We start from the raw sequence: 144,179 nt of genomic DNA, 5'->3' as shown, positions 1-144,179 counted from the left end.
GAAATCATAGGGAGGAGCTCACTTTCTTCGCCCTCTCATCGCCTGACACTCCCCTCACATTCGGCTACCCTTGGTTAAAGCTACACAATCCACACTTGGATTGGTCTGGACGGAAGATAATAAGCTGGAGTGTATTCTGCCATGCTAATTGTTTGAGGTCGGCGTGTCCCCCGGGCCCCGAGGAGCCCTATGCGTTGGAAGAAACAACCCCCGATCTCACTGGTGTGCCCATGGAATATCACGATTTCAAAGAGATTTTTAGTAAGAGTAAGGCGCAAGCTTTGCCGCCTCACAGACAATATGACTGTGCCATAGACCTTCTCCCCGGTGCTCCTTTGCCCTCCAGTCGATTATACAACATATCTAAACCAGAACGTGTTGCTATGGAGAAGTACATCAGAGAGTCACTTGCTGCTGGAATAATTCGACCGTCGTCTTCACCTGTTGCTGCCGGATTCTTCTTTGTGGGTAAGAAGGACGGGTCGCTACGACCATGTATTGATTTCCGTGGTCTCAACGACATAACTATAAAGAATAAATACCCATTGCCACTCATCAGTTCTGTGTCAGAGTCCCTGCAAGGCGCCACTATCTTTACTAAGCTGGATCTTCGTAATGCTTATCATTTGGTTCGCATTAGGCAGGGAGATGAGTGGAAGACGGCCTTTAACACGCCACTGGGCCACTTCGAGTACATGCCCTTTGGACTAACGAACGCCCCAGCCGTATTTCAAGCTTTGGTAAATGATGTTCTCAGGGACTTTCTGAACAGATTTGTGTTCGTATATCTGGATGACATACTCGTATTTTCCAGATCGCTCCAGGAACATCACGCTCATGTCCATGCTGTCATCCAGCGCTTATTGGAGAACAAACTGTACATAAAGGCAGAAAAGTGTGAGTTTCATGCATCGTCAGTCTCTTTTCTTGGTTATATCCTGGCAGGGGGGCAACTGAAGACTGATCCAGCAAAGGTCAAGGCAGTCACAGAGTGGCCGGTGCCCACATCCCGTAAGCTTCTCCAGAGATTCCTGGGCTTTGCCAACTTCTACAGGCGATTCGTCAGGAACTACAGTCAGGTAGTTGCACCTCTAACACGCCTCACGTCTACAAAGCACCCATTCACGTGGCCTACCGAAGCCGACAGAGCTTTCAACAAGCTGAAACAACTGTTTACAACAGCTCCCGTGCTAATTCAGCCCGACACCAGCAAGCCCTTCATCGTTGAGGTGGACGCATCAGATGTTGGAGTGGGGGCAGTGTTGTCTCAACATACTGGTCCATCAGCAAAGTTACAACCCTGCGCTTTCTTCTCGCGTCGCTTGTCTCCGGCAGAGAGAAACTACGATATTGGGGACCGTGAGCTGCTTGCTGTGAAACTAGCATTGGAGGAGTGGCGGCACCTGCTGGAGGGGGCTGAGCACCCATTCATAGTCTGGACAGACCATAAAAATTTAACATACCTACGGAATGCAAAGAGACTAAATACACGCCAAGCCCGTTGGTCACTGTTTTTTGCCCGTTTCAACTTTTCTATCTCATATCGCCCAGGTACCCGGAATGTTAAGCCAGATGCTCTCTCCCGCCAGTTCGAAGCTGCCTCAGAGCGGTCAGGGGTGCCCTCCATACTCCCTGCCAGCTGTCGTGTAGGGGCTGTCACATGGGAAGTAGACTCCGTCATTCAGCGGGCTCTGCAAACAGAACCTGATCCGGGCACCGGTCCAGCTAACAAGCGCTATGTTCCCACAGCAGCCCGCACCAAGGTTTTGGAATGGGTTCACACGGCCAAGTTCACAGGTCACCCGGGCCGAGGTAGGACAGCTATGCTACTGAAGAGACACTTTTGGTGGGAGACGTTGGATAGGGATGTACGTGAATACGTAGCTGCTTGCACGGTTTGTGCTCGTAATAAGTCCAGGAATCACCGTCCTTACGGACTGCTTCACCCACTAACCACCCCACACCGGCCATGGTCACATATTGCGTTGGATTTTGTAACAGGGCTTCCAAACTCTGCAGGAAAGACTACCATACTTACCATAGTTGACAGATTTTCCAAGGCAGCACATTTCATAGCTCTAGATAAACTGCCCACTGCTTCAGAAACAGCTAAACTGTTGGTTGAACATGTTTTCAGACTCCATGGGATCCCTATGGAAATAGTGTCTGACAGGGGTCCCCAGTTTGCTTCTCAGGCCTGGGGAGCCTTTTGTACGGCCCTGGGGGCCAAGCCCTGTTTGAGCTCAGGCTACCATCCACAGACCAATGGCCAAACTGAGCGCCTGAACCAAGAACTCGAGACCACTCTTCGCTGCGTCACTGCCCATAATCCAGCCTCTTGGTCCACATTCTTGCCGTGGGTTGAATATGCGCATAACACACTCACCGCCTCGGCCACAGGTCTTTCACCTTTTGAGGCGTCCTTAGGTTACCAGCCACCTCTGTTCCCCGAGCAAGAAGCTGAGCTTGCGGTGCCTTCTGTCCAGCATCATCTGCAGCGTTGCCGCCGGGCCTGGACGTGGACTCGTGAGGCGCTGTTGCGCGCTGTGTCTCGCCAATGCCATTACGCCAACCAGCGGCGCACGGCGGCTCCTACTTACTCTCCGGGGCAAAAAGTGTGGCTGGCGGCTAAGGATATCCCGCTCCAGGGAACCTCCCGCAAGCTGTCTCCGCGCTATATTGGGCCTTTCGTGATTGACAGGCTGATTGGCCCTGCGGCAGTCCGGCTCACATTGCCTGCATCGTTGCGGATCCATCCGGTGTTCCATGTTTCGCAGGTCAAGCCAGTGTTGTCTAGTCCTCTGTGCCCTCCTTCCGACCCCCCTCCTCCCGCCCGGCTCGTCGATGGTCATCCTGCCTTCTCGGTGCGGCGTATCCTGGACGTGCGTCGGTGGGGCAGGGGCCGGCAGTTTCTGGTGGACTGGGTGGGGTACGGGCCTGAGGAGCGTTCGTGGGTGTCTCGGTCTCTGATCTTGGACCCGGCGCTTGTTTCTGATTTTTTCAGGTCTCGTCGCGTGTCCGGGTCTGCTCGGTCGCCGGGGGGCGATCGTTGAGGAGGGGGTACTGTCATGGTCCGGGTGAGCACGGGGTTTTTCCACTCCGCTGGGTTCTACCTTCAGGCAGAGACTCCAATCAGCTTCCACACCTGGTTCCAATCAAGTCACCTGCATATAAGACCAGCATTCACAACAGACCTCTGCCAGATCTTCTGCTAACCCATGTCAGTGCTAGGCTGCGAACCCCTTGTGAGAACCCTCAACTACTGCTTTTCCCTCACCGTGTTTTTCTTTGTCATAGGACCCACCTGGCAGTCACGTTTCCCGAACTACTCTCATTTCCGCCTGGACGCTGGTTCTGTCATCTGGTTTCTTCCTCTCCACCATCGGACTACACCTGCCTGCCTCCCTGCCAAGTCCCTCACTCCACGCATATTCTGGATCCTCTCTGGACACTCCTCACCCGGAACCCCCTGGACACCCCTTCCTCGCATGACACTTTAAACCTGCAACGCGTAAGCCCTAACCTCCATAGCCTAACCCTGCAGCTGTGATTCACTGGACTGCCACTGACTACTTGTCTCTTCTCATTATAGTGACTGCGTACCTCCATCCAAGCCGCTGCCCCTTTTTTCCATCCGTGAAATCCAGCACCTAGCCATAGCACTCAGTTTCATGTTCACAGTTTGGCCTCACAGTTCACAGTTCATAGCATTTCATAATTCATAGCATTCATAGTCTCCTGTTGTGTAATTTCACTAGACACTTGTAAATAAAGCACTGTGTTCACGCCCGTTTTGCCTCCCTCTGTGTCTGCATTTGAGTCCACACCCACAGCCGGGCCTTCTCGGCCGTAACAACATTTTTAACATTAACATGACTTAATTTAAACTTGCTTCGGGTACAATGGAAAACTCACAATACAGTCCTATAAACAACAAGTAGAAATGACTTTAGTGGCATTTTTGTCCATATTTAAAAAACCTTTTTTTTCCCCCAAAACTTAAAATGAAGTCCAAACTTAGGAGCAGTCTTGTTCAATGTAGCTGGATGGTGGTAAAAGTTCAACATGAACAAAGCATGCCAAAAAGTATGAGGCCTTGCAGAAGTTCTTGCGGAATTCAAACTGAACAGTTTATAAAGTGCAAGGAGATGGGTTTGAGAATCTTGTAACCAGTTCAGTGTCCTCTATAGTTCAGTGCAGGCTGTTTCACTCAAGCAGTTTGTTTTTCAGAACTTGCACATTCATGGATAGGTTGTTCCCATCCAACTCCATCAGCACCTTCTGAAGAAATTCAAATATGTATTTCAGGTGCTTTGGGTACCTCAGATTTAGACTGTAGATTAGTCCAAGCAGGAGGGCACACCCCTTTGCCACATCACTAAGAGCTTTCAGCACAGTGTATCCTTCTATGATGACACCAATGTCCTCAGGTGTATCTGCAGAGTCTGCTCCTTCATGTCTGACAACGCAGACTCCTAAAGTCAGCTGCTCCGTTTCTCTTCTTGCACTAAGATCCACATCCTTAAAATGAAAACAAGGGGGGGGGGGGGGGGGGGAGTTACTTGCATATAGATACATATGAACAAATGAGCCCACCTTCAATTTACTATCCCAAATTAAAAAAACCAAACAAACAAACTGATCTTTCCCCTTTTCTAACTTACCAAGAATTCCTTGAACAGGTCATCTGGCTTTTTATTTAAGTAGACACAGATAGTTTTTAGGACGCATTCCCGTCGAACATCAATGCTGATATTCTGGTGGAGATAAGAACTCAATGTGAGACAAGATTTTGGTTCTTTTCCACCTCTTCCCAAACCAAAGTCAAAAATATTAACAGATGAGTGATTAGCGATGAGTAATTAAACAATGTTTGACAACTCACATTAGTGACATTCAGTGAGGTTAATGATTGGTTAGGCACTGACTCTTCTGAGTCAGATCAACAAATATATGAACACAAAACTAGAAGCTTTTCAATTTTGACAATACATGAAAGCTTTCATTTTTGCTTTAATCAATTCTAGACTGTTCAACAATATAATTATTAATTGTACCCCTAAAAATGTTAAAATGAAATAGAAGATTAGAACTCGGCAATATGGATTCAAAATCCTATCACAATATTTTCTGGTATTTATTACGATAACAAGAGTTACAATAAAAGATAACAGTAACCACAATCACATCTGAGCCACTTTTGTTGCATCTACTGACAGACAGAACTAGCTGACCAACATAAAATGAAGGGGGGAACACACAAATTGTCACTTTGATAATCAATGGAACTGATACAAGGAGTTAAATGCATTACATATAGCTGTAGTACACATAATGCTGCATTTTAATGACACAAGATAAATGCATGTCTTACACTTTAATCACTGATATTAACACTAAACCAGATATCAACACGGGGTAGAATTCCTTCAAACAATGTAGCAACTTATTTGATGCATGTTTCTAAAATACACTATACATATACAGTGGGGCAAAAAAGTATTTAGTCAGCCACCGATTGTGCAAGTTCCCCCACTTAAAATGATGACAGAGGTCAGTAATTTGCACCAGAGGTACACTTCAACTGTGAGAGACAGAATGTGAAAAAAAAATCCATGAATTCACATGGTAGGATTTGTAAAGAATTTATTCGTAAATTAGGGTGGAAAATAAGTATTTGGTCACCTCAAACAAGGAAAATCTCTGGCTCTCACAGACCTGTAACGTCTTCTGTAAGAAGCTTTTCTGTCCCCCACTCGTTACCTGTATGAATGGCACCTGTTTGAACTCATCATCTGTATAAAAGACACCTGTCCACAGCCTCAAACAGTCAGACTCCAAACTCCGCCATGGCCAAGACCAAAGAGCTTTGGAAGGACACCAGGAAAAGTATTGTAGACCTGCACCAGACTGGGAAGAGTGAATCTACAACAGGCAAGCAGCTTGGTGTGAAAAAATCAACTGTGGGAGCAATCATCAGAAAATGGAAGACATACAAGACCACTGATAATCTCCCTCGATCTGGGGCTCCACGCAAGATCTCATCCCGTGGGGTCAAAATGATCATGAGAACGGTGAGCAAAGATCCCAGAACCACACGGGGGGACCTGGTGAATGACCTGCAGAGAGCTGGGACCAAAGTAACAAAGGTCACCATCAGTAACACACTACAACGGCAGGGAATCAAATCCCGCAGTGCCAGACGTGTTCCGCTGCTGAAGCCAGTGCATGTCCAGGCCCGTCTGAAGTTTGCCAGAGAGCACATGGATGATACAGCAGAGGATTGGGAGAATGTCATGTGGTCAGATGAAACCAAAGTAGAACTTTTTGGTATAAACTCAACTCGTCGTGTTTGGAGGAAGAAGAATACTGAGTTGCATCCCAAGAACACCATACCTACTGTGAAGCATGGGGGTGGAAACATCATGCTATGGGGCTGTTTTTCTGCCAAGGGGACAGGACGACTGATCCGTGTTAAGGACAGAATGAATGGGGCCATGTATCGTGAGATTTTGAGCCAAAACCTCCTTCCATCAGTGAGAACTTTGAAGATGAAACGAGGCTGGGTCTTCCAACATGACAATGATCCAAAACACACCGCCCGGGCAACAAAGGAGTGGCTCCGTAAGAAGCATTTGAAAGTCCTGGAGTGGCCTAGCCAGTCTCCAGACCTTAACCCCATAGAAAATCTGTGGCGGGAGTTGAAAGTCCGTGTTGCTCGGCGACAGCCCCAAAACATCACTGCTCTCGAGAAGATCTGCATGGAGGAATGGGCCAAAATACCAGCTACTGTGTGTGCAAACCTGGTAAAGACCTATAGTAAACGTTTGACCTCTGTTATTGCCAACAAAGGTTATGTTACAAAGTATTGAGTTGTATTTTTGTTATTGACCAAATACTTATTTTCCACCCTGATTTACGAATAAATTCTTTACAAATCCTACCATGTGGATTCATGGATTTTTTTTTCACATTCTGTCTCTCACAGTTGAAGTGTACCTCTGGTGCAAATTACTGACCTCTGTCATCATTTTAGGTGGGGGAACTTGCACAATCGGTGGCTGACTAAATACTTTTTTGCCCCACTGTATTTCATTCTTCAAACGGATAGGATCGCTGGCGCTCCTGGTGCTCATTACTGACACCAGGGAGCATGCGCGGTAGATGTTGGGAGTAATTTTAAAGCTGCAGTTCTTAGTAGGCAAGTTGCAGCTTAACATGAATCGTAAAACATTTTGGGAAATTACACCGAAGTGGGCCCAATAATATTTGTTAAATGCCTGACTAATAACACCTGTGAGAGGCATACAAGCTAGAATGCTAAAAATTTTTTTTACCAGACATCATTTGTTTTAAAATAAAACATACAGAAGTACTCCCGAAAATGTCGGATGTTTATCATTTAGTACACATTAACCAAATATGTCATCCTTAAATGGTTGTACTTACCAAATAATCCTCAAATGGCAATGGATTTTATCCAGGCTTCTGAGCATGATGCAAGTTTCGGTTGAAAATGGCGGTTGTTCAAACTTCCACACTGCACATGTGCAAACTGAGAAGTACGGAGAGCCTGTTAGGACAATCCTCTTCAAATTAAAGTGCTGTTCATTTTAAATGAACTTTTTACGTTGGATTTAATGTACTGCATTTTGTTGTATTGAAATATTGTGTTTGTAGCTGACGCTGAAATGTTTGTGTGGGTTGTCATGACAACACCAAAGTGAATCTGAGATCGTTATTGTTTTCTATTTGTTTTCTTTATTTGCTTCTCATGCTTGTGTACATTTGCAGTAGGAAAGGTAATCTATGAATCCAGTGATATATCCTGCTTATAAGAAATGTTTCTGTTAAAATATTATTGTGAAGTAGTCACTTCCTGTGAGTTGCGGGAACCGGAAGTTGTGCGCGGGAGAGACAAGACAGAACGTTAACACGGCGGACTTTTCGGAATATACAACTTTTCTACTGCTGGTTTTACAAGGCGTACATGGTAAAAATTCATTATGCTGTTATTTGTTTAACACTTGTGCACCTTGTGAAAGGAAATAAGTGGCTGAGATGAATATCATATGTGCTATTGATATTATTTTACTTGTTTCTAGTTTTCACGGTGCTCCATGATTGTGAGAGGAATAAAAGAATTGTGGACATCAGTACGGAGCGTGGATTCTTTCGACCAGAGTAGAAACAGTGAAAACGTGTCCCAATCCATCTGGAGGCTTCGGTGTGCAAAGCTCTTCTCATCCTGCAGCAAGCTACAGGCTTCGGTGTGCAAAGCTCTTCTCATCCTGCAGCAAGCTACAGGTCTCGGATGCTTCTCATCCTGCAGCGAGCTACAGGCTTCAGTGGACACGTTGCTTTGCATTTTGTGACAACCAATCGGGAGCTGCAGATTCAGCGGACACTCCAAGAAGTGGTTTCAGGCTAAAGCGTGAGTCCTCAGGCCATATTGCGCAGTTATTATGCCTCGTGAGTTGATGGATAGAACATGAGCTACAAATTTGCTGTAATGGACAAGGAATTAATAGTGTTCAAATTTCGGACTGTGTAAAAAAAAAAAAAAACGGACAATCTGTTGAAGTTCTGGAAATTATTGTTGTTTTCTTACCTGTTGTTTGCAAGCTTCATGAAGGCTGAAACTGAAAATGTATTTGCTGTCATACGTAAGAATCTAAGCTAAGGTTCCTTTGTGTTAATTTTAATAATTCTCCGCCTATTACATCCATTCTTGTAATTACCTTAGTTATCTTGTCCTCTTCATAAGATACCCCCTTTAAAGTCTGAAAATGTCTAAAGATGGTCATAGTCACCCTGATGTTATGTCAGAAGTACAAGATGCAGGGGATTTGGAAGAGGAAAAAAGTGTAGTGTCTGAGAAATCTGAGACAAAAACAAGAAAATCCTCTCATGAAAGGCGATTAACGCCAAAAATGCAGGAACTGAAAGATCAAGAGTTAACTCAAAAGGAGAAGAGGTTCAAAGCAACATACGAGAAATGGAAAAGCAACGTAAGAGACATTCGCACAAAGTTAAAGCAAGTATGCTCTGAGAGTGACATGTATGATATGATGGATGAGGCTGAGAAGCTAGAGTCTGAATTAAAGGAACAGTATGACAGAATTCGACTCCAAACCTCACCAAGTCAAGAATTTCGAAGAAAGATCGATGCATGCTCAGCCGTGACGGCCGACTTGCTGCAGCTGATGAGAGTACGTCTGACTGAAGATGAAGGTGAGTTTGACACGGTGGCGGAAAGATCAAGGTTACGCATGCTACTTGATAATGAATATGCTAGGTCCATATATGGATCCACAGCCTCCAGAGTTACTGCACCCAGCTGTCACAATTCTAACCATCTCTCAGAGTCACCTAGCATTTCAGCTATGAGAGCGGAAGTGGCTGCTCAGCTGGCTGCAAAGAAAGCCGAAATTGATATGGAAGCTGCCATCGAAGCTCAACGTCAGCAGTTGAGAAAACTTGAAAATCAGAGGGACATTGATGTAATTCAGGCAAAGCTAAATGTCTACACTGAAGAAGAGGGAAGGGATGGGACATGCAGTCCTCCATTCAGCAAAGTGAGTGATGCACACCCCTTCGCTCACCACATCCCAGATCAAGAACGGCAGGTTGTGCAAAACGAGACATCATTGGTCCAATCACTACAAGAGTCATTAGCTCTTACTCGCTTGCCAACTCCAGAACCTTCTGTATTCTCGGGCGATCCTCTGAAGTTTACAGAATGGAGCATAAGCTTCAAAGCCCTCATAGAGAGACGATGCTCTGACCCTGCAGACAGGCTATTCTACCTGCAAAAGTACATAGCAGGTGAGGCAAAATCCTCTCTTGAAGGCAGCTTCTACAGAAAAGATGAAGAAGCCTATCAACAAGCATGGGATAGGTTAAATGCTAGATATGGCCATTCCTTTGTAGTGCAGCGGGCTTTCAGAGATAAGCTAAATGGGTGGCCGAAGATTGGTGGAAAGGAATATCTCAAGTTAAGAGAGTTCAGTGATTTCCTCCAAACATGTAGTAATGCCATGCCTCACGTAAAGGGCTTACAGGTTCTTAACGACTGTGAGGAGAATCAGAAAATACTAGTCAAGCTTCCTGATTGGGTGACAACTAGATGGAACCGTTATGTCACAGAGCAGCTAGATCGGGGCAACGACTATCCAAGCGTTCATGAGTTTGCTTCCTTTATCTCTAAGGAGTCACGCATCGCATGCAATCCAGTGTCATCCTTACATGCCTTAAGGCACTCTGCAGAGGCACCAGCAAGAGAGATGAAGCGTTCAAAAGCAAACACGTTTGCCACAAATGTGAAACCCCCAATTCCATCAAGCTCCACCGCCAAATCTGACCCTGGTGAAATCAAGTTGGGAGATGCAGGGAAACCAAAGAAATGGACCACACCAACACAAAATTCCAATAATGGCCATTGTATTTGCTGTAGTGAGAACCATTCCATACATAAATGCAAGAGGCTTATGGACATGTCTGTAGAGGATAAGAAAAAATGCATACTTGAAAATAAGTTGTGTTTTGCATGTCTAAGAAGGGGTCACAATTCCAAAGACTGTAGGAACAGGGCCATGTGTGGCATATGCAGAAAGAGTCACCCAATGCCATTGCATGAAGATCGTTCTACAGCAGCATCAACACAAGGCGCAGTTGAAGAAAGTACGTTGTCATTATCATGTTGTGTGAGTGGAGGTGAAGGTGGGAGTACATCAATGATAGTCCCAGTGTGGATCTCAACACTTAGTGCTCCGGACACTGAAACCCTAGTGTATGCACTATTGGACACTCAAAGCAGTCACACATTTGTTGATCAGGAGGTGTGCGAAAAGCTACAAGCAACAATGGAACCAGTGAAACTTAAACTTTCCACCATGATGGGGAGAGACTCAGTCGTGAAGAGTCAAAGAGTATGCAAGCTCAAAGTTAGAGGATTTTCCTCTAATGTTTCCATCAGTTTGCCTCCAGCCTACACAAGGGACTTCATTCCTCTTGACCGCACACATATTCCCACTTGCCAGACAGCCAACAAATGGAAACACCTTGTAAGCATGGCCCAGGAGATACCCCCGTTGATGGACTGTGGTGTTGGATTGTTGATTGGATACGACTGCTCCAGAGCGTTAATTCCAAGAAGGGTCGTCACTGGGGGTGACTATGAGCCTTATGCTATTGAGACGGATCTTGGTTGGAGCATTGTGGGAAGCGCACCACAGCATGTGCAGGCTAAAGATGTGACTGGTTTTTGCCATCGAGTGTCTGTCAGAGAGGTGCCACCCATAACACCATTTGCTGTCATCAAGGCCCTGGAGTCTGATTTTGCAGACACAAAACCTGGTGACAGAAGCATATCTCAAGAAGATATTTGCTTCCTGCAGATCTTGAAAGACAGAATCCAACAAAATAAGGATGGTCACCTGGAGATGCCTCTCCCTTTCAAAGCACGTCCGCATCTCCCAGACAACAAAGGGCTGGCGTTAGTACGGCTGAAGCATCTAAAGAGGAAGCTGGACAGAGATCCCAAATTCAAAATAGACTACGTGAGATTTATGGAAGGTGTCTTCAAGGATGGAGATGCAGAGAAAGTGGAAAACCAAGCAGAGCTGGGGAAAGTCTGGTATATAAGATAAGATAAGATAAGATAAGATAAGATAAGATAACCTTTATTAGTCCCACACGTGGGAAATTTGTTTTGTCACAGCAGGAAGTGGACAGTGCAAAAGTTATGAGGCAAAAATTAGAATACAATAAGAATAAATACAGTACACAACTGTCAGTGTTGGGGAGTAACGGAATACATGTACCGCCGTTACGTATTTAGAATACAAAATATGAGTAACTGTATTCCGTTACAGTTACCGTTTAAAAAGGTGGTATTCAGAATACAGTTACTTTGTTGAAATAAATGGATTACACTGCGGTACTTTCCTGTTTCATTTTGTCGCGGATCAGGACTGTTTGGGTTTTGTTTGACAGCTACGTTCTGTTGTTCCAGGCGGCAGCGTTACGGTTGCCATGGTTACAGGGCGACGCTCTCTCTCTCTTTCTGCGACTGTGTGTTTCCTGGGTGAGAGAGCGCCTTTTCGTTGTTGTTGTTGTGCTAAGCTAACAGGCAGAATGCTACAAGCATAGCTCTAAAGAATGTAGCATCATGGCCAGTGTAGTCCGTGCTGCAGGGAGAATGCACTGCCATACACGTTATGTGTCTGTGAGCGCGAGGAGGGAGAAAAAGGAGAGTGGAAAGGTACGAGTTGTCGTCGAGGAAAAACGGGAGCTGGAAGCATGTAAATATAATAATAACCACTGCAGCCAAGAAGAGTGCCTGACGAGCCCAGTTGTAAGTAAGCTATTTAGACTCGACTGTACACTGTGTTCGTGTTTTCCTCCGAAAACAATAAGTTCCGTTGGAGCAGTCTTTCAACGCCTCTCTCTGTCTCTCGCAAGAAAAATTGACCCACACAACAAAGTAAAGCTATTTTTCGGCTATGAGCCGACAGGGACCCCGCCGTATTAGTCAGAGGTCCCTTTACTACAGTTCGGAGTCGCGGACCTTCAGTAATAGTAATAAATCACACAGCAATAGTACATTCACGTTGTTGTAAAAAGCACGATAATATATTAAGTAATCCAAAGTATTCAGAATACGTTACTCTCATTGAGTAACGTAACGGAATACGTTACAGAATACATTTTGGGGCATGTATTCTGTATTCTGTAACGGAATACATTTTAAAAGTAACCTTCCCAACACTGACAACTGTACAGAATAGAATAAAATAAAATACTATATACAGTAGAATAAAATAAAATAAATATACAATAAGATAAAAATAGAATACAAATACAAATACTATATACAACTGAGTAAAAATACAACGATGACAGAAAGGATTATTGCACTTAGTATTATTGCATATGTATGGATGTGTGTGCTTGATCAGTTAAAGTCTTTATTATGGAGTCTGACAGCAGTGGGGAGGAAAGACCTGCGAAATCTCTCCGTCCCACACCGTGGGTGCCGCAGTCTCCCACTGAAGGAGCTGCTCAGTGCTGTCACAGTCTGCTGCATGGGGTGGGAGATGTTGTCCATCAGGGATGACAGCTTAGCCGCCGTTCTCCTGTCCCACACCAAGGAGTTTACCACCCCAGAAAACCAGGAAAAATCAGAGTGGTTTTCGACTGCTCTGCAAGGTATGAAGGCACCTCCTTAAACGACCATCTGCTAACAGGACCTGACCTCACAAATAGCCTAACAGCCGTGCTGTGCCGCTTCCGTAAACATCCCATCGCAGTCATGTGTGATGTGGAGAAAATGTTCCACAGGTTTCATGTGAGCGAGGATGATAGAGACTACCTGCGGTTTCTCTGGTGGGAAAATGGAGACACAAACTCTGAACCCAGAGAGTACCTCATGAAGGTTCACCTGTTTGGAGCATCATCATCCCCGGGCTGCGCCAATTATGGCATGAAGCACCTTGCCAGCCAATGTGAGAAAGAGTACCCCTCCGCAGCTAACTTCATCCAGAAACATTTCTATGTCGACGATGGTCTCATAAGTGTAGAGTCGGTGGGTAAGGCAATTGAACTGGTCAAAGAAGCCCAAGCCGTGTGTGCCAAAGGAAAGCTGCACCTTCACAAATTTCTCTCCAACAGCCGAGAGGTCCTTGACTCTGTCGATGTTGCAGAGCGTGCTACGGAGGTAAAGAATGTTGATCTTAATCTCGAGGATTTACCAGTTCAAAGAGTGCTAGGTATAAGGTGGAATGTTGAAAATGATAGCTTCTCCTTCAAGGTGTCACTTGAGGAGAAACCAGCAACGCGCCGAGGGATTCTCTCAATTGTGGCCTCCTTGTATGACCCTTTGGGGTTTCTAGCCCCAGTCATTCTTGAAGGGAAAAGAGTGCTGCAGGAGATGTGTCAGAGAGGCACAGGGTGGGATGAGCCACTACCCAAAGGCTTGAAGTTAAGGTGGGAGACTTGGATGAAGGATCTGGAGAACCTGGAAAGAATTGAAATTCAAAGATGCTTCATACCTGACAGCCTTGGCGAGATTCAAAGAGTCGAGCTTCATCATGTCTCTGATGCAAGCAGTCAAGGGTATGGCCAGTGCTCTTACATCAGAGTGGTAAGCAGAGAAAGGGTATGCTGCTCCTTGGTCATGGGCAAGGCGAGGGTTGCACCAACCAAAATAGTTACCATACCGAGACTTGAGTTAACTGCAGCAGTAACCTCAGCATCTGTGAGCAGCATGTTAAGAGAGGAGCTAGAACTCAAGGTTGATGACGAATATTTTTGGACAGACTCAAAGGTCGTGCTTGGTTACATCAATAATGAAGCAAGAAGGTTCCATGTGTTCGTGGCAAACCGCGTGCAGAGAATTCGAGAAACCACCGATGCACGGAAATGGTACTATGTTGACACAGGAGAAAACCCTGCTGATCATGCCTCGAGAGGCCTCAAAGTAGCTGACCTCATCAAGTCAAATTGGTTCTCTGGTCCCAGCTTTCTATGGGAAAGAGAGATAGCCACAAAACAGGCTACTTCAGATTTGCTGGTGGGAGACCCAGAGGTGAGGACTACTCAGGTGTTGAAGGTTGATGTAGCAAGGCAGTTTGACATCCAGAAGCATCTGCTGCGGTTCTCAAGATGGACTACAGCTGTCAACGTCATTGCTCGTATCCAGCGGCTGGCAAAGAGGATCAGGACCGCTGAGCCTTTAAGCGTGGAAGAGAGAAAGCAAGCTGCACAGACTCTCGTCAAGCTTGCACAACAAGATGCCTTTCAAGAGGAGTTAAACACACTCAGCCAGAAACTAGGAAGGCTGCCTTGCAACCACCAACTCTTTCAGCTTGACCCATTCCTCCAAGATGGCATGATGAGAGTAGGAGGAAGACTGAGGAAGGCATCTGTGCCTCTTGAGTTAAGACACCCAGTGATCCTTCCTAAAGATGGTGCTGTTACAAACCTCATCATTGCACACCATCATACCAAGATACAACACCAAGGCAGAGGACAAACCCTCAATGCCCTGAGAGCCAATGGTTACTGGATCACTGGTGGAAGTAAGGCTGTAGCCCAATACATCAGGCAGTGCGTACAGTGCAGGAGAGCCTGCGCGCCACCAGAGGAGCAACGGATGGCAGATCTACCTAGTGACCGTGTTGATCCCACACCACCATTCACTTATTGTGGTATGGACTGCTTTGGTCCTTTTCACACCAAACAAGGTCGCAAAGATCAAAAACGGTACGGCCTCCTCTTCACATGTTTTTGCTCAAGGGCAGTGCATATAGAGATGTTGGAGGATTTGACGACTGACGCATTCATCAATGCTTTGCGCTGCTTCATTGCCCTTCGTGGAGCTGTTAGGCACATTAGGTCCGATCAGGGAACTAACTTTATGGGGGCAAGAAACGAGATGGCAAAGGCTCTGAAAGAACTTGATAAGGAAAGAGTGACTGCATACCTAGCAGAAAATCAGTGCGACTTCCAGATGAATATGCCCCACTCTAGTCATGCTGGAGGTGCATGGGAGCGTCAAATCCGGACAGTGAGAAGCGTACTGAGCACGGTCCTTGCCTGCAGTGTGGGAAGGTTGGATGATGCTTCATTGAGGACATTCCTTTATGAAGCTATGTGCATCGTGAATAACCGCCCACTCACTGTTGATAACATCAATGACCCCAAAAGCTTGGAGCCACTCACACCGAACCACTTGATCACCATGAAATCCTCAGTCCCACTTCCACCTCCAGGTAAATTCGTCAAGGAGGACCTGTATGCTAAGAAACGGTGGAGAAGGGTACAGTATCTGACTGAGCAATTTTGGCACAGATGGAGAAAGGAATACCTGGCCAATATTGCTCTGAGACAGCGATGGCATACACCAAGACGTAATGTGGAGGTGGGTGACATTGTGATTCTCAAAGAGGAAGATGTTCCTCGCAATGAATGGAAACTTGCTAGGGTTGTGGAAGCACATGAGGATGATGATGGACTTGTACGGAAGGTGACAATCCAGATTGGTGATCGAAAGTTAGGAAAGGGAGGCGAACGCCTCGTCCAACCCTCAATCATTCAGAGACCCATTCAGAAATTAGTGGTCCTGGTGAAAAACAGCTAAATGGGAAAAATGTCATTCATTGATTAGATTTCCCTTCTAAAATAGAAGTTGTCATTATGCTGTACTTCATGCACATGTTATGGAGATGTAAAATCTACTGTTCATATTGTTGAATTCATTTGTTGAGAAAATAATATTGTTTATGTCAATGCAAGAATGTTTAAAACAACAACATGGTGCTTGGGAATTACCATTGATATAATGAGAAATGCAAGTGTATTTACGTTCTCAATTGTAATAATCAAAGGTAATTGGTGGGAGTGTAGCTGACGCTGAAATGTTTGTGTGGGTTGCCATGACAACACCAAAGTGAATCTGAGATCGTTATTGTTTTCTATTTGTTTTCTTTATTTGCTTCTCATGCTTGTGTACATTTGCAGTAGGAAAGGTAATCTATGAATCCAGTGATATATCCTGCTTATAAGAAATGTTTCTGTTAAAATATTATTGTGAAGTAGTCACTTCCTGTGAGTTGCGGGAACCGGAAGTTGTGCGCGGGAGAGACAAGACAGAACGTTAACACGGCGGACTTTTCGGAATATACAACTTTTCTACTGCTGGTTTTACAAGGCGTACACGGTAAAAATTCATTATGCTGTTATTTGTTTAACACTTGTGCACCTTGTGAAAGGAAATAAGTGGCTGAGATGAATATCATATGTGCTATTGATATTATTTTACTTGTTTCTAGTTTTCACGGTGCTCCATGATTGTGAGAGGAATAAAAGAATTGTGGACATCAGTACGGAGCGTGGATTCTTTCGACCAGAGTAGAAACAGTGTTATTAATTAAAATCAAAACAATATCCTTGTGTTTGGAGTTAAAAATCAATTGTGACATTAATTTTAACATAAAACGTTTACATAATGCTAGCAACATCAATGTATCATTTCTTAGAGTGTTCACTGACCACACCATCTGTGACGGAGGACTCATCTCTCCCGGTGTCCTGCAAGCAAACAATCATATTTTTTGGAACATGAACTTAATTGCTTTCTTAAAACATTTTTTTCTGCATTTGGTATAAAACAGACTCCAATTTACACAATCTCAGGCTCCCTCCCCACCGGAGAGGTGACATTCAATGTGCAATGCAAATATGTGAAAGGATATATAAGATACTGCGCAGGACCCTCAAGCTCCCAGGCCTCTGGTAGAGGACCCGAGCTTGAAGGATAAACCGCCCGCAGGATCTCACTGAGGGGGTTCAGGCCTATGCAGAACAGCAGTGGGGACAGAGCATCTCCTTGGTAGATCCCGCACATGATGGTGACTTGTGTATATATATATATATATATATATATATACAAGTATATATGTATATATATATATATGTATATATAAAAAAAACACCCAGCACGCCCCTGCGGGCGGTTTATCCTTCAAGCTTGGGTCCTCTACCAGAGGCCTGGGAGCTTGAGGGTCCTGCGCAGTATCTTAGCTGTTCCCAGGACTGCGCTCTTCTGGACAGAGATTTCCGATGTTGTTCCCGGGATCTGCTGGAGCCACTCGCCTAGCTTGGGAGTCACCGCACCTAGTGCTCCGATTACCACGGGGACCACCGTTACCTTCACCCTCCACATCCTCTCGAGCTCTTCTCTGAGCCCTTGGTATTTCTCCAGCTTCTCGTGTTCCTTCTTCCTGATATTGCTGTCATTCGGAACCGCTACATCGATCACTACGGCCGCCTTCTTCTGTTTGTCTACCACCACTATGTCCGGTTGGTTAGCCACCACCATTTTGTCCGTCTGTATCTGGAAGTCCCACAGGATCTTAGCTCGGTCATTCTCCACCACCCTTGGGGGCATCTCCCATTTTGACCTCGGGACTTCCAGGTTGTACTCGGCACAGATGTTCCTGTACATATATATATATATATATATATATATATATATATATATATATATATATATATATATATATATATATATATATATATATATAGCTTGAAGAAAAACAAGCAAAATTAGAGGAAGTGCAGAACAGATGCAAGAAACTTGACAAGCAAAATGCAGAAACAAATGTGTCAGATCAATATCTTCATTCAAGAATAATTCATCTTAAGTATAAAAACAAGAAAAAAGCTGCACTTTGAGTTTACTTTTATTTGAGGGTTTCTGCATTTCAGGTCTGCTCACCATCTACCACACAGCTCGCCTTGACAATATTTTCTGTTACTGCAGCATCGCAAAAGGACTTAAGCCATGGTTACACACTGCAGGCCTGTGCACTATTATAGTGCACAGTAATTCAATTAAATATATGCATAAAAACTCACACCACGCACACAAACATGCATCTGCTTAAAACTAAATGTGTATCCATGTATGATATTCACACACCATAAACTCTTTAAAAAGGTGGTGGCTGACAGGTAAATGTAATTAATGGATTACGAAGTGCCATCTTTCTCCACTCCTGATGTTAAATATCATAGTTTCCTCCCCCTAGTTTTTTTGTCACCCCACCACTGATCAATGTTTATAGTCTCTCTTATAACCCTCACCCTAGGTCCTCTCATATTGCCATGTCTCTCTTGGACATTAAATCAAAGTAGATTCCTGTGAAGAGCGGTCAATACTAATGCGGCTCTCATTTGGTGCTACATTATTCACCCTGCAGGTGTGCAGCCCACTTGACCATATTTTCCCAAATATTGTCTAAACCATAAAATGTGATCTTTTCAACAGGCCTTAGTATGAGTTTCATTCATTTCATATTTTAAACATGATTAAAACCTTTTGTGAAAGCAAGATGAACTACTGTACGTCAGGGTATCAGCCCTGAGTCCATTCTGACAGACAGATGAGGTGGAGTCTTTGTAGACTATGATGGTTGCAGATGGCATTGTGAGTGAAAGTAGGGAGTAAATGGCTGAGAGCCTAGAGAGGTGGAGGTATGCTCTTGGGAGAAGAGGAAAGAAAATCAGTTGAAGCAAGACAGAAGGAGAAGGAATGTGTGGGAATGAGAGGGAGACTGGTTTCATTTCATTTCACTGTCACCAAGCTGGGGCCGTTTGATTGTTGAGATTTTCTCTCTGTTATTGTAGGGTCCTTACCTTACAATGTAGAGTACACTAAGGTAACCTTGTTGGGATTTGATGTTATCAATAAAACTGAATTGAATTCAGTCTACGGTCAGAGTAATTGTTGACTGGGTTGAATTTCTAAGGAAGCAGACTAATAAAACTGCAAAAACCAGGTTGAAAAAAGATGATATAGATAAACAATTAACCAACCATTATTGGTTTAAATATAATCCAGCGATTTGCATTTTCATACACTTAATGCACGTGTAGTTTGCCCCCTGGTTTAAAAATCCAAATATAAATAAAATAAAATAAAATAATACAATGTTTCAAAGGGAGGAGACCTCCACCTTGAAAATATGCAGTGAACATAAAACTTTTCTCAGGTGTGTATAATACTGTAAGAAATGCAAATTTCAAATGCAGAGAGGTAAAGCAGAATAAGATTACTGAGATAATATGAATAAAAACACTGATAGATTGTGCTGGAAGGATTTAAACCCCTCAACAGAACAAACATTACTTAGAAAAGAGAAAAGAATCAAAATGAAAGCTGGAAGAAGTGCAGAACAAAGGCGAGTCATATAAGTGAGTGGTGTAAGTTTTGTTCTGGTAGAATATATAATGTATGGTAAAACTATTCTGTCCTTTTCTATTTTCCATTCTTTCCTTCTTTCTACCTCTCCTGCTGTCTCTTCTTCCAACCCCTGGCTGCCAAGGAGGGGAAAACCAATTAACATCACTGTCACTAACCATCTATTATCCTCCTTCCTAATGGAAAATGACAAATTATGGAGTGTAATACGGGATGCTGTGAAGTGGTGTGTGTGTGTGTGTGTCTGTGTCTGTGTAGTCCATTCACCCTGAAAGTGGTTCTATAACTCAGAAACTTTCCTAGAAACTAAGTCCATGCAGTATGTATGAATGTAGACAGATAAATTCAACTGCATTCCTTTATTGTAAATACACACAGTAAAACAAGATTCAATGTGCAACTTCTCCATATAATAATCTACCTGTAAAGTGATAAAAGTAATGAGAAAATATGCATTGATTAGGAGACTGCAGAGCTGCTTTGGTTGGTACATTCTTTTTCTTTATCTGGCTTCATCATTGAAAAAGTTTGTTTGCCATACAAAGTCGTGGTCAAAAGTTTAAATACAGTCCTTATAGGTATGAATTTCATAGCAATTTGGGGGTTTTAATGATTTCTTTTGCATAATAATGTCAATAATGATAAATGCTGATTTCTTTCAGGCATACATCTTTAAATAAACATTTTTTTGCAAAAGTTACAGGCCCAAATATATTAATACAGAAAATTGGGAAAGTGAAAGTGATCTTAATATAGATCTAAGAAGGTCTCTAAACTTGAAATTGTCAGGTAGTGATCAGCTGATCACGGGGCCGGGTTTAAAAGAAAGACACCACCCACCTGTTCGCCGTTCAGACATCATTCTCTTCATGTCAGGAGCTCTGAAACCTTGCCTACGTCAGTCTCCACCTGCCTCAGCAACTGTGAGTGTTTTCCCTCTTGATTCCTTTTCTCATCCAGGCTCCGCTCGCTCTCCGTCTGTAACGCCAGTTCCGAAGCCACGTTTCGTGCACTGATCGTTACTAGAATAACTGCGTGCCTGTTCCAACCCATCGATAGCCTTTGCCGCGTTTGGGTCTAGCCAGCACGCCACGCGGGCACGCCGAATTACTGTGTGTAATTCGCCCGATCGTGACAGGATGTCTGAGCCGCTTATAGACCCAGCGGAATTCGAATGGCTGAAAGCCGGAGGACTATATCTTCGCAGTGTGGTAGATCGGATGAGTACAAAAATGGAATCTCTCACCGAAACTGTCTTCCAACTTTCCACTTCCGTCACCTCGCTGCAACGTCAGCCAACGCCGGTGAGCGCGGCGCCCCGGATCGGACTACCAGATAAGTGAAACGGAGTTGATGGCTGGCCTGATGGTTTGCTCGCCACTTTAGACATGCTGTTTGAATGCCAGCCCACGAAATACGCCACCGCCCATGCAAAAGTTGCAATGTTAACCTCTCTCTTGTCTGGCCAGGCTCAGGAATGGGCCGCGGCTCTCTACAACAATAAATCCGCAGCTTGCAATGACTATGCCCCGTTTGTGGAGGAATTAAAAAAGACATTTGTTCCCCCGAGCAGTGAAGTGGAAGTGGAGTCACAGCTGCTTCATTTACGCCAGGGCAGCCGACTTGTCTGTCACTTTGCCTCCCAATTCCGTACCCTGGCCGCTAAGCTAAAGTGAGGAGATGCTTCTCTATGCTCCATTTTTCTGGAGGGACTGGCTGATTACATCCGAGATGAGATGACCGGCCGCGAGGCCCCCAAAACTCTGGATGAGGCCGTGGACCTCGCCCTGAAGATCGACCAATGAGTGATGTCGCGGCCTCGCCACACCCCTCGGGCCTTCAAACCCTTCCAGCCTCAGAGGGCCATGTCTTCGCAGCCTCCTGCCCCCTCTGAAGGAGCAGCTGCTAGCCCAAGCAGTATATCCAGCGAGGAGCCCATGCAGCTGGGTAGACTATCTAAAGAGGAGAGAGAGAGATGCTGGCGTGAGGGTCTCTGTGCCTACTGTGGATCAGCTCGACACCGTCGTCCCCAGTGCCCGCTACGTCCGGGAAACGACGACGCCAGGTAGACTGCGGGGGAGTCCCACCTGGCCCTTCACACTCCTCTGACCCCTCTCGTTTTTTGTTACCAGTAATATTTCACCTGAAACACCAACAGTTCTCATCTGAAGCCCTCCTGGACACCGGAGCCGCTGAGAACTTCATCGACCAAAAACTAGCCTCTCGACTTCGCATTCCATTAGCTCCTGTTGATCGATTTCTCCCGGTGACCTCAGTAGATGGGCGACCCCTCCAACCCTACCCGATCCAGTTCCAGACCCAGCCGGTTCGCATGTCTATTGGGGATCATCAGGAGGAGATCCGGTTTCTAGTAGTCTTGGCCACTTCCTCTCCTCTCATCCTTGGATACCCCTGGTTCCGTCAACATGACCCCCACATTTCCTGGTCTTCCTGCCAGATCCTGGATTGGAGTCCCGAGTGTCCACGCCGCTGCCTTCTCTCTCGGACCAAAAAGAACTCAAAGTCAGAAGAGGCCTTTCCCCCGGAGCCCATTGATCTGGATAAGATCTCTCCGGCTTACCACGACCTATCTGAGGTCTTCAGTAAGAGGCGAGCCTCAACTCTACCTCCTCATCGCTCCTACGACATGGCCATTGAGCTCCTCCCCGGAGCTGTCCCCCCCAAGGGTCGCCTGTTCTCTCTGTCTCCTGCAGAGAATAAGGCCATGGAGGAGTACATTGCTGAGGCTCTCCAACAGGGCTTTATTCGCCCTTCTACCTCTCCTGCTGCTGCTGGATTCTTCTTTGTCAAGAAGAAAGATGGCGGGCTCCGCCCCTGTATAGATTATCGGGGCCTGAATAAAGTCACTATCAAGAACCGCCATCCTCTTCCTCTGCTATCCACCACACTCAATTCCCTCTCCCAAGCCTGCATCTTCACCAAACTGGACATACGCAGCGCCTACAATTTGGTGCACATTAGGGAAGGGGACGAATGGAAGACGGCCTTCATCCCCCCTAACGGGCACTGGGAATACCTGGTGATGCCCTTCGGCCTCTGCACCAGCCCTGCTGTCTTCCAACATCTGATCAACGATGTCTTGCGGGATATGCTAGGCCGGTGGGTGTTTGCTTATCTAGACGACATCTTGATCTACTCCCGCACCGAAGTGGACCATATTCGCCATGTGAGGGCCGTGCTGAACAGGCTGCTCGAGTACCAGCTGTTCTGCAAACTGGAGAAGTGTGCTTTCCATCAGCGGTCCACCACCTTCCTAGGCTTCACCATCTCCTCCGATGGCCTGACCATGGACCCGCAAAAGGTCCAAGCCGTGACCCAGTGGCCTCAGCCCTCCAGCCTTAAGCAGCTACAGAGCTTCCTGGGCTTTTCCAATTTCTATCGGTGCTTTATTCGTAATTTCAGCACCATTGTCGCCCTGCTGACATCCCTCACCAAACCAGCTAACCTGCCTAAACCCTTCTGCCTCTCCCAAGGCGCAAAACAGGCATTCCGAGACCTTATCCACCGGTTCACTACGGCCCCCGTCCTGCTCCACCCTGATCCTGCCAGAGATTTTGTGGTGGAGGTGGATGCCTCCGATGTTGGCGCCGGCGCCGTCCTTTCTCAACATGGCCTGGATGGAAAACGTCACCCCATGCTGCTATTTCTCAAGGAAGTTTTCTCCCACGCAACAACAGTACGGTGTCGGAGACCGAGAACTCCTGGCCATCAAGTGGGCCTTAGAAGAGTGGCGGCTTTGGCTCCTGGGAGCGAAAGACCCTTTTCTGATCTGAACTGATCATCAGAACCTGATCCATATTAGGACTGCCAAGCAGCTCAACCTAAGCCTTTGAGCCTTACAATTTCCACCTCGCCTACCAAGAACGCTAAGGCAGATGCTCTCTCCAGACAGTTTGCCCAGGACGGCCTCACGTCAGACCCCGGACCTATCCTACTTTCTCATCACTTTGCTGCCCCCCTTCGGTGGCTGTTGAAAGATTTTGAGTTTTGTGTTATGTTTATTTGTAGCTTCATTTAAAGGAAGAAGAGCTTGTGAGTTGGACAATTGAAGGAAGGGAGTGAGACACTGTGTGTTGAAAAAATGTGCTGTGACAGCCAAAAAGCTACCACCTGTTTCAACAGATAAGCTAACGGTCTCTCCTTTTAAGGAGATGTTATTTGAGTTCTACACATGCCACACCTATTTCTGTGAAAGCTTGTTTGAGTATAAATAAAGAACGTACTGGGAGCCCCGGCGCAATTCCTCTGTGACACACACAGTGCACACGTTGGTGCAGTGTCGGGGCATCGCCCATGTACATATAAAATCTTTTTTTTTCTTTTTTTCCTAAAAAACCCCAAAACAAAACATGTAAAATCTTTGAGTCTGTGTTTCTTTGCCTCCTAATAATTTTCTCCTCACAGTGGCCCCTGGAGGACTCTATCCGGGATGCCCTGACCGCCGAACCACCTCCGCCTGACACCCCTGCTGGGAGGCTCTATGTACCATCCCTCTCCCAGCCTCTCGTCCGACTATCACCCTCAGACCAATGGGCAGGTTGAACGGATCAATCAACAGCTGGGGCGCTTTTTGGCCTCGTTACCTGCTGTGGGCTGAGCTGTCTCATAACCTTCACATCTCTTCTGCCACCGGTCTCTCGCCCTTTGAAATCTGTCATGGTTTCCATCCTCTTATCTTCAGCCATCAGGAGGTGGAGGTTGACGTGCCTGCTGCTGAACGGATGGTCCGCCGCTGTCGTCAGGCCTGGATCAAGGCACGGGCTGCCATTTCCCGAGCCAACGCTCTGTACACCAAGCAGCATCATCGCCACCACCGCCCGGGTCATCCTTTTCAGCCGGGGGATCGTGTCTGGCTCTCCACAAGGCACCTGAGGCTCCGCACCGAGTCCAAGAAGCTCGCTCCCAGGTTCGGTGGCCCGTACGAGATCACTGCCCAGCTCAACCCCGTGACTTATCGTCTCAGGCTTCCATCCGCCATGAAGGTCCATCCGGTTGTCCACGTCTCGCAGCTTAAACGGCACGTTACTTCCTTGCTGGCGCCTCCCTCCCCCCGCCCAGGTTTGTCAATGGGGATCCTGTCTACACTGTCCGGCAGATCTTGGACTCCCGTCCCCGGGGTCGAGGGGTCCAGTATCTTGTGGACTGGGCTGGCTACGGTCCTGAGGAGCGCTCCTGGGTGCCGTCCCGCTTCATCTTGTGTGTGAATGTGTGCGTGAATGGGTGGATGGATGACTGGATGTGTAAAGCGCTTTGGGGTCCTTAGGGACTAGTAAAGCGCTATATAAATACAGGCCATTTACCATTTACCATCTTGGATCCCTCCCTTATCTCGGATTTCTGCCGTCCTGGACCGTCGGTTGCCGGTCGTCGGGGGGGGGGGGGGGGGGGGGGGGGGGGGTGTGTGATCTGTCAGGTAGTGATCAGCTGATCACGGGGCCGGGTTTAAAAGAGAGTCACCACTTACCTGTTCGTCGTCGTTCTCTTCATGTCAGGAGCTCCGAAACCTTGCCGACGTCAGTCTCCGCCTGCCTCAGCAACTGTGAGTGTTTTCCCTCTTGATTCCTTTTCTCATCCCTGCTCCGCTCGCTCTCCGTCTGTAACGCCAGTTCCGAAGCCACGCTTCGTGCACTGATCGTTACTAGAATAATTGCGTGCCTGTTCCAACCCATCGCTAGCCTTCACCGCGTTTGGGTCTAGCCAGCACGCCACGCGGGCACGCCGAATTACTGTGTGTAATTCGCCCGATCGTGACAGAAATTTCATCACTTCAAAAAACTGTATCTAAATACAAAGTATTTGGTATTTATCATTTTGCCAAGATCTGGAAGAGGACCCAGATTCTCACCCTCAAATGAGACCCTGTTATGAAGTGGAAACTGCTAGAACACCAATGTCACCCTTAAAGAAAACAGACCCTCACTCCAAAATTGACATCTTCAAGTTTGACTGAAATTTGCACCATATGGTTTCTGGAGAAAAGTACTAGACAAAGATTTAGATATTAGCCAAAATTATAAGGTAGCCTAGAGGAGTAAATATTAAGTTTCCAAACCTATGAACACTGACCAACTGTTAAACATGGTAGAGGCATCATCACGCTCTGGGGTTGTTTTGCTTTCAGTGCTTCTTGTACATTGCAAGTACAAGTCGATTGAATAATGAAGAAGGAGGATTACCTCCAAGCTTCACTTCAAATCAACAACTAGAGGTTTGAAACTTGGACACTTGGGTGTTCAAACAGAACAATGATCCCAAACACATTAAAAAAAGGCTGATATTAAAGTTCTAGAATGACCTTCCCAAAGCCTCGACCCTAGGACTACTCTTTAAAGCTGGGTCTGTGCCAGAAAGCCAGCCAGTTTAAATAAACTTTACAAATTATGCCAAGAAGAGCTGGTCTAATATCTAGCCAGAGTTATGCCACAACCTTGGTGATATCTATCAAAGATCGGGTTGGGCTAAGTAATTTTAATCAAATATTAGTGAGGGTATATATTTGTTTTTTATGCTTTGTGGATGAGAGAAACTCCAAAATAAATCCAAACCAATTCTTGTTTTTTTGTTTTTAAAATAATTAATGTACAATCGTTCCACCCTAGAAATCATTTAACGCCCCAAATTACTATGACATTCATTCTAATTAAAAGTATATGGAAACTTCTGACCACAACTAGCAAACAAAGTTTTTTCTGTGATGAACACCTGAACAAGTGCATTTTTAAAATAGACTTTAGCAAACAAATTATTAACTATACATATTGCATATTATTACTCTACCACACCACCACATGCAGTTTCATTGAATCTCTCCTTGATTAGCAGTTCTTGTTTTTTTTTTTTTTTTATCTGTGACCACTGGTGAGTTATTTATTTCCACATCCTGATATCTTACAACTAGACTGTTCAGCACCAGAAGGATAAACTGAGTCAGTGTTCATTTCTATCTTTATCGAAAATTCTACCTCTATTGTACCTTCAGCAAATTTTTGTGAACAGTGCTCTTCATCTTATGGATCGTGAACCTTGAGGCTGCCACCCCCGTCTTCATTTCCAGCTGTTCTTGGAGTCTGAAGTCTTTTTTCTCCCATTTCTTTGGCGAGAACAGAAGATGCTTTTTTTGTTTGTAGTTTTATAAACAAGCATGTGTTTTTCTATTTGTTGGTCCAGGTGTCCTTGTCCTTAGGTTAACTTAATGTAATTAATGTAATGTAAACGTGATTACATGTTGCTTTGACTGATGTGCCCTTCCTATACTTTCGCCCACACTTGTCTCAGTGCATTAAGTTTCAAATGACACTTACTCACACATCCACTCGACAGCATCTTTACACCTACACATGCGCACATGTCATTAGCAGTGCTTATAATTAGTACACAGGCAGGTTTGTGGAGAGTAGAGAGCTTCAAAGACGTTATTTTCCTCTTTGATAATCACTGGTCTTCCATTTATTCCTGTGATGGGAAGACATGAAAGAATAGATGAAGGTGGAGCCCCAAAGGATTTTTCAGCATCATCATCATCATCAGATTCATGTTGCTTTCTGCTTCTAAGTTTTCAGTTCCTCTATGCAATCAATCTCCAACATAACAACACTTAAACAGCCAAGTGTCATAATGGATAAATACTGCTGTGAAGTTTGCTTGTAAACTCTGCATTAAAGGACCAGGTAATACGCACATGAAACAAAACATAATGTGAATTTGTTCAAATCAGATCATCTATGAAGCTAACATAAATAAATAAAATATCAAACTCTCCTGCCTCAATATGAATGCGTGCGTCATTTTTTTTCCTCCAAGGGGCAAAGTGACTTGACACTTTGGCATTTGCAGAAGGTTTGTAGACAAAAGTATCTGCTCTCCTTGGGGCTTGACCATGTGACGCACAAAAGATCACAGGGCCAAGGTAAATCAGGCTGTTGTCATGGAACTTTGCAGGTTAGGCAAAATGAATAGGTATCAAAAATAGCATTTTATCTGCCTCACTGACTGCATTTATATGATTATCTGTTTAACAACTGACAAAAGACATCTCACACTGCTGTTGCAGGGAACATCAAGAAATGCATATATTCCAGTAATTTATTAGGAAGAGGCCATTTTTTTTCAGACATAGAGTAAATCCTGGTGGGATTCACAACATTAAAAATGCCTCTTAACCCCTCCTTTCTACCACTTTGAGCTTATTCCCTTCATCTCACAGTCTTTCAGTCACCTCCTTGTCTCCAGCACTTTACCCCTGTGTGGTAAGAAATGTAATTAACCTTGTTTTAACCTATTATTCCACAGGCCCTTCCTCCTGTTCCTTAATATCCCTCAGCGATACCTTGAGCTTTTGATGCTGCTTGATGAGAAGATGGGGGGGGGGGGGGGGGGGGGGGGGGGGAGTCAGAAATAACTCAAACAAAAAAAAGCTGTGTGTTGAAAATTCCAAAATTAAACCAAGTTTTTAGATGGTGGCCAAATTCTTGGAATTTTTATCGGAAGGGAATTCTCCATTCACTCTCATTGGGTGCTAGGAATGATCTGACACTGCTTTTTTAGCAGCTTTGAAATCAGTAATAAGTTCTGTTAAAATTAATGTTTTAATTCTAATCTAAAAATCATAATCAAAACTAGTAAAATTTATAATTTTCAACAAATTTTAGTCATGTTAATTCCAAACTGCCACACAATTATTAGTTTTCATGAATCAATTGGTCTTGTTTCGAAGTACTTATTCAGTAGTTTGGAAGTTAAAGCAAAACCAAGCAATTATCTACCTCTCAAAATACATTTTTCAGAGGTGTGTATGTGTTAAGTAAGAGCAGGATTTTGAGTGGAGTGTGTAATTACACGGAATACAAAGCAGTGCATCCTGATGCATTCTAAAGTAGACCTTGCTAACAACCTGCTTTGTTTTTTTTACCTATAAAATTATGCACCCACCAGGGCGTATAATTAGAAATCAATTAAACTCCATATCACACATCCAACTAAATTACTCAGAACAATTTTGCAGTGTATTATCGAAGTGTACAGCCCAAGGGTGTAATATTGACAGTTTTGGAGAAGATTGCAAAAAAGTGAAGTACATTTAGAAGAGCCTTTGAGAACACTTATTTGCACATTTTAAGCCCTATATAAATGAGAGTTTGCAGTATTTCACTAAACCATTGTGGTTGTGCTGCCATACAGATGCATTTGAACGCACACAAACACACTTTTTAATGCATGCTTACAGTGCAGCTAGTATAGTTGTCATATTATGCGTCTGTCTATCTGCCATCATATGTGACCAACACCAACGTGGTGGTTTGTGTACTGTACTTTGGCTGGTACATGGATGCTTGTTTTATCAAGAAAATATTGCCAAGATGAAAGATACACTAAGGTGTGTGGAATTCAGAGTTTCAAGACCAGTTTGGTTTGAGCCATTAGCACTGAGTACTCAAGTGACACAACATGTTGACATGGTGATGCTGCTTGTTTGATCCTCTCGAAATTGTCTCTGGATTCATTTCTTTTAACGCTGAAGCAGCTAATTACAAGATTACATTGCACAGAATCTTGGGCTGACAGAGTGAGGTCATAAGTATGAGTTGAAATTGATATGATGAAAAATGAGTCTGCAATGTGGTGTATGATCCAAAAAGACCAAGGACACCCGATTTTAATTTTAATAATGCAGCTTCATAGATTTCTTTCTGGGCACCCAAATAATACCCAAATTGGATGATTCTTGGCATCTTTCACCAAATTTGCTATATAGAAGCTCTGACTTAGAATTTTGTCAAGTTTTACAAATAACTCATGTCATATGAATCTGTGAGAGCCCTGTAAGACTTTTGAATTCGTACATATATTAACTAAGCTACATTTATTTGTGAACTGGAGGTGGTTAATCTGATTTTCTTGTAGGAGAATGTAGTTTTACACAGACTTGCTGTCCACATCTGCAATCTTGTTATTCTACCAGTACTTTATATTTGGTGGCATAGGACTGTTCTGTGACCATCCAGCTGTTGTGTGCTTGGTCATACAAGGAAATTGTTGACTTGGGCATTGAGATCTGCCCATTCGCTGGCTCATAATGCCTCTCTGGAATCCTAGAACTAATACTAGCTTAGTGAAGCTATGTTCTTAGACTTCAGACACCTTTATATCCTCTCTGTAGTGTCAAGCGCTTTGGGGTCCTTAGGGACTAAGTAAAGTGCTATACAAATACAGGCCATTTACCATTTACCATCTCTAGATCTAAAAAAGAAATACAATCATGTCAAAAAAGAAGCTTTATGGGGATTTTATGCAGTCCTGTGAAAAACGAAAAAGAAGTTCAGAGCTAAGCAAATGCACTTGACTAACTGATTATGAGCAAGTGAATAAAGAAGCCTTTATAAAGGCAGACATTTTGGCAATTTGCTGGAGAGAACATGCAGTGCACGACTGTGCAATGCTCAAGGAAACTGCTAAAAGGCTAACAGCTACATTTCAGCCTCTACAGGCCTCAGTCAGAAAGTTAAATCCTTGATGGTAAAGCCATAGTAGAGCACTTGAAAGGAGTTATGGTTGGTATTACAATCAGTTTATTATTCACGCAGTGGCACACAGGACAGAAATCTCTTCATCTGTCCTCTTACTATTTCTCCATTCACTGTTTCCACCCACTCACCTCTCACCCTGCATATTAGCATTGTTTTTGATTGATCAATGACTTGGTGACGCTCATGAAAAGAAAAAGGGAACATAAGAGAAAAGGTGAGATGATAATCATGGTAAAATGTATGACTTTATATACCTACATGATGATTTCTGAACACAGCTCATGATGTTACTACAGGTGACAGGTGTTGTGTGTACATGTGTGTGTGTGTCTTGATATTAGATTTTTTTATTTTTATTCACTTCAACCCTTACATTAAACAACAGCTGCTGGATAGAAATGCAAATGCATCTGCATTTTTATTTGACTAAGAGGGATGTCCTTCCAAGCTTCTTCCTTGCTCAATGAGATTTCTACCATAATGGTTATTTCTAAAAGCTGAGGAGAGGAGTGCTCATTCACTGAAGTTCATAATGGCCCTTCTCTAGCCGTGCAGAATAGGATGAGTTTTTGGGGATTGCTTATTCTCTCTGCCCAGACTTTTGCATTGAACTCTTTTACCCTCCAACGTTTTTTGGAGAATCATGAGTCACTGACACCTTTTAAAAGGAACAGATATAAAGACGCTGAGTGCGGACAGAGGAGGAGGAGTGGCACTTTCTGAAGAAGTGGGTATGCTCTGAACTCAAACCATGAATATTTTTGTTTTAGGCAGACCATCCAGGAAAGGATAAGTGTCACGGTCTGGAGGGCAGACCGTGGGGGATGTAGGAGAAAGGACCCAAAACGCAGACTTGATGGAATGAACAGTGGGTTTATTTACAGTGAGGTAAATGTACACCACACATTAAATCTCCAAAAGTGCTCCCTCGACTCCCGTGACGTGTCTTCTCCCAAGTGCTGGTATCCCGTGCTCTCTGCCCCTGTGCCTTCACACACCCCGTGTGTCTTGCAGTCCTGTGTTCCACTGTCCTCCTGGGGAAAAACACAGACACAGCCGTTATGGCACCAACTCCGGCAGGCATACACTTTAACAACACTAGAAACACTGACATGGAGTCTAACTCAACGATCCTGCGCCGGAGGAAGCTCCATCGCTCTGTTAAGTAGCTCCCCCGACGATCCTGATCAGAAGCAGGTGTGTGGTAAGCTAGGCGTGACCAGCAGCTGGCAGGGCCACACCCATCAGGCCTGCAGGTGGCTGTCCTTCATCCTCCAGCCTCACACACATACACACACCAGCATTGAACACAAGAACACAGTGCAGCAAACATACATCCAATACACTAATAACAATAAAGGTCCACACTGTTCACGAACCCCGAGTCCCCGGAACCGGGTCCGTGACAGTACCCCCCCTCTAAGGGTCGACTCCCGACGACCCCAAAACAAAACCACAGAACAACCAACCCAGGGCGGGTGGCGGGGGGTCCAGGACGGAGGGCCCAAAACCACTCCGCTAAACAGCCACCACAAAGCAACAAAAGAAAAACACAGGTCAACAGTCCAATCCCCCGGTCCAGTGGCAGCAAACAGTTCTGGCGGCCGATCTGCAGGACGGCAAAACAAGCGGGACCCGCTGCGGGTTAGGCAGTGGCGGCAAAAAAAAAGTTCAGGTGGCCTACCTCTAACCCCGTGATGGAAGCAGAACGCTTCAGGCGGCCTGCCACGGATCCGGTGGCAACGGCGTTGCAGCTCCGGCGGGCGGCCACGGGTCCGGTGGCGACAGTGTGACTGCTCCGGCGGGCGGCCACGGGTCCGGTGGCGGCGGCGTTGCTGCTCCGGCGGGCGGCCACGGGTCCGGTGGCGGCGGCGTTGCTGCTCCCGCCTCAGCACCACCCACGATTCCCGACGTGGCGGCCGGGCTGCAGGACGTGGCAGCCGGGCTGCAGGACGTGGCGGCCGGGCTGCAGGACGTGGCGGCCCCTCCGGCACGCAGACCTCCAGCTCTGGCTCAGCGGATCCCTCCGGACCTCCGAGCTCCTCCGGTGGCAGCGCGGGCTCACCAAGCTCGCTGAGCTCCTCTGCTGGCAACGCCGGTCCCTCCGGCTCGTTGAGGTCCGCCAGCAGCGGTGCGGGCTTCTCAGTGGGTGGCTCGCTGGGCTGCTCCGGCTCACAGTGCTCCTCCGACTCGCCGAGCTCCTCCAGCATTAGCTCGCTGGGCTGCTCCGGCTCACAGTGCTCCTCCGGCTCGCCGAGCTCCTCCGGCAATAGCTCGCTGAGCTCCTCCAGCATTAGCCCGCTGAGCTCCTCCGGCTCACAGTGCTCCTCCGGCTCGCCGAGCTCCTCCGGCATTAGCTCGCTGGGCTGCTCCGGCTCACAGTGCTCCTCCGGCTCGCCGAGCTCCTCCGGCAATAGCTCGCTGAGCTCCTCCAGCAGTAGCCCGCTGAGCTCCTCCGGCTCACAGTGCTCCTCCGGCTCGCTGAGCTGCTCCTGCTCGCTGAGCTCCACAGCTGTCGACGCGGGCTCCTCCCGCTCGCTGAGCTCCTCCGGCTCGCTGAGCTCCTCCGGCTCGCTGAGCTCCTCCGGCTCGCTGAGCTCCGCCGGCTCGCTGAGCTGCTCCGGCTCGCTGAGCTGCTCCTGCTCGGGCATGCTGAGCTCCTCCGGCTCGCTGAGCTGCACCTGCTCGCTGAGCTGCTCCTGCTCGGGCATGCTGAGCTCCTCCGGCTCGCTGAGCTGCTCCGGCTCGCCGAGCTGCTCCGGCTCGCTGAGCTGCTCCTGCTCGGGCATGCTGAGCTCCTCCGGCTCGCTGAGCTCCTCCGGCTCGCTGAGCCGCTCCTCCGGCTGCGACGCGGGTATAGATGGTCGGTGATCCGGAGGTGAAGATGGCGATGCGGAAGCTGCAGGTGGCGAAGATGACGGTCGAGCGGGTGATGTGGATGGTGAAGTCGAGAGTTCTGCGGTCGCTGCAGTCTGATGGGACGCTGGTGGAGAAGTAGCTGCAAAGGGCGGAGGTGATAATGGTGCGGCAGCTACTCGTGGTAGACTGGACAGCGATGTAGAAACAACAGGCGGGTGACATAATGGCAGGGTAGTTCCAGCAGGCATATCAGCCTCCAACTGAGGATGAAGACGAGAGGCTGACTGGACTGGCTGTGCTACGGCTACAGGCTGGGCAGCTGGCTGTGCTACGGCTACAGGCTGGGCAGCTGGCTGTGCTATGGCTACAGGCTGGGCAGCTGGCTGTGCTACGGCTACAGGCTGGGCAGCTGGCTGTATAAACATAGCCCCAGAATAAACAGTTCTAGACGAAACGGTCCTAACTCCTGGGTCCGAAGGAACATCAGGAGCACAGTCTCTTGAACCAGGAGGAAAAAACTCGTTCTCAAAACTAACATTGTCATCCTCCCAAACAGGAGAAACACGAGCTCTAGGGTTCACGGAGCTGGCATTCACAGCCTTGGGGGAAACAGTCTGTTTATCCCTAGGCACGAAAGGTGAATGAAGGGAGACTCTGTCACTCACCCTAGGCGGTTGTTTGAGCCGAATCCCTGGCTCCTGCTGGAGCTGTGAGTGCTGGCTGCGTGTTCGCTGCCTCCCTGTTGAAGAGGGAGCGTCGCTGGCGGAATGTGACGAGGGCGGATTCTGAAGTGGCTGCTCCTGCTGTGATGTGGAAATGCTGGGTGAGTCAGGTGGCACGATGATAATTCCTAACATTTTGTAAAAAGCTTGTGCAGGTGTAAGCAGATTGCTGGCAGGCTCGTAGTAATCCTCCCGGGACCGGCTGGAGCGTTTTCTGCGAGACCGAGGCGTCCGCGGGGAGGAAACAGACGAGTGGGCCGACGGGTAGGCTGCCAGCGAGGAACGGCAGCACGGAGGCCCTCCAAGCACTAGTCGGGTCCCGTCAAAACGGGAGCTGCGCTTCCGCGGTGAGTCCGCTGGGTCCATAGTGGCAGGATCGTTCTGTCACGGTCTGGAGGGCAGACCGTGGGGGATGTAGGAGAAAGGACCCAAAATGCAGACTTGATGGAATGAACAGTGGGTTTATTTACAGTGAGGTAAATGTACACCACACATTAAATCTCCAAAAGTGCTCCCTCGACTCCCGTGACGTGTCTTCTCCCAAGTGCTGGTATCCCGTGCTCTCTGCCCCTGTGCCTTCACACACCCCGTGTGTCTTGCAGTCCTGTGTTCCACTGTCCTCCTGGGGAAAAACACAGACACAGCCGTTATGGCACCAACTCCGGCAGGCATACACTTTAACAACAATAGAAACACTGACATGGAGTCTAACTCAACGATCCTGCGCCGGAGGAAGCTCCATCGCTCTGTTAAGTAGCTCCCCCGACGATCCTGATCAGAAGCAGGTGTGTGGTAAGCTAGGCGTGACCAGCAGCTGACAGGGCCACACCCATCTGTCATGGTCCGGGTGAGCACGGGGTTTTTCCACTCCGCTGGGTTCTACCTTCAGGCAGAGACTCCAATCAGCTTCCACACCTGGTTCCAATCAAGTCACCTGCATATAAGACCAGCATTCACAACAGACCTCTGCCAGATCTTCTGCTAACCCATGTCAGTGCTAGGCTGCGAACCCCTTGTGAGAACCCTCAACTACTGCTTTTCCTTCACCGTGTTTTTCTTTGTCATAGGACCCACCTGGCAGTCACGTTTCCCGAACTACTCTCATCTCCGCCTGGACGCTGGTTCTGTCATCTGGTTTCTTCCTCTCCACCATCGGACTACACCTGCCTGCCTCCCTGCCAAGTCCCTCACTCCACGCATATTCTGGATCCTCTCTGGACACTCCTCACCCGGAACCCCCTGGACACCCCTTCCTCGCATGACACTTTAAACCTGCAACGCGTAAGCTCTAACCTCCATAGCCTAATCCTGCAGCTGTGATTCACTGGACTGCCACTGACTACTTGTCTCTTCTCATTATAGTGACTGCGTACCTCCATCCAAGCCGCTGCCCCTTTTTTCCATCCGTGAAATCCAGCACCTAGCCATAGCACTCAGTTTCATGTTCACAGTTTGGCCTCACAGTTCACAGTTCATAGCATTTCATAATTCATAGCATTCATAGTCTCCTGTTGTGTAATTTCACTAGACACTTGTAAATAAAGCACTGTGTTCACGCCCGTTTTGCCTCCCTCTGTGTCTGCATTTGAGTCCACACCCACAGCCGGGCCCTCTCGGCCGTAACAGTAAGATCTGGCCACAATATGGACTCAGCAGACGCAGAGCGGACAGCCATTCAGAAACAAGGTGCAATCCTAGGTCACCACGAGCAATCCATTCAATATCTCCTGGCTTCACAGAAAGACCTTGGTGAGGGACAGGCTAAGATCTTTGCTGCCCTAGAGACTCTACAAGCTAACCTCGCTTCCGTGCCGCGTCCTGCCCCCGAACCCGCGCCCCCCGCACAAGACACACAGCCATCCACTTCGTCCCCTGCCTCGGCTTACGCGCTCCAAAGTGGGCCGATTTTTCGCGACGCATCATCCCCGGAGCCCGAACCTTTTTCTGGGGATCCGGGGAGCTGCACGGGGTTCCTACTTCAGTGCGATCTGGTATTTGGCCGCTCACCGCGCACCTTCATTGACAACGCCGCTCGGATTTCCTATTTCATAGGGAAATTACGGGACCGTGCTCTAAAATGGGCAGAAGCATACCTGTCAAGCCATCCCCTGCGAACTTGCTCTTATGATGACTTCCTGGGTGAGTTTAAAAAGACATTCACTCATCCTGTCTCTGAGGGCAGTTCGGCCCGTAAGTTGTTAAAGCTGCGCCAGGGTCGCCGTAGTGTTGCTGATTACCTCATAGATTTTCGAACGGCCGCCGCGGAGACGGGGTGGCCAGATCACGCGTTGCAGGGAATCTTTCTACAGTCCCTGAATGATAACATGAAAGATCAGCTTGCTTCACGGGATGAGCCCGCTACGTTCGAGGCGTTAGTCTCCCTTTCTCTCCGTATTGACATCAGGCTGAGAGAGAGGGAGAATGAAAGGAACTACAAACCCCAACGTCCCCTCCTCCGCCCACTTCCGTGTTCGTTTACACCAGCCCCACCCATAATGCAGTCGCCTGTGTCGGCCGCCTCTCCCTCCGTCGTGGACGCGGCGCCGGAACCGATGCAGATCGGCCGCGCTCAGCTGCCGCCAGAGGAGAGAGAGCGTCGCTTTCGTGCACGCGCGTGTTTTTATTGCGGGTCGACGGAACATTTAATCGCAGCATGTCCCAAGAGGGGAAAAGGGCCAGCCCGCCAGTAGATTCGGGGATACGGGTGGGCGGTTCTCATAGTGATGATAAACCCCGTTTGCTTCTCACAGTCAGTTTAGTTATCAACCGTGCCACGCACACCTTTCAGGCCCTGGTCGACTCCGGTTCAGAGCAAAACCTAATCAGTTTTGACCACGCCACACGGTTAGGATTGCACCTTGTGCCTTTAGATCCGCCCATTTCTGCGAAAGCACTTAATAACCAGGTCTTTGCACAAATAACTCACCACACTGAGCCAGTGACTGTAATCACTTCAGGAAATCATAGGGAGGAGCTCACTTTCTTCGCCCTCTCATCGCCTGACACTCCCCTCACATTCGGCTACCCTTGGTTAAAGCTACACAATCCACACTTGGATTGGTCTGGACGGAAGATAATAAGCTGGAGTGTATTCTGCCATGCTAATTGTTTGAGGTCGGCGTGTCCCCCGGGCCCCGAGGAGCCCTATGCGTTGGAAGAAACAACCCCCGATCTCACTGGTGTGCCCATGGAATATCACGATTTCAAAGAGATTTTTAGTAAGAGTAAGGCGCAAGCTTTGCCGCCTCACAGACAATATGACTGTGCCATAGACCTTCTCCCCGGTGCTCCTTTGCCCTCCAGTCGATTATACAACATATCTAAACCAGAACGTGTTGCTATGGAGAAGTACATCAGAGAGTCACTTGCTGCTGGAATAATTCGACCGTCGTCTTCACCTGTTGCTGCCGGATTCTTCTTTGTGGGTAAGAAGGACGGGTCGCTACGACCATGTATTGATTTCCGTGGTCTCAACGACATAACTATAAAGAATAAATACCCATTGCCACTCATCAGTTCTGTGTCAGAGTCCCTGCAAGGCGCCACTATCTTCACTAAGCTGGATCTTCGTAATGCTTATCATTTGGTTCACATTAGGCAGGGTGATGAGTGGAAGACGGCCTTTAACACGCCACTGGGCCACTTCGAGTACCTGGTCATGCCCTTTGGACTAACGAACGCCCCAGCCGTATTTCAAGCTTTGGTGAATGATGTTCTCAGGGACTTTCTGAACAGATTTGTGTTCGTATATCTGGATGACATACTCGTATTTTCCAGATCGCTCCAGGAACATCACGCTCATGTCCGTGCTGTCATCCAGCGCTTATTGGAGAACAAACTGTACATAAAGGCAGAAAAGTGTGAGTTTCATGCATCGTCAGTCTCTTTTCTTGGTTATATCCTGGCAGGGGGGCAACTGAAGACTGATCCAGCAAAGGTCAAGGCAGTCACAGAGTGGCCGGTGCCCACATCCCGTAAGCTTCTCCAGAGATTCCTGGGCTTTGCCAACTTCTACAGGCGATTCGTCAGGAACTACAGTCAGGTAGTTGCACCTCTAACACGCCTCACGTCTACAAAGCACCCATTCACGTGGCCTACCGAAGCCGACGGAGCTTTCAACAAGCTGAAACAACTGTTTACAACAGCTCCCGTGCTAATTCAGCCCGACACCAGCAAGCCCTTCATCGTTGAGGTGGACGCATCAGATGTTGGAGTGGGGGCAGTGTTGTCTCAACATACTGGTCCATCAGCAAAGTTACAACCCTGCGCTTTCTTCTCGCGTCGCTTGTCTCCGGCAGAGAGAAACTACGATACTGGGGACCGTGAGCTGCTTGCTGTGAAACTAGCATTGGAGGAGTGGCGGCACCTGCTGGAGGGGGCTGAGCACCCATTCATAGTCTGGACAGACCATAAAAATTTAACATACCTACGGAATGCAAAGAGACTAAATACACGCCAAGCCCGTTGGTCACTGTTTTTTGCCCGTTTCAACTTTTCTATCTCATATCGCCCAGGTACCCGGAATGTTAAGCCAGATGCTCTCTCCCGCCAGTTCGAAGCTGCCTCAGAGCGGTCAGGGGTGCCCTCCATACTCCCTGCCAGCTGTCGTGTAGGGGCTGTCACATGGGAAGTAGACTCCGTCATTCAGCGGGCTCTGCAAGCAGAACCTGATCCGGGCACCGGTCCAGCTAACAAGCGCTATGTACCCACAGCAGCCCGCACCAAGGTTTTGGAATGGGTTCACACGGCCAAGTTCACAGGTCACCCGGGCCGAGGTAGGACAGCTATGCTACTGAAGAGACACTTTTGGTGGGAGACGTTGGATAGGGATGTACGTGAATACGTAGCTGCTTGCACGGTTTGTGCTCGTAATAAGTCCAGGAATCACCGTCCTTACGGACTGCTTCACCCACTAACCACCCCACACCGGCCATGGTCACATATTGCGTTGGATTTTGTAACAGGGCTTCCAAACTCTGCAGGAAAGACTACCATACTTACCATAGTTGACAGATTTTCCAAGGCAGCACATTTCATAGCTCTAGATAAACTGCCCACTGCTTCAGAAACAGCTAAACTGTTGGTTGAACATGTTTTCAGACTCCATGGGATCCCTATGGAAATAGTGTCTGACAGGGGTCCCCAGTTTGCTTCTCAGGCCTGGGGAGCCTTTTGTACGGCCCTGGGGGCCAAGCCCTGTTTGAGCTCAGGCTACCATCTACAGACCAATGGCCAAACTGAGCGCCTGAACCAAGAACTCGAGACCACTCTTCGCTGCGTCACTGCCCATAATCCAGCCTCTTGGTCCACATTCTTGCCGTGGGTTGAATATGCGCATAACACACTCACCGCCTCGGCCACAGGTCTTTCACCTTTTGAGGCGTCCTTAGGTTACCAGCCACCTCTGTTCCCCGAGCAAGAAGCTGAGCTTGCGGTGCCTTCTGTCCAGCATCATCTGCAGCGTTGCCGCCGGGCCTGGACGCGGACTCGTGAGGCGCTGTTGCGCGCTGTGTCTCGCCAATGCCACTACGCCAACCAGCGGCGCACGGCGGCTCCTACTTACTCTCCGGGGCAAAAAGTGTGGCTGGCGGCTAAGGATATCCCGCTCCAGGGAACCTCCCGCAAGCTGTCTCCGCGCTATATTGGGCCTTTCGTGATTGACAGGCTGATTGGCCCTGCGGCAGTCCGGCTCACATTGCCTGCATCGTTGCGGATCCATCCGGTGTTCCATGTTTCGCAGGTCAAGCCAGTGTTGTCTAGTCCTCTGTGCCCTCCTTCCGACCCCCCTCCTCCCGCCCGGCTCGTCGATGGTCATCCTGCCTTCTCGGTGCGGTGTATCCTGGACGTGCGTCGGTGGGGCAGGGGCCGGCAGTTTCTGGTGGACTGGGTGGGGTACGGGCCTGAGGAGCGTTCGTGGGTGTCTCGGTCTCTGATCTTGGACCCGGCGCTTGTTTCTGATTTTTTCAGGTCTTGTCGCGTGTCCGGGTCTGCTCGGTCGCCGGGGGGCGATCGTTGAGGAGGGGGTACTGTCATGGTCCGGGTGAGCACGGGGTTTTTCCACTCCGCTGGGTTCTACCTTCAGGCAGAGACTCCAATCAGCTTCCACACCTGGTTCCAATCAAGTCACCTGCATATAAGACCAGCATTCACAACAGACCTCTGCCAGATCTTCTGCTAACCCATGTCAGTGCTAGGCTGCGAACCCCTTGTGAGAACCCTCAACTACTGCTTTTCCTTCACCGTGTTTTTCTTTGTCATAGGACCCACCTGGCAGTCACGTTTCCCGAACTACTCTCATCTCCGCCTGGACGCTGGTTCTGTCATCTGGTTTCTTCCTCTCCACCATCGGACTACACCTGCCTGCCTCCCTGCCAAGTCCCTCACTCCACGCATATTCTGGATCCTCTCTGGACACTCCTCACCCGGAACCCCCTGGACACCCCTTCCTCGCATGACACTTTAAACCTGCAACGCGTAAGCTCTAACCTCCATAGCCTAATCCTGCAGCTGTGATTCACTGGACTGCCACTGACTACTTGTCTCTTCTCATTATAGTGACTGCGTACCTCCATCCAAGCCGCTGCCCCTTTTTTCCATCCGTGAAATCCAGCACCTAGCCATAGCACTCAGTTTCATGTTCACAGTTTGGCCTCACAGTTCACAGTTCATAGCATTTCATAATTCATAGCATTCATAGTCTCCTGTTGTGTAATTTCACTAGACACTTGTAAATAAAGCACTGTGTTCACGCCCGTTTGCCTCCCTCTGTGTCTGCATTTGAGTCCACACCCACAGCCGGGCCCTCTCGGCCGTAACACCATCAGGCCTGCAGGTGGCTGTCCTTCATCCTCCAGCCTCACACACATACACACACCAGCATTGAACACAAGAACACAGTGCAGCAAACATACATCCAATACACTAATAACAATAAAGGTCCACACTGTTCACGAACCCCGAGTCCCCGGAACCGGGTCCGTGACAATAAGTGTCCAGTGTTATAAACAGTGACACATAAGACTGCTCTTCCATTAAGTTCAATCAAGTTCCTCCAGTGAGGACATTTGTTGCATATTTTGCTCTCAGTATATGAAAATTGGACCATTCTCTCACCATGCAAGTCTGTGGACCATTTTTTTTTCTTTTATAAGCTTTCTCTTTGTAGACCTGATTTGAAAATCACAGTATAACCATGAATATGTCACAATTATAAGATTAAAAACATTAGGAAATTGTATTAGTCCTATAATGTCAACACCTGGCATATGTTGGTAATTTATAATTTTATAATTTATGAAGTCCAGCCCTTAAAAAGCGCTTTCAATATATTTTGAAGTTTTAGTTAAGGAGGACAACTGGGTGCCTAACAGATTTACCTAGATTGTTTGTCAACGTTCACACTGATAATCAAATAAAAATGCATACATTCATGCTGTTATTTAAAGTAAATGTAAAGTATGGGTAGGCAGCAGAGAATATTTCTTTTTCATTGCATTGCCAAGTTGTGACCCACCGTCTCTTCTGCTTGGTTTATCCTGATAGTCATACACTGGTCCAGTCACTAGTCCTTATGGCTAAATCCAACCAACAAGCCACTCAGAGGCGTTGGGTTCTTCATGTGCATCAGATGGAAGAAAGATATATGTAATTCCTGGATATGTATGTCATATAATACTGAGTGTAGACATGCAAAAAAGCTGTGCAAGCACATATAGACAAGCACACAGTGTGATTAAAATGTAAAGTAATGGAAAGTCAAGCAGACAATTATCTTATTTTAGCTCATATTAATTATTTATTTCCCTTTTCCTATTCCCTTACACATATGCCTTTGTTACTGTCTCTGTAATACAAAAAAATGAATAAACTAAAAATATAAGAAGTTATTGATTGCCTTAAATCTGTGACTTGGATTTTTATTACTTCAAAATGGCTCTTCTGCTTTATGCTGGGGCTAATGTAGCCAAGAGCCAGCTCCCTAAAACAAACAAACAAACAAACAAACAAACAAACAAACAAACAAACAAACAAACAAACAAACAAACAAACAAACAAACAAACAAACAAACAAACAAACAAATCCTTGCAGCCATAAACACATATTCTTCATTAACCATTTGAACTGCAAAAGTTATTGATTACTCTAAATTATTCACCCAAGAAACACCAACATTTATTTAAATACACATTTTAAAACATAAAGAACTTATATGATAAATCATTTAAAAGTAACGTCTTTAATGATTTGAAAGAAAAAACATAGTAATCAAAAAGTGCAGTCAGCTGTGAAATATAGAAGCAAAAAAGGAAGAGACAAAACAACTTTTGCTGAATGAATAGATGTTATGCTGAAATCCAATATTCTTCTATTACATCTAAGATAAGACAGGAAACCACCAACATCTTTACCGTGTTGTCAAATGCATTTGCTTATTGAGTTACTCTGATGAGAAAACTCTATACATGAACCTGTGATATAAAAAATACCACACTATGAGACTTGATTTGTCATGTACTCTGTGCAGGTAGGAATGCTGAACCCAAAAGTGCAGACTAACGGAGGCAAAAAAGGTGAACTCAAAATACAGTTTTAATACTGGACACAAGGAAAACTAACTAAACTGAAGAATACAAATAAACTAAGGCAGACAGATGGAACACACAGTGAGGTATGATGCAAATCACAACATAGACCAAGAAAAACACAGGGTTTAAATACACAGAGGGAGCAAACAGGGAATGGGGGACAGGAGGGAAACACAGCTGGGACAAATCATGCCTAACAAGACAAGGGAAGCAATCTAAAAACACTGACGTGAGACACAGACTTTCAAAGTAAAACAGGAAACATAACACAGAGACACGGATTTGACGAGCAGACAGGGGCAGACGGAGCAACTATGGAACAAAGACAGAAACCAGAAGACTAAAAACTCTAACATTGAACCCAAAAGACTAGAAATGATAAATAATGACAAAATCAAAGTTAAATAATCATGCAAAACTTCAAAACTCTGGGTCAACGACCCAGGTATTCTAACATGATTAGCCTAACACATTCTGTTTGCAGGAGAAGCTTAATGTTCATCAATATAAGTGTAGTGTAGTGTACTTTAGTGTTGTAAGATAATTAGTGTTTAGTCTTTGAATTTTATTTGCTAGTGTCAAGGTAGCAATGGTCCTAATCATATATAAACTCTGTGGTATAAAACAGTCTTGAGTAACTGCTACGGGTGCTAACTATCTTCGGTTGCTTACTCTTGGCTTTGTGCAGGTAAATGTTGGTAACATAAAACCAGTTCTGTGTTTGTGTGCTTTGGTGTCTCTGTGGATGTGTTAAAAGCTTATCAAAGGAGAGGTGGTTTGTGTTGCCTCAACAGGAAGTTGTAAGTTTTGTTGTAGTCACCTGTTTTATATTGGCAAAAATTGAGAAGTTCTATGAAACTTTAACAACAGAATTTTTTTTTTTGCTGAACCAAAGTACAGCTTGTGGCTTTGCAGAGCAACGCCACACTGAAACTGGTCTAGTTCTCATAGGAAAAATGAGATATGAATATAAATAGTCAGTCTGTTGAGAAGGTGAAATTGAGGTCTTTTATGTGATTTAATAGCAAGATGGAACAAACAAAGGTTCAGGCACCAGAAGATCTGTCCATGTGTTCACAAGATTTTTTTTGAAAAGGATGTGGAAAGATACTTTCCCATTTTGAGTGTGTATCAAAACCTTTAGAATGGCCTAAATATGCTTGAACATCATTGTTGCTATGTGTCCAGGAAAAGAACCCCCCAACAAGGTTGTTAAAACAGCCATTTGAATTTTTACTGAGGAATTTAGAAATTATGTTCCTGTGGCGGTTGATAAAGTAGCTCTCAGTGACAAACATGAAACTAAAAGCTATGTTTTCTCTCGTACTGTATTCTAAAATTAGCCAGAAAGGTTCTGTTTCTTCAAGGTCAATTATAAAAGCTCTGAATGCTAGCAGTGGGAACTCTGAATGATCTGTTTTTATGATAAAAAGCCAGGTGATTTCATAGCTGACTGTAATGCTCTTAATAAGAAACAAAATACTGTTAAGTTTGTGGGATTGATGGCTCCAGTGCAATGTCAGACACCCATGGTAGAAAGTAGTTTCATTTGTTCACCTTAGGCTATCTCTGTTAACATAATAACTGATCTAGTACAGGAAAAACTAGCCTCAGGTCAAGTGCTGGTGAAGGTGCTTTCAGAGGCACCTCAAAAAGGAATGCCTCCATGGCTAAGTAAAATTTCAGTATGGACCTAAGACAAGTAATTAAAGCCATGCAGCAACATATTAAACACTAACCTTGTGTTGTGGATGAAGTTATTTTCACAATCAAGCCTCCATCACCATGGCAAGATCAAAAAGATGGTCTTGTGTAGGGATGGGTATTGTTTAGGTTTCATCCGATACCGGTGCCAAACCAGAACTTTTGAAACGGTGCCGGTGCTTAAACGGTGCTTGAACCGGTGCTTAATAAAGAATGGAGAACACAAACTTTGTCCACAAACCTCTTATGTTTTTATTTGGAGCAGTCTCTTTTTTTCTGCAAAATGATAACCAAGTTAACCTTTTTTGTTGATACAACATACCTCCTTTGGTTGGAACCGGTGCTTAAACAATGCAAAACACAAACTTTGTCATAAAACCGCTCATGTTTAGCTCATGTTTAGCTCATGTTTGGGGTGAGGATGATCATGAGAAAGGTGGTCGATCAGACTAAAAGGACACAAGATGAGCTTGGTAATGATCTTAAGGCAGCTGGGACCACAAACACTAAGAACACCTTCTGTAAAACAACGCTGTGATGGACTGAAGCACCTGTTTGTCAGTGAACTTCTAAATTATTTAGCGAAGTTATTTTGGTCAGATGAAACCGAAATCAAGCTTTTTGGCATCAACTTAAGCCACCCTTTTGGAGAAAGAGAAATGGTGAGTATGAGCTAAAAAATACCATCCCCATGGTTAAGCACGGAGGTAGAAATATTATTCTTTGGTGCTGTCTCCAGACATCAGTCCAATAAATAAATAAATAAATAAATAAATAAATGAAAATCGGTGGAGGGAGATGAGACCTGGAGGCTTCACAAAGTCATGTCAGAAAGGACCAAAAACTATCAGGAATTAAGGCAGTTATGTAGCCAAAACCAATAGTAACTATCAAGGTATGACTAATGAATTGGCTGGTGAGAGTATACTCATAATTTTCTCACATTTTACAGGTCAAGTCATGAAAAAAATAAACCTGGGGTGTATTTTGCAGTCTTAACAGAAGCTGCTTTTGTACATTAGCACTTCAGAGGATTTAGGCACGGCACAACTGTTTTTTAGTGAAGTTGCAGCTTTAACCAGCAGCTTCTTTTCAAACTTCTCCCCGGGAGCCAAATTTCAGCCCTCCCTTACTCTCATCTTACCTCTAAACCCAGCAGCTTGTGATTGTAGCACGTCACGGAACCTTCGCCGGATACGTACCGTGGACTATTATACGGAAATGCTCACTATTGTCCGTAGGATGCAAAGCCACTATTGATCTCAGTCTGCCTATTGCTCATGCACCCTCCCTCTCCCCCTCGCTCCCCATCACAGACACACACATACACTCACACACTCACTCACGCTTCCTACCTCCCATCAGCATCCCTGGGCTTTCTTGGACTGCAGCAGAGAAACCGCTGCATCGAAGAAGACAAGAGGAGAAAAAAAATAGAAAAAAGAAAAAAGAAAGAAAGAATTAATTCGTTGCTCACTACCTCCGTGGCCGTGTAGAGACGCAAATCAAGGAACGGACACTTCAGAGTCTTCGAGTTCGTTTCGATGCACTAGAAATTGTAAGCATTTATTCATTTGTCTCACTGAATATCAGCAACTATAAGTTCATCTCCTCCATCACCCACGCTTTAGTCTGGATAACTGTCATTAACGGTAAGAGGAAATTTCGTATTCACCTGCTGCTTAAAAAAATTGCAGTAGAAAAAATAAAATGCTCCGCGCTCATGATTGACGGGAAAGTTGGGCAACTTTCGAAGTCGTCCAGCGCGAGCATCTTAAGCTGTGCTTAGAATTAGAAATCCACACCACAGAACTGTGTTTGATCAGAGTAGCTCCTCATTTTCTTGATGATCAGAGCAGATTCTGAGGCGTGTGTCAGCTTTTGCCTGCTGCCAAAGTTTTATTGATTATTATTATTATTTTTAAATATATTTTTGTGTCTAGTCTTTTTTCATCGTGGAGCAATGCTGCGACTTTTTGCTATGCGTGTGTGTGTCCATGGAAAGGGTGATGGGGTAGGGGGTGCTACCATCCTGACGCGATCATTGGTCATAGAAAAAGCGAGTCGGTGCACGCACGGCGAGGCAACCCCGAGCTTCCCCCTCCGCTTAGCGCGCACGAGCAGCCGGAGTGAAATCTGCAGTAAGATGCGCACAGAGAGAGAGACGACGAGGGGAGGGGGGGAGATAGGTTCATCCATTAATCAGGAGTCAGTGCTCGATGCGGTGTGAGGAGAGCAATCTAACTGTACAGCGTAGTGCGACGTCGTCTCGCAAGGGAACATTGAAAGGACTGCCCGAAATCTAATTATGGGACGCCAGTTGCGTCAGAGGGCCGCGCGGTGATTGATGTTCCTTCCCGCTCGTGCTCTGCGCTATACTCACCCGGTGGCGCCGCCGCGTAGAAGCCGCAGTAGTAAAAACGCTGCAAGTGGAACAAAGAGGAAAGTGACAGATGAGTTTTGCATAAAGCTTTCCCAAACTTCCCCATTCATCCTTCTGGAAATTGTGACCAGGTGTTCGCTTCGAGGCAGTTCTCTTGACCGGATAAATGTTCCATTTGAATAGATATTTGTCAAACACCCAAGTCAGTAAATTGATGTTTGCCTTAGGCCCGTGTGCCTCCGTGTTTGGTTTAGCACGCGAGATGGCAATGAAAACATCCATTCATCTATTCACATTAGTCGTTTTCACTTCTTTGTTAATCTCAATTTTCATCTCTGTTTGAGGACAGTACGCACAAAGGAGGGTTTGGCTTGCATGTCTGCGGCACACGTCTCACAGATGGTGGGGGCAGAAAGTCAGGATACAATCTGTCAGGCGGTCACCAGCCTGTAGAGAGCAGGGCAGGTAACATCAAGCGATTCATATGTGGACATAAGTGAAGAATGTCTCCCTCAATTATTTAGTAGCGCTTCATGACTATGTCTTCTTTTAACTGGATTCAGTGTTCAGTATGCCAACAAAGGTGGGAGAGTCCTTTGTAAAATTCGCTTCATTTGCTGAGATCAGTGATGTGAAGCCACCTTCATGTCTTATGCTTCAGCAGCTCATCGTTTTACTGTGTGGAGGTTAATTGAAATCATAATGAGTTAAAATGTTTCCACCTGACCAAATGTTTTCTAGTATCCCTGGCCTAATTAATGTGTCACGTATAGGACAATGAATTTGTTTCATATAGCACAAGAAGGTACAACAGCAAGATACCAGGAAGAACTGGAGTGACTATAGAGATCTGACTTTATTCAGAAGCTGAGCTGAACAAACACACTCACACCCGGTCTGTTGCTTTGAACTTCACTGGCTTGTTGAAAGTGAATATTTAAGTTGGAAATTTTTTTCTGAGAGGCACTGTGCAATTTGCTGAGAACAAAATGATGCAACAGCAGTCATCATCCATCCACTGAGGGCTGGATTAAAAAATCCCACTAAAAAGTTAAAGGGTGTTCCAGTGTCCCCTTTTTGAGCAGCATAAGGAGAGAGACAAACAAATATAAAGTGGTGGATTCTGACATGTTGACAAAGCCTAAAAATACAGAAAGTTCAACTGAGCATTGCACTGATCATGACAACAGACACACACGATTCAAACTTCTACAGAGGGACCTCTACAGCAGCTGGCCAAGCAGTCAGTAAACCTTCACAACTGTCAACTGGCCTATTGGGATTCTGATCAAAGCAGTCAAGTGGGGTTTGCTTGTAAGTTTTTAGTTATTTCCACTCCCTCTGTGTTCTGTGGCAAATACTCACTTGTGGCCTCTAAAATTTGCTATGTAGTGGTTTGATCACACTACATCTTTTGTGTCAATTTTAGGGAAAACTACAACGGAAAGATATCCCTCTAACGTTCTATTAGAAAACAACCAGGTGTTAAATGTACACATAGATAAGAGGTGTGCTAGAACATGGCATAATGTTTCATAATTTTCTGAGATCAATAGGGATCGAAACGTTTTATACCTTCTTCTTTTTATGCTTTGGCGACAGTTGTGAGGTTTCCTTCAGGCTTTGCTAAGCTTCATACACCTTTCATGCAATACAGTTACAGTTTTTAATCTCTGTCTCCTACAGGCAGCAAATCCAAATTCAAGGCTTACTTTACCTACCCATCGTACCACTATAAAAGTACTCATATTGCATGTCTACATGTGGAACCACATGGGAGGTTCTGAAGTATTTCTGTCAAAATTTAAACTTCTCTTGTGAAGCATCTGCAGAGCTTGGCATGTTATTTTATTCACATGATGTGCATGAACAAATGTTCACTGCAGCCATCTGTGGGCACCGTAGAGAGCCTGTAGGGCTTTGCACATACCGCTTACACTCACATATTGTCAGCCAGCATGTCGCATGCACTCACTGGATCTTATGCTCAACAAAATGTTGCTGATTTTGATATTATCAACAATGAATTATAGTTTCAAATTGAATAATATACTGCTGAAAATAGCTTCTTCCTTTTACCTTGTGTCATAAGAATATGCCTTACTGAGTCTCATAGCAAGCACCTCCAAAGTGGACCTGTGTGTGCTTGCAGGCATCTTGTGTTTTCGTGCGTGTTTGCCAGTGATTAATGAATGTTGCTGGATGGCGTCAGCAGGCCATGACAGCTCGACTGCAAGGAAATCATTTCTTCACCCTCCGCGGACTGCTGATTCAGAACTTGCAGGAATTTTGCTGATTGCAAAATCACAACATGAGAGTTGTTGTAATAATAACCCCAATAACTGCGTCACAGCAGAAGGCATGAGTCGCCATCAGAAAGAAAATAGAAGTGACCATAAGCGATATTAGCTGTTTATTGGAGGAAATGCCAAGGTTGTTGGTTGAAGTGTGGTGACTTATTGTATAACCATGGGTAATTTCTGACATCAGCAATATGTGTATGTGAGGAAATGGATTAAAGATTGCTTCAAAAAGAGACTGGACATTTGGACCGGACTTTTAAGAATTATCTCTGTAGCCCAAACTATATTGAAAGACTTCTAAATGTCAGCATTAATGGCCATTTGCATAAGGAGGAGAACGGTTAGCCTATCATGAATAATGAAATGTCAACAGAAGAGGCATACGTTTCATATTCTGCATTACCATCAAGATGATGACTTTGAAATTCTTGGCGCACTTGGATAAGCGAGATGAGAGATGGAAGAGGGAAAGAGAGGGAGAAAAAAGGAGGAGGTGAAGAGAGATTGAGAGCCAGAGCGAAAGGAAAGTAGAGATTAGCATGGAGACCAGGGAGTACACGCAGACCCAGGTGTCTGTTATACAAAATTATCCATTTCCCTCTTTTATAAAAAGTTCTCTGAGCATTGCTGGATAGTTAGTTGATTGGTTATTTTCTTCTTGACCATTGGGTGTGGAAACTCTCAGAGCATATCATGAGGTTTATCACACATTTAGACCTTTAGTCAGAGGCATCAAGTTCTCAGTTTGGAGGAGCAGTGTGGTTAAAAATGAGGGGAAGTTTGGAAGGAGGAATGTGCTTCTGTACTCACAGCGGTATGCTCAATGGAAGCTCTTTTGTGCATTATAAAAGCACAGAATGTCATATTTGACCAATAATGTTTGATGTATACTGTAAATCCGAGTGTTACTATGAAGTCCTTCACTATATAGTATCTTGTTTGATTTATATAGGGATCTTATATAAATAACTAAATATGTAGTTATTTAGTTATTTAGTTATTAAACAGGATGCTAAGGTCTGACAAGATAATCTACGTAATCTGTTTCAAACCACATTGTGATCTGCCCCTAGATATTTCTAGTTATGGCTAAACTAGTTTTGTTATTTTGAAATGCACCCTGCATCTACTACTTCAGTAGCTAGGTACATTAGTTTAGCTTGCCACCATCTTTTACCTCAGAAGTCAAATGTTGGAACTGAGAACAACGTCAAGCCCGAGTTTGCAGTGTTCCAATAATAATAGTAAGAAAAAAAGCCAATGTTTTGCTTGCATTATCAAGAGTACAATGCAGTATTTGTTTTTTGGGCTCAAAAAGAATGCTTCAGCAAGTTTATAGATAGAACCTGTCCAGTGCTCTGTATGTGGTGTGTTAAACAAGTTACTAATACACAGCAGTGGTAGTACAGTGTTTTGGTGGTAAGACCAACTTAATGGGGGCTTCTAGCTGAAAATTCTGACTGTGAATTTGGAATTTCCTGCTTCCCACCTCAAATGGGACAAATTACATTTACAAAAGTTCTCTCCAAAGACTAAAAATACATTGCTGATCCAGCGAGTAATGGATGTCTGGCCCAAACCAAATCGACTATCGATCTATAGGTTTGAATGACTATGTTGACTCAGGCTAAGTCTGGGTGATAGGTATGTTGGGACATTGAGTCTACATCTGGTCTACATAATATTTGCCATAACACATGTCTACACAAAACAGTAACATACCTGAGCCTGAAACTGTGAGGACCGATTCATCAGATAGATTAGATATTCCAACATCTAACCTTGTAGAATTTTTCACTTCCCACTTCAGGTTGTAATCCATCTGTTTGTTTTTTACTGTAGGACACATGGAAGCAGTGTAAATTATGTAGTTGTCCTGTAGCCACAGAATTAGTGCTGTATCTTTGGGAATTGTTGGGGGGGGGGGTAATCACCTGCCTGTGCACAAAGTTAGTTAGGGCACTTTCGCCACATCATTTGACTGCTGCATTGCACCAAAATCTGCTTCACGTCGTTGTGGAGCTCCGGCGCTTGTGTTCAAATGACAGAGTCCGACTGATGCTTTATCTAATGCTGCAGAGCAAAGGTGGTAGAAGCACAATACATCAACCTGCCATGGTCAATAGGGTACTTCACCCAGTCTTAACACATCACTGTATGCTTTCCACCCAAGAGATTTCACACAGAAATGCAGAAGTGTGTTAAGGTTTTCATCTGCTCTTAGACAAAATCATTTCACATTACTGTGTGACTGCAATGTATTGTCTTACTGATATGCGTACTAGAATCTACAAGGAAGTACTTACAATTTGCTTCTAATGCTTCTAATTAAAATAAAAAGAGTGTAGCCAGATAAATTACTCTTTCAGGTTGTTTGCGATTACTAGTATTTTTGTTAAGGAGATGCCAGTGACTGCTCTTTTTCTCGAGGCCAGCATTGAAGTTAAGAAAAATAAAGCAGTATTTGATTAATCGAGGATTTATTTACCATTAAACAAACTCAGTCGACGAGCCTTCTTTCTCACATACCTGGCTTGTCAAACACCACTTGACCATTTGTTCAGTGTGCACTCTACAGCATATAGTGATGCTAAAGTGGCTTTGGAATGGAAAGTGATGGCCCAGAGGCTTTCTCGTGTTTCTCTTGCAGCAGTGTTTGGGTACAGTGACTGCTGGGTGCTCATATGGCTTGGCCTTGTGGGTTGACAGGTCTTCTGAAATGCCCCACCAGTGTCATAGTACAGAGTCCCCTAAGGAGAGTCAGTCATACTAGCTGACATGTAATTCCAGCCTAGAAACATGAGCCAGAAACAAATCACATTTGACATAAAACAGAGCAGCAAAAGCCACATTTTCAAGGATGTATTATTTTTGAATGCATAACAGAAATACATATAGTTATGGATATCTTTTCAGAACAATAAAGTTTATTCTGACTTAACAAAAATGTAAACCGCATGTATAAAAACATATACTAAATACAAAGCAAACCTGACATACAGAACAGAAAACAATGCAACAGACGTGGTGCTGAAATGCAATATGCACTCAGCATTGTGAAATTATAATTCTAACATGTTAATGCCAACAAAACAAAACAGGCTTAAAAATAAATTTTTGATCAATCAAATCACAGCCTCTGTCAGTGCGCCCCAGGGCAGCTGTGGCTACAATGTAGCTTGCCATCGCCAGTGTGTGAATGACTGAATGTAGTGTGAAGCGCTTTGGGGTCCTTAGGGACTAGAAAAAGCGCTATACAAATGCAGGCCATTTACCATTTACAGCGCCATGCAAAGAAAGTATCAATAATGCTCAAGATATACATTAATCAGCCACCGCATTAAAGCCACTGACAGGTGCAGTGAATGAAATTGACAGTCTCATTTCAGTGCAGTGTTCTGCAGTGGAAACCTTGAGCTCCTGGACGCATGTAGATGTGCCAAATTCCACTTTGTCATATCCACACCCACTGAAATATTGTCGCAAATCAAGCCCACACCCATACGGCAGTGAGACTCTTTAATGACAGTGGCCTCTGTAAGGAGGGCAGTGCATACCAGCAAACTGCGAAATCTGCTCATAAATGGCTCGAGGAACATCACAAAGAGCCCAAGGCAATAACCTGGTGTTCAAATTCCCCCAGATTTCAGTCCACCCATGACATCCATGATGGAAAAGGTCTGCTGCTAGTAGCCAAGATTCTGACACACAAGGGAGTCATTCCATCTCAAATCATTTTTTTTCATATTTTAACAAGCCAATTATCAGATATTTTTTATATATCTGTCCCAAGTTACAAACCCTGATTTATTTTGACGGTAAGAGTGACCAGTGAAAATTGGGCTTTTATCTTTAATAGTTTTTTAGATATTCATTCACATTCAATCTGTCCTCTGGCCATTTTTCAAAAAAGAAAAAAAATCTTAAAAACTATTTAATATATGAAAATAAAACTTCACATCAGTCATTTTATATAGTCAAACTTTGGGCCATAACATTTTTATGCAAATTGGAGATGTCCGAGCAATGCTGCATATAAATTTAATAAATTGTTTCACATTTTCTGAAATACGCAATATGGGCAAAAATATTGAGCCACATTTCTTAAGCTTTGAGTTCAGATGTATAAAATTAAGCACCTATGGACAGGCAGACTGCATGGCTTTGGTTTCAAAAAGCTCACCGAATTTGATTGTGGGATGCTGCCACTCCAACAAGTTAGTTTGTGACATGTCTTGGAAATATTTAGGAATTACATCAACATGGGCATGAAGTAGCAGGTCATGTAAAGTCACCAAGCACAGAGACATGCATAAATTCACCAACACAGCTGATTCACTCCAAAAATTCCTCTGGCATTAACGTCAGCACAACAGCTGGAAACTTCAACATACTTTCTATGGCCAAGCAAATCCTACAGGTGTAATGTGTATGTGGCCCTGTACTTTGTCATTTAGTGTAAGTGCAGGGACCACAAACACCTAGTTACAGTTTTCTAGCCACTGATGTCAACACATCATACTTCATGGGTTGGTCATTAATTATGTTTAGACTACTGCTGTCATGCCATCAACAAACTAATAATGTGTGAACAGATCATGTCCGAGAACTGAGTACAAAGCACTATACAATATACTCTAGAAATACTTCAAGGACCTGAGTTGTAATTAAATGAAACTCTGACAGCAAGCATACCACTATACTTACTGTATTGCTTATTTGTGCACTTGCTTGGACATTGGTTTCTTGATGGGCTCATACAAATAGCTTTTTTTTTTTTTTGCTATGTAGTTCAAACCATAAATAGGAGCATATTTCAGCCAGACTGAGAGTACAACAGTAGTGTAGGTTTGGGATATTTTGTATTCAGGAATATCAGAAAATTTGGCCAGTAACACTTTTACTTTATATTTTATCCATAGCTAGTCTACTGACTAATATTTATTTTATGCCAGTAGATTTATATTACAGCTATGTTTATGAGCATAACAGAACATGTCTAAGTCCCGGTATGTAGAGTTTCTTTAAATCATCAATGCTACTTTCAGCTAACAACTTCAAACCTGCAAAATTTGGCCTCTGTGACTTTTACTTCCTAGTACATCATTTTCATCTCATTAGTAGACTGCGCTTTCTGTCAACATCAGTGGGGAGTGTGGCTGTCTCTGTGTAAAAATTTTCTTTTGGAGTGTGCCAAGAAATACTGCAGGCAGGTATTTGTGACTGGCAGTCTTTAATCAAGCTAAACTTGCTTTTTTCTGTCTGTCCCTGCAGGTTTCCTCTCCTGAGTGGTCACTGGACTTTGAATCTTGCCAGTCTGAGATCAACTGTCTTCTCTTCAGCACTGTCTAGTTACTGCAATCCAATGGAATTAGACACCATTACTTAATTGCTAGTCTTCTGGCAGTTGGGTGGTATTTCAGGGGTAATAAATTAGCATAAATCTTGCTCTGTCTGGGAATAGAAGATAGAAAAACAACTAAGTAACTTATATTTATTGCAGCTGGTGGAATAAAAGTGGACTAAAGCTGAATTTAGTGCTTGTTACCCTCGTGCCAAGATGGAGGAAACGCATAACAACAGGACTTCCTTGGTCAGAGGTGCCAAGGACATCGCTAAGGAAGCCAAAAGGCAAGCTGCCAAAAATTTCAGCAAAGCTGTTGATCGAGCCTCTGATGAATACTCATCCCAGCGCAGCTACAATCGTTTCCAAAATGAGGATGAAGAAGAGAACAACTACAACAGTTATACTCAACAAGATGGTCTTTATGCCGACAATGCAACCAATGAAGAGGACGGGGCCTCTAGTGATGCCACGGAGGGTCACGATGATGAAGATGAGATCTATGAGGGGGAGTACCAAGGAGTGCCTGGATACAATGATGGGAAGCCACGGGATGGTCAGGTTGCTCTGGGCCAGCCAGTGTCTGACAGCCTAAAGAGCCGCAAGGAACTAGAAAATGAGAGACAAGCAGATGAGGAAGAGCTGGCCCAGCAGTACGAGTTGATCATGCAGGAGTGTGGCCATGGGAGATTCCAGTGGCAGCTGTTCTTTGTTCTAGGTCTGGCACTTATGTCCGATGGAGTGGAGGTGTTTGTAGTGGGCTTTGTCCTGCCCAGCGCTGAGACAGACATGTGTGTTCCCAACTCTGGTGCTGGATGGCTTGGTAAGGTTTTTTTCTTTGAAAAAGATGTTATATTAAGAAAAATATTACATTTTTGATATTATTCACTGAATGGTTTTGACGTCCAAAGAGTTTTCCTCGGTCTTCAAAGAAGTCTGCATTTTTTACAAAAATTACCTTGCAGAGTAAGAATATTACTGTTTCACCACTGATATCACCCTACCATCAATGAGGAACATGAAAAAGAGTTACCACAAAATGGAGATACTCAAATAAAATACATGTAAACATCAAGACTGAGCTTAAATATAGCTACACAATATGGACAAAGGTAATGGACAACTACAAAATGACAACTACAAGAGCTGCTCAGCCATGGAAACCCATGCCATGAAGCTCCAGTCATGCAGTGTTTGTGCTCATGCTAATGCCAGAGGAGGTTTGGGCCCATGCCGTTATTGAGTCAGCAGTGTTTTGAACAGTCGGGTTTACAGGAGCTCTGTTTATGTAGTCTGCCACTTCATGGCTGAGTTGCTGTAGGTGCTTCTCCTTACAGTTGATTGTAGAATAGCTAATAGGGAAGAAATATCACGAGATAACTTGTTGCAATAGTGTCATCTTATTAGAGTACCACACTCAATTTTAATGAGCTCTTTAGAACCATCAATTCTTTCACAAATGTTTGTAAAAGTAAACTGCATGGCTAGGAACTGGATTTTATACACCTATGGAAGTGGGACTACCTGAAATACCTGAAATCAGAGATTTATACCTAAATATCTAATGTTACCTGACTGTGGCCTGCTGGAGGTATTTTGAAAATAACAATTAAGAGCCAAACACCATTCCATGGAGTAGTCTGATATAGATGTGACCTTATCTATAAAACTTGACATAGACTTTTGCGGGAAATCTATGTCTAATTGACATAACCAGAAACTCCTTTTATCCCTACATCTTCCCGTCACTCAAGTTGTTGTGGTATGTGTTGACCTGACATGTAGTCAAGTTTGTGTTTCAGCTTAGCTCAGCGTGTGAGCAGGCGATGACATGGCCACCAGAAAGCAGCAGGGGTTTGAGTCCTGCTTTCTTGTCCATCTCTATTGTCTCTATTCAATATAGGGCAAATGTCAGTCAAATATTTTTAAAAAAAAGAAGGTTGCAGCATAGGGTTAAAATAGGGTTCGACATTTGCGTTATGGCATTAGTTACTACATAGATCTGACGATTCATCTGTTAATGTGACAGTCTTCAGAAAAGAGGTTTGTGAATTGCCAAGGAAAAGTAATACATCATCAGTAAAAGGCTTATCCTAAAGTACAGTGGAACCCCAACTTAAGAAATTTATTCGTTCCCGAGGGTCTTTCGTAAGTCGAAAATTTTTGTAAGTCGAAGCACCCATTGCGCCTTTTGAGTGAACGATAGGCTATAGGCTAATTGCTAACTGCAACAACAATACATCGTTCAAGTGGAACAGCGAAGCGCAAGTACGAAAGCCAAGGGGGTTGTCACATGATTCGGAAGGCATTGTAGGCATTGTAGGCATTCTGGGCTCAGCCAATCAGAGCCAACGGATTTCGTTACTCGGGCATTTTGCCGTTAAGTGCCTTCGTAACTTGAATTTTTCGTTAAATGGGGTATTCGTAAGTCGGGGTTCCACTTTATTAATATCTTTTTAATATCTTTATTTTTTTGGATTGCTACTGCTACTGGCTCAGTGAAGACAACAAGAAGTGAAGGGGAGAGTAGGCCACCGAGCTTGGTGCCCTTGTGCAGACTGAAGCTTTTGTCTTAACACATGCATTTGGAGAGCTTTGTAGTGTTTTGTTCCAGTCTATGAAGGAAGAACCAAATCCAAATTTGCACAGAATTACAACTCATTCTCTCTCACTTTTCTCCTACCCCTCCACACCTGTCAGCTCTGGCTGCGAATATACTAATGTGAATAATACTATAAATAAATGAATTGAAACAAAAAGAAAAAAGACAAATGAGGAACTCTATCGAAGTCCTCCTAGCAAAGAAAATGTGTTTAGTGTATGTCTAGTTCTCTGGCTATTAATTTTACTGCATACAATATACTTTTCACTGTTGGGTATGAAAACTGACTGGGCCATTCCGAGCCAATTAGAGACAGCTGTTAAATATCAGTTTGCTATTCCAGAAGAACTTTTTATAGCCATTTTTTAGTCAGATTGTTCAATTAAGTGACCAGGGTCCAGTTTTCATTATTCAACTTAACAGGTGTGTTTTTAATCTTGTTTTACTCATTATTTTGAAGTAAGATTCAGATTTTTTTAAAAAGTGATTTTTATTGCACTTTAGTTAAGCAACGGGATTGAGTTGCTTTACTTTAGTACTTTGAGCTAATGGCAATGTTAGCATGGCAATAATTTATACACATAAAATAATAAAATGTCTTCATCTTTAAGACAACAATAGACAAACATTACTTTCTTAACTTTTTTTTAGATAAAACATATGATTTTTTTTATAAAGTTAAGCAATTCTTTGCGATTTGTTTAATTCACCAATTTTTGTGTGTGACTTGTTTCATTTCAGCTCAGTGTGAGAGTCATTGACATAGAGAGTATAAAGGACATAGCTAATGTGACATTCTTCAGCTCCTCCCATGCCATTCATGCTCTCCATATACAACACAGTTTCTGTCCCTCCATACATAGGACTCAGTTCTGCGTATATGCACCATCTTTGTTTACTCTTTCCCACCCAGTCTTTTAGAGTTCTGATTGGCCAACATTTCTACACGGTTAGGAATATATCGCCACCTGTTGCTTTGGCATGTTCCTAGCAACGTTTTCCTTCGTTTTTGGGTTTACATGTGAACGGAATTTAAAAAAAATAACAAAAACGGAAATCTCAGTTTTCAAAAATACCCATGTAGGTGTGGACGTAGCCTAAATGGAATTACATTGACTAGATTTGCCATGTAGATTAATTCATTGTCACCCATACCTCATATAGCTGAGTCAGCATCTGAGCAATATTGAAATCGGTGTTTGGATAATTATTACTTTGTTGTAACAATTCATATTGGCAAAAAATAAACAAAAGAAATAAATGACCAAAAACAAATTGCCTTACTTTTTGTGTAAGGCAATTTGTTACAACAAGTTACAAGTAGACTCCTATTTTGAAGCGCTCTAATGAACCATCTAAAAGTCATCTAACATTGCTATCAGGAGACATTAATGCTTGTGTAAAGTCAGCTTTGTAGACATGGAGCATAATCTTATTGATGCTCATAAATTAAGTTAAGATTTATATGACACTTATAGACTGGTAGAAGTATTAGAGTGTTGACAGAATTAATCTCATGATCCTAACTTTCACAAGATTTGTGCTTTTAATGACATTTGATATGCAGAGAAACTAAGTGGTGTGTGACACTTTTAGCCATAATCTCATTGCTTTAGGAATTGCCAGTGGGTTGTCATGGCACCAGGTATTTGGATAGATGAGTAGGAGGTGTGTTAAGCTAGATGGATCTCTCCCACTCTAGGGAAAAGTTGTCTGTTTGTGTGCCAATATGTATTATGTTTAAATGTGGATGGTGTGTGATTTGGCTTTATCATTTCTAACACAACTATAAAAATACTAGCTTGGCACTGATATTTTTCTCAGTGTGTTTGTGCTAAATGAAAGTTTTTGTCACTTAATAAGATTCTGAGACAAAAAGTCATCCTTGTCTCTTATTACATTATCTTAGTGTGGCTTTATTACCAGAAGTACATGTAGAAGAGAGTACTAATCTTATTTCATGTTTGGGGGAGCAAGATGGTTTATTATTCACCCAGATTCCTCCTGTATTCTGACTCATCCCTCAGTGGGAGACAGGAGGGAAAGAATAGAAAGAATGAGTCATTTCACCAACTTGTCACACGCTGCATAAATAGACGATGCATATATGTGCTCACTTGCAGATATGCTTAAAAGAACAGTAGCACAGTAGCACTCATTAGTTATTTTTATCACAGATTCTCTGTGAAGGTCAGTGACTCTTGAAGTGGTCAGTAAGATAAGTTTCAGTGGACATCTTGTTAAAAGGAAAAACAATGTTAAAATGATAGAGACATCTGCTTATATTTGATTAAAACACTAATCCCAGCTCGTACATTAGTGTTTGTGAGGTCTGACTGAGTGAATACATATCTATATGTGATATGACTTAAAAAATCTTTGCCTCTCCCCTCACCAGCTTCAGATTAAAGATATCTCACAGCCTTATAATATTGGCAACTTCCTGGACACATTTAGTTTTAGGTTCACATCTTTGAGAACATGTTTCAGTAAATTTAGTCAAGAGACAAACAGATTAAAATTGAGTGGATAAAAGTCCAAAGGGGAAGGTGACCTCACTGAACTTGTTTTTGGCCATAACTCAGGAAATGAAGTTTATCATGCATAATTATGATATATTTAATTTTATCACAGTATTTTAGATAGAATAGCTTAATACAAACTAAATAACACCAATAATAAATACATATATAATCACTGCCAGGACACTGCTGTCGGAAGGAAAAACTCCCTTTCAACAGGAAGAAACCTGACTAAGGGAGGGGCAGCCTTCTGCCACGACTGGTTGGGGAGAGAGAAAGAAGACAGGATAAAACACATGCTGTAGAAGAGAGCCAGAGATTAATAACAGGTATGATTAAATGCAGAGAGGTCTATTAACACATAGTGAGTGAGAAAGGTGACTGAAGAAGAAATACTCAATGCTTATGACTAAATAAGCAGCACATATATTATCATTGATTACTTGCTGCTATTCAATGCACACCTATGAAAAGTCTGGGTAGTCCCAGATCAAAGCCTTACTAACATGAATATATTTATTATTTATATAAAGGAATTATCTCATTTTTATATTTCTGTCCCTGATCTACTCCAAATACTTTCTTTCCCTTTAATATAACGTAAAAGGTGAAATGCTATCTTGATGTGGGATGGTCCACTTTTTTTTTAACTCCCTGTCTTTTCTGTTAATCCTGCTCTTACGCTCTAACACAACCTCTTTGTGTTTCATAGCCTCACTGGCGATCTGAAGATATGGGCCAGAGTTAATCTCTGCAGCATTGTGCTTCACCGCAGTTTAGCTATGGTAGACTGGCTCACGTATCTCCCGGGAGAAAAGGAGAGAGGCTGAGATTTTACACACTTCCTCTAAATGTCCTCTTCTCCTTTTCTCCTCCACCACATATGGCTTTAATTTGTCTGCCGGTGTTTTCCTGCATCACAATCACCCTTTTTGACTGTTTTAGTTCAAATGTGTGCTTGCTCAGATGAAACCATGCTGCAGGTGTAGTGTAGTAAGAAGACTTTAAAGGGGATTTTGGCCAGCTGATATTTGTTAAGTCTATCACCTTTGCATGCTGTGGTTACGTACTTATAGAGTCACAATCACCACAGACACCTGAAGTTTATCAGCACAGCAGAGTGATAAATAGGCTCTGTGCAGCTTGAGGTTAGCAAATTAAAAACCTAGGCTAAACATGTCCTCTTCACAACCAAGGACAGCATTGTTAGCTAATCACCCACTTAAACGATGTGGGCTTCATAGATAATTGGCAAACTTTCTGGAGGAAACCTGGTCTTGTTAGGAGAGACGCCATCCATCCCACTTTGTATGGAGCAGCTCTCATTTCTAGAAATATGGACAAATTTATTAAACCCCCCAAAATATGACTATCCAGAGTTGGGACCAGGAAGCAGAGTTGCAGTCTAACACGCCTCTCTGTCCTCTGTCCTCCTGCTACCCCCCCCCCCCCCCCCCCCCCAAAAAAAACCCCATTTCCACTGAGACTGTGTCAGCTGCCAAACAGACAAAAAACAAACTAAAAACCAGCAATAGACAACTTAAACATTAAAAAAAATTACAAAGAAAGAACAATACAGTATCCACATCTGAACCAAAGAGTAAAACAGTGAAATGTGGATTATTAAATATTAGGTCTCTCTCCTCCGAGTCTCTGTTAGTACATGACTTAATAATTGATCAACAAATCGATTTACTCTGCCTTACAGAAACCTGGTTGCAGCAGGAGGATTATGCTAGTTTAAATGAATCAACACCCCCAAGTCATTCTAACTACCAGAAATCTCGAAGCACAGGCCGAGGGGGCGGTGTGGCAGCAATTTTTCACACCAGCCTATTAATCAACCAAAGACCAAGACAGACTTTTTGTCACAGGCTGGGTCTCCGACCCAGCACTCTGAGTTCTCTTTGTATTTTTCTCATTTTTTGATATGTTATTAGTTTTTGTGTTATTTCCTATTTTGCCTTTAGTTTGGGCAGTTATTGATGATTGTTCCTGGGTTTTTTTATGTTTGGGGTTTTGTATTCATTCATCACGTATTAGGTCTGTCTTATTGTGTTGTCATGTTTAGTTTTTAGTGTTTCCTGTTTTATTCTGACAGTGTCATGTGTTCTTTGGTCATTGTATTTAGTTTCACTCCTCCTGGTCCTGTCATTAGATTCATGTCAGTCAGCTGTTTCCTCATGTGTCTCCACTTCCCTGGATCACCTCATGTGTGTATTTAAGCCTTTTGTTTTCTGCTTGCCTTGATCGGTTCGTCTGTTTATTTGACCTCAGTCTTAGTTACGGTTTTTGTCTGTTATGTATTATTAGTCTTAGTCATGGTCTTTGCTTGTTATTTTCCACCACAGTCATAGTTTAGGTTTTGGTCTCAGAATCAGAATCAGAATCAGAATCAGAAAGGGGTTTATTGCCAAATGTTGAGCAGGTTTACAACATTAGGAAATTGCTGCGGTGCTTCAGTGCAAACATAGTGTCATAAATAGCACTTAAATAGACATGAAAAAAAAAATAAAAGTAGGGATAAGAATTAAAAGTGCTACGTAGAAAGATATGTGCATGAGATATACATGGGATATATACATGAGAATAAGAATTAAGAGTGCTACGTTGAAAGATATATACATGAGTGCAGGTGGTGATCAGTGCCAAACATGGAATGATGCAGTGAACACAGCGTAGGGTCATGTGTTAGTGGCGGGAACAGTCATATGGTTATTGTTCATGTGTCCAACAGCAGAGGGGAAGAAACTGTTCTTATGGCGAGAGGTTCTGGTGCGAATGGACCGGAGCCTCCTGCCTGAGGGGAGCAGGTCAAACAGACTGTGTCCAGGGTGAGAAGGGTCAGCTGAGATCCGAGCTGCACGCCGCAATGTCCTGGAGGTGTACAGGTCCTGCAAAGATGGGAGTCTGCAGCCAGTCACCTTCTCAGCAGAGCGCACAACACGCTGCAGTCTCTGTTTGTCCCTGATAGTGGCTCCAGCGTACCACACGGTGATGGAGGAGGTGAGGATGGACTCGATGATTGCAGTGTAGAACTGCATCATCGTCCGTGTTGGCAGGTTGAATTTCTTCAGCTGCCTCAGGAAGTACATCCTCTGCTGGGCTTTCTTGATGACGGAGGTGATGGTGGGCTCCCACTTCAGGTCCTGGGTGATGGTGGTACCCAGGAAGCGGAATGAGTCCACAGAGGTGATGGGGGTGTCAGTCAGGATGATGGGGGGGAGTGGGGCTGTGTGCTTCCTGAAGTCCACAATAATCTCCACTGTCTTCTGGGCATTCAGCACCAGGTTGTTGTGGCTGCACCAGGACACCAGACGTTCAACCTCCCTCCTGTAGGCAGACTCATCCCCATCAGAGATGAGCCCAATAACGGTGGTGTCATCTGCAAACTTGATTAGCTTGACAGACTGGTGGGTGGAGGTGCAGCAGTTGGTGTACAGGGAGAAGAGCAGAGGAGAAAGAACACAGCCCTGAGGGGAGCCGGTGCTGATGGTCCGGGAGTCCGAGACATTCTTTCCCAGCCTCACATGCTGCTTCCTGTCCGTCAGGAAGTCAGTGATCCACCGGCAGATGGGATCAGGCACATTCATCTGGGAGAGCTTGTCTCGGAGATGGTCTGGAAGGATGGTGTTGAAGGCAGAGCTGAAGTCCACAAACAGGATCCTGGCGTAGGTTCCTGGGGAGTCCAGATGCTGCAGGATGAAGTGTAGGGCCATGTTGGTGGCGTCGTCTACAGACCTGTTGGCTCTATATGCAAACTGCAGGGGGTCCAGGAGGGGGGCCGTGAGGGTCCTGAGATGGGAGAGAACTAGGCGCTCAAAAGACTTCATGACCACAGATGTCAGAGCCACGGGTCTGTAGTCATTTAGTCCAATGATCCTAGGTTTCTTGGGGACAGGGATTATGGTGGAGGACTTGAAGCAGGCAGGCACATGGCATGCCTGCAGTGAGGAGTTGAAAATGCCAGAAAACACTGGGGCCAGCTCGTTTGCACAGTGTCTGAGGGTGGCAGGAGACACGCCGTCTGGGCCGGGAGCTTTCCGAGCATTCAGGTTCTTAAACTGCTTCCTCACATCTGCTTCATGAATATGAAGAGTTGTGGTGGGAGGAGGTGGTGTGAAATCCTCTTTTGTGTGGGGTGAGGAGGGGGGTGTTGTAGGTGAACAGTTTGAAGGTGGTGATGGCTCTATGGAGGGGGGAGAGGTGGGGGAATTAGTGTCCAAAGTGCCTCTATTGTTGGGGCCGTTGGAGGTGTGAAGGCTGCCTGATGGCTCGTCAAAACGGCAGTAGAAGTCGTTAAGGGTGTTGGCTAAGAGCAAGTCATCAGTGGAGTGGGGGGTTTTAGGCTTGTAGTTTGTAATATTCCTCAAACCTTTCCACACAGAGGCCGAGTCATTCTCTGAGATCTGCTGCTGCATCTTCTCAGAGTGCTGATGTTTAGCAATGTCCACTTCTTTAGTGAACCTGTACTTGGCCTCTCTGTAGCAGTCCCTGTCTCCGCTTCTGAACGCCTTTCTCTTTTCCAGCCACAGCTTTTTGAGTTTAGGAGTAAACCAGGGTTTGTCATTGTTATAACTCACCCTGGTGCGTGATGGCACAATGCTGTCCTCACAGAAGTGGATATAGGAGGTGACAGTGTCCGTAAACTCGTCCAAGCTGTTAGAAGCAGCCTTCAATGTGTCCCAGTCTGTGGTCTCCAATCTCAGTACCGTTTAGTATTTTGTTTCTTAGTGTCTTGTCAGTTTATTTTGGTTTCCTGGTTTACTCCTGCCGTCATCTAATAAAGGATCACTTTCTGTTTAAACTTACACTACTCGTCATCATCTGCTTTTGGGTCCTGTTTTCACTCACATCGGCGCACCCCGCCGTGACACTTTTAATTCATTTGAAAGCCTGATGCTTAACCTTGTCTCCACCCCAGCTGTGAAACTCAGAAACCAGTCTTGCTTGTTATCATCTATCGTCCACCTGGGCCTTACACAGAGTTTCTGTCTGATTTCTCAGACATTTTATCTGATTTAGTTCTGAGCTCAGATAAAATAATTATTATGGGTGATTTTAACATCCATGTAGATGCTAAAAATGACAGCCTCAACATGGCATTTAATCTGTTATTAGACTCAATTGGTTTCTCTCAAAATGTAAAAGAACCCACCCACCACTTTATTCACACTCTCGATCTTGTGTTAACATATGGCATAGAAACTGAACATTTAACAGTGTTTCCTGAAAACCCTCTCCTGTCTGATCATTTCCTGATAACATTTACATTTACAATAATCTATTACACAGCGGTGGAGAGTAAACTTTATCACAGTCAATGTCTTTCTGAAAGCGCTGTAACTAAGTTTAAGAATATAATCCACCCACGGTTATCATCTTCAATGCCCTGTACCAACATAGAGCAGAGCAGCTACCTGAACGCTACTCTACAGAGGTCGATTATCTTGTTAATAATTTTACCTCCTCACTACGTACTACTCTGGATACTGTAGCTCCAGTGAAAACTAAGGCCTCAAATCAGAAGTACCTGACTCTGTGGTATAATTCTCAAACACGTAGCCTAAAGCAGATGACTCGTAAGCTGGAGAAGAAATGGTGTGTCACAAATTTAGATGACACACAGCTCTATCTGTCCATGAAGCCAGATAATACACACCAATTAGTTAAACTGCAGGAATGTCTTAAAGACATAAAGACCTGGATGGCTGCTAACTTTCTGCTTCTTAATTCAGATAAAACTGAGGTTATTGTACTCGGCCCTGAAAATCTTAGAAATATGGTATCTAACCGGATTCTTACTCTGGATGGCATTACCTTGGCTTCCAGTAACGCTGTGAGGAACCTTGGAGTCAGACTGCTTTCTTCCATTTGCGCAACATCTCTAACGTTAGAAATATCCTGTCCCAGAGTGACGCTGAAAAACTAGTTCATGCATTTATTACTTCCAGGCTGGACTACTGTAATTCATTATTATCAGGATGTCCAAAAAACTCGCTGAAAAGCCTTCAGCTAATCCAAAACGCTGCAGCAAGAGTCCTGACAGGGACTAGAAAGAGAAAGCAGATTTCTCCTGTATTGGCTTCCCTTCATTGGCTTCCTGTTAAATCCAGAATTGAATTCAAAATCCTGCTCCTCACACACAAGGTCTTAAATAATCAGGCTCCATCTTATCTTAATGACCTTGTAGTACCATATCACCCTATTAGAGCACTTCGCTCTCGCACTGCAGGCCTACCTGTTGTTTCTAGAGTATTTAAAAGTAGAATGGGAGGGAGAGCCTTCAGTTTTCAGGCCCCTCTTCTGTGGAACCAGCTTCCAGTTTGGATTCGGGAGACAGACACTATCTCTACTTTCAAGATTAGGCTTAAAACTTTCCTTTTTTGCTAAAGCATATAGTTAGGGCTGGACCAGGTGACCCTGAATCCTCCCTTAGTTATGGTGCAATAGACGTACAGTGGGGCAAAAAAGTATTTAGTCAGCCACCGATTGTGCAAGTTCCCCCACCTAAAATGATGACAGAGGTCAGTAATTTGCACCAGAGGTACACTTCAACTGTGAGAGACAGAATGTGAAAAAAAAAAAATCCATGAATTCACATGGTAGGATTTGTAAAGAATTTATTCGTAAATCAGGGTGGAAAATAAGTATTTGGTCAATAACAAAAATACAGCTCAATACTTTGTAACATAACCTTTGTTGGCAATAACAGAGGTCAAACGTTTACTATAGGTCTTTACCAGGTTTGCACACACAGTAGCTGGTATTTTGGCCCATTCCTCCATGCAGATCTTCTCGAGAGCAGTGATGTTTTGGGGCTGTTGCCGAGCAACACGGACTTTCAACTCCCGCCACAGATTTTCTATGGGGTTGAGGTCTGGAGACTGGCTAGGCCACTCCAGGACTTTCAAATGCTTCTTACGGAGCCACTCCTTTGTTGCCCGGGCGGTGTGTTTTGGATCATTGTCATGTTGGAAGACCCAGCCTCGTTTCATCTTCAAAGTTCTCACTGATGGAAGGAGGTTTTGGCTCAAAATCTCACGATACATGGCCCCATTCATTCTGTCCTTAACACGGATCAGTCGTCCTGTCCCCTTGGCAGAAAAACAGCCCCAAAAGGGCTCATTCTGCAAAGTTCTTAAATGGTTGGACATTACAGGAATGGCTTAGAGGATGCCCATTCAATCTGTGAGCAAAGATACAGAGGGTCACCTGGGTGAGGATGTTTGCTGTTGAGATACCCAAAACATCTGATGAACCCAGGAAACATCACCGATTATGCATCCTAGGAGATATTACTTAAATACACGAGAGACTAAGAGCTTAGCATACTTTATTATTGAGAATATCTGAAGTGGAAAAAAGTCCATGTGTCACATGTGAATTGTTCCAGCTTGTACACTTAGCACTTGCACTGCTATGTGTGAGAAAATAAGGATCTGAGTGAAATCGTTGTTTTGACTGGAATTATAATCAGCTGACTGGGTAAATAATTTCACACAAGCAATTTGAAAACTTATGCAGTGCGAACCACAACCTGTTAAAGCTAGCAAGGCTAAAATTGTTGGTCAAAGCAGGATCAATAATCAAATTGCATATTTCCACACTTACACTTATTATTCTGAGTACATACAGCTACATGAAATGCTCCACAGGTACCCACATGGTGTATTCATAATGGCCCAAAGTCTCAGTGTGGAATGATGTATACTTCTTGCCTTCAGAGTTCATCATCACTACATGAAGCGAAGAGAGGAAACACTCAGACAGCATAAAAGATGAATTTAGCTTCCTGATCTGATAATTGAAGCCAACCTGGAAGTGTCTTAAATCTGGAATCTTTTTAAAGGCCACCAATGAACGATAGCTGTGGTTGTTGAAAGACGTCATATCCTATTAAAACCCAGAGTGTACATAAAGTGTTACTTTATACCTTGGCACATACCTTTGACGTTGCGTGATGAACTCTGTATTCCTCGTCCACAGGTAAACGCAAAAAAGGAGTTTTAAAAAAATCTCCGTTTTCGGTGATTCAAAACGGCGTTTACGTGTGGACGAAACAGCTGCGTTTTCAAAAATACCCGTGTAGGTGTGGACTTAGTGTAAAAGAGTTAGTAGTTTATTTCCTTACTACCTGTAATTTATTGCAGATTACTTGTATTTGCATAATTGCTTGCTAAATGTTTGAGGTCTGAAATAAACCGCAATGGAGCAAAATATGGGTGTATGTGGTTGGAGGATGTGTGCGTGCGTGTGCGCAAACATTTTTCTTGTAAAACAAAGGGGGGCCTACCAAAAAATGTTTGGGAACCACTAATTAATGCCAGAATGTGTGTTGCTCCCAGGGGTCTTCTCCTCCTCCCTCCCTGAAACAAACTGTTTGTATGATTCCCTGCAGCAACCACCTGTCAATCACAGGTGGTCTTCAGGGAATCCCCTCATCTGTTGAAATCCTGAAGCTCTCCTCTCATCCATGCCAGGACATTGCATGGTGACAGGATGAGAAAACAGAGCAGAAATGTGTCAAGAGAGAATTACACTTGCACATAAGAGCTAATTACTGTGGAAAAGTAAGTGGCATGCATGCAGACTGCTGAGACTCCACTGCTGAAATAATCCCACTGGATGCAACAAAAGCTACACAGTGTAACATTAGAAGCAGACACTGTCTGGTCTTACTTAAGAAGAAGATTAACACTTCATACTTAACAGTTCAGGTGTTTTCAGAACAACTTTAGTAAGGTTTACTTTGCACTTCTGAGGTCCTGTGACTACAAGTGTTTGAGAAATGGAGGCAAGTCATAACCCTTATATGTGTTTAGGGTGGTTGACCATGGCTGTGATACTCTGTGAAAGACGTTGCTGTACAATGTCATCCTTTTAGAACTTTTTACGGACAATATATAATTTTGTCATTTAGATGTTTTTATCTAAACACACACTGAATAAACTTCCAAATCCATCTAGGTGGCTAAAAATGCAGTGGTATGGTGTACTTTTCTACTCAAGCTTTTTTTATTTTTTTATTTTTTTTATTTATGAAATTCCACATTCACCAATATTCATCCAAGCTAATCCAGTCTACATCCAAATTTCTTAATTTTAATGTGAATATTTTAATATTCACATACTGATGAACACACCAGAGAGCAACTTGGGGTTCAGTATCTTGTCCAGGACTTTAAGGTCTTTGAGGAGAAAATGTTCACTTATTCCCTAATATATCCCACCCACTAACAGTGGCCGTGATGAAGAGATAGTCAGTGTTATTTGCTATTATGCCTTATCAGTGTAAATATGGAACTATAAAATTTGAATACACTGTTGAATTGCAATATCTGACAAAAAAAATCACTCTGGTGCCAGGGCTGATTGACCATCGCATGTTTTGGGGGCTTAAATATCTATTTGTTTTAACCATTGAGTATGATTCATGCATAAATCACTTATTTATGATACAGTATTTGATTTTACTGCAATACCAATAGGTTTCTAATCTTGTAAACTATCTCAAATAACATCCATCAAGTGAACTATCACAATCATGTCATTTTATTTTCATATTAATGATCTAATAACTGATCAGTTTGTCATGCTGACAATGTGCACAGTCAAGTAACACTGATGAAATGGAAACTTTGTTGGTTTCTTCGGTAGTTGGTAATCAGGGTTGGAATTGTAACTCACAAAAAAGTCATGTGTTAGACTTATTGAGAACACAGGCTGTTTTACAAGAGGGATCTGGTCAAAAAAGCAGTCCTTTATCTTTACATTTGTAAAAGTAACAAGTAATCTAAGGCTGTTTTATTTATGTATTTATTCATTTTACATTACACTCCTCCTTGAATCGCTACCTTATCGTGGTGGAGGGGTTTGTGTGTCCCAGGGATCCCAGGGGCTATGTTGTCTGGGGGCTTTTGCCCCCTGGTAGGGTCTCCCATGGCAAATTGGTCCTGGGTGAGGGACCAGACAAAGAGCGATTCAGAAGACCCTTATGAAAAGGATATCGAGGGAACAGTTTACCGTGCCCGGGATAGGGTTACCGGGGCACCGCCCTGGAGCCAGGCCCGGGGAGGGTGCCCGAGGGCGAGCGTCTGGTGGCCGGGCCTTAGTCCATGGGGCCCGGCCGGGCACAGCCCGAAGAGGAGACATGGGCCCATCCTCCCGCAGGCCCACCACCCGCAGGAGGCGCCATAGGGGTTGGGTGCATTGTGTGTCGGGTGGCGGCCAGGAGCGGAGGCCCTGGCGGACTGACCCCCGGCTGCCAAGACTGGCAATAGGGACATGGAATGTCACCTCTCTGGTGGGGAAGGAGCCTGAGTTAGTGCGTGAGGTTGAGAGGTACCGGCTAGATATAGTCGGGCTCACCTCTACGCATGGCTTGGGCTCTGGAACCAGTCTCCTGGAGAGGGGCTGGACTCTGTCTCAGTCTGGAGTTGCCCCTGGTGAGAGGCGGCGGGCTGGGGTGGGTATTCTAATATCCCCTCGGCTTGCTGCCGTTTCGTTGGGGTTTTTCCCGGTGGACGAGAGGGTTTGTTCCCTGCGCCTTAGGGTCGGGGAACGGGTCCTGACTGTCATCTGCGCTTATGCGCAGAGTGGCAGTTCAGAGTACCCAGCCTTCTTAGAGTCCCTGGGGGGGGGGGGGGTGCTGGAAGGTGCTCCACCTGGAGACTCTGTTGTCCTGCTGGGAGACTTCAATGCTCACGTGGGTAACGACAGCGAGACCTGGAGGGGCGTGATTGGGAGGAACGGCCTCCCTGATCTGAACCCGAGCGGTGTTTTGTTATTGGACTTCTGTGCTAGTCACAGTTTGGCCATAACGAACACCCTGTTCGAACATAAGAGTGTCCATAAGTGCACGTGGCACCAGGACGCTCTAGGCCGTAGGTCGATGATCGATTTTGTAATCGTATCACTAGACCTGCGACCATATGTTCTGGACACTCGGGTAAAGAGAGGGGCTGAGCTGTCAACTGATCACCACCTGGTGGTGAGTTGGATCAGGTGGCGGGGGAGGATGCTGGACAGACCTGGTGCACCTAAACGCGTAGTGAGGGTGTGCTGGGAACGTCTAGCAGAGGCCCCGGTCCGCGAGATCTTCAACGCACACCTCCGGCAGAGCTTCAACAGCATTCCGAGGGAGACTGGGGACATTGAGTCCGAATGGACCATGTTCAGCGTCTCCATTGCCGAAGCTGCTGCATTGAGCTGCGGTCGCAAGGTGGTTGGTGCCTGCCGTGGTGGTAATCCCCGAACCAAATGGTGGACACCAGAGGTGAAGGGAGCCACCAGGCTGAAGAAGGAGTCCTATCGGGCTTGGTTAGCCTGTGGGACTCCGGAGGCAGCCGACAGGTATCAACAGGCCAAGCGGAATGCGGCTCGGGCAGTGGCTGAAGCAAAAACTCGGGTGTGGGAGGAGTTCGGAGAGGCCATGGAAAAAGACTTTCGGACTGCCTCGAAGAGATTCTGGCAAACCGTCAGGCGTCTCAGGAGGGGAAAGCGGTGCTCTACCTGCACTGTGTATAGTGCTGGCGGAGCGCTGCTGACGTCGACTGAGAAAATTGTCAGGCGGTGGAAGGAATACTTTGAGGACCTCCTTAATCCCACTGACACGTCTTCCGAGGAGGAAGCAGAGTCTAGGGATGAGGGGAATGACCCGCCAATTTCCGGGGGCGAGGTCACTGAGGCAGTTAAACAACTCCTTGGTGGCAGAGCCCCTGGTGTTGATGAGGTCCGCCCCGAGTTCCTGAAGGCTCTGGACGTTGTAGGGCTTTCTTGGTTGACACGCCTCTGCAATGTTGCGTGGAGATCAGGGGCAGTACCTATGGACTGGCAGACCGGGGTGGTGGTCCCCATCTTTAAGAAGGGGGACCGGAGGGTGTGTTCCAACTACAGGGGGATCACACTCCTCAGCCTCCCTGGGAAAGTCTATGCCAGGGTGCTGGAAAGGAGAGTTCATCCGCTAGTCGAACCTCGGATACAGGAGGAACAATGCGGTTTTCGTCCTGGTTGTGGAACACTGGACCAGCTCTTTATCCTCTCGAGGATACTTGAGGGTGCATGGGAGTTTGCCCAACCAGTCTACATGTGTTTTGTGGACTTGGAGAAGGCATTCGACCGTGTCCCTCGGGGTGTCCTGTGGGAGGTGTTGCGGGAGTATGGGGTGTCTGGCCCATTGCTACGGGCCATTCGATCCCTATACGACCGTTGCAAGAGCTTGGTTCGCATTGCCGGCAATAAGTCGGACTCGTTCCCGGTGGGTGATGTGCTCCGCCAGGGCTGCCCTTTGTCTCCGGTTCTGTTCATAATTTTTATGGACAGGATTTCTAGGCGCAGCCAAGTGGCGGAGGGCTTTCGCTTTGGTGGCCTCAGAATCTCATCTCTGCTTTTTGCAGATGATGTGGTTCTGTTGGCTTCATCGGGTGAGGGCCTCCAGCTCGCACTGGAACAGTTCGCAGCCGAGTGTGAAGCAGCGGGAATGAGGATCAGCACCTCCAAATCTGAGGCCATGGTTCTCAGCTGGAAAAGGGTGGAGTGCCCACTCCGGGTCGGGGATGAGTTCCTGCCCCAAGTGGAGGAGTTCAAGTATCTCGGGGTCTTGTTCGCGAGTGATGGGAGAAGGGAGCCGGAGATCGACAGACGGATTGGGGCTGCAGCTGCAGTAATGCAGACGCTGCACTGGTCCATCGTGGTGAAGAGGGAGCTGAGTGTAAAAGCGAAGCTCTCAATTTACCGGTCGATCTACGTCCCTACCCTCACCTATGGCCACAAGCTGTGGGTAGTGACCGAAAGAACAAGATCGTGGATACAAGCGGCAGAAATGAGCTTCCTCCGAAGGGTGGCTGGCCTCTCCCTTAGTGATAGGGTGAGAAGTTCGGCCATCCGGGAGGGGCTCAGAGTAGAGCAGCTGCTGCTCCACATCGAAAGGAGCCAGCTGAGGTGGTTCGGGCATCTGACAAGAATGCCCCCTGGGCGCCTCCTGGGTGAGGTGTTCCAGGCATGCCCCACCGGGAGGAGGCCCCGGGGCAGACCCAGGACACGCTGGAGAGATTATATCTCTCGGCTGGCCTGGGAACGCCTTGGTATTCCCCCGGATAAGCTGGAGGAGGTGGCTGGGGAGAGAGAGGTCTGGGCCTCTTTGCTTAGGCTGCTGCCCCCGCGACCCGGCCTCGGATAAAGCGGATGAAGATGGATGGATGGATGGACATTACATTCCTGGAGAAATATTAGATTACTTGTTACTTCTGTATTACTCAATAACATGTGCCCAGATGCGCTGCCACACATTTATCATTTAAATCCATCCAAATCTAAATCCTTATTCTAATAAGCACAAGTGTGAACATAAAACTGAAAGAAAGCTTAAAACCATCTCAAAGAGAACTTTACAGTGATTGCCAAAGAGATTCTGTAGAAACGGGTATGGATAGAAGTTGAAAAAGACAATTTAGACTGCTATCTCTGCTTTTCTTAACCGTAAAGGTCAGGCTCTGGCTGCTTAACTGGGGTCAGCATGGAGTCAACTTTGTATTGCCATGCTGCCATTGCAGGTACTGTGGCTTAGCAGTAGTTGTCACGATCCTGGGTCTTATGACCCAGTGTTTTGAGTTTTAGTTCATTTTGATGTTTATAGTATGTTTAAGCTCATTAGGTCTCCTAGGTTCATTTGCTTATTAGTTCCCCCTTGTGTTTCCAACCCATGTTAAGTCTCCCCTGCTCTTCATGTGTTTCATGTCTGTGTCTTACGTTGTCAAGTTCTGGTTGTCATGTCTGCGTCTCATTATGTTTCCTATTTTATTTTGAAGAGATCTTGTGTTTTTATATTATGGTTTATGTTTTGAGTCCTTTGTTGTACTGTTTCTTGTTTCCCTAGGTCTGTTATGGTTATCATAGGTTTAGTTCTTTGGCTTTGTCATATGGCTTCCCTGTGTTCCATGTTATGTCCACTGTGACGTTTTTGTACCATGTTTCAGGTTCCTATGTTCTGTCTCCCCAGTTGCTGTTAAGTTTGCATGTTTAGAATTCAGTCAGTGTTTCCTGTTTTACTTTGAAGGTCCATGTCTCATGTGAGTGTTTCTAGTTTTGCTTCCCTTGTCTCGTCACTCCCGGGGGTGAGTTATAATGACTGCCTTTCACACATCCCACCTGAAGCCATAACTGAAAAGGACAATAAACTCACCCCAGACACTGTTGGAGTCTCCCTTTTGGATGATGACATAGACTGGGAAAAGTTTTTTCATTTTGCTCCCTTTGAACAGGGAGAAATCAAAGACAATAAGCACTCGCCAAAGGCTGCAAATGCTTTTAAAGGAAAAACTGTGAGCAATGTCACCAGGTCTAAAACACTCAGTTCAGGGTCTGTCAGTTCAGGTTTTGTCAAGTCTGGCTCAGTCATCCCTAAGTCAGCTCACTCTAAGACTATTAACCCGAGGACGTCAAAACCTGCTAAAACAAAGACTGTAAAACAGGGTGGGAAAAATGCTAAATTCATTTTGGCTAGGTCTGTTTTTGTCGACCCAGTACATATTAACCCTAAGCCTGCCAATTCTAAGACTGTTTTTTCTGAGCCCGCTCCTTTGCCTGCTTGTGTTCCTGCTCCCGAGGTAGCTCGGGCCCAGCGTACCCCTGCACCCGTACCAGTTCCTCGGGTGAGGGAGGCTGAGGTCCAGTTGGTCCCTGCTCTGGTTTCCAGGCCGGCTGAGGCTCTGTCAGTTTCTGCACCCGTACCAGCTCCTCGGGTGAGAAGGGCAATTGCCCAGCCGTTGCCGGTGCCTGTCCCGGCTTCCAGGGTGAGGGGGGCTGTGAACCAGTCCACCCCTGCACCCATGCCGGTCCCCAGGGTGAGGTCAGCCAGGATACAGCCCGTCTCTGCACCTGTACCTACTCCTCGGGTGGGAGCGGCTAGTGTCCGGCAGGTGCCTGCACCCATTCTTGTTTCTGCTGAAGGCTCAGGCAACCCCGCCCAGCAGTCCTCCCTGTGTTCCAGAGGCTCAGGAGAGTTCAGTCCACAACCATCACCACCATCACTACTGCATGCTTTTCAGTCTATAGCTCAGTCATTAGCTCTGTTAGCAGCCCAGTCCATAGTTCATTTTCCTGTGTTTCCGTTAGCTCAGCCCTTAGCCCACTGTGCAGCTCAGCCAGCTCCCCAGTGTTTAGCTCAGTCATTTGTTCCATCACCTGCTCAGCCTTCTGTTCAGCCAGTAGTCTCTGCACCTACTGGTCCTGCCACTGCGTCAGCTGGAGGGCCCGAGGAGCCCCTCCTCATGCCACGTCAGCTGGGGGTTCAGGAGAACCGCACCAGCCTCATGCCACATCAGCTGGAGGGCCCGAGGAGCCCATCCAGCCTCATGCCACGTCAGCTGGGGGTTCAGGAGAACCGCACCAGCCTCATGCCTCGTCAGCTGGAGGGCCCGAGGAGCCCGTCTGGCAACCTTCCCCGTCAGCTGGAGGGTCCGATGGGCCCGTCCAGCCTCCTGTCTCCGCTGGAGGGTCCGAGGGGCCCATTCAGCCTCTCTCCGCGTCAGCTGGAGGGTCCGAGGGGCCCGTTCAGCCTCCTGTCTCCGCTGGAGGGTCCAAGGGGCCCGTTCAGCCTCCCGTCTCCGCTGGAGGGTCCGAGGGGCCCGTTCAGCCTCAAGCCACGTCAGCTGGAGGGCCCGGGGAGCCCGTCCAGCCACCATCTACTTCTGCGTCGTCTGGTCCAGCCGCGGCCTCTGCTTCTGCCACGCCTGGTCCGGCCTCCGAGCCTTTGTCCTCCACGCCTGGTCCAGCGATTGTTACACCCCCGTCCAAAGTACATCCAGCACCTCGGCATCGTCGGCCAGTTTCTGGGCCTCTAGCCGGACGTCATCGCCGTCGTGGTCGGCCCCCAGACCGCCTTCGCCTGAGTCGCCGCCGTTGCCTTCCACACGGTCGGCCCCCTGACCTGTCTCTACGTCATCGCCGCCGCCGCCGTCTTCCACGCGGCCGGCCTCCGGACCCGCTCTGTAGCCGCCGCCATCTTCCACGCGGCCGGCCTCCGGACCCGCTCTGTAGCCGCCGCCATCTTTCACGCGGCCGGCCTCCGGACCCGCTCTGTAGCCGCCGCCGTCTTCCACGCGGCCGGCCTCCGGATCTGTTCTGCCGCCACTGCCACTTTTTCACGTGGCCGGCCCCGGAACAGCTGAATTGTGAACTTTTGTGCTGTCGCCCCCCGGGTTGACCTTCTGACCTCTTTGGACATTTGCCTCCCTGTTTTGAACTGTTTTTGTGTCTTTGGACTCAGTTTTGGTTCATGCTCCTCATCTTTTGTTTGGTTTCGTTCCCTCTGTCCGGGTCCCCCGCCTCCCGCCCTGGGTGGGTTGTTCTCTGTTTGTCTTGTGTTTTGGTTCTCGGGTTTGGGCTGTCGGGAGCCAGCCCTTGGGGGGGGGGGGGGGTGATGTCATGATCCTGGGCCATGTTGGCCCAGCAGTCTTAGTATTCATGTCTTTTCGTGTATTGTTCCTTATTTGATTTCCCCTTGTGACTTTTATCCCCTGTGTGCCCCTCTATGTATCTGTGAGCCCTCGTCTCCCCTCCTTGTGTTTCATTCCATGTTTCCCCAGCCCACTATGCCCGTGCTCTCTCTCTCCTCCTGTCTGCACCTCTGTGTACTTCCTGTTTTACTTTGACAGTCTCCCTTCAGTGTTGTTTACTCCTGCCATGTCTTGTTATGTTTATCTGTGTCAGCTGTGCTCCCATGTGTGGCCACTTCCCCTGATCATCCCTCTTGTGTATTTAGTCTCTGTGTTTCATGTAGTCTGAGTCGCGTCGTCTGTGTTCCCACCCTCCGTGTTTCCATGCCCAGTCTTTTGTATCCCCAGCCATAGCATAGATTGTTCCCAGTTTAGGTTTGTTTAGTTACTGCTCTTGTGCTGCCCTCATTCTTGTTTCTTTCGTGATCATCAGTCACAATAAAAGGCTCGCTTTTGTTTAAGTGCACTCCCGTATCCTCACTTGTGTTCGCACCTGGGTCCTCAACACACTCTCCACACGGTCTGCCACTGCGACCGTGACAGTAGTGGATAGTTGTGTCTATCCAGTGTCCAACCCAGTATCACGGCAAAGCAAGTATGTATATGCTGATCCACCGTGTCCATTTCCCGCTTTGCCTATCCAAAACGTGAAATGGGCACGCATGCAGAAATAGCATTACCAGCAAGGGGAAATAATATAACCACGAAGTCGGTAGTGAGCAAAAAACGTATGAAGTGCATTCCAGGATCCGTAATTGTCAGAAACGATTAAGCTAGGCGGCTGATTTGTATGTACATGCAAATGTGTTAATAATGTCTATTTAAACCCCCCCATTATTTTCATGTTGGCTTGAAATAAAATATCTCACTCTGCTGTTACTGCAGTTTACTGCAACTTACTGCAAGTGTGTCCTTTTCACACTTTGGATAGGCAAAGCGTGAAATAGACATAATCAAATGGCGTATCTATTACATGTTTTGCTGTTTTCTTAGAATGAATATGTCATGAACCGCTGTGTGGCAGGCAAGCAGGAGTGGTGGACCCAAAATGCAGAACTCAGACACGGAAGTGAAACTTAAGGCGCAGCTTTATTGCTGGGAAAAACCTCGTACAAACTAAACTCACCAAAAGAAAACCAAAAGTCAGAACAGAGGAACCAAGGACTGAAACACTGGAAAGAAACACTAAACTGGAGCAGGAGACCAAACACTAGGAACATAGAAGCAGAACACACAGCTAGATGAGGGTACGACGCGACACTGACACAGAGAAACACAGGGCTTAAATACACAGATGGCAGTAATCAAGGGATGAGAGACAGGAGGGGAACACACCTGGGAGAAATCACAGCTGACGAGACAGGGGAAACGTAAACTGAGCACACTCACATATGACACAGACCTTCACAATAAAACAGGAAACTCAGACACATGGAACCAGACAAGACATTGAACTAAACAGACAGATTCACAAACAGATGGGGTGACACCATAGACAGAGACACAGACTCAAAGGCAGACCAAATATAACACACAGAACTCAAACAATAATAATCATCATCATCATAAACTAGAAAATGATAACTAAAAGCGCTGGGTCACCGACCCAGGACCATGACAGAATAAATTATATTTAATGTCACTATTCATAGTACGGTGAAACTAGCAATTAGTGGCCTTCAGTTACAACGTCAGTATCTACATGAAGATTCATGGGGCTCTACTGCAAGCACTACTGGATGGATGCACTGTTTTCAATATCCTTGGTCATGCTGTTGTTAAGCAGTCTCACTTACTAATTTCTTTTATGTGGGAGTATTTATACCACTGGGATTTTAAAATGCATTTGTATGTATGGTTTCCTGCTTGAGAAAAGCACTTAAAACCTTTTCCCCCATGTGCTTCAGTGCCTCTAACTGACCCTTGCTAATTTGCATAAAGGCCCTTAAGGTCTGACCTGAGTTTGAACCCAGCAGGAAATCACAAATCCAATCTCAGAATGCCTCTCAGATGCCCCATCACCCTCCCCCTTTATTACAGATACAAACTCAGCGTGAGTGAAGCCATAAAACAAATGAGCTAGTGCTCCCAGATAGCATCTTCTTCAGTACACACGTTCAGATGTAGCTACACAAATCAAAAAGTGTCAACAGTTTGTGCAGAATGCAGCACTTTTGATATTCAGTTTGATATTTGTAAGCCAGCTCGAGTGAAGCTTCACCTTTATATCCTACTACCTATAGGAGAGCCTTCTCTGCAGCTGAAGTGCATAGATCTAGGGGCTGTCACCTGTAATGAATCACTACCTCTCACCATCATGTCTGCCCAGCTTGATAAGGCCCTCCACTTTCAGCGTATCTGTCCCATCACCGCAAACATGGGGGGAGGTGGGGGGTGCTGCTTCCTATCATCTGCCAGGATTATTTCAGGTGCTGCCATGTCAAACGCCTTCCTCCGCAAATTATCATTTTTATTAGAACATAGGGAGAAAAGTGGGTTGTTTACAGGACAACCCTAACCCCTCTCCACCACTGCCACCCAATGTCTTTACTGCATGGGAAGAGAAATGACCCCAACCTTGCACAGGTAAGCAGCAGTACAAAGAAACAGAGCCACAAAGTCAACTGCTGCTCTATTTTTCCTAGAGACACTTTAAGAAATATCAGTTGTCAGACAGTGATTTGATTTGGAGAAATTTAATATATGGTCAAATCTTCATTACACCGCAAAATGTACAATATTAGGCTTTCAGCAAAAAAAGAAGAAAAAAAAATCTTGAGTTACCACATCATGAGATCCCATTGAATAGATAAATATTCTAAGCCGAAGTTTTTGAACGACATTATTGTGTGTGAGCGCTGAACAGTCTAACATGTTGTTAGGACACTGAGCAGCTCTTGTAATTTAATGCATTTAAGACTAGAAGTACCTAACATATGCCCATCTAGCTGAGCAGAGCGTAAGTGAGTAAAAACAAATAACTAGACATAAGAAATATCAAAGAAATCTGTTTTTGTTTTTTGTGTCTAAACAAAAACAAAATCTATTTTGTATTCAATTTTTTCTCATTTTCTTCCATGTGTTATAGAAAAAAAAGTAAAGCAATAATTGGATGTTAGATTATGGGATTATTTAAAGTCTGTAGTTTAAGTACTGACTGTAAGTTAAGTCAGTTTTAGTGATGGAGTTTTTGTTATCTATGAACTCTAGCTTAAAAGCTGTGTGTGTTGTGAGGATGCATGAATAAATTGCTGAAACTGTCTTCTTATATTCCAAAATGTAAAATGGATTTTGTTTACTCAGCGGTTTCAGTAACAAACACTTGACTCCAGATGGTTGTGATCATTTATAGCTCTCCCTCTTTCTCTCTCTCTATCTACCACTGTCTTTCCCCCTGTCTCCCCTCCTCCAGGCAGCATTGTGTATCTGGGGATGATGTTTGGAGCCTTTTTCTGGGGTGGCCTCTCAGACAAAGTGGGCCGCAGACAGTGCCTGCTTATATCCATGTCAGTCAACGGCTTCTTTGCCTTCCTTTCCTCCTTTGTCCAGGGCTACAGTATGTTCCTCTTCTGCCGCATGGTGTCTGGCTTCGGGTAAGTTTGTTTAACTTTCCTCTTCTCACGCTCCTGCAGACCCTCTGATCTATCTTCCCACCACTTCCTCTGCTGTCTCTCCTCCTCCAAATTCAAAACACATGACAAGAGGTTATACTAACTGCCAGGCATCCGCTCTTCCTCATACCCAGGGGTATAGAAGAAATAAAGCAAAAGAGAAAGGTCTGCAGAAATCAGCTAGTAGTGTAAATGAACATCTGGGTGTTTTAATGCTAGCATGGTCTGCTTGGCTGCACAGATCCTTGACAGCCCTCCCATCTCAGTGACATGATATCCTTTTTAGATTGTATAGTGTATGAACATTTAGATCAAGTTGTGATGGCTTAAGCTGGTGCTGCTTCATGACTAGACCAAAATGGATATTCAAATCAGAATGGGCCACAGTGCCTGAGGGCATTCATGATTGGTTTACCTGAGCTGCACTCAGCTCTTGTGCATTTAATTACAGTTCTGTAAGCAACCAGTAAACCTCACATCATCTGAAAAACAGCTTCTGCCTTAATGGCTTTAAAATTTCATTAGCAGCTTTAGCTTTTATGTCACCACTAGTTGTCAATCTGTATGCAGAAAGTAGTCTATGGTGTGGGATGGTATCTATGATTGTACATATACCTTTGGGAATAACAGCAAAGAGGCATTGCTTTGTAAGGGGTCACTGAGATCTTCTGTTTTGTTTTCCATCCTCATTCTGGCAGAAATACGATCTGGCATCCAGTGCTGTGTGTTTCACTGTTCCTTTCATTGAGTTTTTCCTACCTTATTAGCATTGCTATCAGAAGCTGTCTCAGCAAATAGGAAAAGACATTCACAGCACAGTGCCATAATAAAAAAAAAATATAAGAATTCACACAGATTAAGTTTTAGTGCAATTTTACTTAATGTTCTAAACCAGTTTGTCATATCAGTCACTCCTCTGGCAAAACCTTAAACAGGTTTTGACATTTTTAGAATGAATATCATAGACAATTATTTTCATACATATATAACCTCTTACTGTAAGTTTCTCCCACGCAGACATGAAGGAAGCAGGACAAAAGGCACAACCCAATCTCATCAGATTCTCGGGTGTCACCACAATCTTGAATATTTACTGGATACTTTATACATGGTTGGTTTTTTTGTTTTTGAGAATTGAAAACAAGCCATATACATTTTCATTTGCTTTAAGCCTTTTTGCAGTTACGCAGTTTCTATGAATATGTAATGTTGATGATCTGAAAAGGTTTTGATTTTGTTTTATTTACTTTATCTTAAATGGAAAGGGGTGTACCCCACCTCTAATTAAGTGTTAGGACAGGCTCTATCACCTCATCTTAGACATATAAGCACTTTGAAAAATTTATGAATAAATGGATGGATTATCTAATATTGGCATCTTTCAGGTAATACAAAGCATATGGCAATGCAGATTCTTTACTTGTTCCTCATGAGTTAGCGCTTAGTTTCTACATGTAGTGAGAAATTAAAATGTCACAGATGGCTGCTCAAGTGAGAAATTTGGGATATAACAGCTACAGCTCAGATCAGACTTTAAAGGAGAAGTTCAACATTTTCAATACATGCTATCTTTGTTTTTCTCCAAAGCCATCTATCCATATTAAATTCAGCTAATTAATGTTGAAATGAATCAGAAACAAATGTATAATAATAAAAGAAATGCTGATTGCTCTTTATCTGCCTCTCATTTGCAACACTGTAGTCAACCATAAAACTGACAGTAAAACCAGTGCATCTCAAAAAGTTGTGCATAGATGAACATACCTTTCAGAAGTTTTTGTATTGTTAAAGCTTTTTTTATTGATCTGTAGAAATAACTAATACATTATCAGATACTGTATTTTCATGAACTATGAGCCATTATCATCAAAATTAAAACAAAAAGGCTTCGTGTTGAATGATTACATGAAAATGTAACTTTCTGAAATAAATTATGAAAAAAAAACTTTTTGATGATATTCTAATTTTAAGAGATACACTAGTAAGATTTGCCATTTGGTTTTTTTCCTCTTCAAATATGTACGACACTCTGAGGCTATGAAAAAAATGGGCACTGTCACTGCAGTCACAGATGGGCTCCTTCTGACTCTACTGACACCTCACTGAAAGGGTTCAGTTCAGTGCACCTATCCCTCACATCAACACAAGATACAACAACGTACTAATATGGAACAATGCAATTTGAGACATGTTCACTATGTTAAATTTAAAGGCCACACAACCTGTGATTCTGGAAAATGATATAATAAGCAAGTTTGATAGAAAGCAGCAAAGATGGCTCAAAGACTGTAATATCCTGTGTGCTACAGTGTGGTGATTTTTCATTTTCTTTGGTCAAGAAGATGACAGTATAGTTTGTGCAAATAAATACTAAGCTGCAGTGGATAGTGCCGTTGCCTCCTGATGATCTGGTAAGACTCAGAAAATAAGCCAGAATAGTGTAGAATCTGCTTTGTGACATGAATGAACAAAAAATGTGCGAAGACATGTTCTAAAAAAAAGTTTCAGACGTTTGTACAATTCACAGTGACAAATGAAGAAATGTTTTCTGTAACAATAAATCAGTTTCATATTGTGATAAATGTTCATTGTTGCAAGCGCTGATGAGGCAAATGAGGATTGCCTTTTTGAGCATGCATAGCTAATTACAACAAGCTGTATTTACAGGATCGGTGGAGCAGTACCGATAGTATTCTCATACTTTGCGGAGGTGTTGGCTCGCGAGAAGAGAGGAGAGCATCTGAGCTGGCTGTGCATGTTCTGGATGATTGGAGGAATTTATGCCTCAGCCATGGCCTGGGCTATCATCCCACACTATGGTGAGTGACATGATGTACCACTTCTAAAAAAGGTTACATTAACATGACAGCAAAGCAGCACTAAAGGGAAATCATTAAAATGATCGAAGAAATTTGTCATAAAAATGTTAAAGTGTATTATTACATTTTCCCACCTCATAATATTGCTCCTTTATTTTATATTTTTGCTTTTTTTTTTATATTATCAAGTTAGTAGAGTTTACAATGAACAGATAACCCAACCAGATTTAGGAAGTCATTCCAATTCAATGCAATTCAATTCAGTTATCTCAAGGTCTTTTATATTGTAAGGTAGAGACTGTGTCAATAGTACAGAGAAAATCCCAACAATTAGACGACCCTCTGACCACTTAACGAAGGTTGGATGGAAAAACTCCCTTTTAACAGGAGGCAGTCATCATGTGACTGGTTCTGGGAAGAGGGAAGGAGACAGGACAGAAGTTAGGTGAGATGATCGCAGTGAAGAAAGGCCAGATGTTTTAACATTGAGTCCAATGTGGAAATACCCTGAACTGGGATTTGTTTCAATGGCCAGCAGAGGGCGAATGCTCTGGTTGCCAAAATGAAACGATTGTACAGACGTAGAAAGAAAACAGCCCTTGTCTTCCTTAATCTACCTTAAATGAACACTTTCATAATGAGTTTATGGTCTCAATTGCTAGTTTACACTGTTACTGAATACAACATGACGTTATTACCTAAACCTACTCTGTGAATGAGAAGCCAGTAATGTATGAGCACGCAGTGCTTTATGATTCACTATTCTCTTATCACATCTATTTTCAAAACACCAATAAGGTGTTCAAGGCCTTAACATGAGACTTCAAAAACCAGGGGATGATGTAAAAGTGCTTCTATTTATCATCTACCTTTCACATCTATCTTCCCCTCACTCCTGGCTGATTGTGACTGCTGTTTCCTGAGCCTGTGAAAAATAATCCTGATGGTAGAAAAAGGACCAATAATGTTAAAAGTACTGTGTCACCAAATGTATAATAAAAATGTTATTAAAAATCAGGGACAAGTGGTATAACCTATGTGGGTGTTCATCATGGACAGAATATATATTGAAATAATGCTGCCAAGGTGTGTTATGAGAAATACTCAAAAAACTATGCACTGAAGTTTAATGGAGACTCATGCTAGGGACGAAACTACTCTGCTACCCTGTAACACAAGCATGTAATGCTAAATCACTGGAGTACATCAGTGAAAGCCTGTGCCTGGCAGTAACGTTTTCTATGCAAGCTATAGTCTGTGGATGTTTTGTTCCACTGCTAAGAACAGAATAAAGTGTCTAATGCTCATCATATGAGGAGGAGATAAGGGTGTCGACGATCTTGGATTGAGAACACCAATTGATTGTGCCTCTGTTGAATGAAACAAGGCTGCACTGGAACTGGAACAGACATGTGAGGTAATTATAGACATTTGCATCTTGACATGGCAGATTTCTTGTTATATAGGACATCCTTTGAAGTCATCCTTGTAGCCCACTACGGGCTAACTTTAGCCAATCAGATGTAGAGATTACAGCAAACAAAAGATAAGGTCTAAGGAGCTTGGAAAGAAAAGCGTCTGGACTTCTTTAAGTTGCTTGAAGATGTTTCACCTCTCATCTGAGAAGCTTCTTCAGTTCTAAAAGTCAAATGGTGGAGAGACCCAGATTTAAACCCAGTGGGAGTTTCCCCCCAAAGAGGGACAAAGGACCCCCTGATGATCCTCTACCAAATCACATGAGCCAAGGTTTGAAAATGGGTGTGGGTCACAATCAGCCAGGGTTTCGGGTGAGCTCATTGTGAAACCTGGACCCACCCTATAGGGCTTTGGAGTGTGATGTCACAGGGGTGGGCGTGGAAAGGATTTTGGCCTGATGCACCATTTTCCGGGTCCAAACAAAGCGCAAGCGAAAAAGGAGCGAAGGCACACACAACAGGTTCGTCCTTGCTGTGTGGTCGGCTGCAATGTTCGATCGCATGACCGGCACGGGAATGAGCTTAAAAAGGGTTTGTCTTTTTATTCTTTCCCAAACTGAAAGCAACATGAGGGAGCTTATATGGCGGACCTTAAAAAATGAAGGCGTCTAGCCTGGATAGCAGCCGTGAGATGAGCTGATATCCAGTTCGCTTCCATCTCCAGATATCTGTTGGTGTTCTCCAGACATTTTCACTCCGGTTCTATATATGTTCATATCACTCTTTATAGCTTAATAATATTATTGTTGGGGCTCTCGAGGTTTTAGAAATTGCGAACAAACATAGAATTGAGTGACTGTGCAGACATACGTGCTACGTAACCCATCCATCCATCCATCCATTTTCATCCGCTTTGTCCGGGGCCGGGTCGCGGGGGCAGCAGCCTAAGCAAAGAGGCCCAGACCTCCCTCTCCCCAGCCACCTCCTCCAGCTTATCCGGGGGAATACCAAGGTGTTCCCAGGCCAGCCGAGAGATATAATCTCTCCAGCGTGTCCTGGGTCTGCCCCGGGGCCTCCTCCCGGTGGGACATGCCTGGAACACCTCACCCAGGAGGCGCCCAGGGGGCATCCTTGTCAGATGCCCGAACCACCTCAGCTGGCTCCTTTCGATGTGGAGCAGCAGCTGCTCTACTCTGAGCCCCTCCCGGATGGCCGAACTTCTCACCCTATCTCTAAGGGAGAGGCCAGCCACCCTTCGGAGGAAGCTCATTTCTGCCGCTTGTATCCGCGATCTCGTTCTTTCGGTCACTACCCACAGCTTGTGGCCATAGGTGAGGGTAGGGACGTAGATCGACCGGTAAATTGAGAGCTTCGCTTTTACACTCAGCTCCCTCTTCACCACGACGGACCGGTGCAGCGTCCGCATTACTGCAGCTGCAGCCCCAATCCGTCTGTCGATCTCCGGCTCCCTTCTCCCATCACTCGCGAACAAGACCCCGAGATACTTGAACTCCTCCACTTGGGGCAGGAACTCATCCCCGACCCGGAGTGGGCACTCCACCCTTTTCCGGCTGAGAACCATGGCCTCAGATTTGGAGGTGCTGATCCTCATTCCCGCTGCTTCACACTCGGCTGCGAACCGCTCCAGTGCGAGCTGGAGGCCCTCACCCGATGAAGCCAACAGAACCACATCATCTGCAAAAATCAGAGATGAGATTCTGAGGCCACCAAAGCGAAAGCCCTCCGCCACTTGGCTGCGCCTAGAAATCCTGTCCATAAAAATTATGAACAGAACCGGAGACAAAGGGCAGCCCTGGCGGAGCCCATCACCCACCGGGAACGAGTCCGACTTATTGCCGGCAATGCGAACCAAGCTCTTGCAACGGTTGTGTAGGGATCGAATGGCCCGTAGCAATGGGCCAGACACCCCATATTCCCGCAACACCTTCCACAGGACACCCCGAGGGACACGGTCGAATGCCTTCTCCAAGTCCACAAAACACATGTAGACTGGTTGGGCAAACTCCCATGCACCCTCAAGTATCCTGGAGAGGATAAAGAGCTGGTCCAGTGTTCCGCGACCAGGACGAAAACCGCATTGTTCCTCCTGTATCCGAGGTTCGACTAACGGACGAACTCTCCTTTCCAGCACCCTGGCATAGACTTTCCCAGGGAGGCTGAGGAGTGTGATCCCCCTGTAGTTGGAACACACCCTCCGGTCCCCTTTCTTGAAGATGGGGACCACCACCCCGGTCTGCCAGTCCACAGGTACTGCCCCTGATCTCCACGCAACATCGCAGAGGCGTGTCAACCAAGAAAGCCCTACAACGTCCAGAGCCTTCAGGAATTCGGGGCGGACCTCATCAACACCAGGGGCTCTGCCACCAAGGAGTTGTTTAACTGCCTCAGTGACCTCGCCCCCGGAAATTGGCGGGTCATTCCCCTCATCCCCAGACTCTGCTTCCTCCTCGGAAGACGTGTCAGTGGGATTAAGGAGGTCCTCGAAGTATTCCTTCCACCGCCCGACAATTTTCTCAGTCGACGTCAGCAGCGCTCCGCCAGCACTATACACAGTGCAGGTAGAGCACCGCTTTCCCCTCCTGAGACGTCTGACGGTTTGCCAGAATCTCTTCGAGGCAGCCCGAAAGTCTTTTTCCATGGCCTCTCCGAACTCCTCCCACACCCGAGTTTTTGCTTCAGCCACTGCCCGAGCCGCATTCCGCTTGGCCTGTCGATACCTGTCGGCTGCCTCCGGAGTCCCACAGGCTAACCAAGCCCGATAGGACTCCTTCTTCAGCCTGGTGGCTCCCTTCACCTCTGGTGTCCACCATTTGGTTCGGGGATTACCACCACGGCAGGCACCAACCACCTTGCGACCGCAGCTCAATGCAGCAGCTTCGGCAATGGAGACGCTGAACATGGTCCATTCGGACTCAATGTCCCCAGTCTCCCTCGGAATGCTGTTGAAGCTCTGCCGGAGGTGTGCGTTGAAGATCTCGCGGACTGGGGCCTCTGCTAGACGTTCCCAGCACACCCTCACTACGCGTTTAGGTGCACCAGGTCTGTCCAGCGTCTTCCCCCGCCACCTGATCCAACTCACCACCAGGTGGTGATCAGTTGACAGCTCAGCCCCTCTCTTTACCCGAGTGTCCAGAACATATGGTCGCAGGTCTGCTGATACGATTACAAAATCGATCATCGACCTACGGCCTAGAGCATCCTGGTGCCACGTGCACTTATGGACACTCTTATGTTCGAACAGGGTGTTCGTTATGGCCAAACTGTGATTAGCACAGAAGTCCAATAACAGAGCACCGCTCGGGTTCAGATCAGGGAGGCCGTTCCTCCCAATCACGCCCCTCCAGGTCTCGCTGTCGTTACCCACGTGAGCATTGAAGTCTCCCAGCAGGACAACAGAGTCTCCAGGTGGAGCACCCTCCAGCACCCCCCCCCCCCCCAGGGACTCTAAGAAGGCTGGGTACTCTGAACTGCCACTCGGCGCATAAGCGCAGATGACAGTCAGGACCCGTTCCCCGACCCTAAGGCGCAGGGAAAAAACCCTCTCGTCCACCGGGAAAAACCCCAACGTACCGGCAGCAAGCCGAGGGGATATTAGGATACCCACCCCAGCCCGCCGCCTCTCACCAGGGGCAACTCCAGACTGAGACAGAGTCCAGCCCCTCTCCAGGAGACTGGTTCCAGAGCCCAAGCCATGTGTAGAGGTGAGCCCGACTATATCTAGCCGGTACCTCTCAACCTCACGCACTAACTCAGGCTCCTTCCCCACCAGTGAGGTGACATTCCATGTCCCTATTGCCAGTCTTGGCAGCCGGGGGTCAGTCCGCCAGGGCCTCCGCTCCTGGCCGCCACCCGGCACACAATGCACCCGACCCCTATGGCGCCTCCTGCGGGTGGTGGGCCTGCGGGAGGATGGGCCCATGTCTCCTCTTCGGGCTGTGCCCGGCCGGGCCCCAGTGCTACGTAACGATTTGCTAATTCTTTCGCACAACTGTAGGGAAGCCTGCCTATGAAATGGATCAAACAAATCCAGACTGGGTACCAACGTTACACATGGGGCACTCAGAAATGCGAACGTGATGGTTAAGGTTAACAAGATACGTGAAGATATTGGGGTAGGACAGTGGCAGTAAGTCGTCTGGGTCTTTACTCCACTGCCGTATTTCATATGGGTCCACATTTGCGATGCACTCTATTTTTTTTTTTTCAAGTACCGCTGCTTCGCCTCTGGACGCAATCGGTCTCTATACCGTCCGTTTTCTTTTGAGCTGCTTTTACGCATATTTCTTGTCGTCGTTCCAACACTGTGTGTTTGTTTTGATTTGTGGACCTGGAAAATGGCACCGCGCTCCCACAATACATTGCAGCGTGACGTCAACTCCAAAGCCCTATCATCTGATTTCCTGAGGTCAGATGGCCCAGGGTGTGAGTGGGCATTAAGGCATCTGGGAAGGGATCTCAAAACTGGATTATAGATGGCAGACAGTCGGTGTCGTAAACCCCCGCCTCTGTTCAAAGATGGTTGCTCACAGTGGACATAGATGGCTTCTTTCACTCCTCTTTCAAACCACTGTCCTCTCTGTCCAAAATGTGAACATTTGCATCCTCGAAAGAGTGTCCTTTATCCTTAAGATGCAGGTGGACTGCTGAGTCTTGTCCTGTGGAGGTGGCTCTTCTGTGTTGTGCCATGCGTTTGTGAAGTGGCTGTTTGGTCTCTCCAATGTAGAGGTCTGGGCATTCCTCGTTACACTGTACAGCATACACCACATTGTTAAGTTTGTGTTTTGGAGTTTTGCCTTTCGGGTGAATAAGTTTCTGTCTGAGTGTGTTGCTGGGTCTGAAATACACTGGGATGTCGTGCTTGGAGAAAACTCTCCTCAGTTTTTCTGATACACTGGCAGCATAGGGGATGACAATGTTATTGAGTCTGTCTTTCTTATCCTCCCTAGCTGGTGTCTGATCTTCTTTTCTGTGCCTCTTTGCTAACTTTATAAACGCCCAATTAGGATAACCGCATGTTTTGAGTGCTTCCTTTACATGTGTGTGTTCCTTCTTTTTCCCTTCAGGCTTAAAGGGAACATTTTTCTGCCCGGTGGTGTAGGGTCCTAATTACTCCAAGTTTGTGTTCCAGAGGGTGATGGGAGTCAAAGAGGAGTTACTGGTCCGTGTGTGTGGGCTTCCGGTAAACTTCAATGTTGAGGTTGCCATTCTCTTCTATGTGCACAGCATAGTCCAGGAAAGGCAAACAGTTATCCTTTGTGTCTTCACTGGTGAACTTACCAAAGTCCGGTAGAGGATCATCAGGGGGTCCTTTGTCCTTCTGTGGGGGGTCACTCCCACTGGGTTTAAATCTGGGTCTTTCCACCATTTGACCTTTAGAACTGAAGAAGCTTCTCGGATGAGAGGTGAAACGTCTTCAAGCAACTTAAAGAAGTCCAGACGCTTTTCTTTCCAAGCTCCTTAGACTACGATGACCTGGATGACTGAGAACCTTCACAGACAAACAAAAGATAAGCTACCCTCTAACGGGCCTTGAGACTGGAAAATAGCCAGTAAGGTTAACTATGTAGATGCTTTGTAATATTTTGCATAATATTTCATATTTTTCACCAGCAGGCAATTACTTAAAACACATATTTTGCAGGTGGTTAAATGAAACCATCTGTTAACATACCTAAAACCTGCCAGTAACTACGATGTTATTGTCCAGGTATTCGTCATCAACTTCATTTCTGTTCAGTTCTGTTTTAACAATTCAGTTCAATTCAATTTTATTTATACCATGGCAAATCACAACAGCATCGTCTCAAAGCACTTTATATTGCAACCTAGACCAAACAATAATACATAAAGAAAAAAAAACCCAACAATCATATGACACCCTATGAGCAAGCACTTTGGTAACAGCGGGAAGGAAAAACTTTAACAGGAAGAAACCTCCGGCAGAACCAGGCTCAGGGAGGGGCGGCCATCTTCTGCAACTGGCTGGGGAGAGAGAAGGAAGACAGGATAAAAGACATGCTGTGGAAGAGAGCCAGACATTAATAACAAGTATGATTCAGTGGAGAGAGGTCTATTAACACATAGCGAGTGAGAAAGGTGACTGAAGAAGAAATACTCAGTGCATCATGGGATTAAAGCATAAAAGCATAACTAAGGGAGGATTCAGGGTCACCTGATCCAGCCAAAACTATATGCTTTAGCAAAAAGGAAAGTTTTAAGCCTAATCTTAAAATAGAGATAGTGTCTTCTCCTGAATCCAAACTGGAAGCTGGATCCATAGAAGTGGAGCCTGAAAACTGAAGGTTCTGCCTCCCATTCTACTTTTAAATACTCTATGAACAACAAGTAAGTCTGCAGTGCGAGAGCAAAGTGCTCTAATGGGTGATATAGTACTATAAGGTCATTAAGATAAGATGGGGACTGATTATTCAGGGAAGCATGTATAATGTAAACAGAATTGGTCCTAGCACTGAACCCTGTGGAACTCCATAATTAACCTTAGTGTGTGAAGAGGACTCTCCATTTACATGAACAAAATGGAGTCTATTAGATAGATATGATACAAACCACTGCAGCACAGTACCTGTAATACCTACAGCATGCTCTAATCGCGCTAATAGGATATTATGGTCAACAGTATCGAACGCTGTACTGAATTCTAGCAGGACAAGCACAGAGATGAGTCCACTGTGAGAGGGAATAAGAAGGTCATTTGTAACCTTCATTAAACATGTTTCTGTACTGTGATGAGCTCTGAAATCTGACTGAAACTCTTCAAATAAGCCATTCTTTTGCAGATGATCTGTTAGTTAGTTCAGATCAACTACTCTTTCAAGTGAAAGAATAGTTTCGATGTGGATAACACATTTTATGTGCTAGAATGTAACGTGCTGACATCACATTTAATTCAGTATATCCCACCACCACTTCCTCTGCCTACCCTCCGTTTTAATTTGATTGCTAATTTTTTTTTTTTAAATTGCAGGTTGTATACAAGTTTATGTATCAATTGCTAAATTAAATTAATATTGATTACATTCTTTTAGAAATTATTATCAAATCAAATCAAATCACTTTTATTGTCACATCACATGTGCAGGTACATTGGTACAGCACATGTGAGTGAAATTCTTGTGTGCGAGCTTCACAAGCAACAGAGTTGTGCAAAATACAATAATGTAAACAAGCAAAATACAAGAATGGCTACATCTGAAACTAATAAATATATGTACAATATATAATAGTATATTATATATTGTGCAAAACAGTGGCATTACTGTACAGTATGGAGTGCATAATGTTAAAGTTCCAGTAGTGAAGGTGAGGTGTCTTTGACGTGTTCAGCAGTCTGATGGCCTGATGGAAAAAGCTGTCTCTCAGTCTGCTGGTACGGGACCGGATGCTGCAGAACCTCCTTCCTGAGGGAAGTAGTCTGAACAGTTTATGGCTGGGGTGACTGGAGTCCTTGATGATCCTCCCCGCTTTCCTCAGGCACCGCTTCCTGTAGATGTCTTGGAGGGAGGGAAGCTCACCTCCAATTATCCGTTCAGAGCACCGCACTACTCGCTGGAGAGCTTTGCAGTTGTAGGCGGTGCTGTTGCCATACCAGGTGGTGATGCATCCAGTGAGGATGCTCTCAATAGCACAGTGATAGAAGGTCCTGAGGATGCGGGGGCTCATGCCGAATCTTTTCAGTCTCCTGAGAAAGAAGAGGCGCTGCTGCGCCTTCTTCACTATTTTGTTTGTGTGTACTGACCACGTAAGATCCTCAGCCAGATGTACACCAAGGAACCGGAAGCTGCTCACTCTCTCCACAGCAGCGCCGTTGATGGTGATGGGGGTGTGTACTTCTCTGCACCTCCGGAAGTCCACTATCAACTCCTTTGTCTTTGCGACGTTGAGGGTGAGATGGTTGTCTTGACACCAGTGGGTCAGGGCGCTGACCTCCTCCCTGTAAGCCGTCTCATCACCATTGGTGATAAGACCCACCACTGTAGTGTCGTCCGCAAACTTCACAATGATGTTGGAGTTGTTAGTGGCTGTGCAGTCGTAGGTGTAGAGTGAGTACAGGAGAGGGCTCAGTACACACCCCTGTGGAGCACCAGTGTTCAGTGTGATGGGGGATGAGGTGATGCTGCCCAGTCTGACCACTTGGCGTCTGTCAGACAGGAAGCTAAGGATCCAGCTGCAGAGGGAGCTGCTCAGTCCTAGATCCTGCAGTTTCCTGTCCAGCTTCGAGGGAACGATGGTATTGAATGCTGAGCTGTAATCTACAAACAGCATTCTCACATACGTGTCTCTCTTCTCCAGGTGTGACAGGGCAGTGTGTAGTGTCAGGGCTATGGCATCATCAGTGGACCTGTTGTGGCGGTATGCGAACTGTAGAGGGTCCAGTGAGTCGGGTAGTGCAGAGCAGATGAAGTCCCTGACCAGCTTCTCGAAGCATTTGCTTACGATGGGGGTCAGGGCTACAGGTCGCCAGTCGTTCAATGAGGAGATGGTGGAGGATTTGGGTACAGGGACGATGGTGGCCATTTTGAAGCAGGCTGGGACTACAGACAGAGAGAGGGAAAGGTTGAAGATGTGCGTGAACACTCCAGCCAGCTGAGCTGCGCATGACTTGAGGACGCGGCCGGGAATCCCGTCCGGACCAGTAGCTTTGCGTGCATTCACCTTCCTGAAGCACCTCCGCACATCCTCCTCAGACACAGTGTGCGCACTGACGTCATCCGCGGTGCGCACACTGTCCGGTCTCATGGTGTTCGCTGTGTCGAATCTAGCGTAGAATACGTTTAGATCCTCACACAGAGAGGCCGTGGTCTGCGGTGTGCTGGTTTTCCCTCTAAAGTCTGTGATCGTGTTTAGTCCCTGCCACATACTCCGAGGGTTGTCAAACTGTTGCTCCACCCTGTCCCTGTACTCACGTTTGGCTGCTTTGATCGTCTTCCGGAGTTGGTAATGTGCGTGTTTGTAGTCCGATGTGTTCGCGGAGGCAAAGGCGGTGCTCCGTGCCGCCAGTGCCGCGCGAACATCTCCGTTAATCCAGGGTTTTTGATTTGGGAAGGATTTAACTGTTCTGGATGGGACGACATCTTCCACGCATTTCCTGATAAATCCGCAGACTGAGTCTGTGTATTCATCAATGTCCCTAGCAGCCACGTGAAACATTTCCCAGTCCGCGTGATCAAAACAGTCCCGCAGCGCAGACTCCGATTGGTCCGTCCAACAGTGCACCGCCCTCCGGGTTGGAGCTTCCTGTTTCAGCTTCTGCCTGTAGGCGGGCAGGAGCAGGATGGAGCGGTGATCTGATTGGCCGAATGGGGCGCGGGGGAGGGCTTTGTACGCATCCCGGAAAGAGGTGTAGCAGTGGTCGAGTAGCCGATCTCCACGAGTGTTAAAGTGGATGTGTTGGTGGAGTTTGGGTGAGACTTTCTTCAGGTTTCCCTTATTAAAGTCTCCGGCTGTGATAAACGCCGCCTCTGGGTGTGCGGTTTCCTCGCTGCTGATCGCGCTGTACAGTTCCCTGAGTGCTCGGTCAGTGTCGGCTTGTGGGGGAATGTAAACAACCGTAATAATCACTGCTGTAAATTCCCTCGGTAGCCAGAATGGCCGGCACTTAATCATCAGGTACTCCAGGTCCGGTGAGCAGAAGGATTTGACCGGGTGCACGTTCGCATAATCACACCAGCTGTTGTTGATCATGAAACACACACCACCGCCTCTGCTTTTCCCAGTAAGATCCTGTGACCTGTTCGCGCGATGCACGGAGAACCCCGGTAGTTGTATTGCTTGTCCGATAGCCAGGTTTCTGTGAGGCAGATCACGCAGCAGTCCCGCATCTCTCGCTGGAATGAGATCCGTGCCCGAAGCTCGCACAGCTTGTTCTCCAGAGACTGCACATTAGCCAGTAATAAACTGGGTAATGGTGGTCTGTTAGTGCGCCGTCTCAGTCGAACCAGAACGCCAGATCTTCTCCCTCTGCGTCGGCGTTTGCGGCCTCCAGGGCCAGAGAACAAAGGCGTCTCAGGTGAGATGAATGGGGGGTCTGCAAACGGAGTGTCCGTGTTGCAAAACTTGAACTCCGGAAAGTTATAAGAAAGACCGTCTTTTATGTCCAGTAAGGTTTGTCGGTCGTACACAAGGAGACATGTGCTACTCGTGAAAAAATGAAGGAAAAGTAAAATTAAACACAGAAAAAAGCTGTTGCTTGGGGGAGCTCGCGACAAGGCTGCCATACTCGGCGCCATCTTGTTCTCTCTATTATAAGTATTAATTATTAGAGTCAGAGAGCAGGATAAAATAAAGATACACAGGTTCCTCAAAATTTGTCAGTTTCAACTTTCTAACCAATGGCTACGTAGTATTTCTCAACTTAACAGTGAGTGTCATCCCTTGCTTATCACAAAATGGTGATGACAAAATACCTAGTTCAAGGTTTTCACTAACCAGCGTGAGACGTTGTAGTGGGCATATCCATCTTTTAAATTCCACCTTGCATAACGAGGCGGCTGTGGCTCAAGAGGTAGGGCGAATCACCTATGAATCACCCACACATGCAGGGCCTTGGGGTAAAGGTGTGTCACCAGGGTGCAGGGGAGGCTTCCCCCCCTCTGTCCCCTTCTGGCTGCCTGTGCCTAAATTTTATCCCACAACTTAGACATTCACATTGCTCACACTCTCATAACACATACATATAGGCACAGCTGGCTGCCGGCGGAGCTCACGGGCCCCAGATGAGTGACCCCTCATCTGGGGCTCTCCTCAGCTCTTTCTGGGATAGTGGTGCGGCTGCCCCTCTGTTGGTCTTCCTTGGTCTCTTGTGTTCTGAGGGCCTCTGGATGTCTGGAGTTTTGATCTCCTCCATACCTGCTTCATGCCCTGGAGGACGGGGCTATGGCTCTCCACACCCTCTAGCAGATCATTACATGAAGGAACCTTTTAAAAACAAGCATGTTCATGCTCACAGGTGTACACACGGGTGCTCACACACACAAACTACACCCTTTTTTGGCTCCTACCTCAAAGCACACTGTGCGCTGTCGATCTTACGTGCTGCACAATAATGTTTAATATTTAGTATTTACTGTTATATTCCCATATATCATCGTGATGTTGTTTATTATGTTGCTCTTTCTTTTCTTCTGCTTGTTTTCTCTTTTTTCTTTCTCAACAGGTGATCCAGGTGATTGATATATGTATTTTTTGTCTGCTTATTTTGTTGGTTTTTGTTTTTTGCCCTTTATCCCCGTCCCTCTTCCCCGCTGTTTTTCTTTCCTTCTTTCTTTTTCCCCTTTCTTTTCCCCAGTCAAATCTGTCCTGTATTTAGCAAGTGAAAATAAAATAAAATAAAATAAACAATAAAAGGTTAATCAAATAGACCATTACGGCAAGGCTGGGATGGTCTATTTGGTAAAGTAAATCCGTTGGGCATCTTTCTTTGCCTTTAGACAATAATTCTGATGGCAAAAGAGCCAAATGGGACATGCAAAAAAAAAAAAAAATACATGACTGAATATAAAGTTTTAAATACCAAAAAAAAAAAAAAAGAGTTGATGGATTGCGTGTCGAAGTATGCTAGATCAACTCCAAGTTCCCCCTGATGCATCCACTGGAGTGTGAGTATGTGTGTGAGTTGTAGATATGGTGTTTGTGTGAATGTGTGTGTGATTGGGAGAATGAGACTTTAAGTACTCAGAGTAAAAAAGTGCTACATACCTAAAAAACAATCTATATCATATATGTTATTTTTTGCTTTTTACATGAGGAACACACACATGCACACACACCCACACACACACACACACACACACAGAGAAAGAAACACAAAGTGTAAGCAAAAGCTGACATTGCTACGTTTAAAGTAAGGGCAAAGTGATGCAATGTGCTCGCAACTTTACTGGCCCAGGTTCCAAAGTGGAGAGGTTTCCCACTGTTAGGAGAGACTCACATCACCAGTTTGAACATTACTGCAAAAAGAAAAGGCATTAACGTCGGACTTGGCGGTACTGCTCCACTCTTGATGATACCCCCTGCAGTAGTAAGGCATGCACATCACAACACGATACATAACAGCCAGTGAGCCTCGCAAATAATTCCCCCATCGTGGGGCTTAATTTAGAAATCAAGACCCATCAGGGGGGCACACAAACACATAGCAGGTGGCGATGTAGGTGGAAACCACAGCAATAACAGCAGCACAAAAAAGCAACAAAGTGTCTGTCAGTCTGCACAATAAATATATACATGAAGGGCACTAAAATGTACAGAGTTGTGTTAGGCAAGCAAGGTTCATCTGGACATACAGCATTTTTATTTTAAAAGAGCATTCTTTTTAATCAAATCCTTTTAGGAGACTATAATTGAAAACCAATGGTTTTGCTCATTTATTGGAATTTTATGACAAACTGTTTGAGGTTGTGAAAAAAATGCAAAAAGTTGACTCATATAGTTAATCTCATATAGTGAAGGAGAGGAGGTGTGTCAGAGCATATGAACAAAAAATGAGCTAACTGAAATCAATCAGGAATGGGGGGCTGCAGATAAAGAAAGAGGAGCAGAGAAATAGATTAGGAAGACATGGCAAAAGAGAAGCGAAGAGGGCTCTGATTTATGAGGCCTGCATCGGGGATAATCAAAAGGTGAAGGGATACAGGAGAGGGCTAAAGGGAGGCAAAACAAAGACAGAGTGAGAGAGTGAGACTGTTACACAACAGAGGAGCAGAGGAGGAGAGGAGGAGGAGGAGGAAAGCTTCTTGTTTGCCATGGTCCTGGTGATCAGATATAATGGAGTTTGCTCTTGGACACTGGCCATCAGGATGTTGTCTCTGCTGGAGACTATTCTGTGACTGTGTGACACTATAGTGTGGGGGCACAGGGTTGATTAAGTTCCTACACCAAGTGGTGTTCTTTATTTAGAATGAAGCTACAACACCAACTTTTTAAGCAGGTAAAGAAAACATGTTGAGGAAGTGCAAACTTCTTCAGTCTGTGCAGCTTCACATTTCATAAACACTACCTCTGATTTCATTTCACACTGAATGAACTTGGAGAAATTTTGAATTTTGGGCTCACACTTTTGAAAATAGTTCACATTGAGCTTTTTTCCCCATTCCCAGCACCCATGCAGTAAAGTAAAGTAACAGTATCTACCTTTAGGAACTACTACTGTGAAACTAGAGAAAAGGCACCTAAACAACAGGAAATGGCAATAAGGAGGAAAGAAGTGGTAACAAAAATACAGAAAAGACAGATGGAAGTAACTATAAAGAAACACTGGACAACACAATATCAAAACAGGGACCAGGACTCAGCAAATACAAATAGAAAATTAAAGACCATGACAGTACTGACTACACATGGCAAGTAAGCACCTTAGCTTTCCTATTAAACTCTTAGTGATATCAAAATATCAGTAGAATGTGAAAAATAATCTGCAAATAAATTCATAACATAAATGTATTTTCTTTAATGTATGTATTCATTTATTTACTTTTAACTTAAAGAATTTGTATAGACACGCAGGCCATATACTATCCAGCAGTGGGTGCCGCAGAACCCTCTGCGACACATTTTTAAAGTGATACAGCAATAAATGGACATCTCCGTGACAAATACATGGGATTTCTCATAAATGCTTTACAACGATTTTGCCAGTAGAATACTGTTATTGTAAAACAGAGCTAAACTCAGTATGTCTCTGAGTCAGCGGGTAAAAATAGTTGCATTGTGTTCTGTCCCTGCAAGTACTACTACTTATGTATAAGTACCAAAAATTAGAAGTAACTGTTTAATGAGAAAAAAAGAAGAAAAATTAGTGTGCGGTGAAGCTCACAAGCATACACAGAAAGATATTTCTGTCTTATAGGTCATAAATGGCTCCTAAGAATCTAAAGATAGAAGCTTACATTCTAAAGCTCTCCAGTGGCCGTCAGAGTGCAGGAGCGACTGAGTGTGAGAGGGCTTATAATTGAGGTCAAATGATTAGACGCCAGTGTTGTAACACATTTTTTCTACAAGATGCAGCAATGTGTGGGTAATAAGTTCTGCCGCAGTGCTTCCATTGACTTGTAGATAACTGTGTGTGTGTGTGTGTGTGTGTGTGTGTGTGTGTGTGTGTGTGTGTGTGTGAGAGAGTGTGATTTTAGCTTTTTAAGGTGCTAAAAATGGGTTAAAGTAAAGAAGCACATAAATCACAATAAAAAATGGCCAGTTCAAGTGTGATGTGTGTCACAGTGCAACATGTGTCTCTTTAAGACTTTTCTGTCTGTGAGTCTTTGTGCATGCTTGTGTGTGTGCAAGTGTGTCTGTGTTTATGCACGTACCCTATGTACATGCTTTAAAATTTGTGTGATACCACTAAGCAATGGCCAAGGACAGTGTGTGTGTGTGTGTGCGCGCGGGTGTGTCGGTGTACTGTATGTGTATTTCAGCAGTGTTCACTTACTGTAGAGGAGGGACATAAATCTTGCTGAGTGTCTGAATCAGTCAGCCATCTCCTCTAGTCCATTATAGCCATAATCCCCCTAATGAGGTTTGTACTGGTACAGGCTAGAGCAGCGCCACAGGCCACGCACACGCGCACACACACTTGTATGTCCATGCTAATACACTTTTCTATTGTTAATTTTTGCATACAGACTTTGCTGTGTGAGTAGACAGGATGGCTTCCAAACATATAGGTACTCCATCATATATTGCTACAACTTGTTGATGGTCTTTGCAGAATGTCCTTTGGAGCTTTTGAAACTTTTAGAGAAATCACAGAGTACACAGCAAATCCAGCATGTCCAAATTAACACTGTCGGATTTGATTTCAACACTATTAAAGTGTCTATATGGGTCCACACCAGAGAGTGTTAATTTAACTCTTTTTGGAGAGTTGGTACGTTAACTCTGATTTAGTGTTAAACACCAAATCTGTCTGGAGTTGATAATTTAACACTTGGTGTTAAGAGTTTATATATTAACTCTCAAAGAGTATTTTAGTTTAACTACGTAAGAGTTATCTTCTAATTCATTCTAAAAAGCAGGAATTTTACTGTTCTGAACTTCTAGAAATTTCTTTTGGAAATAAACATTTACTAAAAAGACGCAATGGTTTTTGAAAAACATTTATTCTGAACTGTGCACCACAATTTCAAAACATTTTCTGAAAGATGTAACAGTATACATGTTCTCACTTTCATTAGAATTTTGTTTATCAAAAGGTCTGACATGGTAAATGCAAATAACAGCATTCTCATCACTTATTTCTTCAATACAATATGCATGTCCTTCATTCATCCCTTTGTGGAACTTCAGCGCACTTCTGCTCTCCCCCATATTCCATCTTCACAAGCATATCCTGTGCGGAGATCGAATAAAAATTAGTTGATACTAATTAATGGCACAAATAATCCAGTAAACAATTGCAGCACAGTAAAAAAAAAAAAGGAATCTTCTTTGAGCCATTACTTGTGTAAAGTATTTTCCCAAAAGACAAGGACACAGGCAACAGGTAATACTGAACTAAATGTAAAACCTCAACCTTTTTCATTTTTACCTAAACCGTGTGCACAAAACTCTGGAGGGATCTATGCTAACGTAGAATCCAGTCAGGACGTCTGCTACTGCTGTTTGCTCGTTTTTTTTAATGGGCGATCGTTTTCAGGCTTCAAGTAGCACCATTATACCAACGTTTCACATTCTAGACATTGTTTTAGGTGTATTTGACCAAAAGTTTGACTGAAAATTCACATGCAAGCTTTTTTTCAAGGCTGTGGTATTTGCCTGCAAACAATACCTTTCAGCTAGCTAAAACAGAATATTATGCTATCACCGAGCAACATGGCTAATGCCTTTCACACAGCTTTGTCTCAACTCCAAAGAGCCACAGAAGTAAAAGCTAATAGAAATAATTGAAACAATCTTTGAAAAAATGACTTACCAAGCATGGCAAACAACTCAAATATGTAGAGCAAAATGTTCTGAAACGGCTTCACTTCAGCTTCGATTGGAGCCGTGCTGGGGGCGGAGTCTGTGAATTTACTCTGTTGGTGTCATAGCCCCTCTAGGAGTTCAGAGTTAAGAGGTCAAGAGTTAATGTTTCCATTGTAACACCTCCAGATTTGACAGAGAAACACTCATTTTTAACACTCGATTTTAACTACTATCATTTTACACCTCAGAGTTACATTAAAAGAATGTGACTCTACTTAGAGTAAAATTAACTCTACTTTTGCAAGAAGACTATTAACACCAAAACATTTAACACTTTTGAATTTGCTGTGTACTTTTGTATTTGATGTTTTTCAGATTTTAGTACTGGAATGGAGCCAGTGTCAAAAGATCTCTGTTCTTTTTCAGAACACATAGTGACCAACATATCGTTAGAAAGTGATAATTAAAGTATTTTTGTTTTTTCATTAGATCATTTTAAAGACATCATGTTTTGTCTCTTTTGTTTTTTCTATTATGGGACCAAATCCTAAGGGGACTCGTTGAATCTCTACTAGAATATTATTATAACATTTTGTAGAGGATTAAATCTTTCTTAATTGTGAATACAGTGCATTAGACACCACAAACTGTTTTTTTCAGGCACAGTTTTGTAAAAGCAGCTAAATCAGCTTAAATAACCACACCTAAGAAATTTTCCAGTTGGATGTCGAAAAGAGTCATGTGGCCTGCCAGTGAGATCAGCTGATCTGACAGGAATGCTGAGAGACTTGACTTTATGGCCCACCTGAACTAATGCAATGCTCAGTTTTGGAGCCTATCACAGCTACAATAGGGTGGGAACCAGGGTACACCCTGGACAGGTTGCCAAGCTGATGCAGGGCTAACACAGAGAGACAGACAACCATTCACGCTCACATTCACACCTATGGGGAATTTAGCAGTTAACATAATTCCACTAACTGCATTTCTGTCCAACCTTGAGGGACAGAAAAAAAAAGCTACAGCAAGTATACATGTGTGCTTGAATTTAAGTTTTATGTCTTCTTGTGCAACGGGGACTGAGCTCACAACGTGATGCTATGCCACATTATTTCTAACTGTCCTTGTGTGTGCATGGTTCTCTGTGCAGGCTGGAGTTTCAGCATGGGATCAGCCTACCAGTTCCACAGCTGGCGAGTGTTTGTGGTGGTGTGTGCGCTGCCCTGTGTCTCTGCTGTGGTAGCTCTCACTTTTATGCCTGAAAGCCCCCGTTTCTACCTGGAGGTAAAGGAGATGTTTAGTATATGAACTGTTCCCGCTTGCTTGCAACTTGTTCATTCTTCTTTGCCATAAAGCTCAATTAAAATCACATTAGTGAGCCACACTGATGGACTGGGTAACATGTCTTCCTCATTATAAAGAAAAGACACTCTTACAGAGAACCATTAGCCTTATTATTTAAAGAAAAGAATAATTATGATTCTTGTAGATATCAGACAAAATCAGACCGTAGTGAAAAACAATCTTGATGTCACTTTTTAAGTCAACTTTTTTCTGATTGGCTGCCCACTAAGATACATATTAAACTACAGGTAGGTGAGCTTTAGCGCCCTATTAGGCAAGCGATGAATTTAGTTAAAACTCAAAATCACAGTAATTACTTGTACATATGCTGACCTCATTATTTGAAACTTAAACACTCACTACTGTAGCAGTGTATATAAAGAACATGAAAATGGAAAGTAAAACTGTAACAGGTGAATTTGAAACTTTATGAAGATGTATTTATCCTCTATTATTTCTGATCATTATTTATTATTACACATAAAATATTCATAGAGGGAGATGCAAAGTGTACTACTAAGACTTCCACTGGGGTGTAATAAAGAAAAAGAATTATAATTTTAAACTTAAAAGCAGATGTTACAAAGAGTATGCATTTTTATGTGTTACCAATGGAGAAGTCTAGTCTCCCTACACACAGTGGAATCCTAAACTCCAGATGGCTATTGCAGTGAGCATTAAATGCTTCCCACTTTTAGACTTTTATACCACCTTGGAGGACTAAAAGTCTAAAGGAGCCTCTGACAGAGCCTGTTGTCCAACTAGTATGATGTGTAGCAAGAGTGTGCAGTGTTCTTCATTACATTGACCACTTTGTGGTGCTTCCCTCTCTACACAACACATGTATGGACCTCAGAGTATTCCCCATGGAGCTCAGCCAGCCTTTATCAGTTTTTTCAGTTTCTTAGAGTCACTCTCTCTGATGCTGCCTCCCTAACAAAAAGCTGCAAAGAAAAAATAAATCACTGGCACACAATGAAGCTTTTTTTTTTCTCACAAAGTGGATACCATCTGTTAGATGCCCTTGCATGAAACTGAAGTTTATGTACAATAATTGCTTTATATTATCCTTTTATCAAAAAGAACAAATTAAATGAAACAAAATCATTCTCCTAGGAGAACAGCAAAAAGCTTATTTTCAGCCTGCTCTTCTTAATAAGCTTACTTATTAGGACAGCAGTGTGGAGATTCTGATGCTGGGGTTGGGGCATAGAGGTGAAGGTCACTGTGCAACACATGAAATAGACTTTACACACAGATATATAAATTGCATACATGTGCTATTCACTGTGTATGTGGAGTGTTAATATTGAAATCCAGCATATATATCCAAATTATGATAACTATTCCCCAGATGGGTAAACATGACGAGGCCTGGATGGTGCTCAAACACATCCATGACACGAACATGCGTGCCCGCGGAGAGCCAGAGAGAGTCTTCACTGTGAGTACACCCCGGGCTTTGCTCTTCATCATTCCTGCTGCTGCAAAGCCATTGGCAGATGACTGATCAGTGTCTCCCCCTGCAGGTGAACAGGATAAAAATCCCCAAACAGCTGGATGAGCTGGTAGAGATGCAGAATGAGTCAGCCAACCCTGTACTCAAGGTCCTCTTCAAGATCAGGGCTGAACTCAGAGGAGTAGGAGACTCTTTATGTCCTGTTTGTTAACCTTCACTTTTGTTGCTGCATTTTCTTTTATAGTCAATATTTATGGTTGCTATGAATAAAATTCACCAAAACCTTTTTCTTTTATATCAGATCTGGTTGACATTCATGAAATGTTTCAACCACCCAGTGAAAGAAAACACTATGAAGCTGGCTGCAGTCTGGTTTACTTTGTCCTTTGGGTAAGACAGTTATTACACATCCCATATAGTTCTACTTCTGCACTTTGAATGTGTTGTTACTGTTGGCTTTGATCATGTTCAGATATGCTGTTTTTTGCTCTGGATGATGCATAGCTAATATAGATTTCTGTTATGCCCTTGGCACCAAAGTAGATGTTCTCTCACTTATATCTGCCTGATGAGCCGTGGTCAGTTAGATTACATTTAATTTGTGTCTTTTATTGCTTTTATTTTACATCATATTTATGACAGTTTTTCTGTTGCAAGCTTTCTATGATTGACTGGATTTTTTCCATTTGAAACCCCAAGTCAAATACAATGTTTTTTTTGTTTGTTTGTTTGTTTGTTTAAAAAAACTGGTATTCAATTACACCTCATACTCTACCTCTGCAAGAAAACATCAACATCAGGGCAATGGCTTTGAACTTGTGGTCAGTTAACGCTGCACTGTCCTAATGACTTTGTGGCAATTTAGACAAAGCAGTATCATTTAAACAAAGACAGTTTCATGTCTTTTACCTTCCACCTAACCATCTGCATATATGTACACCCAGATAAATATTTCTCAGCAGATGTTGTGCAGTAGTGTTGCATCTGACTCATGTTCTTTTAATATAGATCCTTATGGAAAGACTAAAGCAACTCAAAGAAAGATGTTAGCAAAGAAAATAAAGAAAAAGACAGGAGCACTGGGAACCTGGCTGTACGGTAAAGACAGAAGCAAATGAAAAAAAGCATATATTGAGTTGTAGGTGAGTCTGGGCACTAAGGAAGGAGAAACTAACGCGTATCGATTGGCTAGACAGCGAGATAGAGCCAGAAAGGATGTGCAGCAGGTCAGGGTGATTAAAGATTGAGATCGAAATGCGCTAGCAAGTATAAAAAGTGTGTTAAGAAGATGGCAGAAGTACTACGAAGAGCTTATGACTGAAGAAAATGAGAGAGAGAGACAAGTGGAGATGGAGCAAAGATGGTGAATCAGCAAGTGTGGAGGATTAATAAAAAGAAAGTGTGGTCAGCTATGACAAGGATGCGGAATGGAAAAGCTGTTGGTCCAGACGGGATACCTGAGAAGGTATGGAGATGAGAGAGAGCAGTGGATCTTTTAACCAGTTTGTTTAACGCAATTCTGCAGAATAAGATGATGGAGAATAGAGAAAGTGACTATTACTAGAGGTTATTAAAAATGACCATATGTAACGCAATTTAATACAGAATCTTTTGCTGTGTTCAGGTACTACGGGCTGTCTGTGTGGTTCCCAGATGTCATCAAGCACCTTCAAGCTGACGAGTACGCCTCCAGAGTGAAGATTCATAACAATGAACGCATTGAAGACTTCACTTTCAACTTCACCCTGGAGAACCAGATCCACAGAAATGGGGTCTTTGTAAATGACAGGTACGCCAGGCTTGGTGCACAAACTGACTTCTATTTGAATACTTTCCAGTGATCTTCAGCTTTCTCAGACACCGATATCAAGAGTGGGAGAAATTATTAAAACTAGCTACAGGGTAACACATTGTGATCTAAACCTGTAAGCCTCTTTTAGCACAATGTTGAGTTTAAAGCTGCTTGTCCTGTTGTGGGATAGCAGTACTATTTGTCATTCCCACAAACAACACACCACTGCAGGTAATATAAATCTTTCCTCTTTCTCGTCTGCCACCAGGAAATTAAAAAGCTTATCTCTCTTCCTTATTCTTTCTTACGGTCTCTCTCTCACCCATATACACACATCTGGTCCTCCTCCTCCTCCTGGTTACAATTCTCACAAACAGAGCCGAGCGAAGACACATTGATATGCTGTTTTTGTTCTTTTTGCCTTCTCACTGGAGACCAGAATGCATTTATTATAAGAGATTAAATCAAAAACAGTACCATGTACTGTGTATCGTGGTGTGAAATAGCACACATAGATAACTGACTGCTAAGGCCAGACATCCTGAAGGGAGGAGATGCTGGTGGTTTTCAAACTGTGGGACATATACCATTGGTGGGGAACAGATCCACTGTAGATGGGGTGCAGCTGACCATGGAAAAATATGGAGTGGAACTGAACAGAATAAATATGTTTTTTGAAGATAAAATAAACAACAACAAAAAAACAGTTTCCTGATGCTGTCATGCTGACCAGTACTTCGATAAAATTCAACTTGGATTATTTTTTTTATTTATTATTATTATTTTTGCTGTTCCTGAATGATAAAAAAAAAATGTGGAGAATGGAGGGTGAACTGAAGTGGGAAATTCCTGGTTCTGCTGGAGGACAGTGACCTTTTTTGTTTTTGTAATTTTGCCTCTTTTAGCACCACAGTGAATCTTAAATCAAACCAATACATCATGTGATTAAAGTGCTGGCTTTCAACTTTAATTTGAGGGGCTCAACAAAAGTATTGCATTAACTGTTGAATTGTTGTAGAATTACAGCTATTTGTATCCATAGTTCCCCAGTTTGAGACACTCAAATGGAAGTGGACAGTATTATTATTATATTAGTATTAGTATTATAAAGAATATCATACATTCTGGTTTTAAGTGCTTTATCTGTTCAGTTACAGATGTCCTCAATGCCTAATTAATTCAGTAAAAAGTAAAAGGCCTTGTATCTCCAAAAATAAAAAAATGTTAGTAGAAATATTTCAAATTTCTGCTGAGGTTTTATATCAGGTTAAATGCAGCTATTCACTTCCATCTAGCAGCCTTTGTTACATCTAATTTCTAATATTCCATCTTAAGAAGTTTGAAATTGGACCGTTTGGTTTGCATTCAGCAATTCATCCCTGCCTTTGTTGTCTGTGCAGACACTGAAATAGTGACTCTGCATTTCCCTGGTTTGAAGGAAAATTATCTGCCATCACCCTAATTGTCAATAATATGTGTTGCATATCGCTGTCAGTAGGTGCTTCTTTCTTGCAATAACTCCATCCTTGTCCACTTCCTATTTTTATTTTTATTTTTTAGGTTCATCAGTATGAGATTTAAGGCAGTCACGTTCATCGACTCATCTTTTCTCAACTGCTACTTTGAAGATGTCTCCTCAGTAGGATCCCTTTTCAGGAACTGTACCTTTGTAGACTCCTTCTTTTACAACACAGGTAAACCACATCTGTAAAATGCACACTTATTCAGGGCACTTCTCTTCTGCCTTTCCAGAACAAAGGCACTTCTCTCCGACCCAGAAAATCCTATTAGGCTCTTGTTGCCTTATACATAAGTCTCACTCAGGCTCCCCGCCTCTGTCTGGCAGTTCATTATGGATCCAAACTTCTTGCTCAGAGAAGAAAGAATGGTTTTGAGCATTTTATACCTCTGCTTTATGCCTCTAAATTACTGCTTAACCTCTGTGCCCCCTGCACAGATTGCCTCTCTGAACTAACTGTGACTTTATTTAACAACAAAAAAGTGGGCCAAGCTGTGCTTGGGAGGACTGAAAATGGCAGTTTGTAACCACATGATGACTCCTGCAGAGATACATTTTCTTATGTGATTGTTCAGTCAGACAGTTATTTAGAAATATTTCTCTGTGCATGTGGATTTTTCTTTACTAAGGCGGTCTTGCTGATTACTGTTTTCTTTTTCAGGAACAAATTTAAAATTGCAGCAGCACCAAAAGTGTCAAACTGTACTGTTAATAAATCTAAGTTATGAAAGTGTAATCCAGTTATTTTAAGGCCGACAAAGAAACAAGTTGAACCAAAAGGCAAAGGCAGGAGAGGTGTTTTAAATGGTCTGAGAGAATTGGAGCTGAATCAGACCTTGAGGGAGCACATGGTAGAAAATCAGTCCCCTTCAGCACTCAGGAAAGCGCTGAATATAGTAACAGCATGGGCATGTCGGGTTTGCCAGTAATGCTCCATGAGATGTGAAATCTTTTTGCAATTGGAAATGTGTCTCTAGAGAGCAGAATTTCACGTATTGTGTGTTTGAGAGATGCTCTTCTGCATACCTTGGATTTAACGAGTGATTATTTGAGTTACTCCCCCCTTCCTGTCACCTTGAGATCGTCTAGCCACTCTCCTCTGGCATCAACAAAGCGTTTCTGTCCAGAGAACTGCCACACAATGGATATTTTACTCAAACAGCATGAACCAGCATCGTAGTTGTTTATATTTGTGCTGTTGTCTGTCTTTTAGTCTTTAGTCCTTTATCCTGCAGAGAAGACAAACCCCTGACCGTGGCTCAGGGGGTTGGGAATCGCATCTGTAACCGGAAGGTCGCCGGTTCGATCCCCGGGCTCTCTGTCCTGGTCGTTGTGTCCTTGGGCAAGACACTTTACCCTACTTGCCTACTGGTGTTGGCCAGAGGGGCCGATGGCGCGATATGGCAGCCTCGCTTCTGTCAGTCTGCCCCAGGGCAGCTGTGGCTGCAACTGTAGCTTGCCTCCACCAGTGTATGAATGTGAGAGTGAATGAATAGTGGTATTGTAAAGCGCTTTGGGTGCCTAGAAAAGCGCTATATAAATCCAATCCATTATCATTAACTCTGGTAGTACTGCAGTACTTTGGCTCTCTGTAGTAATGTTAAATGGACTGTGGTGTCATTTCCTATCCTGTCCAAGCAAACTTTTTAGGCAGTCAGTATTCTAATGATGCATAGCATCATAGCCATCAAGCTAAGTGCTGTTAGCTTTTTAGAGGACTGTATGTAAAGGGTTGTTCAGACAGGAAGAAGCTAGCAGTTATTTAGCAACTTATAAACACATCATGGAATGTCAATGAAATTCAAAAATTTGCAATTAGCAAATTACATTAGCAATGACAGGCAAATTAACTGTTAGCCACATAAACCAGGGAAATCCCAAATTATAGTTTTCTCAGCTAGCAGGCAAAACATGCTACAGTAAGGAGCTAGTTAGCAGAGGTGGGACCAAGTCATTGTTTTGCAAGTCTCAAGTAAGTCTCAAGTCTTTATCCTCAAGTCTCAAGTCAAGTCTCAAGTAATGTCAGGCAAGTCAGAGTCGAGTCTCAAGTCACTGGTGTAAAAGTCCGAGTCAAGTCACAAGTCTGAAACTTTGAATTTCAAGTCCTTTCGAGTCTTTAAAAAAAAAAACGAAAAAATAATGTTGCAGTTATGCTAAATGTAAATATTAGACCATGTAATTTTAAAATCTGTGTTTTTCTCAACACATGACAAAATAGTGAACTTAGAAAATATACACAAATTGTGAAATTGCACCTCTTTAAAATGCAGCTCAATTAAACCTAGCTCCAAGAATAATTTTCATCGACAGTTCTGAGATAAGCCGCATGTTATTCTTGGATGCGGTTGTAGGACCGGCTTTAAAATCGCATGACAAAAATATCATACACATTAAAAAAAACTGCATCACCAACGTAGCCTGGACAACATTTGCTAGTTAGATGAAGTCAGCTATCTCATCGTAGCATATTTATATGCATATTTATAATCATACGGTTCTTGGATTGAGTGCACACACTCATGAAGTTTAGTAACTTCAGGTCACTGCAACAAGCCCAGGTACAGTTTACCGACAGATGGGTGCAGGACCTTGAAATGCACCGTGTAGAACGAAAGACCATCGTACGTATCATAAGTTTACCAGTCTCACAAATTGTCGTCATAAATACATATTCGTTAACCGTTTATTAATAGGACCTTTGAGCTCAACGGTAATTAATTAGTAGTGGAAATAATTTCTGGTACCCATCACAGAAATGTAGCAGTGACAATAATATTGTATGCTGTAATCGTACTGGGCAATTAGTGATACAAAAAACCTGTTTTATCCTGTGAATAAAAGTATATGTTTTTGTTAATGTACCATAATAACAGAAGCGAAACGCAATATTGTGTCAGGACAATTCACTATTTATGCACAATAAATAAAGGAGCATAGCGCGACAATTTCTGTTCAGCGCCAGACTTGCTTGTAACCTATATCACTAATTATGTTATGAAAATGACGTATTAACTACTAAAAAATACTGACCTTCGTGTAAATGCTTGGAGCAGACTAACCTGTGAGCTGGAGGGTTCTGGGACGTTATATTTGATCTTTGAATGGCTGCAATCCAGGCCATCCGTCGCGTCTTTCTTACTTCGGAAACATGGCTTGAACAATTTCTCTTCAACGACGTAATCCGATAACAACCGATCTCTTTACCCGTCGGCTTCCCGTGGCTGTTATGCGACCGGCTATTGCAGTTAATAATACAACGGCTTCTTGACATTTTTGTGTTTCTTTTTATCGCTGTGTGACTGATTTCAATTGAAAGCCTGCGTGTGCTACTACCGCTTGCCACGAGTTCCCAGAATCCTTTGCGGTTCTACCCGTGAATGACGTCACATTTTCAATCTCTATATAATATGCATGTTAAATTTTATATTTTGGGTAAAATATCAAGTCTTTTCAAGTAAACCGGTTCAAGTCCAATTCAAGTCCCAAGTCATTGGTGTAAAAGTCCAAGTCAAGTCACAAGTCTTAGAACATTTTTTCAAGTCAAGTCTAAAGTCATAAAATTAATGACTCGAGTCTGACTCGAGTCCAAGTCATGTGACTCGAGTCCACACCTCTGCTAGTTAGTTTAAACTGGCATGACTGGAGTAAGAATGGCTTTGATCAAATGTGCCTATCAATACATCTGAATCTAACAAATAGCTAACATATTAATGAATCATGTCTTGTTTGTTACACTCATAATCTTCTTCTTTTTTTAACTTTCTTGTGTTCTTGGGTCATTTTTATGTTTACCCTTTTTGTCAGCTCCATGTTAACATTTATCTGTCTGCTTCTTCACGTCTTGCATCTGGTCTTAGGATATACATTGTTCACTTTTTTCAATTAGTTGTATTTTATGTAGTTTTGAGCCCAAGAGTCATGATCAGATTTGAGATTAAAGCTCATTCTTGTCTCGATATAACAAAGAAAACACTTTGTGTTTTTTTGTGCTTTTGTGCTTTTGAACATACTCTTAGGTGTTGGTTTCCATGTTACAATGCATAATGTCTTGTCTGCCACTGTTCGAGTTAATAGCAAGTGGTAGTAGAAGGTGACAGTCAGATACAAACTTTTAATCCCGGGTCAACATGTAAAACCTTTCTTTTTATCTTCTACATTTACAGATATTGATGACACCAAGTTGACAAATTCAAGGGTGATCAACAGCTCTTTTCACCACAACAAGACAGGCTGTCAGATGACATTTGATGACGATTACAGTGCCTACTGGGTCTATTTTGTCAACTTCCTGGGAACGTTGGCTGTGCTTCCTGGAAACATTGTCTCTGCTCTCCTCATGGACAAAATAGGACGCCTAAGCATGTTAGGTAGGATTTCCTTTCGATGTGGGATATGAATAGCAATTTTCCCCCTTGTTGTTCTAGTGTCATGTGCAGTTGGCTTTTGTGCCTGCAGTGACCTCTAGTGACGTGAATGAAGTTATTTCAAGTTTAAGATGTAAAGCTCATGCTGTGCTCTGCAGGAGGTTCCATGGTGCTATCAGGCATCAGCTGCTTCTTCCTTTGGTTTGGCACCAGCGAGTCAATGATGATCTTCATGCTCTGTCTCTACAACGGCCTCAGTATCTCCGCCTGGAACTCCCTGGATGTGGTCACCACTGAACTATACCCAACAGACAGGAGGTGAGTGGTGCACTTACTGCATATACTAACTTAGAATACAGGAAATAGTGTGGCTCTGTGCTTTATCACTGAGCAAACCAATATTTGTGCAAAATTTTGTCTTGTCAGTTCCCCCATATGAAAGAAAGATAAAGAAGAACACGTCTTTATTATTTCTTGTTTTTCAAGACTTTTCAAGAACTAGTCTTGCAGAGGCCTAAGGCCAAGAAACATTACAACAACAAAACAAAAAATCGAGTTTTTCCTCATGCTTGGAAGTTTTGCTTTGATCTTTGAATAAAACTAAGCAGTGCTGTGCTATAGCACTGCTTCAAAGTTGGGAAGTTTTGGGAGTGTTAAATAATTTCAAATTTACTTTGATAAGTAGCAACCTCAAACCTTTTATTAGTGAAACACTGAGGACATTCACAGCCAAAGTCTGACCCATTCACAGACTGTAATGTCACTTCACAGTACTGGAAGTTTTTTTTTTTTTTGTCACGACAGTCGACTGTTTAATTCTAGACACAGGTTGGACATAAAGAAGTACAAATACTTTGTAATTTGTACTAAGTTGAATTTTCAGGCACCCTTATTTGAGCATTTATTTTTCTGACAACTTATCATTTGTACTCCCTACAGTTTAACATACAGTAAATACCTCTACTTTTTACTACTTAAATTTTCAAAACAGGTTCATTACTTTAGGTTGAAGATATCAGAAGGGAGTTATTATTTCCCGTCACTGCAAAAACCAACTAATGTGAGCCTAAATGGAGAGCCCATACTCAAGACGAAACTTGCAAATCTATGAGATGCACCATGATGTGTGTCAGAAGTGTCTCTCAACTTTCCATCCCTTGAAATAGCCATGCTTTTCATAGAAGCCACATCAAGCTGCATAGACCATATTTGGAGGTCAAGACGTTAGACACAGCAAAGGCATATAAAACACCCGGTGCAGAAATTGCATCAGAAACTGTGTTTCAGGGCTCATGTCAGTTTTTATTATGAACTATAGTAAAAAACATGCCAAGGCTTCTGTATTATCTACAGCTTTTTCTGGCTCTCTAAACTGGTGGCAATCAGGAGATTTGATTTTGTATTAGTAATCAAAAGTTCTTCTGGTGCCCTTGACTACAGCAAGAACTGAATAGAAATTAAATTTCTGCACATTTGGGATATTTGCAGCAGCATTTTTAAGAAAACATGGTGTTTCACGTTGTTAAGAAACAAATGAGACATACTTACTGTACATTTGTAACCCTCTTCTCCTCTTTGTCTGTAGGGGCACAGGATTTGGCTTCTGTAATGCTATGTGTAAGCTGGCAGCGGTGCTGGGCAACCTGATCTTTGGCTCTCTGGTTGGCATCACCAAGGCCATTCCCATTCTGCTGGCATCATCCGTGTTGGTTGGCGGCGGGCTAGTGGGGCTCCGACTGCCAGACACACGTGCCAATGTCCTCATGTAAACCTCACCACAGAACAGTATGTTGTTTACCAGGTATTTTCTCAGTTTACTGAATAGCAACATATTTACAGAAAGTGATTTGTTAAAATATTTTTGAAATGCGCTTTGCAGTTTGTTTTTTATTTACTTTTTTTTCCATAAGATATGCGGAATATGTTCACAAACTCAGATTCATGATGAGTTTTATTATTCTGTTATTTCTGAGAGAAATACCTGGTAAATTAGGATAATGAAATGCAGTTTTGCAGAGCAGTAGGTGTACAGAGGAGCTTCATTTAGAATATCAAATGTTATGCCAGTGGCTTTTTACCAGAGCTATTGGCATTCTTGCAGGAATTTGGAGGAAAAAAAAGCTTTTCAGAAGCAAGCTAAATTTATCAGCGGTGATTAAAGTCTTTATAACAGCAGCTCATTGCAGCTCAGCACTACAGTGGGCGGTTTCACACATGCAGCCCACAAATGCATGTGCCAAAGCTGCAAAAGGCTTGGGTTTCTAGCAACCTTCCCCTTCCGAGTTCCAATCAGTTGTATGCTGATTAAAGGAAATGTGTGACGTTTTTGTTTACATGTGCATTTGAAGCCACCAGCAGCAGCTCAGGTTTGCCAACTGTCAAGGTTTTGGCATGAGACACTTGCTTTGAGGCTCTACCTTGTGTGGCTCATGCTGGTCAATAATTTGCTTGCCCTTAGTCAGCAAAAGGACACACAGTCCAAAATAACTGAAGACCTTTCATGCACAATGACTGCACAAAATGCTGAGCACAGGAGTTCAGTTTATTGAGTTCAGTTTATTGCTTTCAGCTGTTTATAGGAGTCTTCCCACTGACTTTTTGCTTAAATTTGTAAATGTTATATAACCGAAGGATCCATATGAGCATGAACATTCATGAACATGACACACAAGTGATAAAGATCTGTCAGCATATTATCCTCTACTTTTTTCCAGACAGGTAATGTCACACACAGTCACAGTTTTCATGCTGCAGTTTAATTACTTGTTTAGCCTTCTCTATTATAGCCATTAGGACATTTTTAATTTACTGTGTGTACAAGTCTCATCTGTTTTCTAAAGTTTTTATTTTTATTTGTTTATTTATTGTAGATATTGTCCACAGTTGCTTTCTGTAGCAGTAATCTTTTTCATGTATCAATGCGTGACTTAACTACATATAGGAGCTGTTACCCTCTTGTAAAGGGTTGAGTTTATAAAGATATAAAATTAAATTGTGAGCATAACTGAGTTCAGCTTATTTATGTAAGCCTCCAAAATAGTCCCCATTTATTTATTGGCCCCTTGGGATATTATTTGCTCATATCTCATGCTATAGTCATTACAGTAACTATGACCAGTAACAATGAAAACACTTTTAATGGTATAAGGTACAGTTATCATTGGACATGGTTAGGATCTTCAGTGTTCATTATAAAATCATTAAATTTCATAAATAAACCTAAAGCAAATTTGTGATCAACATATAGCACCAGGATGGGGAAAGAGGTATTGTTTTGAGTCAAAACTTGAAAGTTGGCAATGTTGGCTTGCTTAAAAATTATTTATTAAGTGTTTATAATTAGACAGGCTGTTTTATTATTTATTTATTAATTTATGTCTCATTCATTGCTTTACCAATGTGCTTTTCTGTTTTTTGGGTGGCGATTTACTGTGTTTGAACTTTGCTCCTACAATTTTCACTCCATTGATAAAATAGGTTGATGATACTTAAACCTTTTGCTGCAATTTGCAAAAATGACAAGGCCATAAAAATCAATAATGATATACATAGTAGTTTAGTCCAAACTGGCAACTTCAGCAGCTACATTTCTAAAGTGAAAAGAAGTTTACATTTTCTGCTTTTTACAGTAAGAGACTTTTTTGGGCCTGGAATCCTTTTGTCTGAATGCTTCCTCTCTGCATCTCTCATGTTGGTATTGTTTAGTTCACCATGAAGGGCTTTGCTCTTTCTTTTAATTTCATCTGCCAAAAAGAATTTATACTGTAGGAAACTTCTGTTGGTATCAAATTATGTTTAGAGTCTTTTCCCCCTCTCTATCTGTCTCATTGTCCTGGTTTCTTCATAGTGTCACTTTGTCTGTCTTTTCACTCTGTTCCTGCCTTGCTGCTGCTCCGCCTGAAACTCAAAGGCCTTTCTCAGATGTTGTGCCTCTCTTACCGTCAAGCCCACCTCTCCTTCCAAACCTTGCTGGAATCTTTGCTGCTCTATCTTGCTTTTTTCATTCCTATCTCTTGATACTGCAGTGAGCACACCTGTGTGTGTGTATTTCTCTCTCTCTCTCTGTATGTACAGCTGTGATCAGAAGGTTGCATACACTCGTCATGGCCACGAATATCATGGTGAATTTGGGCTTTTAATGATTTCTTTGAATGGTTCTTTTTTCAGGTTGGAATGATTGTACCGCACACATCTTTATTTACTTTAAAAATAAGAATTGGCTACACGAGGTGAATTTATTTTATTGTCAAATCCACACAGATTTATATACACCCCTGAAATTGGTTAAATGACTGTTAACAATTTGTAACTCAATCAACCACTTTAGTAACCATCAACAAGCTTCTGGCATAATTCTAGTTGGACATTTGACCACTGTTCTTAGCAGAAGTGTCAGGGTTCATCTAAATTGGTTAGTTGGGAAGGCCATTTCAGAAGAATAATGTTAGCAAGCTTAAACTGTTCCAAAACCAGCTCTGATGTGTGTTTGGGGTCATTATGTTGTTGGAACACCTAGTTGTCCCCCAGTTTTAACCACCTAGCTATTGATCTCAGCTGTAGTTGAAGAATTTTGAGGTAATCTCTCTTTTTTATTATTTCATCCACCGCACACTCTATCAGTACACTGGCAGTAAAACCACCCCTGAGGATTATGATGCCACCACCATGCTTGCCATTTGGTACAGTGTTCTTAGGTTTGAAAGCCTCATGTTTACTGCTCCAAACATACCTCTTGTCATTGTGGCAAAACAGCTCAGTCTTTGTCTCATCTGACCATAAAACTTTCAAGCTTGAAGGTGTCAGTTTTGGTTCACGGGTTTTCTTTCTTAGTCCACAACCTCTCAGGCCATGGTGATATAAAACTGGCTTCAATGTGGACAGTGATGCTAGTGTTCCAGCAGTTTTGATTTCAGACTTCCTGAACATTCTAACTTATTTCTTAACCACAGAAGCTTGTTCATGGCTAACAAAGGCCTCTAGTCGAGGTATAACTTGCTAAAAAACATTTGACCAAATATCCAAAACAAATTCAAACTTGTGCGCCCAATCTTTGTGTTTTAAAGGACTAAAGAATTGTATGCTGCACAATTATTACATCCTGGAAAAATAAGGACAGTTCAGAGAACTCATTAAAAGCCCACAAGATGACACTGATGCCTGTGATGACTATATAGAACTTTTTGACTACGACTGTAAGTTTATTGCATGTATATCTAGACTAACACTATGTGGACAGATATTTTTTTCTAATTTTTTTCTTAAACCAAGGAACTGAGGTTTTTACATTTTGATTTATATCATGAATGTGTAAAAGGCCAAGTCACTCAAATTCTAAAAAAACAAGAAAACAAAACAAAAAAACAAAAACATGGTAAGATTGCAAATTCAATTTGTTTGTGATGCTCACTTATTTAAGATTTTAAAGGCTCTTTAGCCTTTGCAGCCTTGCACTATCATGCTGGCTAAGCTAGCATGTGCGTTTCCTGTGCTAGCATAAATATTTTGTAGTGCAGTGCAGACAAGGATGGTGTCTTTTGGAGGTGAATGTCATAAAAGACAAAAATAACCATCTAGCTAATTAAAGATATGGAGAAAAATTAATGAACTGCTTTATTAAGTAGGATATATCCTCTGGGGAACATGAACAATGAGATATTTCAGTCTGGACCAAAGAAGTCACTTTGATCCAAAGTGGACCAACTTTGGGCCTAACTTTGGTTCACCTTTGGTCATCCCAAAATCAAGCACTGGGGGGAGTCAACAGTAAAGTTTATCCTGAAATGCTAGTTATTTTTGAATAATCCATGGAAGTCGGATTCAACAGTATTTCTTTCCTAATTTGCAAAGGAAACACATGTTATATATTTGGAAATATTTACAAATCACACTTTTCAGCACTGTGAGCACCACAAACAAAACTACAGTGACCTCAGAGAGGGATATCTAATAAAATAAATAAAAAAGTTATTTGTAGAACATTATTTTTTGTGACTTATATGCTTGAACAACCTCCTGCTTTAGTGCTAATGAGTTGATGTTAACACACATTAGGTCATTTGTAAAACATAAACTTGTAGTTTGTTCTGCATTAGTTCCATCATACAAAAAATCATTGGAATTTCATAATTTTTGTCAGCTTTGGTGATACTGTTATTGAATGTTATATTATGTTTCTCACATATATCTTAGTTTTGGTAGTAAAGGACCTATTATTGACCAATTATTTCCTTTTTCTACCAATATAAATGGACTGCAGCTGTTTCAAGATATGAATCTGCTTTCCTGTGTTTGATGCTTTATCTCTGTCTGTCCTCGGCCTTGCCTTGTGGCTTCTCCTTCGCTCTTCCACTTGTGCTGAACCAACTTGTTATACTGTACATCACAGTTTCCAGACTGAAACCCTGCATGTTTGTTAAGTCCCTCTGTTTTGTGTGCTATATGCCATTTTGGTGTCTTTGCTGTTCCTCTGTGGAGGTTAACAGATGTGATTCCCGGGTTAAAGGTGAATGTATCATTCTCGTGTGTTGTCAGGTTTGTTGTGGACAGGTGTTCCTTAAACTGAATTGTTCTTCTGCGTCATTGTGAAGGGGCATGCTAGTGATGAGATGATTGTATTTACTACAAACTGACCTCCAGCAGGGGTTGTCAGATCTGTTTTTCGGGTGATTTCGAGTTAGATTAGTCATTATTGTCACTGGAGCAGGAATTAAAGTGCCACCATTGAGACTTTCAGATTTGAAAAGCTCTGCTGTCAAACTACATGTGCAGGTGTGTGTGTAAAGATAAAAATCTGACCTTGACATGATTTATTTTGATAAGGCTGATAAAAAGCTCTAGTGAATACAGTGTAAAGGTGGATTCCTCTGGTATCTACATATTGAATAAAGAGTTTCATTTGAGCAGCTGTTGAACTTTCATTTTTACCAGCAGATGGTGCCATTCATACTAAATTTACCAAAACATGCAACTCTCTCTGCCTGCCCTTATTCAAATACACAGTCAAAGAATCTTTAATAAAGAATAAAGATTAATCTCAGTAAACTGTCTTATCATTAATGTCAATTACAGCCAGAAGTGAGTCATAGACAAAATTTTAACATAGTGCTTTCTTTTTTTACTACCCCAGTGTGACGTGACGGACGGACAGTAGACTTTTCCACTCCTCAGTGTCACTTTACTCTACATCCTGTCAAAGGCTGGTTAGGAAATACCAAGTCAGTGGTAGAGAGCAGAGAGAAGTAGAGTAGTTTAATAACTGATGATATCTTTGAAAAGTTCACAGGAAAGCCGGAGATACAGAAATGTATAGAATATAGTTATATACTACTGTAAAAGTTCAAAAAGGTTATGAAATCTTTTTTTTAAGTATAGATGTATAGTATTCTTACTTGACACATTTATTAATTATATTTATTATTTAATTTAAAAAATAATATACATCCTTTCATCTTCTATGTACATCCATATACTATATACATATACAAATTGACATAAAAACACACAGCTATGTTTTAGCTAAAGCCCATCATGACATTAACTTCCAGTTCAAATCTTCAGGGTAGTTACACAACAGAGGATAGTAGGGAAATTACTGTAAACACTGTAGAGAGAAAAATGAAATTCAGGGAACATGAACATATGTAGATGCATTTTACTCTAATGAATTGTTTATGCCGATTACAGTAGCTTTACTAAAATACTATTATAATAGCAACCAAATGGCAGACACTAAAACTCATATTTTATGTATCATTGCACTGCATCTTTTCAAATAACTTGTGAATTACAGTAAGCATAAAATGACCCTACATGCTGTAAATCTTGCTGCCACTACTGTCATTAAACAGGAAAATGTATTATGTACGTATACATTTCTTTTCTTTTTTCTTTTACACTTTCAAGTTTCTTATTGTTTTCTAGTTTTTAAATATAGGAGTTACGTTTTGTGTGTGGGTGTCACAAAAACAGAACTTTTATAATAAAACAACAATTATGACTCATAGAATAAGGTTAATACAACAATGATGAAATCCATTTATAGTTTTAAATGAAAAATCATGTGCTTTTGATCTCTCTTTGGATTCCTGCCAAGGAGAACATTTCTCTCATTATCATCCACAAAAATAAGAAATATGATCACTTACTTTTTAACACTGTTAAACAGGTTTCTATTAGAAAGATATGCTCAGCGTCTTGCCTTTGAAAGACATGAAGTAAAGCCTGGAGCTTGCAGATTTGGACATGAGAAGAAAAAGGAAAGGATCCAGACAGGCATGGACACAGCACAAACACACTGCCACATTAAAGTACATATACAGGGTTTCCGTTCCATTCACAAACAGTTGGACATAATGGACAAAGTGTAGGACTCCAGAGGGTACAAAGCACACCAGAAAGATACTAAACACCAGTGAGCTGGCCTTGATGTACATTCTCCAGTCAAAGTGTGATCTTGTTAACTCGTTGATGATTCGGGCAAAACACACAATTGTAACCACAAGTGGAACCATAAGAAATAAGATGATAAGAATCAGGTGATAGTAGAGTAGAAACATGTGAGAGCTGTGATCCAGGGGCAACACATCATGGCAGGTTGTGCGGTTGAGCTGAGGGAGCCAGTAGCTCTGCTGGACGATGAGCTCTGGGATGATGGCAACACCAAACACCCCCCACAGAGCCAGGCTCACCCAGGCAGCGCACATTCTCTTGGGCATACTTTTGTACAGGAATGGGTACACCACAGCAAGGTAGCGCTTGATGCTGATGCAAGCCAGCGTCATGGCCGAGCAGTAGAGATTGCCGTAGAAACATGCCGTAACAACTCGACAAGCAGTCTCTCCGAGAACCCAGTGGTTTCCATGGAAATGGTAGTGAGCCTTAAAGAAGAGGGAGAGGAGGAGGAAGAGGTCGGAGACAGCCAGGCTGCAGTAGAGGATGGCAGAAGACACCTTTCGGATTTTAGTCACTAGCAAACACAAGATACTGACGTTGGCTGGAATCCCAACTGTAACCACCAACATGTAAATAATGGGAATGACTCGGGTGCTCAGAGAACCACCGAGGTACCGCACTGTGCTGTTGTTGAGCAAGTTCAGAGCTGGAGGGGAATAATTTAGAAAGGAAGCCTGAGTCCCATTTACACAGGGCTGATTGTTAATGACTGGGGCCCCTTTAAATGTTCTGGGCATGGGAAAAACAACCTCAGAGCTGTTTTTCTGCTCCCTCCATGTCTTTTGTCCTGCAAAAAACAAAAAACAAAACCAAAAAACAATACAAAAATGAAAGTTACTGCAGGTCATTCAAAATGTAAATGAATTTCAAATATATTTGTACCAACATAGATTTCAAATATACTGGTTCAAAGTATCTATACAATGTGCTAGGTATTTAGATATTTAGTTTCATCTGTAGCCAAATGCTCTCAAAACACTTTCATCTAACTTAAATTCCACGAACAAATAATGATTAGGAAACTCAGAAAACACAAAAAAAATCCTCTCACTGAAATAGCTGGAGAATATGATGTCAAGATATTGAAATATTAACTATTCAAAGTATATATATGTATAATAAATAATTCAGGGTCATGAATCTGCTTCAAATCCTGTTTCAGCCAGTTTTTACCAAACAGTCATTCAACCCTCAGCAACACCGCCAGATGTTTTAGATTATCTCTCAAGTCCATGAAACTGTTACTTAAAGCTGTTGTTGAATTTTGACAAGCTTCTCCTACCTTTTTTCTGCTGTGTACTGCTTATACAGAGGACAAAAACGAAGAAAACCAGGAGTAGTTTCCCCATATTTTTCTTCTTGTTGATCGGCTCCCAGCTTAAGAGTCACTAGCAAGCCTCTTCTTTGTTTGTTATCACTGCTTTTCCCTGTCACCCCAGTCTGCTTCGCTCAGTTAGCTCTGTGGGAGGAACTTGAAAGCCGACCCTTGTAAGAAAAAAAAAAAATCACACGTTCACCCAACACAGTATCAAAACAAAATATCTTTGCTTTCGTTTTGAATATGAAGGACAATGGTTTTCACTTCCCTACTCTGTCTTGTCTGAAAACTATTTTATTGTTGCTGTATCTTTGCCAAAACAAATACTGACCCACTTTTTACCTGATATCTCAGTACTTTACTCAGAACTTTCTGCGCAGTTTTTCCCGTGTGTATTGTGTATCATTTTCACTGTCTTAAATAGAAATGTTCAGATATACATTTTCACACAGTTCTCCTAGTGCTGCAAGTTATATGATGCCTAAGTTTGGAGCTATGAAGAGAGGTAACACACAGAAAAAGGAAAAACTGGTGAGTCAAGGAAATGCCTGTGTGAAGATGATAAGCCTGCCTCAACACGAGCAGCTTTGTCTTCCCTTCCTTTTCTGCAGCTATTTGTGTACAGGTACGCTTACTAAAAACATTACTCATTTTGGTTCAGAAACCTTTAAGAAGGTTTCTGTTACTGCAGTTTAAGTTCTGTGTTTTTGACATGTTATTTACATTTCACTTTTACATTTACAGGAAACTTAATATGCTTGAAAGTGATCAGGGTAAGACAGATCAGGACACATGCTGGTGGAAGGATTGTTGGAGTATTTTCTCTGCTTTTATCAAAGAATAATTTATTATTGTAGACATCCAGCTGATCACAGATGTGACCCGGGCCTTGTTTTCGGCGTATATTTTTATCAGAGGGAAGAAGTAACATCAGTATCAGGGTCTGTTGTGCCCCAGCAGTGACCTCAACTTCCTGTTGTGACGTCAAACTCCAAATGTCACAGATGACTCAAACTGAGACAACCAAATGTTCTCCACTGTAGTCAACTTAATGGAAACTTTAGAATGTTCTTTTCAACCTTGAGGAGGACTAACAGGTTATGTTTAATCTATGTTTCAGTGAAAGTCGGAGACCATCCTCCACTAATTACATTTCTTTACATTAGAACTGAAGAAGCTTCTCGGATGAGAGGTGAAACGTCTTCAAGTAACTTAAAGAAGTCCAAACGCTTTTCTTTGCAAGCTCCTTTGACTACGATGACCTGGATGACTGAGAACCTTCACAGACATTTCTTTACATTTTTTTCCTCTTCTCCTGTCCGGCAGTGTGTCAGTCAGAATTGTTATCTGAAGGCCAAAAAAGGCCCAACAGATTTACTTTCCCAAGTGGATCATTATGATATTTTGCATAATGTTCCACTTGATAGTCATAGTTTATTAGAATTTTATTAGGATTTTTTATTTTGAATTATTATAGTTACAACAGACAACACTAGGGGATGGGAAAAAAGAAGAAAGAGAAGTTGGGAAGGAATTTAACAGAAGGAGAGGGAGAGAAAATAGAGGAGAAGAAGAGGGATAGAGACAGAAAGGGAGACAACCGACATATGCATAAATAATAGTAAAGAATAAATAATAACTGTTACTGAAAAGCACACAGTACTAATAACACAAGATATTTTTAGAAGCAGCAGCCGACCAACATAGTGTGTGTCTGTGACCCTCGATGTCTACAGGCTGTTTTAAAATTGAGAAGTGGGCACCAGCACCAGTGGTGATGCTGAATGAACAGACCCCCCCCTCTGGACACCATGCCCACCCCCAAGGACCTAAATGCATGTGTCATGAGTGTCATGAGTGTCATGAGGCACAAGTGGCCGTGAGGGGACAGAAGAGGAATACTTCCTCAAGTCATTACAAGTCATTTGCGACCAGTTAAATATCACCCATTTTGTCTACCACGAACAGTGGTGACGTAGGCAGAAATCGCTTTTTTCATAGTCATACTAAGCATGATCCCCCGCCTTCTTTTCTTAAAAGTGGTGCAAGTGGTATGCCTAAAATAACTGCATCTTTCCTGTGTCGTCGCATTGTGTTACTTTCTGTTTCTATTTTCTAATGACAAAAAGTTTAACTTTAAAACTTCCAGAAAAGAACTAACAAAGAATTTATAACCTTCATGTATTTGCGCCAAATCATAACAGCACCCTTGAAGGCTCAAATAATGAAGAGAATGGTAAACATGAAGCTACACAATACATGCCCACCTACTCGTATTGGGCTGTTAAAAGGAATAATTTCAAAGACTAATAATTTGATTAGCCAATTATTTAAAGTCCTTTAGATTTGTTATAAAAATATAGTTGTGTATTAGTATGACTTGATTTTAAGTCACTTTGTTCACACAAACCCTCAGACTACTCATTTTTTAAGTAAGACGGATATGACAACATCAGAAATTTGTTTGTGGTAGAGATGGCACGATACCACTTTTTTATGTCCGATACCGATATCATAAATTTGGATATCTGCCGATACCGATATGAATCCGATATAGTGTTTTTTAATCAACAAAACTGTTTTTTTAAATATCTTGCTGCATTTTGTATAAGTTCATACTCAAGTTTAAAACAACAACTACACTAAAGCTATTCTGTTATACCTATATGCAAAAAAAAATATTTCATAGTTCAGCAATACTGATCAATCTAATAAACTTAAACCTACACCATCCTCCCTATTCTGGTATTTTAAAGAGTACTTAGCGTAAATATTAAGCAACCTAACTAATAGGGTTCCAACTCCCAGCAACAACAAAAATAAATAAATAAAAAATAGGGAACCACCCCTCACGCTCCACCTCATGATGCTTAATCGACGTAATCAACCTTAATTTGATGCAGTGTGAAAAAAAATGCACAGAAATCAATTATTTTTCAAGAAATATTAAATAGATTCAACATCTTTCTTCAACAAAATTGCAGACTGCACAGATGGTACCTTCCCAAAGGAAAAAGTACTATAGCTTACTAGGGTATATATATTAGACTTAATAGTTACTATATACAGTAATTGACTTCTATTCATTTTACATCAAATTAAAACTTTGGGTGTAAGATTTGGATAATTATTTATTAAAAGCTCGACATTTTAAATGAGAATAAGAAAGAAAAGTATGTCCATCGAAAGCATACTAACGTACTGCATAGGCATATGGTACGCTAGCTGCACAGTGGCTCAGAGGAAAGCACTCCAGGGAGTAATCAACGCTGCCCAAAGGACAATCGGCTGCCCTCTCCTCAAACTGAAAGACCTACACAGTTCCCGCTGCCTCAAAAGAGCCCATAACATCATAAAGGACACCTCACACCCTGGACACTCCATGTTCGAACTGCTGCCTTCAGGTAAACGGTATAGAACAACATACACAAGGACTAACAGACTCAAACACAGTTTCTACCCAATTGCAATATCATGTCTCAATGCTACTAAAAGTAGATGACTTTCATTGCCCCTGTTGTCATTTGTGCCCTTGATGTTGGAATGCTTTCAGACATGTTTTGTTGGATGCGCTAACAAATTGACTGAGTGATTGATTGTTTGAGTAATATATCAACTAGGTCGTATGTTGAGTGTCTGTATGGGGCCTTAGGCCTGGATTGCTTGGGTGTATTTACTGTATGAGAATACTGTATTTTATATGTATTTCTATCTTTTATATCATATCTATTATAGTTTTTAAGTATTTATCTTTCGTGATGTTGCACTGACCGGAGACATCTTTCAATTTCATTGTACTTGTGACAATGACAATAAAGAATATTCATTCATTCATTCATTATTCATTCATTAATGCCCTATCGGCCCCCCTGGCTAAACTTTGCTAGATCCGCCCCTGCTCAGTTACCAGCGTCAGCTACGTAGAAAAAGATCCTGGTGTAGAAAGTAATATTAAATACATTCTAACAACAGCTGATCAAGGTTAAACGTGCTGCTGTTGTTCAGCCGCTGGTTTCCTCTTTCTGGTGCAAAGTGGGCCAAAAACAAACCAGAGACAGGGACTCGCGACAGAAAAGCCGATCAGCTGATCATTAAGCAGTTTCATGATTGAAGCAGCAGCCAGAAGAGGCAGTTGCTCCATATATCAGTTGTTAAGCTTAACGCAGGAATGCTTTACAAACATTCAGAGATGGACTTACACACTTGCTTTACTTCTCTCGGGATAACTTTGTCGGAGATGAAATGCCGGGTTGCTAGCGAAGCTCCACATGCTATCCAGACCACGGACAGGTCCCGCATGCCACAGCCGCTCTATCACGTGATGCCTACTGCTCCGACGTGCTAACGTTCTGAGGTGAGTTACGGCGTGTTGCAAGTTTTGTGAGGTGCTTTCGTGATATTTAATGGATCGGATTACATTTTTTATTTTTCTCCGATATCCGATCCAGTAATTTAGGTCAGTATCGGACCGATACCGATATGTAATATCGGATCGGTCCATCTCTAGTTTGTGGCCAAAAAAATCATGGTAATATCTATAAAATGCCATTATAAATAAACTTAAATTTTAGACGTACTAAAGTACCGCAGTAGATTTAAAGAATATATTTGGTGAATGATAAATAAAAAAATGTAGCCACCAGGGGGCATTGGTTACAATGCAGCTTACTGAAATTAAGTATAAAAAATAAATTACTTGTGCTGTTGTTTCTATGTAGAGGGGCGTGGTTCTGTAACAAGGAATAAATGACCTAATAATAAACAGATAAATATTTTCTGTATAAACCTGCAATGTAACGTCTATTTGGACATGATTTTATTTTTCTGACTGCTTATTTCTCAAACATAACGCCAGAAATTAATACTTAAAATAAACATACTATTTATATGTACTAACATATAGAAAGTTCTATATGTCTACACAGTGAACCAACAATAAAGTCACAAAGTATTCACCAAACGGTGCAACTCATATGAGGTTGTTCAAACCTCAGCACACAAAGTAGTAAACTGTCCGATGACGCAAATATAAACAACAGTGACCACGTGGAAAGTTGCACCAAACTATGCTATCACGAAAACAGTATGAATTTATTTACTGATTGTCTGCACGCACACATTCTGGACAAAATTTATGCCCCCCCCCCCAACTAACACTTCAGCTCTACAGTAGGGGTAGGGCCTCGAGTGCCGGTGTCCTGGAGGTTTTAGATGTGTCCATGATCCATCACAGCTGATTTAAAGGGCTAAATGACTCCTCAGCATTTCTTGAAGTTCTCCAGAGGCCTGGTAATGAACTAATCATTTGATTCAGGTGTGTTAACCCAGGGTGCGATCTAAAACCTGGAGGACACCGGCACTTGAGGCCTGGAGTTGCCTATCCCTGCTCTACAGTCTTTCCACCATGATCCCTTTCCACTAGTAGTCTCCTCGTGCCAGCAGGGAGCACTCTGATTGGCTTTCGCTTGATAGTACATTCAGTCTGTCACAGGAGGCTATCCTTCTTCACATGAAGGGATCTCTCTCTCCTTTAATCTCAGACCCCGCTGTCGTCATCTTTTACATTATTGCTGACTTGTGGCCACAATTGATTATTGCTGTTGAAAGCTGCGCTTATTTCATCTCATAATAAAGTGCAGTCTTCTCTTTCTCTGAGGGCGTGTCCGTGTCCTGTTAACAAAGCTGGGCTAGCTGAGAGGCCAGCTCAGCTTTCACAGTTATGGCATCAGTTGTTAGCAATTAATTAAATGAGCTTTAGTGATTTAGCATCATGACAATTTCGTCTTGCTAACCACCTCGGTCGACATTTGTGATGCAGTGAAGATGGAGTTTGAAAAAAAAAAGTTAATAATAATAATAATAATAATAATAATAATAATAATAATATGATCATGTCTAGTCTAATAAAACAGGCATGTTGATCAGGTGCACGCTCACAGCACTTTCAGATTAACAAATATGGAAATTACTTAATAATATAAGTAATTTTATATAATATAATATAATATTACGATTTCATTATTAATAATATAATATTACCTAATAATAATAAGCTTGCCTAAGCTGTTTTGCAGCTTTCATTTTCATTTTTCATTCATATATTTATTGCCCCCATGCATGTTGACAGCATGTAATACCCAGCCTTTTAATTCATCGGATTTTTCTATTAGTATTGTAATACACTTTTTGAAAATTCAAGATGTAGACCTGTTTTTCTGATTTTTTTTATATGTACATTGTCCTCACAGGACACCCACAACAAAGGTGTGATTTCTAGAATATAATACTGTAGGTTAAACAACAATTTATTTGTATCGTCAGCATACTAAGAGCTGGGAATAGGATTTCTGTACTACGACCCAGGTACACCACAGTCAGGATTACTGACCTGCTTCAGTAATCCTTGGTCATCATTTAATCTTTTCCTCTCCAGGTTTAGTTTAAAGGTGTAGAGCTGCTCCTTTTCAGCTGTTATACTTTTGTTCCCCCAAACAGCTTTTGTGACTCCCACAACCTTTTCTCCTAAACACAATTTATAGACCAACATGTAGAAAGATTATGCTTTTTCACATAATTTAATGTACAAATTTTAAACTATGAGCCTCAATGCGACATCAGAAGTGTTCATCAGGAAGGCCTTTAGTATTATAGACTCAGAAAATAAACATCATGTGCTAGTTATAGAGCCAAAGTAAGCAAGAGGAAATTTAAGTGTGCTGATTTTTGCCTGCAAAATAAGTGTGTTATCTTAACATCTAATCACACAGCAGTGTTTATTGTGTGTACAACTGAGACTACAGTTCACATGTTTTCACACAGTGGCATTCCATCCTAATAATGTTCATCCAGGATCAACATTGCAGCTAACCCTTCATGTCATTGTGATTTCATAGCTTTAGAATGTGGAGGGAAAAGAAGAAAATGCCACAAAAACTCTTTTCTGGAATAAACGTTTCAGATATTTTCTTTATTATTTATGCAACAAAACAAGTATATTATCAAGTTAGGTTTACTCTTAGCAAGATTTAGGTCACTCATGTTGATTGATTTGTGATAGTTTTTAATAGCAATAGATAACTTCTTGGCTAATCACATCATGCATCATGGATGTGCTGCTGAGAAATCTGTAGCAACGGCATAATGCTTTCATGTCAATATAGGCAAAATTGTTGAGGAATGTTTTCAGCACCTTGCAGAACATATTACATGAAGAATTAAAGGCGTTCTGGAGGCAAAATGGTGTCAATTTCAGTACTAGTAAGCTGTTCTTAATAAATTGGCCTGTTAGTGCTTTCTTTTTTAATATCCAATTGTATATGTGTCTCACACACATAAACTAAACAAAGATAAAATCAGGTTCAGGTAAACTGCAAGTTTTAAATGAATAGAATAGGTATTTTTGATTTCTCTTTGGATAGCAACCAAGGAGAATCATTTTCCTCATGATTGGCTACAAAAATAAAAAGTCATAATTACTTATTGCTAACCCTTAGTCTACGTGTTACGTGTTAACAAGACACTGCTCAGTGTCTTTCTCTTGAAAGTTTTAAAATGAAACCTAGACTGTGCAGCCTTGGACATGAAAAGGAAAAGGAAGGGATCCAGACAGGTATGGACATAGCACAAACACACTGCCACATTAAAGTACACATACAAAGTTTCTGTTCCATCCACAAACAGTTGGACATAATGGACAAAGTGTAGGACTCCAGGGGGGACAAAGCACACCAGGAAGATACTAAACACCAGTGTGCTTGCTTTGATGTACGTCACCCAGTCAAAATGTGACCTTGTGAGCTTGTTGATGATTTGGGCAAAACACACAGCTATAACAACCAGAGGCACCACAAGAAAAAAGACAATAAGAATCAGGTGATAGTAGAGCAGAAACATGTGAGAGCTGTGATCCAGGGGCAACACATCATGGCAGGTTGTGCGGTTGAGCTGAGGGAGCCAGTAGCTCTGCTGGATGATGAGCTCTGGGATGATGGCGACACCAAACACCCCCCACAGAGCCAGGCTCACCCAGGCAGCGCACATTCTCTTGGGCATACTTTTGTACAGGAACGGGTACACCACAGTTCGATGCTGATGCAAGCCAGCGCCGTAGCCGAGCAGTAGAGATTGCCGTAGAAACATGCCGTAACAACTCGACAAGCAGTCTCTCCGAGAACCCAGTGGTTTCCATGGAAATGGTAGTGAGCCTTAAAGAAGAGGGAGAGGAGGAGGAAGAGGTCGGAGACAGCCAGGCTGCAGTAGAGGATGGCAGAAGACACCTTTCGGATTTTAGTCACTAGCAAACACAAGATACTGACGTTGGCTGGAATCCCAACTGTAACCACCAACGTGTAAATAATGGGAATGACTCGGGTGCTCAGAGAACCACCGAGGTACCGCACTGTGCTATTGTTGAGCAAGTTCAGAGCTGGAGGGGAATAAGTTAGAAAGGAAGCCTGAGTCCCATTTACGAAGGGCTGGATGTTAATGACTGGGGCCCCTTTAAATGTTCTGGGCATGGGAAAAACAACCTCAGAGCTGTTTTTCTGCTCCCTCCGTGTCTTTTGTCCTGCAAAAAACAAAAACAAAAACCAAAAAAACAATACAAAAATGAAAGTTACATTCAAAATATAAATGATTTTCAAATATATTTGTACCAACATATGTACTGATATATTTTGTTAATAGAAAACCGTTTTCAGTGCCACGCTTGTTTTTTCTGCGCTTGAAAAATCAAAGATGAATATGCATGACAGAAAATACGGGAAGTTTTCAAACTGACGGAGCTGCACAAGGCAATGTTTGGCTAACTATTCAAAACCATTCTATAATAAACCATTCAATGGCAAAATCATGTGTTTTTATCTGAATAATGAAACTGTGGCAGTTTAATTATCAGATTAACTGTCAATTTCCATGAAAAAACACTTAAATCTGCTCTTAAATTTTTATAAAATTCTCTTACCTTTTTTCAGCTGTGTACCGCTTATGCAGAGAGCAAAAACAAGTAAAACAAGTATCTTCCCCATATTTTGTTCCTCTCTCCCTCAAATAGAAATGTACAAATCTACATTTCTACACATTCCTTCCAGTCGTGCAATTGTTTCAGCAATGCAATGCCAGTCTTCAGACTCACAACATGCAGAGGTGATATCAACATCCTTTTACTCAAAATATCTCAAACTGCAGAGATGATATCAACATCCTTTTACTCAAAATATCTCAAACTGAGACCAATATCAGGAAGCCAAAACATTAACTTGTTCCTTCCATATGATAAGAGCTGTGCTTAACATACGTTTCAGTAACAGTCAGAGATATCTGAAAGAAATGTGTGACTTGAAAGTATCCATCCATCCTCTTTCGCTCATCCTTGTCAGAGCTGTCATGGTCCTGTCACATCAACACCGTGGTGAAAAAGGCCCGACAGCGTCTCTACCACCTCAGACGCTTGAGAGACTTCCAACTGCCCTCCAAGGTGCTCAGGAACTTTTACTCGTGCACCATAGAGAGCATCCTGGCGGGAAACATCTTAACCTGGTTCGGGAACAGCACCATGCAGGACAGACGAGCTCTACAGAGGGTTGTGCGGTCAGCTGAGCGCACCATCCGCTCCGAGCTCCCTGACCTGCACTCAATCTACAGCAGGCGGTGCTGGACCAAGGCCAGGAAGATCGTGAAGGACCTCAGCCATCCCAACAACAGACTGTTCTCTCTGCTGAGGTCAGGAAAGCGATTCCGCTCCCTGAAGACCAACACAGAGAGACTGAGGAGGAGCTTCTTCCCGTAGGCGATACGGTCTCTCAATCACACCACCACACAGTACTGACCCACACATATGGTTCTTACACACACACTGGACTTTCTGGACTTTGGTTTTGCACAACACTGGTCACTATATTCTTCATTTCCGGTTAATACTTGTACAGCTGCTGTTATTGTGTATATATTTATTTATATTTAGATTTCTTCATACATTCTTATATAGTTCTATATTGTGTATTGTGTATTTTGTTGTACAGTTATTTTATTTTCAACTTTAATTTATATATTTATCTTTATCTTATTCTTCCCAGTTAAATTTACCCTTCATTCTAATTTGTGTTGTACAGTTATTTCATTTTTAACCTTAATTTATATTTTATTCCTTCCTAGTTAAATTTACCCTTTTTAATTTTTCATATTTATTTCCTATCTTATTCATAGCCTTTTCCTTTTTTGTTCTCTTTAGGTCACGAGCAGTTGTCCAAGCATTTCACTACATATCGTACTGTGTATGACTGTGTACGTGACAAATAAAATTTGAATTTGAATTTGAATTAGAATTTGAGCTACAGGGGGCTGGAGCCCATAATATGTCAGATATGACACATTTATCTGATATGACAAAACAAAAAAGGACAAAAGATTTATTTACAGCAAACTAATAATCATGACATATTATATTTATGCAAAGGAATTTCATGATAAAGTTTATCTATACATGACCTGGTGTTACCAGTTGTTCATGGTCTTATTCTTAATTTACCTTCAACGATTTTCATGAAAAGTACTTTTTACAAATTGGCCATTGCAGTGAATCAAACCACATAACGTTACAATAAACACATATTACAGTGCTGTGTAGAGGATTCAAGCTCTTTCTTAACATATTTCTTCCAATAGCCAGACTACCTTGTAAATATTTTAAAATTATCTTAATTGATAGTTCTCCAGAGTTTCTTTGGGCGCTGGCTGCTTCTTCACTCATTCCAACTTATAAAAGGAAATGGAGTCCTCTGTACTTGACACTAGGGACAGAATATTGCTTAGGTGCTTGAAATTTTATATAATGGATTATCTCATCCTCTACACAGCTGACAGCTATAACAATAACAGCTGGTTATAAGCTTACATTATGCTGGGAACGTGTTAGTGTTCCCGCATATGAGGTAAAGAAGGGGGAAGGAGTGAAGGAGATGGAAGTCTGGGCTGTTAAGCTTAGGCTGCTCTTCCCACAATTTGGCCCATGGATAAGAAGAAGAAAATGGATGGATGAATGGCCAGGATGTTGAAACTCCCAGAATGGTCGTACTGTAATTTATTTAGTTTTCTTTAACTAGTGTTATAAGAAAACCTTGCATTTTTTAAGGATGTAGTGATGCTGGTTAATTAAGTATAAACATACATGTGTATGTTATATATAGGGCTATGCTGTATATTTGGCAGACAGAGTTGTCAGAATGGGAAAAGGCAGTAACTGACTGTAATCCATGTAGGAATGTTTTCACATTGTGTACTGTAGCATTCTTGTATGAGGATGGCTTACATCCCTTTAAGGGTTGAAGCTGAAGTACCAAGCCCATTTTTAAAATGTAAGGAGTAGAAAGTACAGATATTTGTGTTAACATGTAGGGGGTAAACATAAAAAAAATTTGAGAAAAAGAAGTACTCAAGTAAAGTACAGATACCCCCAAATTCTAAGTATAACACATTTGTACATTATTACTTCTCAACTCTGACCCTATGGACGCTGAAAGTTAATTAATCGTAGAATTAGCGGCAATCAAGCCAGCTTGCTAAATTGAGAGCTTATCTTTTATACTTGGCTCTCTCTTCACCACGGTGGACCAGCACAGCATCTGCATCACTGCATCTGCATCAGTGCAGCCATGCCCCCAATCCATCTCTCAGTCTCTTGCTCCGTCTGCCCTCATCAGTGACCTTTCATTATTTTTTTCTACCAGTAGGTGTATTAGTTTTTAAAGATTTTCTAGAGAATGGACTGCAGACTCTGTGTCTGGTGTAATAAAACAAACAGCACAAAGAAAAAAAAAAAAAACAGACAGAGATGCACTTGGCAACATCTGGAAGAAGTAACTATTGTTCTTCCCGATGTTGCCATCCTGTGGTGGATGTTTGAAACGTTAGGTAAATGTACCTTACAACCATAAATTAAGAACATTCAAAAGACAGTAACGAAGAACATGTTTAATGGCACCCTAACATCCCAAGAGAAAACTTTAGTCAAACTCCATTATTAAATTAAGTTTGTGTTTTAACCACCCACCTACATCATTAAGCTGTAATTTCACATTCCTATCTGTAGTGCAAAAGAGTTCTTGGGTATGTTGTATGCTGTCTAAATCTGGTTTTTGGGCTGGCTAAAATAATATCCATATTTAGATGGGTTCTAGTCAGCTGTACGCAAACAAAATTATTCTGTGTCTGCGCTGCTGTATCATAAAATACCTTGTCTGCTGTGTCCAGTGGGGTCAGATGGAATATATTATATATATTTTATACCTCAGAAATTAGTACCCCCAACCCAACACATGCACGCTCTTACTTCAGCACCCTCAACTTCAAGTACCTTCCCATGGCTCTGACGTCCAGGGATTTTTAGCAATATAACACCTTTCACCTATTTCTGCAAAGGTTAAAATTTCCAGTAATACAGAATATATAAAAGTCTATCTGCACTCTTCTACATAACAGTAGAAGAGAAGCTACTACTAGTACTAGTAGTAGTATCCCTTGTTTACAAGGGGTTACCACAGTGGGTAGTTTTGCATATTTTATTTATCAAATTTTTACACCAGATGTTAAAAAGGTGCAAACTACTACACTATCATACAGCAGGTGTCATTTAAATCTTGTAAGCCCAATACTCCGCTGCCATGGAATTCTGTGTACTGTCACTAGAGGGCAAGGTGAGGGAAAATGTGCTGTTCACAGTCATGTGCCAAAACTGTACTGTCAAATAATATAAATGTCTGCATGGTTTTCAGCTCTTTTCTTATGTTTGCTGTGTGTATCTTCCTGTTTTCTGGTCGCAGATGTTGTATTTTATTTAGTAGTGTAGTTTAGTTTAGCAGACTGCAAGTCTAAAAAAAATAAGTTCCTCATTCTGTAATCTTTTCAAGCTGGAATATTCTATATCTATATCTATACTGTTTTTGGATTTCACAGCTGTAGATCAACAGATGCTAAAATCTGATATATGTGTCTCTCTCTGCAGTTGACATAAGTTTTCAGACACACATTCTCCTTATAAAAATAAGGAGAGTGGATGAGTAGTCAGATTGTGTTCAGCAGAAAGTGTGTGGATCCCTGTGAACCAGCTCAGACACAGATGAGTTCTCATATAATACCCCCTAAAGATCTTTAGCATCTTTTAGCTACAACTCCCTTATTTACAAGGGGTCACCATATAGTTGATTTGACAGAGTATTGCAACAGATAGTCTTCCTGACACAGCTGTCAATGCATTAATGGCTCCTCTCACACTCAAACCAGAGATAATTTGTTTAGATATGTGAACTACTTACCCATGTAGCCACTTGCTCTCACGGAGAGGAATAAAAGAAACCCTTAAATCCTATCAAACAAGTAAGCCTGCCTTGGAAATTGAATATGGATGGACATTTTTCACTTCAATTCAATTCAGTTGAATTTTATTTATATAGCACCAAATCACAACAACAGTTGCCTCAACCTGCTTTATATTGTAAGGTAAAGACCCTACAATAATACAAAGAAAACAGAAAACCTGTTAGAAAAATTATCTTATGAAGTGAGACACACAGTAGTGTGTCCCAACGCGTTTATTTACTTGCAAGGAAGCAATAGCATACACAGTGAATGTCTATGTGAGTAAGAGGACAGGATACCACATTACAAAGAAATATTGAGTGGCTGTTAGATCTGGCTTTCCTAGTGGACGTGACTGAAAGAATTAACCAGCTGATCTAGCAGTTGCATGGCAGAGAGTAAACAGTGTGTGAAATGATCAGTGCTGTGAAGGTGTTCACAGCTAAATTCTCATTTTATATCCAGCAGATACTAAATAAAAGACTTAAGCACTTCATCTCAGTTGCAAAGATACTGGAGTCCCATTTAGGAGCAGAAAAGGTATTTAATGGACACAGATTCTGTGATCTGGTGTCCAAACTGGGACAGGAGTTTTCAGACAGATTCTATGGCTTTGAGAAACTGGAGCCTGCTGAGACTTTTATTGCTAACCTCTTCCTAGATGTTGACACTAGTGAGTTGTCAGGGCAGATGACTGAGCTTTTCAGTGTTGGTCCTTTGGAGATGGACATCATAAATCTCCAAAATGATGTCCACCTTAAACTTCAGCAGCATTCTCAGCATTTCTGGAGTTTGGTGGAGCCAGACAACTATAAAAATCTTACATGGATACACTCTTACATAAAGCTCTCTGGTTGAATCTATGCAATGCCAATCTTCTCACTGACAGAAACTGTGCAACTCATGAACATTATAAAAAGATGGTGGCTTTATGAGCTCAGAAATTTGCACTGTTTGCTGTTGATTTGTTTGGAGAAAACATGAATTTAGAGAAGTTCAAGTCCTTCAAATATGCTGAATCACATGCTGTTGAATCTTATTTGATTATCTGAGTTTTACACATTTTGTTGTTCATGTTCATGTTCATTTGCACCATTCATTATTCATTATTGGGTACTGTGCATAGAATTTAAGTTGAAAATTTTTTTAATGCATTTTGGAATAAGGCTGTAACATGACAAAATCTGGAACAAATGAAGTGCTATGACTCCTTTACACATACACTTTAAACGCATCAAGTGCAAGAACCCTCATGCGTTGCATAGGCTGGCATGAACATGCTATTTGTTCAAAGGCGCTGATGTAATGACTTACATGAATTTGCTCTAATTCAGTTCAAAGAAGTAAGCACCAACAGTTACATTTCTTCAAATATACATATATATATTTATATGGTCTGTATTTCTTGGAACTAGACTAAAGTAGATATCTGAGTATTTGCACATAAAATTGTTATGGCTGTATTAATTAAAAAAAAAACAGTAATACACTATTCACTTGCCAACAGAAAGAAAAACATGCTCAAGTCTTCAACATTAAGACATTTGTTTCAGCTGTTACAGGCGCTAAAAAAACAGAAAGCAGGAAGCGTGGCAGTGACATTGCTCTGGATCTAATCTCCCACAGTCTGTATCCTTCCTCCTCCTATTTGCACGAATGAACTTTTGTTAGTTTAGAAACTCCCCAAGCCTTGCAGGCTGCAGGAACAACATGTCCTCTACTGTGCATACCAAACTGTATTTTTTCTCTCAACAAAAATGTTCAGGAAAACAGTTTCTGGCAGCCATTAACCCAGAGAATTATACTGCCAGTCCCAGAGCCTTATAGTATCATTTTTATTGTTCTCCCACACTGTCACAGCACTCATTGTTTCAAGAAATAAAAAAGTATTTGAAAGCATAATGCTTCCTTCCTGCCCAACACTAGAGCAGCAGCTAACTTGGGGAGTATCTAGAGAGCAAAGTAGAAATTCATTTCAGACGATACCCTCGTACAAAAACACTATACTAATGCAGTAACACTAATGCGCTACCTAAAGTATATTGATCATCCTTCAGGGGATATAATTATATTCTGCAATGCGGTGTTGAATTTCAAGTGTCATAACAGGGGCTAACTAACATAGCTTGCTTGGGACTTCATCATGTTTCATTATGGACCCTGAGTTAAGTGGTTTTGTGGTATCGTGTATGTAGAAGTTTCTAGATAACATCAACAAAATAATCAACTTCAAATTCTGCTTCTTCTTGGTGAAAATCAAATGTTATATGTCTTCAATACATTTGTGTAAATACTGTGACTTTCATTTAGCCAACCAATTTTCTGTTACGAGTTATTATTTGTTATTTATATATGTTAAAGAATGGCCAAGTCACCAGTCATTCTGAGGAAGTCATGAGAAAGTTCAGTTTACAGCATTATGATTACAACATGCGGAATTCACCAGAATACACACTTGCTGCCAGTACTGCTCAGGTTTTTTGCCCCACCCCAAGAACTGAAGGCTTGACTATGAAAACTGTAACAAGATCAACACCTTGTCAATCATGACTGAAATACCTTAGGTTTTGCATCGATTAATCGTCATGCACTAAGGCATACAAGAGGAACACAATAAACATAAAAAAGCTTTAACTATCTATATGCAGACCCACTTCTTTCCATGTAATCTCCCTATTGTCAGCAATTTTATTTAAAACTCAAGTCCTAATGAAGAAAATAATGTAGGCTATAATTAATGAAGTTTTCTGTATAGATAGGCGATATATGTGGACTTTATGAAAGCGGCCAGGCGGCCTGGGTTCAAGTCCGACCCACGGCTATTTGCTGCATGTCTTCCCCTCTCTCTTTCCTCCACTTTCCTGTCAGTCTTTGCTGTCCCTATCAAAAATAAAACCATAATAAGGCCCCCCAAAAATAAAAATAAATAAATAGATATACTTCCTGCTTTCCAGTCTTTATGCTCAAGTATGCTGGTTGGGTCTTTATAGTTGTGCAAGATATGCACCTTCAGCAAGAAAGCAAATTTATTTATCCCAAAATGTTAAACTATTGCTTTAAGTAACACCAATGCAGAAAGAGATTTTATGTTTAAATATGATTTTATATTTGTGTTATGATTTTTTTTTATGTTTAAATATGTAAGAATGTTTAAATAAGAAACAATTCACTGTGACCAATATTTTTGGGAGGAAATGGGTTTAGTCTGCCTCTCTGAGTTTGAGTGAATATAAAAGCATGAAAGCAAAAAGCAAGGCGAAAAAGTCCAGCTGCTGACAATCCCTACTCCCATCCCTCCCTCAGGAAGTCTCTTTTCATCTTACACAGAGAAAATGTAATCAGCACATTTCAAGGCAAAGGTGCCTTTCATTTTGGTGGTTTTACTGTCCTCTGTTCTCATCCCAGCACTTTATAAATATAGACTTTTATAAAGCAGATACATGAATATAAAAACTCCCTTTACTTTAACTTGTATGATTGGTTATTGTGTTGGTTGTCTCTTGGTTATTTTCACCAGTGGGAAGTACCATGGTCATGTAACTTCCTGGAAAGACAAGCAATTGCAATCTGGATAAACAGTTTACATAAGTAAGTAAACAAAAATGTAAGGACACATAGACAAAAAAGGGAAAAAATCTGGAGAGCAATTTGCTACCAGGAACGGAGGATGTAAAGGCACATTTATCATTTTACCAGCCACCTTTTGAATATGTCTAAAATAAGTAATGGCAACATCTTATCTCATCACAAAGGGTTAAAAAAAATAAAAAGAAGAAAAGGGAAAAAAGTTTGGCTTTTGTTGTCTGAAAATATATTTGTTCCAAAATTAATGACCCTATAGAGCTTTCCATTTGCCCTCTGTCACAAACAAAGGAAGCAGTTAAGAGTCTGCAGGGATAAGTTAAATCACTTCAAACAAAATTGTTTATTCCAAGGCATTTTCCCAGAAGTTAATACTTTGAAATGTGTTGCTGGATGTTTACATCCCAAGAACAGAAAATCTGTTTCATATTTAGCTGAACGAAAGATCAATTTAAAGTGGTGATAAATAAATTGCTGTTGTTGTCCCTTCACTACTAGGTTAGTGTGGTTCATTATCATTGTTTCTTATCACTCATCAAATAGAATGCAGCTCTTAGGCAGAGTTCAATGTGCTGTCCGGAAAAAGGACACAACTTTCTGCAGTGTTAGTCACGCTTCCTGGGTTGAGAGGAGAGTTTTTGCTTTTAAAAAAAGAAGAAAAAAAAAGCATGAGGCTCATCTAACTTCACTGTCTAAAGAAAACAAACAAACAAAAAAACCCACACTGTTTTAAATGTGCCATTTGAAACACATTGTGCCTTTTTCTTTGAAATATGCTACGTTATAAGCCCCGTCTCACTCTAATTTTGTTTTTCATCGTGTGTTAAAACGACAGGTAAAAGGTTTCATTAGAGAACTTTAAAAAATAGTTTGTTTGTTTTTTCTAATTTAAAATAGACAAAAATCTATGAACTGTCTTCTAACCGTTTACATCATTAATTAAAACGGTCCTAATTTGTTGACGAGGTTTGGGTGTGCGGGGGGAGGCAGGGGGGGTCGATGCTGCTCGCATGTCTTTGGTTAGATGTTGACCTTGCTGTGTGACTGGAAAGGTGACATCACACCACAGGAATGTGTCTGGGAACAGACCTCTCTGATTGGTGGAGGGGCGCGATAGGATCTGACCAGCCGAAATTTGGGCGTAAACAAGCCACATTTGACGTGCTTCTGTAGAAGAGCGGCAGCAGAAGAACTCTGGGTCGACTGGGAACGGAGAGTATTAACGTCGCGCATTTAATCAATTTATTCTCGTTTAGTGGTTTTATTTTTCACCGGTGAGCAGAATGCTTCCGATGTCTCTGTTAGTTTCTCTGTGCCTTGTGTCGTGTTTCGGTGCTGCCTACGCAAGAGAAAACGCAAGTAAGAAAAGTTTCTACTGTGTTTAAAACTCTGGCATTCCCTGCACACTGTTTAAAAAAACTTTCACTGGAAATGTGTTGATTTAGCTACATTTAGTCGGCATAAAATTGATGGTTTTCTTTTTTTTTATTTTAAAGTCATTGAAGAAGTGTTTTCCCTTCCAAGCTGAAGTAATAAAACAGTAGCAATTAAGAGCACTTTTTAAGTTTTTAAGAAATGATTTAATTAGCGATTTTAATTTGGTAAGTATTGTTAAAATTGAAATTGATTTTTCTTTAATGGACAAAACTGGTATTAAGGTAATTAGATAAATTAGAAATGCATAATATGGACCTAGTAAAATGTGGTATATGTTTGTTAAACAGTTTGATACCAAATGAAGATTGTCTTCCTGTTGGATTAGCCAAAACTTTTCCATTTCCTTTACCTTTGATCAGACTGTCCCCCCCCCCCCCCCTTCTCTCTTTCTCCAGCTGCTCCACACGGAAGGGGCTTTTTGTATGGCTTACGCCAGTCAGTGACGGATGAACCAATAGATTATGATGATAACGGAACATTAAATCGTTCTTCAAATGGTCCCAAGGACAGAAAAGTTTTTTCGGAACAGGCCCTGATGTTTCTAACTGGCCCTGTTTCCACCATCCTTTTACCTTCCTTCTACACGCTGGTCTGCTCCGTCAGTGTGCCAATTAACATCTGTGCTCTGCTGGCCTTTGCTCGGGGGATCCGTCCTAAGAAGCCAGCTGCAATCTATATGCTGAACCTGGCCTTAGCTGATCTGCTCTTTGCACTGATGCTCCCCTTCAAGATCTCCTACCACTTTGAAGGCAACAACTGGAAATTTGGCCCGTCCATGTGCCGCGTGGTCACTGCTGCCTTTTACTGGAACATGTATTGTTCTGTTCTTCTCATAGCTTGCATCAGTGTGGACCGTCTGCTTGCTGTTGTTTATCCCATTGACTCTCTGGCTTGGAGGAGGCCAAGGAACACAGTCATAGCCTGCATAACCATGTGGTTGTTATCCTTGACTGGCTCTGTGCCTCTTGTTACATCGGACCAGACTTTTCACATCAGTGAGTTGAATATCACCACCTGCCATGATGTCCACTCCACAGATAAGATCGTCTGGTTAAAGACATACTTCGTCACTCTCTGCTGCCTCCTCTTCTTCCTGCCTCTGCTCATCACAGTGGTGTCCTACACTCGAGTCATCTGGTCGCTGAGCAAACTCCAAAAAAGGCTCCCTGGAAGCTCACACAAAAGGAAAAGAGCAATAGTGATGGTTTTGACAGTTCTGTTGATATTTGTCCTGTGTTTCATGCCTACAAACTGTCTGCTGCTTGCACACTACCTGCAGTTTAACACCGAGAAGAGCCAGGAGGCACCTGATGGCTCTTACGCACTCTATCTGGTGTTTCTGTGTTTGGGAAGTCTGAACTGCCTCCTAGATCCCCTACTCTACTACTTTGGATCCTCCCAATGCCAGAGACAACTCTCCAACGTGCTCAAGTGTCATAAGGTTACAAAGAGAAATGATATTAGTAATTCATTACCTGCTTCATGCAGATCCAGCACCAGACCAATGCTGAAATCCAGCTGTACAGAAAGTTCAAAAATAAACTCTTCAATTAAAGTGGATTCTTTCCAAGAAAACACCGACAGCCAATATAAGAAACTACTCCTCTAACTCTCACTGAGCTGACATTTTAATTGAATCCTTAAATGTGATTTTTTTTTTTTAGTTATGAAACAACAACAACAATTAAAGCCTATATATAGGGTTTAGCTTTGTTTGGATTCCTAATTATGCCTTTTAAACGATGAAGGGAGTTCAGATAAGACTGCTTTTTAGAGCAACACTGAAATGAAATACTATTATTTTTATGCACCCTATATATAAAGGCTCACTGTTCTGTAAGTATTATTCAATCCATTTTTTTAACTGTTTGCTTGTTTTAAAGTGTTTATATATAACCAGTGAAAAGCAGTTACTTATGACTTTTTGTTTTTATTACATATACCAGTTTTATTTATTTTTTTGCAGCATTTTTTCACTGAATAAATATTTTTGACTCACACTACAAGCATGTCTCAATGCCATCTATAATTTTAAAGCCCTTCATAGTTTGTTTCATGCCTCCCTCTGTTGGTGAGAGTGTGCATTGATGAGTGTCAGTTCATCCTACTGCACCAATATCCTTTTCTCTCCAGTAGGCAGTTGTATATTCCTTTTGCCTCATCTTTCATTCAGAGGTGTGGGTGGATGTAGCCAAATATTTAAAACAAAACAAGAAATAGCTGTTACTGCTGATAGATTTACTGGTCAAAGTGGACATTTAAACAGAGATGCCAGTTTCCATTATCAGCATGACATGTGTAACTTTGAAGTGATGAGCACAATTATACACAACCCACAGGAACTATAACTCACCTACTGTTCCTATAAAATACAGTTTTGAGTAACCCCTTTATATTCTTTATATTTTCCTAGTAAAATTGGAAATATGTGTAAAGGAGCATGAAAATATATTACATAAGGCAAAACAGATTTGAAGGACAGTCCACAGCTCTTCTTTAGCTGCCTTTTGTTTGTTTTTTTTCTCTGTCAAGATGCTTCCATAATGTTGAGGTGTGGGCTCCAGGGAGGCCCATAAGTGAGTGTCTATTTTGTGTTTTTTTTTTCTATCTGGGTATGCTTTAAATGTATTGGCAATATATTTGGGTAATTACCATGCTGAAAAATAAATCAATTGCCAATCAGACACTTCCCAGATGGTCTTGTATGAATGGGACTGCATTCATAATTCAATCAATGTTTGACAAGATCTCCAACACATGCAAACTACACACAGAAAGACCCCCCGCCTTATGGTGGAATTGAACTCAGGACTTTCTTGCTGTGCATCCCACCGTGCTGCCCAATACGACTGGCTAAAATGCAGCCACAAACTGTATTGACAAAACCTTCTGACTTTTAGTTTAGTTTGTGTGTAATCTGGCATACCTCAACCTTTTCTCCCTGTTTCCCTTTCTTAAGAATGGCTTCTTGACAGCCACCCTGAGTAGTTTCAGGGAAACAGGTGCAATGGCTGCACTGAAAATGGAAAGAAAAAAAAGAAGCAGCCAATGTCCATAGTTCTGTACAAGGCCTATACAATGACTAAAAAAATCGGGCTCCTTGAAACCAAAATTTATAGAAATGAGGGCTTACTTAGGACCTTTTGAAAAGTACTGTAATTTCACAACAATCAGATCTATGAGAAGAAGAAGACTTGTAAGATAACTTGATTGGTTACTCTAAATTGGCTGTAGGTGAAAATCGGTCATCAGGTTGTCATTACAGATGTTAGTACAGCCTGTTTCAGCCACAAAATCTAAAAAGGTAATTTATCCTTGAAAAGCACTGTGGCAAAAAGGTATATTTAAACACTGACATTAACAAATTAAGCTGAAAAAATAGAGCATTTACAGTGAGATCCAGCGGACCTCTGGACACGCTTAGCTTGAAATTCTGTCTTTTATTTTCATGTTAACCACTTTTATATGCATTTTGTATCTTGTATTTTGCAGTTTGCACAGCATTAAACCTATACCAAGTACTCCAGGCCTGCTACAGTTGAAGGTACAAGGAGCACAGTTTATGATAATAAACACAAAATCACAAGATACCAGATCACATTGTGGTGATAATGTATTCTTTTGCATTACAAAACACAAATAATAAAGATAAAACATTTTAATGGATATTTTTTACTTGCAGAGAAATTAGACATTTTAAGTTTATTACCAAGCTGGCTGTTGAATGTGACTATTAAAGCCATGTTGCCAGTCATTTACCCCCGAGGAGATAAATGTTTGTAAATGTATAGTCTTCAGGAAACTTTGGTCAGTAATATAACACTCAGCTTACTTGCCCAAAGTGATCTTGTTACTAAAGGACAAGATCAGAGAGGCTAAGGACAATTACAGGAGGAAGCTGGAGTGGTGTCGGAGAGGCGGATGCTGTCCAAGATAAAGACAATGTTGGATAACACCTCCCACCCACTCCATGACATGCTGGTCAGTCACAGGAGCACGTTCAGTGAGAGACTGAGATTACCGAAAAGCACCACTGAACGACACAGGAAATCATTCCTGCCTGTGGCCATCTCCCTGTACAACGCATCCACTTAACACACTGTTTGCTGCTACAACTACACATGTTTCTTTTCCAACTATTTATTTATGAGTGACTTATGTATGTATGTATGTATCAATAAAGTATTCTGATTCTGATTCTGATTGATTCTAAGCAGATGATCTACATTTCCCAGCTAATGGATAAGATTCTCAGGAGACTTCACATCAAGACACAAATTTCCTAGATTCCATTAGTGCCTAACCATTTGTGCAGCACTCATTTATATCAACATTTTGAGTACATGGTAAATGGCCTGCATTTGTATAGCGCTTTTCTAGTCCATAGGACCCCAAAGCGCTTTACACTACATTCAGTCATTCACCCATTCACACACACATTCACACACTGGCGATAGCAAGCTACATTGTAACCACAGCTGCCCTGGGGCGCACTGACAGAGGCGAGGCTGCCGGACACTGGCGCCACCGGGCCCTCTGACCACCACCAGTAGGCAAACATGGGGTTAGTATCTTGCCCAAGGATATTTGGCATGCAGCCAGGATGCAGCCTGGGATCGAACCACCGACCTTCTGATTAGTGGCTGACCTGCTCTGCCACCTAGCTGTAGCTCAGGTGGCAGAGCAGTTTATTACAATCTACAGTATGTTGTCATCAGAGGTGGGTAGTAACGAGTAGGGATGGGTACCGGTATCCGGTGCCATTGTGGCATAAACGGTAGTAACCAGACCGAAAAGCAGCGCACATTTCGGTGCTTTATTTCGGTTTTTGTTTCCTGAGATGTCATGCACTTTGGATTCTAGCCAATCATTTTACCTTTGCGAGCGTAAGTAGGCGGGCCCAGGTACGTACGTTCTTTTAGAGCAGAGCTACAGATTAAAAATGCCCAAGTCGAAGCGGTCAAATTCTGGCTGTACTTAACAGCAAAAGATGCAAACTCAGCAGCCTGCAACAAGTGCTTTAAGGTGATACTGTGCAAAGGAGGTAACTCCTCGAATCTGATGAAACACCTGGCGACGTATAGCATTTTGTTAAAAGCCGAGAAATGCGCCGTATTTGATAGCTTGCTGCGAGACCTCACACCGAGCACATCTACTGCGGGTGGGTTGCCTGTTTTCTAGGGATGGGTATTGTTTAGGTTTTATCCGATACCAGTACCAAACCGGTTCTTTTGAAACGGTGCCAGTGCTTAAACGGTGCTCGAACCGGTGCTTAAAGAATGAAGAACACAAAATTGGTCCAAAAACCTCTCATGTTCAGCTGTTTTTTTGTAAAAAGATAACAATGTTAGCCTTTTCTGCAGCTATAGGGGATTTATGACATCACTCTTGGCTGGAAGTAGTGCTTAATCAATGGGAAAAAAAAAACTTTGTCCAAAAACCTCTCATGTTTAGCTGTTTTCCACTTTTTCTTCGGTCATTTTAGCCTTTTTGGCCAGGGTGAAGGGAGCATCTGCCATCAAACAAGAAGACAGCCGCATGTAATTACGATGGTGTTTGCTAGTTCACCTTACATGCATTAATGTAATAACGTGGTTAGCCTACTCAACGTAAATTACACACGAACAACATTAAGCTACTCGCCCAGAGAAGAACGGCTGCTGCTGCCGTCATCATCCATCATCATTTCTGCTACACTGGCAGGGCTAGGGGCCAGGACTCTCCTCTTCGGGTTCTTGGGGGATGTTCCTCACATCAAGAAGCTGTCGATCAAAATCAATACAGCTCTTCATGCATCTGGAGCTTGTGAAGGACTTCTTAGTCAGGCAGGACTCCTGTTCACTGCTAAACAGTTACAGCTTCACAGAAAGAACCTTGAGAGCAAACTGCTGCTGAAGCTTAACCATCACTTCACTGAGTGAAGAAATGGCACATTTTTGCTAAATA

At 43.0% G+C, this 144,179-nt stretch overlaps 3 protein-coding genes, 1 long non-coding RNA gene and 2 pseudogenes across 5 annotated transcripts; 2 read left to right on the top strand and 4 right to left on the bottom strand.

Annotated features, from left to right (window-relative positions):
- Window positions 1-31,546: 31,546 nt before the first annotated feature.
- LOC146666434 (uncharacterized) lies at window positions 31,547-34,259 on the bottom strand (annotated as a pseudogene).
- Window positions 34,260-45,536: 11,277 nt separating this feature from the next.
- LOC146666432 (synaptic vesicle glycoprotein 2C-like) lies at window positions 45,537-116,976 on the top strand. 2 transcript variants are annotated; one of them, XM_085414456.1, is made up of 13 exons: window positions 45,537-45,741; window positions 54,144-55,036; window positions 79,246-79,426; window positions 82,112-82,263; window positions 100,768-100,901; window positions 102,316-102,405; window positions 102,491-102,601; window positions 102,722-102,810; window positions 104,045-104,209; window positions 105,773-105,906; window positions 109,895-110,098; window positions 110,254-110,413; window positions 111,681-116,976. In XM_085414456.1, the coding sequence occupies exons 2-13, from the start codon at window positions 54,430-54,432 to the stop codon at window positions 111,862-111,864; spliced, it is 2,211 nt and encodes a 736-aa protein (XP_085270582.1). In that variant the 5' UTR covers window positions 45,537-45,741; window positions 54,144-54,429; the 3' UTR covers window positions 111,865-116,976. The 2 variants fall into 2 exon arrangements, with proteins under 2 accessions (XP_085270582.1, XP_085270581.1); XM_085414455.1 differs by having other exon boundaries at window positions 45,537-45,835.
- On the bottom strand, window positions 98,794-99,950 carry LOC146666433 (uncharacterized). The gene is made up of 2 exons (XR_014912771.1): window positions 99,625-99,950; window positions 98,794-99,042 (listed from the first exon to the last, which is right to left on the bottom strand). It is a non-coding gene; the product is annotated as an uncharacterized LOC146666433 (long non-coding RNA).
- A 411-nt stretch (window positions 116,977-117,387) lies between the features above and the next one.
- LOC146666431 (proteinase-activated receptor 3-like) lies at window positions 117,388-120,042 on the bottom strand. Its single transcript, XM_085411366.1, has 2 exons — window positions 119,829-120,042; window positions 117,388-119,333 (listed from the first exon to the last, which is right to left on the bottom strand). The coding sequence occupies exons 1-2, from the start codon at window positions 119,893-119,895 to the stop codon at window positions 118,267-118,269; spliced, it is 1,134 nt and encodes a 377-aa protein (XP_085267492.1). The 5' UTR covers window positions 119,896-120,042; the 3' UTR covers window positions 117,388-118,266.
- A 7,316-nt stretch (window positions 120,043-127,358) lies between these two features.
- LOC146666430 (proteinase-activated receptor 3 pseudogene) lies at window positions 127,359-128,890 on the bottom strand (annotated as a pseudogene).
- Window positions 128,891-137,939: 9,049 nt separating this feature from the next.
- Window positions 137,940-141,414, top strand: LOC146666429 (proteinase-activated receptor 1-like). Its single transcript, XM_085414454.1, has 2 exons — window positions 137,940-138,155; window positions 138,629-141,414. Exons 1-2 carry the CDS (start codon window positions 138,080-138,082, stop codon window positions 139,840-139,842), a joined length of 1,290 nt encoding a protein of 429 aa, XP_085270580.1. The 5' UTR covers window positions 137,940-138,079; the 3' UTR covers window positions 139,843-141,414.
- Window positions 141,415-144,179: the final 2,765 nt, after the last annotated feature.

Source organism: Rhamphochromis longiceps, linkage group LG7 (genome assembly GCF_057381845.1).
Source record: "Rhamphochromis longiceps isolate RC_006_pf linkage group LG7, R_longiceps_female_GT1.1, whole genome shotgun sequence".
Lineage (NCBI taxonomy): Eukaryota > Metazoa > Chordata > Actinopteri > Cichliformes > Cichlidae > Rhamphochromis > Rhamphochromis longiceps.
This window is presented reverse-complemented; position numbering and strand designations above follow the sequence as displayed.

Bases quoted from the DNA above. Each gene is read 5' to 3' on its own strand.
- LOC146666429 (XM_085414454.1), top strand. From the start codon at position 138,080: ATGCTTCCGATGTCTCTGTTAGTTTCTCTGTGCCTTGTGTCGTGTTTC. The intron at 138,156-138,628 runs GTAAGAAAAGTT...CTCTTTCTCCAG, and splicing joins CTACGCAAGAGAAAACGCAA to CTGCTCCACACGGAAGGGGC.
- LOC146666431 (XM_085411366.1), bottom strand. From the start codon at position 119,895: ATGGGGAAACTACTCCTGGTTTTCTTCGTTTTTGTCCTCTGTATAAGC. The intron at 119,334-119,828 runs GTAGGAGAAGCT...TGTTTTTTGCAG, and splicing joins CAGTACACAGCAGAAAAAAG to GACAAAAGACATGGAGGGAG.
- LOC146666432 (XM_085414456.1), top strand. From the start codon at position 54,430: ATGGAGGAAACGCATAACAACAGGACTTCCTTGGTCAGAGGTGCCAAG. The intron at 82,264-100,767 runs GTGAGTGACATG...TTCTCTGTGCAG, and splicing joins GGCTATCATCCCACACTATG to GCTGGAGTTTCAGCATGGGA. The intron at 102,406-102,490 runs GTGAGTACACCC...CTCCCCCTGCAG, and splicing joins AGCCAGAGAGAGTCTTCACT to GTGAACAGGATAAAAATCCC.